Source organism: Pecten maximus, chromosome 12, assembly GCF_902652985.1.
Source record: "Pecten maximus chromosome 12, xPecMax1.1, whole genome shotgun sequence".
Taxonomy (NCBI): Eukaryota; Metazoa; Mollusca; class Bivalvia; order Pectinida; family Pectinidae; genus Pecten; species Pecten maximus.
The window spans coordinates 1,529,502-1,651,623 of NC_047026.1; the positions used below are offsets into that span (position 1 = coordinate 1,529,502).

Sequence of the window (122,122 nt, forward strand, 5' to 3'; positions counted from 1 at the left end):
CTTTACAACTTTTGCCATAGAACCTGATTCAGCTGATCGACTGGCCGTCACGATCACTCTCTTCCTGACAGCGGTGGCCTTCAAGTTTGTGGTGAAGCAGAGTCTACCCACCATATCGTACCTCACAAATCTTGTAAGTGAAATTCTTTCTGCTGAAAGATGAGGATGCAAATTAAAATCATAAAGCATGGACAGAGAGTGACATGTATGACATCATAAATATGCCTGCATGTTTAAGGGGCCAAATATCTAGGATAGATAGGTATACTACAGTATGTAATCATTGATTATCACATGTACGTGTATATGTTACTTGGGAATCAAACCAAAATGAGAAAAATCTCTCTATGTCATGCTCACTTAATTAATTCAATTTCTGTTGATTTTCAAAAAAATATATAAAAAATCTTATGGTTTTCTGCATTGACAAGGGGGCTTTAATTTCTTGTAAATACCAGTAATAAAAGTCTTCAAATATATACTCCATAATGGATATGTCACCTGTGTAGTCAAAACTAGATGGACTTTAGTAAAAACACATTCGAGTTTGGAAACCAATTTCAGATGTGTCCTTCACACAGAATTTTAATGACATACTTTAATAGGATGACACCATCTTCAAGTGATTTGTACACAACCAAACATGTCTTTAATGGTCACCTGTTTTGGCTCCAAATGTAACACAATTTTATTGGTTAATGAACATCTAGTATGCAGTTGTTCCATGCTTTAATTATCAATCAATTCAACAATCAAAATTATTGCTCTGAGATGTTGGGACACTGATGGGAAACAATTTTGACTGTTGATTAATATTAAAGGCATGAAACAACCACTGTGTTACCTGAATAATCTGGAGCTGCGGTGGCCGAGTGGTTAAGGTGTACTGACACTTTATCACTAGCCCTCCACCACTGGGTTGCGAGTTCGAAACCTACGTGGGGCAGTTGCCAGGTACTGACCGTGGGGCAGTTGCCAGGTACTGACCGTGGGGCAGTTGCCAGGTACTGACCGTAGGCCGGTGGTTTTTCTCCGGGTACTCCGGCTTTCCTCCACCTCCAAAACCTGGCACGTCCTTAAATGACCCTGGCTGTTAATAGGACGTTAAACAAAAACAAACAAACAAACAAACAAAACCTGAATAATCCAAAATAATCAAATATAGGACAGTTCAGAAGACCCACATTTGATATATCCTCAAACCGTCCTGAGGCAGGCACACTGTTACCATAGCAAATACAATTAGGAAAATGCTTCATCATAGTCATTTGAATGCTTTGGCATTTGCAGATATTCCACGCCTGTCAATATTTTTGACTGTTGGCAGCCAGCATATTTGACTTTTCGTTCTAGCAATTTTCTTGGGTAAGAATCTAAAATACTTAATTTACATTTACAAATAGAGTATGTATTTGCACATAACACGACAATTGATCTCACTACACTGTCCAGTAGGTTAAAGATTTGATTCCTCTGTAATTTGTAGTTTTGTTTGTTGAACAGGATTTGTATGTGTTGAGTGCCCAGATGTTTCTCACCCTCCACGCTGCACAGAATGCGTGTATTAAGGCTCTGACCAGATTCAGCACTTCTGACCAAGTGGATATGTACGATACCTACTCCATGATCTCCCTGTGTGTTATCTTTGGCATGTTCCATATTATCTTCGGTGTCTATTTGTACCTTACGGTGAGTTTCCGTCAAAACATGTCAGCAAGTTGCCTCCAAAATTGTAACAGAGTAAAGACTGTACAAAATAATGTTTATCAGACATTGCAAGATACTGAGATTTCTATGGTTTTGCGTCATTTTGTGTAAATGTTTTTTAGGTCACCAATTATCTGGTGAACTTGTAAACTCAGCGCATTAAATATCACCTCATTTCCTGGTGGTAACTAGCTCATAAATGTGGAATGTCTGCTAAATATAAATATCATCATATCATAAATATCATATTATAAACCTACAACACTTGGTTAATTAGTCTGCATTTGAGAAAGAGAGAGAAAAAGATCAATTGTATGTCTAATTCAATCGGTCTGGCCCGTATAATTGGAAAGACTTGCTTCTGATCAATCCTAAAATTCCTGCGTTAATTATTTTGGTACAGTTTGACGTAGATTTTGCAGAATGATTGAACCAGTGTGACCACATAATTGGAAACAAACAAGATCTGACCAATCATAAAAGTTACTTTGATGCTGTATGACAGATTTTGCAGAATTATTAAACTGGTCTGACCATATACTGGTAATTGCAAACACAGAAGATCTGACCAAACCAAAAAAATTACTGCATTCTTTGATACTGTATGACGTAGATTTTTTAGAATGATTGAACTGGTCTGACCACATAATTGGATACAAACTAGTTCTGACCAATTGTAAAAATTGTGTCAACTTTTTCTCAAAAGCTGAAAAGCAGAGAATCATCAGAGACATAAATTATAACTAGATGAACAGTACAGGCTCATTAGGCCTCTTGTATATTTATATAACTTTCTGCTTTAATGGAAATAGTAGAAGATTTCAGTGAATCAACAACCTCTTTTGAGACTGAAAATACAGAATTGTTTTCTTATCCATAAAGACAACAGTAATGTTTGTCAGGATGGAGTAAATCTTCTGTTGACGATAAAAACAGACATTTTTATAATACGCCAATAATTGATGTGTTTACTGATGCTGTAGGCAACCAAGAGAAGACGACGCATGAAGGAAAAGGATGGATTATATAAGGTGAGACCTTACATAAAAAGTGCAATTTTGATTGGAGGGAAAGAAATGACCTTACTTTGACTTATCAGCATTAAATAGGCTACAGGTGATGTACTAGGAAATCACTTCCTGAAGTGTATGGCATTATTCATGGAATTTGTCGCTGATCTTGTTTTTATGATAATTTTATGTTCACTGTAATTGTTTTCCTCTTGATTCTTATTGATTTTACAATTTCCAGATAGAGAAGGAAATTGATTTGACCAAAGTAACAGATATGTTCAATAAAACAAAAGTCTTGATTTGATTAACAATCAGAGATCATTAAAGAGAAAGGTCACATTTTTGTGGAAACCCAAATTACGTGTACACATTATATGAAACATTGGACTACATTTCTGTATCTGTCAAAATCATTTCAAAGGCCATTTAACAGTTTTTGACAGACTTCTGTATGATGTATGATGACTTGATTGTTGCACTTTCTTTAACCCTTTCAACCCTAAGAAACTTTAGTGGACTCTGCCATTCTTTCATAAGTTGAAGTCCAATATGGTCAGTAGGGGTGAAAGGGTTAATTGCTGAAATGAAATTTTGAAAGAGTAATTGTTTGCTTTTGTTTTTAATTTATATTTGTGTGTGTATGGGGGGGGGGGGGTCTGCTTGAGAGAGATAGTTCCACCAAATGTTAATTATAGAAAGTGAGTCTGCACAGGAATTACAACTCTAATTGAAGCTTCTAAATATCGAGTGCTCTGAAATTCCTTTTAAATTGTGATCAGGAAGTTGGATGCAGGAAGCTGAGATTATCAACAAAAAACAAAAACAAAAAACAAACAAAAACAAAAAATAGGAAGAGGAAAGAATTAAGGAAAATAAAAATTCAACTAAAAGCCATAATTTTTTTATATTTGGATGCATGTACATTTTGTAACCAAACTTCACAAAGTCCTCCAAAGATACTAGAAAATTGGCAGCTGTAGGTGCTTGAATGAGTTATTATCATCGGAGACGGATAAAATTTCAGAACAAAATGAAGAACTGACCATCTTCATAAATATAGAGGATAACCAGCTATTTATCCATAAGTGCCTCATCTCACTGATTGGCCAAATTTAACTTGTGACAGAGTAATATGCACCAAAACTTGTAGCTCCTTTAAACAAGATTACTTAGGGAAGACTAACAATCATATTGACATTTAGCGGTCAAGATGAACAGTTAAATATATATTATTTCTGACAAATGATGCTTGAGACGTTGATTGCCTCTTGAATAATGAATGTAAATGCATGCAGCTGTTTCTAAAGATCTCCTAACCAGGTCTATTCTGTCAACGTCTATATATTAGCATGAGTAACAAATCTCTACATACGTATTTATATTTGTCTCTGCTCTGACAAGTTAATTTCAGAAATGCATCACATATAATGGCTTCCAAATGCTATATATCTCTCAAGTACATGTTGATCTTAAACCACTCATGCTTTTAATTAAGGTTAATCTTGCTTGTAATGTTAATTTTCAGGCTTATTGAAGCCATTTGTTCCTTTGACATGACAATATTTGATTGATTGACCAATTTCATTATTTCCTGAGAAAACCATCTTGTATTAGCTTTGGGAAAAAAAATCGGGAATATCTGACGATAATTTTTTATGAATCGTCTTTAATTCATTAACCAAAAAATAGAGTACATGTGATGCATTTTGAACTTCAACACTTCCAGACCTTTACATGTATTATTGGATTGTGGGAAAATCCCTTTTACAATGACATATCTTGAAAAATTGTCTGCCTGATTGGTACCCCCATTCAGGTGGAACTTTAAAGGCCTAACATCTATGATCAGGTTTCAACATGGATATAAAATCGGACATTGCTTCCAAATTTGAACTTTTGGTTTTGTGATAATTTGGGTCAAAGGTCATAGTTTAAGGTCTTCAGTACCAGCTGTATATATGCGAATCTGTTTGGAAGTAACTTGATGTAAGGAATCAAAAAAAAAATTAACATTATGCTCAGACTTTGTCGGCCTACTAAGAGACACTTCAATAATCAATAGCTAGCTTCAGAAACTCTCTGTAACATAGCCACATATTACTTCAATAGGACTTACTGGTGTATGAATCAAAGCTAAGTCTCTAATACACTGCTAAACGTCATATCAATAGAGAGCATGTACAACCCTTATACATGTACAATTATCAATGATTTGGTTTGTTTTTGTTTAACGTCCTATTAACAGCCAGGGTCATTTAAGGACCTGCCAGGTTTTGGAGGTGGAGGAAAGCCAGAGTGCCCGGAGAAAAACCTCCGGCCTACGATCAGTAACTGGCAGCTGCCCCACTTAGGTTTCGAACTCGCAACCCAGAGGTGGAGGGCTAGTGATAAAGTGTCGGGAAACCTTAACCAATCGGCCACTGCGGCCCCTACAATTATCAATGATGGATGGAGGTTTGTGGTTTATGAAGTCTAAGTGGGATGCTGATAGGATAGATGAGGATGTACTTACCTCAGTGTTAATTTTCTTTTTCAGGAGAAGAGACTTTACTTGGAAAAAATTGAGGAACTCATTGAAGGAGATGTCAGAGAGAAATTTGGGAAATAAAATTGCCAATGATGTTGGCTGGGATATATAGATAAGCTATCTGTCAGTTCATTAATGTCCAGACCTCTTAAAAGCATATGAACATCGTGATAACCTTGAATCACAGCAAATTACAGCACTTAATTACATTACATGAATTTTACGGTAACGAATTACATCATATACTGTATATCACTTGTGTATTTAATATTAGGCTAAATTTCAATATTACCTTCGTTAATTGTTGAAATCTGGTTACAATTTTATTTATAATTGTTGAAATATGTTTTCCAAGAATAAATTGATTTTTTTAGCCATTTTATATAAAGTCTTATTAATTTGAACATCTAATACAAATGTCTTTACCATATGAATACACCCACTCCTCATATGTAAATTAGTATCATTACTTGACAAGTTAGAGATCCCAATGGGATCCTGACACCCACCATTAAATGATCTATATTGGTTCTATGTTATACTGATCTTTTCTCTCCTTTTCCATTCTTTCTCTCCTTTTTCCTTCTTTCTCTCCTTTTCTGTTCTTTCTCTCCTTTTCCCTTCTTTCTCTCCTTTTCCCTTCTTTCTCTCCTTTTTCTTTCAATAGTCTGATAAGGAGAACCTACAAATGAAATCTCTCTAGGAGTAATGACAAAAAAGTACAACTGTCAAACACAAAGATGGCCACTTGTTGGCCAGTTTGTTTTCAAATCAAGCGCAAAATTAATTGACCACAACTAGGGACCAAGGTGAGCCAACATACACAATTCAAAATGGACGTCTGTCATGTACAAGTAGAGATCAAGGGGAACCTACATATGAAATTTGAGAGATTCTTTAAGTACTTATTGAGAAATAGTGGTAACAATCTTAATTCAACCTGCCAAAATTTGAAATGGCCACCGTCAGACATTTTGGTTTTTGAGCACTCTAAAATTTCAATAAGCCCAGCTACTGTAGGGACCATGGGGAACATACATATGGAATTTGATATAGATCCACAAGACCTTTCTGAGAAATAGCTGAAACTTCACATCTTTTTAAAATTCAAATTGCCCCCTGTCAGCAATTTTGTTTCATATTATTCTCCAAATTGAACATGTACAACCAAGAGGAACCTACATATGAAATTTGAAGAAGATTCATTCATTACTTTCTTAGAAACAGCAGTAACAAGAATTTCTAATGGAAGGACGGACCAAGGACAAAAGGTGATTTGAAAAGACCACCATCAACACCAGCCCACCATCTGACCGATGGTGGACTAAAAATAGTAACAGTGACCTTGACCCTGGAACCCTGAATCAAAAACCCATTGAGGGTAATTATTTTAATATAGTTTGATAAAGATAGCAACAAAATGAGTTGCAGGAGTATTTGATCATTGAATTAGGCAATACAAACAAGGGCCCAATGGGCCCAAATCGCTCACCTGCAATGCAGTGATCTTTTCATATATGGATCCTGCAGTTATTTGAAAGCATGCTACAGGACCAATATAATGTCACTCTGCACTTTGGCTTTTCACTAAAAGTCATTTAAAGATTTAAGCATACTTGATCGACGTGACCTTGAATGAGAGTCAGGGTAATTCATTTGAAAAAACTTGGTAGCCCTTCACCCCAGCATGCTACAGACCCAACATTAACTCCATGGGACTCTTGGTTATTGAGAAGAAGTCGTTTCAAGATTTTAGCCTTTTTGACTCCTGTAACCTTGAATGAAGGTCAAGGTCATTCATTTGAACAAACTTGGTAGCCCTTTACACCAGCATTTTACAGACCCAATATCAATTAACTCCCTGGGACTCTTGGTTATTGAGAAGAAGTCGTTTAAAGATTTTAGCCTTTTTTACCCCTGTGACCTTGAATGAAGGTCAAGGTCATTCATTTGAACAAACTTGGTAGCCCTTTACCCCACCATGCTACAGACCCAATATCAACTCCCTGGGACTCTTGGTTATTGAGAAGAAGTCGTTTAAAGATTTTAGCCTTTTTGACCCCTGTGACCTTGAATGAAGGTCAACGTTATTCATTTGAACAAACTTGTTAGCCCTTCACCCCAGCATGCTACAGGCCCAATATTAGGTCTCTGGAACCGTTGGTTATTGAGAAGAAGTCGTTTAAAGATTTTAGCCTTTTTGACTCCTGTGACCTTGAATGAAGGTCAAGGTCATTCAGTTGAACAACCTTGGTAGCCCTTCATCCCAGCATGCTACAGACCCAATATCAAGTCCCTGGGTCTTTTGGCTATTTAGAAGAAGTCGTTTAATTTATTTTTAGCATATTTGACCCCTGTGACCTTGAATGAAATTCAAGGTCATTCATTTGAACAAACTTGGTAGCCCTTCACCCCAGCATGCTACAAACCCAATATCAACTCCCTCGGACTCTTGGTTATTGAGAAGAGGTTGTTTAAAGATTTTAGCCTTTTTGACCCCTGTGACCTTGAATGAAGGTCAACGTTATTCATTTGAACAACTTGGTAGCCCTTCACCCCAGCATGCTACAGGCCCAATATTAGGTCTCTGGGCCTTTTGGTTATTGAGAAGAAGTTGCTCGAATGGAAAAGTTAACACCGGACGGACGGCCGGACGGACGGACGGATGGACGCCGCTCCACGGCATAAGCTCACTTGCCCTTCGGGCAGGTGAGCTAAAAATGTAGCAATATTGACCTTGACCTTCATCCCACATACATGTAGTTTATTCAAAATCCCTCAAGAAATGCAGTCATGAAAGTGATGTCCCTGGATTAATCGATCATGACGACTAAGCTTGAACGTTTTTGCCATCAGTGGTGGGAGTATAAAATTGTTGTCGGTTGTGTACTGAATGACCATGTCAACATCCTGCTACTCTGACTAGGTATGGTAACAAATATATTTTGAAGTGTTTGATTTGTCTGGGAAGAAATCAATCAATCCGTAATAATAATCTGGAGCTCCTCTTCTGTTAAAGTGACGTGTAGTGGTCCTCATTAGGAAGGATTCCATGATGTAATGAATCTCACAGCTCTTCAGGTCAATGAACCCTATTTAGGTCAAGGAAAAAACTGTGATTGAAAATATGACCATAATTGACCAATCATATATGAAAATCAATATTCAGAATTTGTGAAAGTGACTTTGTTTAATTTAATTTAATTTGATTCAATAAAGTTTAGGTAGTCAAAATTAAACTTACTAGAAAATATGGATTTCTTCCAAGTAGTAAAAGTTAAAATCTTTACATTAATATGGCAGTTTTACTCTCAAGGTAGACCAAAGTTATTCGAGTATTAAGTCCTCAAATTCTTAATTCGACCCAAATTATCACTAATTACCACAAAGACATACGGTATTTGTATACAATACACCTTTTTCCTGTACATTTCGGTGTTTATTTCATTAATTGTAGGCACAAACACTCATATAATTATCGTTCGGACATAGATTCTTCAAAAGAAATTGTGCATGTTTCTGATGTCCGAACGAAGGAATGCTACTTTAAGGACCAAAGTGAGCTTATGTCATACCGTGGAATCCGCCGTCAGTCTTCAACCATTTCTTCAAACAACTTCTTCTAAAACAAAGTTCTGTTTTTAACACCTGATATTTAACTCCTATGTAGATTCTAGTAGAAATTCAAAATTGTACCAAGGATGGGGCTGACCCTTCAAGGAGCTGGGAATGGACTTAAAACGTGATTTCTTCTCTGGAAATATGTAATTTATATCACTCATCTTTGACCCCTAGGTAGTTAGGGAAGGGTGGGGCTGACCCCCCAAGAAGCTGAGAAGCAGGTCAAAAGAGGGTTATTTGGATATATTGCTGTAAATGACTTCTTCTCTGGAACTAAGAAATGGATATCACTCATATTTGAATGGTATCATCCCTTTGTGATGGGGATGAGGATTCCTAGGTTTGAATTAGGTACACAGACAAGTCACTAGGAGCTAGGTTTTCTCCATCATCAATGGTGATTAAAAAGAACAGAAAAAAACATTTTTTTTAATGTGTATTTTAAGTAATTTGATAAGTAATGAAAAGAAAACAAAAAAAAAAGCTTTCTATTCAATTTATTAGATTAGGTGTTCCAAATTCTCATTATATTATTATTAATAAAAACATTACAACCAGTCATTCATCTTACAAGTCATTAGTCGACAAACTAAACAACAACGAAGAAACACAAAGAATTTATTGGTTTCACTCGCCTACTGAATATTCATAGGATTCTGGCTAACTTAACTAACATTTATTCAGAATGATTATACCTGGGTCAGGTTTAGGACTTTGATTAAGCCTCCTATGTATACATTATAAGATATAAAGTAATCAAAGAGCTTTTCTTAATATAGAGTTATTTCCCTTATTAAAGTAGTCATCTTTCAATTTCTTCAAGTATTGGAAAGTTAAAATAGCAGAGCTTTAAATCTTGTAAATACAACATGTATTCCTTTAAGTCTCAATATTTTATTAATCATTAATCATTTCAAATCCTAATATTGAATGATTCATTTCCATGATAATTCAAAAAACGAGATCCCAGAGGGCTCTTGGCACCGATATGATTGAATGATCGCGATATTTATTTATTCTGTGTAAGACTGATATTTTCTCCCAATTTTTCCTTCTTTTTTCTTTTCCTCTTAATAATATGATAACAAGGAAAACCTTCATATGAAATTCAAGATAGATACCTACAAAATGAAGTGATGAGAAATCCCTTCCAATACTTCTTAAGAAATAGCGCTAACAAGGATTGTCCACGGTCAGACAGCCGACCGTGGATGTAAGGGGATATAGCCCACCATCTGATAATGGTGAAGTGATAATCTTCAGAAACTTTCACTGCTTCCCTCTTATTGCAAATTGAGGTTTTACAATGAATACTCATGAAAAACTAAGAAATATAAACATTATGAAAAGATATACAGTCGATGGTTCAAAACAAAAATAATGCATCTGTGAGGTAACTGGATGTAATATTTTAAACTAGAAATAATTCTGAAGGTTGGCAATGTTCAGGCTGTAGCAATGGTCACCTTATGAGATGTTTCAGCACTGTTCCTGCTTTGAAATGTACATGACTATTAAAAATACTGAGATTGTTGATCAATGGGAGATTTTATTTTGATTTTGAAGCTGACACAAGGGAAATAACTCCTATAAAATAATCAAATTAAAAAATCAATCGGTCAAAAGGTTCTTAAAGATATTACTCTAATACATGGGTAAAATATTTGTATGCAATTGTACCATACACTAAAATTTATTGTTAAATGAGATTTGGGAGAAGATAAAACTTGATATTAAACTATTATTATAAGGAAATTTTTCAGAAATTATCATGTTATGAAGCCTACAGTTTAAACAACCTTGCATACCGATAGAAAATGTATATAAACATTCATCTCCAAGCATATTAACAGAATGACCTTGTAACAAACAGGAACAACCTTCAGCTTTCATATTTAACGAGCCTGTCCACAAATGATAATGATAGATTTATTTCTGATAAATTTTATCAACAGGTAAACAGGCCGGTCACTATGTCTAATTTTGATTATTGTTTCCCTAAACAGCTGCAACTGAATGAAAAATTCTTGATGTGTTGAAAACAGTTAAAAGGTTCAAACAATCTCATTTGTTTTTCTTTAACCTCTACAATATGACTAAATCGCTTACTATCAACATTCTTACCTGTCAACCACATACATGTGTAGTCATATGATTATTAAATACATTACATGTATTATAAAATATCACAGCCGTATAAATGGATATAAAAATACAACTTCCATTAGGTATAAGATGAACACTGATCCTCAATTTACAATAAATTATACAAATATACAAATTTATTATACAAATTAATAATTCCTATGAGGTGAAATGATAAAAAGATAAAATAAATTATTAGTTATGAACCTGAAAATGTCCTGCATTACCCCAATACAATACTATACGTGTATAAGTGTACAGTGTCTTTCTTTTTCTTTTGTATAACAAATTGCATGTTTTCACATATATAAATTACAGCTTCAATCTAAAAGGGACTAAAAGCTTAGATTTCATCAATTTTCTTCATGCATTTGATTTCCGGAAAGCGTTGTGATACTTGAAATTTGACTGTTTACAAAATTATTGCTTTTAATTTTTATACACTTTTTTATAAGTTTTTTAAATGAAAATCTTACAATTTAGTCCCTTTAAACATAACATTAACGCTGTCAATTTGATACAACAACAACAACAACAACAACAACAAAATGTCATTTTCTGGCCTTTTGTAGCCAGGAACATGCTTTTGAGCTAATTACCACCATTTCTTAATGACATCAAATTAAAACATGGAATATTACACTGTACATTAATATAAACAATGTTTGTTTGATGACAACACATTGGGAATGTTTAGAGTTAACATCACAAGAAATATTAAACATTGATATGTTTGGCACTGGATGATATGAAGCACATTTAGAATATATCTATATATTGCACCGTTTATTCTACTGAGCCTGGTGGAAGTCTATAATTGTGTATGTAAAACATCTGAGCACCGCTTACAAGGATAATTAATTTCTACTAGAAAAATAACTAAGAGACATGCTGGATGAAAACTACTCAGGTGACTTTGAACAAAACACCTTGAAAAAAACTTTAAACATTTTCCATGAATATATGATAGGAAGGAATAAAAGAAAAAAAAATCCTTTCCGTACTTGAACTCTAGAAACCTCTTGTTCTCTGAGCAGACATCTTACCACTAGGCTAAAGGGAAATTCTGCCAGTTGGAGCTTTAAGTAAAGTGGCCCAAATACTTTTACAAATATTTGATTTACATTCAAAATGGTAAATATTCAAAACAAAAATCCCAACAAACTCACGTACCCGGGTGTACGATCAACAGATGGCATTTTACACATTAATTAATTGAAAAATAATTAAAACATTAAATATTACAATATGTGGCAAAGTGCTGAGCCCCGTTCGATTTGCACTCTTCTCATTCTAGAATATATCTTCCAGTCACTCGATTTGAAGCTCTTCTGCTTCTGGAAGATCTTCTACTTCTTCCGTCTCGAAGCTGGAAGATTTCTCTTCCAAGATGGCGGCGACCATGTTTTAAGTGTGCGAGTGACGAGTTTCACTAAAGAATACATACATGCATGTGTTTGTATCATAGTGTTTGAGAAAACTTAAAAACTTGTTTATTTTGGGTTATAGTCTCCCGGTTTACTCGATTTACATCTAACGGAATGAGATCTTTTTAGAAGGCTTCTCTTCTGAGAATAGTTCAAATCAAGTTGGGCTCTGAGTAGGTAGGTAGGATTGTCTCCCCTTAGTATAATTTGTAAGTACCCTTGTGCAATAGAATATGGTTAATTTGAATATACCAGGTAACTGGGAATGTATAATATAAAACTATGAGAACTGAAATAGAATAATAATAAAACCGGCTATTTAACTTGAATTGTCATTTTGCCATATTTAACACATTACAGTGTTAATGTTAAGAGTATATAATACTGTAAACATTTGGAAATGACTTTTACAGACTATCTGTGAATTTTTTTACAACAATGTAGAAAAATGTGGATTATACATTGTTATCTGTTTCCTGGTTTACACACAAATGCCGAATACAAATAAAAACAAAAAAGAAAAATACAGTCTTATCGTCACTGCTTCTAGCCGTAAAAAAAAATCGAAAACATCAGATTGGTTCACATACATAAAATAAATATTTACATGTATATAAGGATTTAAACACCATATTACAATCTACTGGTAAAAATTATTAAAAATTAATTTCACAAAATGCTTAGAAATGTCTTAGTTTGCATCATGCTGGCTATAGACTGGTGTGTGCAATATTTAATAGACAGTATACATATACATAGCTATTTTTTGCAGTAACATGAACTTTGACCTACCCTATATTCCATCTTTTTTATTATACCTTATGACATGAACTTTGACCTAAGCTATATTCCATTTTTTTTAACTACCGTTATAGACATACCTTAAAAACAAATTTATACATAAAGAGGTAAGTATATATGTTATGAATGTATATTGTATTTTACTGGGGATAAGCCCAGACTAGTGCACTGAAAATGGGCTAAAGTGGGGGGTCGGGCTTATTTACGGATAATGCTGATATAGCATTGCAAAAGGTGGGCTTCGGAAACAAAAACACAACAAAACAAAAAATATATAATAAAAAATATCTTCAACAAAGGAATCAACCCCAATGTAAATTTGATTTTAATAATATGTGTTTCTTATCAGGTCTTACTGCAGCAGCCCCAAATGTAAGTTTGGCCTAATTAAAATTTTCCAAATGAAATCATAATACTGATCTAAATTTATCTTCCTTCACTAAAGAATTCTTCTGAATTCCAGTTATGCTTTTATGGAAAATTTTGATGTTGATGAAAACCAGGGCCAGATATAATTGATTCGGGTAAGTCACCTGTAAGTACAACTCGTCCACGTTCATTATGGTATAATTAAACATTTCATCTTTTGTTACCACACTTACGAAAAATCTAAAAATAACTTTCCTCTAAAGTGACCAGGAAAGAACCAGTAGGAACATGTAATAAAAACAAAATTGCAACTAAAAAATTGTTTCAAAAGAATAACATTTACAAACATTTAAAAATACATTCATAATTCTAAACCGTATTGCTTCAGTGTCCGTATAGTGATTGTTAAATATTAGCACTCAAATATATTTGTTTACAATGTCAATAAAATAAATATATTCTTAAAAGTATGATTTCAAATGAAATATTGAGCATCTAAGGAAAACAAGTCATACATGGTAATCATACATCTGTCAATTTCAAAAATATTTATCTTGATGAAATTATGAGGAAATTAACTGTAAATGTACATTATCTAGTGGCAGTCTTTAGTGTTTTTTGTGCTAGAACCTTTGTGTTAAATTAGGATTGTGTTCATTAAACTATATTTAGATATTCATAAAGTAATATTGGTATGCAATAAAAATTTGGTACTATGCTAAAATATAATTGCTCCACAATTAGAAAGTTGGAAGAAACTTGTATATATGTAGAATATGATTTTAAGTTTCACTGACTTGCAATTGCCAACAGTTAATATTACCAACATATGAAAACCAAAGTGAGGCTTGTCTTTGAGGTTCAACCTTAATACATTTTTACATTCTTAATACCTTTGTCCCTTGAGCCTAAGAAATTTAACAATTCTAAAACACGTTTTCAACCAACAAAACCTCAATTTGTTAACAGAACTTGAACTAGAGAACAAGAAAACATTTTCAATGTATCACAATTTTTGAGCATTTGATGTCATGTTAATCACTTATATATTAAGGTGTATATTTTTTTCCCTGGCATTATTTTATTTTAAACACGATTAAAAATTAACGAAAATTATGAAGGTATGAAGTGTCAATCATTACTTCAAAAATTCATAAATAAATATTTTTTTTTTTTTTTTAAGTTTTAAAAAAAGCAAGCTTTGAGCTAAGATTGATTTAGGTCGACATATATTTGTTCATGTGACCTTAAGTCCAGAATGAAATCTGCAGCTTTAAGTTCTAGATTAGCTGGTAACACAAGTCGAGTCCGACTGATTCATAACCAGGTCACAATCTGGCTGTTGTAGTAATTTCTGGGAGAACACTTTGGCTACAGAATCATATTTTCTCCTACTGTACAGGATAGTCGTGATATAATCAGGAACAATTTTCCTCTGGAAGCACTGTTCAACTAGAGTGTTGAGTTCACTCGATACACCGTGACTCCGGGAAGTTGTCGAAGGAGAAATGTTCGAGTCCATTAGACTTGTTATGTAATAGTAGTGAGAAACACCGTCCTGAAATAGTCGACTTGCCAGCATGGAATCTAGACGCGGTGAGAAAAGTCCTGCGGAGGGCATTTCATAGTTATTGTCTTCATAGCTGTCACTGAGCTGGAGGTCATCTCCAGGGCAACGAACTCCCAGACCGTAGAGGTTGACATCGTTAGGATCGTCTTCTGTTGGACTCAAAGAATTTGTCTGATCATCGTACAGAGATAAGTTTGCAAATCGTGGTAAAGGCGTACCTTTTCTGCTCCGGCTCTGAAACGGTACATGACTTTGCGGCCGTGGCCGTGGAACAGGAGTACTGTCCCTTGATCTGGTAGGCCGTCCAAATGTCATAGCGGCCGGCCCTGGTGGTGATCCTGTAGGTGTGTCCCCTAGGGAACTGATATCCGATTCCCGCCCAGATGTCGGCATACTACTGTGAATACTGAGGGCAGGGTAGTCCAGCAATGCTTCGTCTATGGAGCTTAAATCGTGTGTTTGAGCCATACTGCCTTCTAAAATACAAAAAGACGTACAAACAATCTAATATGCTTTTAGAATAAGGTATGATCATTTAATAATGTTCATTTATAAATATTCTTTGCCTCAAAGATATTGTTTCAGGTTTTTTTTTTAAAATATTTCAATTTCTACTCAAGTTGGACTCGATGAAACTACCAAACTTAATCTGTTTCATTTGCTCATGAATTTGACCAGATTAACACTGATCAGTGCGTATGAATACATGGTTAAAATCCTTCCGCGGAACTATTTCACTTTTTCTACATTGTTGTTATAAACATGGATTAATTATTAAAATTATCAAATTCATAATGTATTCTTGTATTTTACGAAAGACCAGATATGCTAGATACTTTTTTTATGACAAAATAATGCTGTTTTTAATCCTTAAATTGCGGACTATTTTACTCGACCGACAAGACATGCACAATCCGGAACTCCTCGGGCTTTTCCGCATTTAGACTTGCACAAGCTACAAGATATTAATATCTAGACCGACTTTTTTATTCGAAAAAAAAAAACAATTGAAATATAAGGATTGAATCTAGATTTGGTCGATTTCATGGGGTCATGAATTGAGTTGCTCTTGAGACAAATTTAATGAACTGCTTCATTAAATTTGTCTCAAGAGCAACTCAATTCATGACCCCATGAAATCGACCAAATCAAGATTCAATCCTTAATTACATGTTACATAAGGCTATGAAATCTTCAGTCTTAACACCAATTGTAATACATGTTTGGTTTGTTACATTGTCAGTGTAAAAGGTATAATTTTGAGATTAGGGGATATTCATTCTAAGTGATGTTATTTTGAGATCTTCAGCCAAAATGATATTATTTTGAGATTTTGAAATATTCATTTTAAATGGAATCATTTTGAGATCTTGAAATATTCATTTAAATGGTATCATTTTGAGATCTTGAAATATTCATTTAAATGGTATCATTTTGAGATCTTGAAATATTCATTTAAATGGTATCATTTTGAGATTTTGAAATATTTATTTTAATTGGTATTATTTTGAGTTTTTAAAATATTCATTTCAAATAGTATTATTTTGAGATTTTGAAATATTCATTTTAAAAGGTATTATTTGAGATATTAATTTCAAATGGTACTATTTTGAGATTTTGGTATATTCATTCTAAATGGTATTATTTTGAGAACGTCATTCCAAATTGTATTATTCTGAGATTTTGAGATCTTCAGTCTAATATAGTATTATTCTTAGATTCTGAGACATAAAAAAACATTTTGTTCCTAACAAGCAATGTATATCTACCCACCAAACTGTCCAAATAATTCAGTTTCTATGTCGACCAGAAGTCCCTGGTCCATGAGCCATTGTGCCACTGCGATACAGTTAGTCCGCTTGTTCCTGATGTCTTCCGCTGAAACCTCCTCCCCTAAAACAATGAAAAACAACTGTCTGTTGATCAGGTATGGATGAAAGTGTCAGAATCTCGAAAACTGAAATACCTGTTTTTACAAAAAAATTAACATTAATATATATGGATTGAATAGATTTTTTTAATTTTCATTGCGGCTATGAATACCAGTCGCTAGCTACATATCCCGTGGTGCGCGGTAGCGCGCCTCGGAGGATATGTAGCTATAGCTACTGGTATTCATAGCCACAATGAAAATTTAAAAAATCTATTCAATTCATATATTTACATAACCTTGATTTAAAAAATTTATATCGAGAAAACGAGAAATTTTATTAAAAAGAAAAATTTGTCATGTATACGATGAAACGCCAAATTATTAGAACAGCCGGGAGATCCCGCCTATGCACCACGCCATTGTTTTAATGTCGTTCCGCATTTTCCGGTCTTTTTTGTTTAATTTTGTATAAAACAAAAAGAAAGAAGTATTAAAGTAAAAATAATATTAAATACAATCATTCAATTCAAATCATATTTATTTTATGTGAACAAATTGCAACAAAAACACAATATTTTCATAATTGAAAGGCGGACTATTTTTTTGATGGCGTATTAATATGACCCGATTAATCAGGTGATTTGCACGAGAGACAATGTTTTCATACGGTTTTCATAGTGTATTCATGGTCATATGTTTGCTGTTTTCACTTGGTATGTTCATATCAGCAAACCACATTAGGAATGTAAATATAATTATATGGCAGAACATATTTCCAAAATACTGAATTCAGAATTAATACTGAAAACTTTCATCCATGTGATTGCCAAAGAGTTTTGGCAAATTTCTGATATATTTTGTACATAACTAGAGAATGTCTGTGAAATATGTTCAAGATCAGCCTCCTTTCTCTATCAAAGAGTGGATCAATGGTATAAAACATTACTTGTGAAAAGTGAAAAAAAAAATCCTAAAAATTGTGTAAAGTGGGATTTTGTTTATTTCATTGATTATTGATTAATATTTAATTTCATAATAATCAAAACAGACAGTATGTTCTTCCAAGGGAGACAACTTAGTTACGTCTTGCATAAAAAAAATTACCATTTTTGTTTCTTTCTGAATATACATTATACATGAAATTGAAGATAAAATAAGGAATTCAATTTGACAGTAAAACTAGCCAAAATATGTTAAATTCAGAATTCTCCATCATGATATCAAAAGCAGATTCAGTCATACACAAATATTGGGCTGAATTTATATGGAATCTTGGTAACACTAAAAATATTGATAATTGATCAAATCAAATTAAGAGTAGTGACAAAATTTTGTATACATATAACTCTCTTACACCCTTCAATGATAAGTTTGTCTCACCAAACCTATCAACACTAATTCTAATATACATCAACTTATTTAATCAAACGTGTTGAAATTTGACATAAAAGTTGTTTAAGGGCTTCCCTTCAAAATAAATGAACAAAGGAATACAAACAAATATGACATTTATTTTAGACTGAAAGCTAGACCAGCATTTTGGACTATTATTCAATTGTGTAGCACTCCCTGCCTTAAATGGTTATGAGTATTAATTTTTGATTAAGTTAGTAAGCAAAATGTATATGAATATTAATTTTTGATTAAGTTAGTAAGCAATATATTGTCTACATGAAGATAGCCAATTTATCAGGCTCATGCATTTTATTAGTTGACCAAGCGTAAGATTGGATGTCAATTTAAATTTACTGTAATTTACAATTTTCTTTCTGCCTCTACTTAAATGTATATAATTATTGATTTTTGATTAAGTTAGCTCAGCAGTATTATCTACACAATATCTTATTAGTTGGACCAATGGTAGGATTGGATGTCAATTTAAATTTACTGTAATTTACAATTTTCTTTCTGCCTCTACTTAAATAAGTGCACGTTTAACCATAGACATATATTTACCACTATTGAAGAACTTTGTAATCAACTGAATTATCTCCTCATGACGAAGCCGAGAAGGAAATACAGCATTCCTTTTGTATGTATGATTAGACATTGTCCAAGAATGAGAACACCTTTAGCAATAAGTTTGTGTTTCAGGGTGCCAAGGTCAAGGTCACAGTTACTATTTATAGAAAATCTTTTCTATTCACACTAGCACTTGTCACTAACATACTGGATATAATCCACAGATATGATCTTGTTCAAACAGGATGCCACACACACAGAAAACACCACTCACACAGGATGCCACTTGAATACAAATGCCACCGCCTTAAACAGGATGCCAGAAAAGATTATTAAAATATCTTGATATTTTAAGTTTGTGAGTATAATGTCACTTACACATGTTACAGAAGGGGCCTGGGTTTGCCATGATCCAGTCTGTCAGCTGTTTCCCACTAAAACACTTGCTGTACATCTGAAGTTCCCGTCTCATTTTGTGTAGCGTGGCCTGAAGAGCTCCGTCCACAGTGCATGTACTGGAGGTGTCCGTCCACGCATACTATAAATCAGAACAGTATCGTCAAACTATTTACTTCATCGTTATATTTCATCGTTACACTATTTATTTCATCGTTACACTATTTATTTCACTGTTACATATTTATTTAATCGTTACCCTATTTATTTCATCGTTACACTATTTATTTCATCGTTACACTATTTATTTCATCGTTACATATTTATTTCATCGTTACACTATTTACTTCATCGTTACACTATTTATTTCATCGTTACACTATTTATTTCATCGTTACATATTTATTTCATCGTTACACTATTTATTTCATCGTTACACTATTTATTTAATCGTTACACTATTTATTTCATCGTTACACTATTTATTTAATCGTTACATTATTTATTTCATCGTTACACTATTTATATCATCGTTACACTATTTATTTCATCATTACACTTTTTCTACCACAATATGTAGACTTAACTTGTGGGGGTTATATATGACAACTAATTCTGATGGAATGATTGGGAAAGGGCAGAATTTCGTGCATACAACAGGTTTAGGAAAGCGAAGTAACAAAGACATCATATATTCCTCAGTAATTAGATAAGTAACACATATACCGTATTTATCCACAGATGACCTGATAAGTAAGCTAAAAGTAAGCTCTCCCCAATCCTTGATACTTTACACTAGTGGTTGGGGCTGATATGAGGATAAATACAGTATTGATAAATAATGAAGCAACTTACATGTGCCTTGAGAGCCTGGTGTAGCTTCATCAGCTGGGATGTCGACTCTGTGAACAGTTGTAACTTGAACATGACATCCTCCTGGGAAAGGTCAAAGGTCAAGGTCAGTACCAACAACTAAACATTTTAAAACTAAACAAAGGTCAAGGTCATCACCTACAGTTAAACATTTTAAATCTAAACAATCTGCCAGCCTCTTCATCAGCTGTTAATTGTAAATTTTTTGTTTAACTTGTGGAAAGAAGAATCTTTTAGAATCCATTTGTGTTAACACCTAAGTTCTATTTTGGTAATATAGAAGTAAACATTGGACAAGTGACAAAAAAACAACATAATTAACTCAAGTGTCTGTCTTACTACATGTCCTTGATCAGTTCAAACGACTGACATATTGTTATGAAAATAATAGTGTAATTGATCATCACAACTTATCAAACGATAAATGATCGATCATCACAAGTTATCAAATGATAGATGATCGTTCATCAACAGAAAGGGAAAGATGGTAGATAAGTTTTAAGGTATATAGATATATTTTGTAATATTGTTTAAATGCATTCTGATGCAAATTTCTGAGTAATTTTGTTCAATTAATCACTTTTCAAACCTGCCATTAATCTCAATAGCTCCTTAAAGTTTCCACGTTTTGTTTCAATCGATGATCTTACGTAAAAAACCATGACTGAACATAGAAAACCATGATCAGAGTAGAAAACCATGAAAAATGCAGTAAAGAATTATCTACGGCCTGTGACAGTAGTATATAATTACTTACGGTCTGTGACAGCAGTATATAATTACTTACGGCCTGTGACAGCAGTATATAATTACTTACGGCCTGTGACAGTAGTAGATCTTTTCTAATGTCCTTGTCTTGGCGGTTAATGAATGTCAGTAGATGCTGAAACACAAATATTCAAAATGCTACAGTTCCACACGTCAACAGTCGAGAAAAACAATTTCTGGAACCACATAACCAATATCTAAATTTCAACCATTTCTTAATCAAATAATTTAAATATGTTACAAATCTTTTCTTCATAAACACATAAACAAGCTGTATGGCCGTTATTGTTCCCAACCGAAATATTTTAACACTGTCATTGTTTGAAGCTTCATCATCAAAAACTGTAAACTCACGGAGACTGCCTGTATGAGTGTCCGAGCGTTTGTCTCTCCATGAGCGTCTCCCAACATTAACCTCCCCACTTCCTCCTCGAAATCCTGAAATACGAAATGAAAGAAAAACAGGATAAGAATTTTTGGAGAAAAAGGGCAATAACTCTGGAGAAAAAGGGCAATAACTCTAAGTTCAGACTATGGTCATTTGTGTCTGACAGTATTATACTAGTCTATTAGTGTATTGTCTATCCACATCCCATATATTATTCGGTAAGTGTTTGGCATATTCCTACATTGAGAAGATTTATAAGTTATAAAAAAGAGTTCTCACTTTTAAAATTTTAAAATGATAAGTTATGAATGTTGCAAATTCTATGTTTTCCTGTGTCTTTCAGAACTACCAGACCTACAACAGCAGATAGAATGTATGTCCCTTTAGCAAAAAAGATAATTTTTAAACGGTCTTTTTGCTACAGTTGCTCTGTTTTATTGATGACCTTAGCAATGTTATTAAAGAGTTGTGCAGTATAAATATTTTTGAAAACAAATACACTCAAATGTTTTAGTAGCAGTTAGTACAACACATATGTGGTGCGATACATAAGTAATCTGTGATATTGATCAGTGCATATAATAGTCTGTGCATATACATTTGTATGTATAACAGGCCGGTATTGTAAGCTAGACCATAACCCAGAGAAAGTAAAAGACATTGAATTTTTTTTTTTTTTGGAAGCATGGTTGAAATTGAAAATAGATGAAACTTTCATAAGAAAAACAAGCATGATATCAATTTCTGTTTTTTGTTTGTTTGTTTTTTTATGAAAAAAGTTAAAATCTCTCAATTTGGCTCAACCTTAATCAAGCAAGATTGAAATTGAAATTGAATAAAAGTACACAAAAACTTTGATAAGAAAACAGGCATGACATAAATTTCTGTTTTTTTTTTATGAAGTTATTTCAAAATCATAAAATCAGTTTGAGATATACGTGTAGTAATTTATTTTCTCAGGATCCATTTGGATTCGTTATAAACAAGTCTTACTCTATATACATACAAATATTAACATAGGGAGCTCTCTAGAGGAGGAAGGTAGGAACTTACTTGTACTATAAATATCCAGATGCACTCTATGACCCTCCTGAAGCAGTCTGGGTAGAGCCACGCTTGTAAGGAGTCGAAGTAATTCTGGAGGAACTGTGTGAGGGGCTGAAGACATACTTGTATGGGATCGTTTGTATGCTTCAAACCAAGCAGTACATGTAGAGCATCGCATACAAACAGGTTAATCTGTGGGTAAGAGTCATACAGACGTCTATTGAGAAACACATCAGAAATTATCATACATTTTCTATAACAGTCATACAAACAGGTTTATCTGTGGGGAAGAGTCATACAAGATGTATATTGAGAAACACATCAGAAATTATCATACATTTTCTATATTTGGGAAGAAATCCCACACTAATCTGTTATTTAAGTTTCAATTTTATTTATCTTTTCAATTATTTTCTGTATCAGGGAAGAATTCATGAATTGGTTTGTTCATACATTTTCTATATTTGGAGAAGAATTCATTGGCTGATTTGTTAACACTTTTTCTGAATTTGGCCAGAATTCATATTTTATTTATCGTTTCAACAATTTTCTGTATCAGGGAAGATTTCATGAATGGGTTTAATTTGTTCATACATTTTCTATGTTTGGGGAGAATTCATACACTGTCCTATGGTGGAAATCTTATATTTCTCTTGGGAGGCGGGAGGTAGACGATGTCAAAAACACTAAAATATTGTGATAAGGTCCGATTTGCTGTTCACTGGGAAAGGAATCATCCAATGAGAGGACGGTCATGATACTTGTAATATGTCAGCCTATCATCTCCCTCCATTTACAGTGATGTAACAGAACCTACCCTGTAAGCCATGATCCTACTGAGAGCACGGAGGACGGCCAGAAGGTGATCGTGGCATGGACTAGTGGGACTCTGTATGATCACGGAATGATACGATCGTGATGAAGTGGTCGTAGACGTTTTCTGTGATGCAGTTTCCATGACATACTGACGGTCAACCTCAGGGTTGTAAGAAAATCCTCCCAAAACTTCAAACTCTGTGACACAAATAAATATCCAAACTTATAACTTTGGGTGGGGGAGTAGATATTGAAATTTGATACTCTGTGAAGAAATCTGAATCTAAAATTTGCACTTTGCAAAGAATTATTGAAATTTCATATTTAACGGAGGAATATGTAGTATATCTATATATAGTTTTCCTCCTCATTTAACATTTTAAAGTTTATATTATTATCAAGAGTGAATTTTTCCTCATCAACTTAAGGGATATTTTCCATGACCTATAATGACTTATACATGACCTATTATGACATATACATGACATATACATGACATATACTTGACCTATAATGACCTATACATGACCTATACATGACATATACATGACCTATACATGACCTATACATGACCTATACATAACCTATAATGACCTATTATGACATATACATGACATATACATGACCTATAATGACCAATACATGACCTATACTTGACCAATACATGACCTATACTTGACCTATACTTGACCTATAACGACCTATACATGACCTATCATAACCTAAAATAACCTATACATGACCAATACATGACCTATACTTGACCTATACTTGACCTATAACGACCTATACATGACCTATCATAACCTAAAATAACCTATACTTGACCTATAATGACCTATACATGACCTATAATGACTTATACATGACCTATAATGACTTATTCATGACCTATTATGACCTATACATGACCTATACATGACCTATAATGACCAATACATGACCTATACTTGACCTATAATGACCAATACATGACCTATACATGACCTATAATGACCAATACATGACCTATACATGACCTATACTTGACCTATACATGACCTATAATGACCTATAATGACCTATACATGACATATACATGACCTATAATGACCTATAATGACCTATACATGACCTATAATGACCTATAATGATCTATACATGACCTATACATGACCTATAATAACCTATATATGACCTATACATGACCTATTTTTATCATTTTTTGATAATTATGTTTTTTTTAATTTTTATCCTGTCCCCTACCTGCTCTGTCACAGCTGTTAAGGTCACTGGTTGGGGTGTGGCTCTTGTGTTTAAGTTGCCAGTCGTTATAGACATCAAACGTTTTACCAAGTTTACTGTGGTAACTCTCAAGGTAGTCAGCCACGGCAGCCATGTTGTTGATCCGCGTACACATCTGAAAAATAACGACTGATGTAAATATGGGAAAGACTATAAGGTCAACCGTCTAAATCGCAAACAACCAAGGTATCATTTACCTCAAAAACATGTCAGCAACAAAATGGATGTGGAATTAACAGTAATTAAGTCCCTCTGTCATTCAGATGAGCCAACTCCAGTTTTAACATGTTGAAATTTCTTAACTGTCCCTAAACAAGAGGCCTAGTGGGCCTGTATCACCCACCTGGATATTGCAGTGATTTTGACAAAAACATGACAACACTACAGAAGTATTTTATAGAATTCGTTATATTTCCCTTATTTGGCCCCACCCCTCAGGCCCCTGGGTTGGGGGGGATGGGGGGATGGGGGGGGGGGGGGGGGGGGATTCGGGGCAGACCGACCTTTCTAACACAAATTGATTCCCCTTCATACCATTTAATACAGCCCAAATCCTTTCATTCCTACAGCCGAATGCTTTTAAAGAATTTGCTCTATTTCCCCTACTTGGCCTTTCACCTCAGGCCTTGGAGGTCAGTCTCATCATATATATACCAAATTGGTTAACATTCATCCAAGGATATTTCAGACCAAATATGGGCCAAATCCTTTTTTTTTCTACAGAAGAAGAAGGATTTTAAAGTTTTTTGCTAGATCTCAATCCCTTCTGGCCCCTGTAGGGCTAGACTCGCAGTTTATACAAAACTGGTTCCTCTTCAGATCAAACAAAGGACTTATCTCTATTTCCCCTATTGGGCCTGCCCCTCCGGCCCTCAGATGGCCAGAGCCAACATATATGCAAAATTTGTTCCCCTTCCCCAAAGGAAGCTTCTGACCGCCCCCCCCCCCACTCCCCCTACATTATAACTACTAGCAATTAAAAGGAAAAGTTGAAAACTTTTTTCTTGAACTACAAATGCTGTGCAACATGCTTGCTTATAAACAACTTACATTCATGTTAAAAAATTTGAATAGTTCAGATCAAAATTAATCTGATCTTTAACTGTAAAATGTCCTCTTTTACATTTTTTAACGTACCTCTTTAGTGATAGGCTCATAGCGATCACACAGTAAATCGGCCTTCTTGTTGACGTACAGGAAGCAGTCTTTGATCCTGTTGGTGTCATGGCGACAGCCCCAAATGAGGCCGCCCGCCTGCTGTGTCTGTAGGTAGGAGACTAACTGTGGACAAGAAAGAGAGATCTCCACAACAAGAATATCTAGTTCAACAGTGAGATGTTTGTTTTGGGTTTTATGACCTCCATCACAACAGCTTAGGTCAGATGTAGACAACATACAAGGGATGATTGATAAGTTGTGAGCCTCATATTGAAGGAGGTTCTCAAGGATGTTCTTTTTAAGTCCTACTATTCTCTGACTATACAGGGCTGTGCACCCAAGGACTGGTCTCATTTGGTTAGTTTATATCGACGAGGTAGCACTCTAAAGTAAACAAGACAAGCAGCTTTTGCAAAATAGACAAAACCGGTTAGAGTTAGGGTGAAAGAGTCTGTCATTGCCATGGCTGTCATTTACGATTGTGGCTTTAAATTGATTGAGCATCCGCCTTATTCACCTGATCTCACTCCATCAGACTTTCGCCTATTTCCAAAACTGAAAACAGGCACCCTAACCCTAGTATGCATTGGAATGACTTTCTGAACAGCCAAGATAAGGAGTTCTATAGAAGTGGCATTGAGGCCCTTAAACACCGCTGACAAAAGTGTATAGATACTGAAGGGGATTATGTTGAAAAATAATACGCTATGTCTGGCAAAATTAAAATCCTTCAATATGAGGCTCACAACTTATCTATCAGCCCTTATATAAACCCACTCACATCAAAAAGAATTTGGGAAATACAGCCAAAACATATAAACCTGGGCGGTATGGTACTTTTTCACACAATGTTCAACATTTTCTTATATAGATCTATAGATACATATCTTTATATCATCACATTTACATCATCGTCTGGGTATTTATCTAAATCATGATTTAAAATATATTCTTAACATAAAAATTGTATTTTCACATCTTAAGTAAACTTTTTCATGTATATACAGTTTATATAACTTAGCAACACAATTGACGAAGGAAGACAACTTTTTGACTCGTGCCCTGACCGGGCCTCGAACTCACGATCTACGGCACCCAATCACCTAGCCAGAAATACCCGCAGCTCTTACGGTCGATTTAAAAAAATAAACAAGACGCAATTTTGCTATTTCCTCATTACAAATACAAAATAATTAGATTATTTTAATCATCAAGTATTTATTACAATGATTTTAAGCAAAGTTTTGTACTAATCTGTCTTAGTGTCATTTTCATTCATCAAATTCGGACCTCCTGGACATCATTTTTGGTCAAAAATTTTCATGCGAAAATATATGGATAGAAGTTTTTATTCAGCATTTCAGCCCCAAAAAGTACTTGCGCAAATTACACTGTTGCCAAATTACACGAGTTTTTACGGTATACAGTTTATATATATTTCTTTGGAAATTTATGAAACAACAACAATACAAGATTTCAAACCAGATAATTCAATATAAAGAGACTTTAGGAAACAAGTACTACTAAAATGGAGCCTAATGCAGATTTTAACCAATTTCAAACATGTCAAAAAACACATTTGTCAAAAAATTTGAATTCATTACACTTACCTGGGGTCCAACGAGCCTCTTGGCTACGGTCAGTGTAGTACCACATAGATCCATACATAACATGTTATCGGCATACGAACACAGCGTATTACACAAACCCTACAGGATAAACAACACATTATCAGGGTAGGTACACAGTGTATTACACAAACCCTACAGGAGAAAACGACACGTTATCAGGGTAGGTACACAGCGTATTACACAAACCCTACAGGAGAAAACAACACATTATCAGGGTAGGTACACAGTGTATTACATGTACACAAACCCTACAGGAGAAAACAACACGTTATCAGGGTAGGTACACAGTGTATTACACAAACCCTATAGGAGAAAAAACACACTTTATCAGGGTAGGTACACAGTGTATTACATAAACCCTACAGGAGAAAACGACACGTTATCAGGGTAGGTACACAGTGTATTACACAAACCCTACAGGAGAAAACGACACGTTATCAGGGTAGGTACACAGTGTATTACATAAACCCTACAGGAGAAAACGACATGTTATCAGGGTAGGTACACAGCATATTACACACACCCTACAGGAGAAAACAACATGTTATCAGGGTAGGTACACAGTGTATTACATAAACCCTACAGGAGAAAACGACACGTTATCAGGGTAGGTACACAGTGTATTACACAAACCCTACATGAGAAAACGACATGTTATCAGGGTAGGTACACAGTGTATTACATATACCCTATCAAAAGAATTTAAACAGAACATAGCCAGTATTGGAATTGTTACACATCGAGAACAATTTCATAAGAAATCCATTGATGAAATATATCTGATTTACCTCAAAAATGTTGTCGTACAATTTCTGGCGTGCTTCACTCATCTTTGTGCTGGCAAAGAAATCTTCTGAGTCTGACTCCAACGAAGACTGAGCGGGGTCCTCATTAACGAAAGTCTGACCCCTTAAAACACTTTGACAGAAGGTCTGGCCGATGGTGTAACTGAACCCAATCAAACGCTGCAGCATCACTATAAGGTCCAGCACAGAACTTGACAAAGGCAACGTAGATATCACTTTGGGAAACGGTGACGAGGGAGAAATCGGAGAGCTCAGAGAATTTACAGGAGTCATCGAGTCGTGTCTGTCCTCACTATCGCGTGATATAAATCTGTCGAGGACAGGCCGTCCCATGGCATTGTTCATCTGTTTGTAACTGGTCGCTATTGGGTCTTCTGTCTTCTGTGATGAGGGCACAGGCGTGGCATTTGTATGAGAATTCAACTTTTCGTTGACCAGGGACACAATCTCTATAGGAGGGAATGCGAAGTCTTCATCAGCAGACTCTGTGTGATCTGTGAGGTTCCCTTCATCAGAATCTGTGAATGTATTGTCACTATCATTGTGGAACTCTCCTGCTATGGAGTCCTCATCGTCGTCATGGTTACCCAACTTTTCCCTAATTAATTCACTGTCCTTCATGGATTTCTGATGGACATCTACACTGACAACTATGTCATGTGACATTTCCTTATCATCTGATTGGCTATCAAAGTAAACAGGAGACACTTTATGGATAGGTGATCCAACCCGGTTCTTATTCTGGTCATGTGACACTGTTCTAATTCCTGATTGGTCCTTTTTTTCATTAGGTGACACTGTTCTTATGCCTGTTTGGTCTGTATTTTGGTCGTGTGAAATTGTTCTGATTCCTGATCGGACTGTATTTTGGTCATGTGACATTGTTCTGATTCCTGATTGGCCTGTATTTTGGTCATGTGACACTGTTCTGATTTCTGATTGGTCCTTATCACTGAGGTGCTGGCTGATATACCTTCTTGAGACACTGAGACTGTGATCGTAACTCTTGCTGAGGATATCGGGGAGAGAACTACTTTGTCTGATATAACTAAAGGTTACCATTCCATCACCACAATCATCCACAAAATCTTCCAAGGACTGTGTGTCAACACCATTGCTGTGCAGACCATAATTGGAGTGTGAATTACACATGTTCTCCATCTGTGAAAACTTCCGGATGTTGACTGCCTCCGTTCTGGCTCGTTCTTGTTCCTGGTTGAGGCCCGAATGTTGTGATGGCACCGGAGACTCATGGATCGTCGGATAATGTGTTCCACATTCAGATGACAGCGAAGTCTGGAATACATTAGAAATTTCAATCAATGAGAATTAAATCAAAAGAGAAATTATACAAGAGGCCCATGGGCCGTAACGGTCACCTGTGTTTTGATATATTTTAGTACATTTGGCCCCCTGTGACCTTGAACGAAGGTCAAGCCATCCATTTGAACAAATTTGGTAGCCTTTCATCCCAGCATGCTACAGACCTAATATTGGGTCTCTGGGCCTTTTGGTTAACAAGAAGAAATTGTTCAAAAATTTTAGTATATTTGACCCCTGTGACCTTGAATGAAGGTCAAGGTCATCCATTTGAACAAACTTGGTAACCCTTCATCCCATCATGCTACAGACCCAATATCAGGTCTCTGGGCCTGTTGGTAATTGAGAAGAAGTTGAAAATGTAAATTTTTACGACGCACGATGCACACCGCATGATGAACGATGCCAAAAGGCGATCACAATAGGTCAACTGAGATCGTCTCAGGTGACCTAAAAACCGACAATGTCAGAATGTTCTGCTGTAAAACCTTAATGTTTCAATAATTTGTAACTTATTTCAGGATAATTAACAGTTAACCACTGGACACCTACATATTTGTTTAAAACAGGAGTAGACTGAAGCGGTGATACAAGTCCACTAAAGGCACTATTGATAGATGGGGTGATGGATTTGGTGGAGATGGTCCGTCGTCTGTTATCAAACGAAGGGAAGGAACTCAGCGAACTACTATAGCTGTTCTGTAGGTCTTCAAACTGCTCCATCTGGAACTGTAACAGAGAGGACAACACAGGTCAGGTATCTCCGTTACGAAAAAATAATAAAATTTAATATTTTTACTAAAAAAAATTTTTTTTTTTAAATCAACAAGTTTTTCTACAAGCCAGTTACCATCTTAAGTTTTGATACTGATCGATCGGTTCATACAGATATAAAGTTACAATAAAATTTAAAAAAGAACATCAATACATGTAATTGTTTTGGCTTATAGAATCACAGGTTTGTCAACATGTTGGCTTTTTGTTGTCGAATATCAATCAAAGTAAAACTAGGACAGACAGATGTAATTACAAGCCTGCAGTCCCTCTGTTTGTACTGTTCGGGACTAATATGCATTTCCAAGCATACATATTCTACTTAACATTATCAATTCTAAGTTTTCTGTACGAATGGAAAAGGTTGTTAGAGTTAGACTTAGCTAAGATTACCTACATTTTGTATGTAATGATCATTCTTATCAAGTTTCAACAATATTTGACAAGTATGGAGGCTATGTATCATTTCGTTATTCTGCCTCAGAATGGTTTTGCAGCACTGGAATGAAATAACGAAACATGTAATTTGAAATAATGAAAAAATGAAGTTGCTGTTTATGTACATGAAATAAGGAAAGACACATCAGCCAGTACAGTTTAAAGACACATCAGCCAGTACAGTGTAAAGACACATCAGCCAGTACAGTGTAAAGACACATCACCCAGTACAGTGTAAAGACACATCACCCAGTACAGTGTAAAGACACATCACCCAGTACAGTGTAAAGACACATCACCCAGTACAGTGTAAAGAGTTTATGGATCATTGGCAATGTATGACAGCCATAGTCTCATAGCCATGGCTCAAACCAGTTTTCACCTCAGGCGAGTAAAATATCTGGCAAATGCTGATGAGGAGAATTTCCCGGGTATGAATAATATTGATATACAGACTGATTTACTGAGCAGGTACAAACCTATAACCTCTCAACCCCCACCACCCACTCACCCCATCCCCTTCCACACCCATCTCCGCCCCCTCCCCTCCCAGCCCCACCCCCATTCACCCCATCCACTTCCACACTCACACCCCTCCCCTCCCAACCCCACCCCACCGCCATCCCCTCCCACCCCCACTCCATCCCCACTCCACCCCCACCCCATCCCCAACCCAATCCACACCCACTCCATCCCCTCCCACTCCCACCCCAATCCCCCAACCCCACCCCACCCCCACCCCAACCCACACCCATTCCACCCCCACTTCATTCCCACCCTACCCTCTCCCATCCCAACACCCCAACCCATTCCCCTCCCACCCCACCCCAATCCCATCCCAACCCGACTCCATCCCCACCCTACCCTCTCCCACCCCCACCTCCACTCAATCCCCTACCCCACCCCCTCCCACACCACTCCACCCCCACCATATCCTATTGTACCCTGAGTACTGGACAAATTACCTGGTCCAGTGAGATTGATCTGACCACCAGGTGTTGTAGGGTGACCTTGATAACTACTGTCCAATGGAGTTCCTCCTTCAAAAACATCTCTCTCCAAGTCTGCATCCTGTTACCATGGAAACAGAGTTTATGAAAAAGTACCATATCATTTGTTACCATCAGGGAGGTTGTCCAGATGAAGTGGGATCATTAACATAGAAGCAGGGACATTATAGGCCATGCAATAAATGGCGGGTAATAGAGTAAAAAGAAATATTTTAAACCATAGTAAGAGATAATGGTCAGTATAGAATCAATATATTTATCAATTATGGACACTCACAGATAGACAATGAATGTAGGGCAATTAGAATGGAATAAGACAAGAGGCCCATAGGCCTTAATGGTCACCTGATTTTTTAAATATTTCAGTTAAGTTGACCCTTTTTGGCCCCAAACATCAGTCCCCGGGGATCAGTCAGGGCCAACATGTGTATACAATAAAACTGTCATCCAATGCTGATATTGTTAACAGATAAAGTTAGAATTAATTCCAATAGAAATCAAACAAATGATATTCAAAAATGTGATTTCCCTATATGAACTATAGGTGATTTCCCTATTTAAACTCTCAGGTGACATAAAGAAACATTTTAACCAAATGAACATCTTAATGAAAATATTATACAATTATGGCCCTCTGTGGAGGGATATATCCATAATTATGTCCCTGGGAAGGGTAATATTTCCCCAAGGACATAGAAAACATTTCTAATTTTGGTTGCATAAGAAAACATATCTAATTTTGTTTCCCTAAGAAAACATTTCTAATTTTGCTTGTATTAGAAAGATTTCTAATTTTCTATGTATTAGAAAACATTTCTAATATTGTTTGCATAAGAAAACATTTCTAATTTTGTTTGCATTAGAAAATATTTCTAATTTTGTTTACATAAGAAAACATTTCTAATTTTGTTTACATAAGAAAACATTTCTAATTTTGTTTACATAAGAAAACATTTCTAATTTTGTTTGCATGAGAAAACATTTCTAATTTTGTTTACATAAGAAAACATTTCTAATTTTGTTTGCATGAGAAAACATTTCTAATTTTGTTTACATAAGAAAACATTTCTAATTTTGTTTACAAAAGAAAACATTTCTAATTTTGTTTACATAAGAAAACATTTCTAATTTTGTTTACAAAAGAAAACATTTCTAATTTTGTTTACATAAGAAAACATTTCTAATTTTGTTTACAAAAGAAAACATTTCTAATTTTGTTTACATAAGAAAACATTTCTAATTTTGTTTACATAAGAAAACATTTCTAATTTTGTTTACATAAGAAAACATTTCTAATTTTGTTTACATAAGAAAACATTTCTACTGGAGGTGAGGTATAACAACATCAATTATCCTCAAAGACAAATATTTGGGGTTTTCTCCTTGGTTTTCATGGTCCATATGATCTCGTTGCTCTAAATCTATAGACAAGGATCCGGAGTCCAGATTATGTTTATAAACATGTATACTGACCCGCACATGACAGTCTCTTATCCAATCAAATTAAAGAGAAATCTTAACATCTGTGTTATATATAACTACATACTCTGGTGTGATGTGAGAGGACCAGTCCTGGTCGAGCTGGTTCAACCTGTACCCGAGACCCAACATAAGTTTGTCAATCTTCCACGTAATCTGTAACAGACAGTACAATACAGTAAGTATTAAGTATTAATGGTGTCAAGAGAAAATTAAAATCTCAATAAATCAAAATAATGATACAATCTGTGGTTTAAAAACTTGTTTATTTGTTTGCTCTGCATTTTGGTTTTGCATTTTCTCAAATCATATAAAGGCAGTACAAACAATTAGATTTTCGGTTTTTTTTTATCAGACGTAAAACTTTGTACAGACTGTAAAAATGAACTTACAAAATGTTTTTGTCGGAGTTTACATAACCATGTCACATCCTCCATTAACAGCTTGTAGAGGGACCGAGCAGCTTCCCGAGCTACAGGGAAATACCTATAACAAATATACCAGGTAAACGTAAATAAACATACCAGGTAAAGACAAATAAACATACCAGGTAAACGTAAATAAACATACCAGGTAAACATAAACAAATATACCAGGTAAACGTAAATAAACATACCAGGTAAACGTAAATAAACATACCAGGTAAACCTAAATAAACATACAGGTAAACCTAAATAAACATACCAGGTAAACATAAATAAACATACAGGTAAACCTAAATAAACATACCAGGTAAACCTAAATAAACATAACAGGTAAACATAAATATACATACCAGGTAAACCTACATAAACATACCAGGTAAACGCAAATAAACATACCAGGTAAATCTAAATAAATATACCAGGTAAACCTAAATAAACATACCAGGTAAACCTAAATACAGGTAAACCTAAATAAACATACCAGGTAAACATAAATAAACATACCAGGTAAACCTAAATAAACATACCAGGTAAACCTAAATAAACATACCAGGTAAACCTAAATAAATATACCAGGTAAACCTACATAAACATACCAGGTAAACATAAATAAACATACCAGGTAAACCTAAATAAACATACCAGGTAAACCTAAATAAACCTAAATAAACATACCAGGTAAACCTAAATAAATATACCAGGGAAACCTAAATAAACATACCAGGTAAACCTAGATAAATATACCAGGTAAACCTACATAAACATACCAGGTAAACCTAAATAAATATACCAGGTAAACCTAAATAAACATACCAGGTAAACCTAAATAAACATACCAGGTAAACCTAAATAAACATACAGGTAAATATAAATAAACATACCAGGTAAACCTAAATAAATATACCAGGTAAACCTAAATAAACATACCAGGTAAACCTAAATAAACATACCAGGTAAACCTACATAAACATACCAGGTAAACCTAAATAAACATACCAGGTAAACCTAAATAAACATACCAGGTAAACCTTAATAAACATACCAGATAAACGTAAATAAACATACCAGGTAAACCTAAATAAAAATACCAGGTAAACCTAAATAAATATACCAGGTAAACATAAATAAACATACCAGGTAAACATAAATAAACTTACCAGGTAAACCTACATAAATATACCAGGTAAACCTAAAATAAACATACCAGGTAAACCTAAATAAACATACCAGGTAAAACCTAAATAAACTTACCAGGTAAACGCAAATAAATATACCAGGTAAACCTAAATAAACATACCAGGTAAACATAAATAAACATACCAGGTAAACCTAAATAAATATACCAGGTAAACCTACATAAACATACCAGGTAAACCTAAATAAACATACCAGGTAAACCTAAATAAATATACCAGGTAAACCTAAATAAACATACCAGGTAAACCTAAATAAACATACCAGGTAAACCTAAATTAACTTACCAGGTAAATACCTAAATAAATATACCAGGTAAACCTACATAAATATACCAGGTAAACCTAAATAAACATACCAGGTAAACCTAAATAAACATACCAGGTAAACCTAAATAAACATACAGGTAAACATATATAAACATACCAGGTAAACATAAATAAACATACAGGTAAACCTAAATAAACATACCAGGTAAACCTAAATAAACATACCAGGTAAACCTAAATAAATATACCAGGTAAACCTAAATAAACATACCAGGTAAACATAAATACAGGTAAACCTAAATAAACATACCAGGTAAACCTAAATAAACATACCAGGTAAACCTAAATAAACATACCAGGTAAACATAAATAAACATACCAGGTAAACTTAAATAAATATACCAGGTAAACCTAAATAAACATACCAGGTAAACATAAATAAACATACCAGGTAAACCTAAATAAATATACCAGGTAAACCTACATAAATACAGGTAAACCTAAATAAACATACCAGGTAAACCTAGATAAATATACCAGGTAAACCTAAATAAACATACCAGGTAAACCTAGATAAATATACCAGGTAAACTTAAATAAACATACCAGGTAAACCTAAATAAACATACCAGGTAAACCTAAATAAACATACAGGTAAACATAAATAAATATACCAGGTTAACCTAAATAAACTTACCAGGTACACCTAAATAAACATACCAGGTAAACCTAAATAAACATACCAGATAATCCTTAATAAATATACCAGGTAAACCTAAATAAACATACCAGGTAAACCTAAATAAACATACCAGGTAAACCTAAATAAACATACCAGGTAAACCTAAATAAATACACCAGGTAAACCTAAGTAAACATACCAGGTAAACCTAAATAAATATACCAGGTAAATACCTAAATAAACATACAAGATAAACCTAAATAAACATACCAGGTAAACCTAAATGAATATACCAGATAAACATAAATAAATATACCAGGTAAACATAAATAAATATACCAGGTACACCTTGATAAACATACCAGGTAAACCTAAATAAACATACCAGGTAAACGTAAATAAACATTTTGAGGATTATATATATAGCTACTGTACAATCCAAAAACATTTTATTTTGAAATATCTGAGAAAACAGTGTGGTAAGCTAAAGTTTTGGTAGGTAGTGTAATATACCTACTTTTCAAAGCTTCCCTGGTCGTTTAAATTGTATATATGTGTAGGTTCTGTAATATACCTACTTTTCGAAGCTTCCCTGGTCGTTTAAATTGTATATATGTGTAGGTTCTGTAATATACCTACTTTTCGAAGCTTCCCTGGTAGTTTAAATTGTATATATGTGTAGGTTCTGTAATATACCTACTTTTCGAAGCTTCCCTGGTAGTGTAACTTGTACTCCTTCACCTCATCTCTGATCTGACCGATCATCCTGTTCAACTGAAAATAAGATAGAAAGAAATAATTCATTGTATTCAAAACTAAACCCAAAATATTGTTTATATGACAAGATACTAAATATCATCAGACAATCAACTATTGCTTTTAAATAAAAACTGGAGTTTTGTTTGTTTGTAATTTTTCACATAATGTTATAATGATAACATTCTTACTATTTAATCATTTTTTTTAGATCAAATTTTAATTAATTTGAGGTGAAGAGCAAGGCTGGTAAACTTAGAATTCTTATATTGATCAGTCTATTTGTAGTACAAGTAGCCAATGAGGAACAGTGTTGACCTGAGAGGTCATATCAAGGTTATTTACAGTAAAGAGAAATCTGTAACACATACCAACATTGGTGACAACTGCTCCGGAGAGGTCAAACCAAGGTCACTAATCATCACCATCTTGTGTTCTTTATAACATGTCGGGAAAATTTTCTGAAAGTAAACAAAATTAATTATCAATTTATATATAGTCAGCCTGTTATCCAATGAATTCACCCATTTCATATTTTTACACATAGCAATTGTGATCTCGTAATATAGACAATGAAATTATGCTCTGAATTGAAAATGCTGCGACAACATGGCCTCTATTGGATTTTATCCTCCAAATTAAGACTTTGAAACCTGCCTCAATGTAAGTTTTCTTTTAACTTTGTTATCATTTCCTATGAGGTTTTATAAAATTCATATCGAAGGTTTAACTTTTGTCCTTCCAAACCTCGCAAAAAGAAAAACTACTACCTAGCTTTTAAAAAATCTCATATGAAATGAAAATTCATTTATCTCAGTTATGTATAGGATCAATATTTCTGATAATGACAAAAAAGTTTCAGAAAACTGGAAAATGTCTAAAACATAAATGCCCCTGTTGCCACTTGACATCCAAAAACCTAGTTTGGTGAGGATCACATCGGCAGTTCCCAAGACTCACTAGTTATATTGGATCGGGACAGGATGCGACGGGACGCTACGGGACAGGACGCAACGGAACACAATGGGACGCGATGGGACGCAATGGGACTGGACGAACATGGGTAACACTATATGCGGGGGCATAAGAAACCTTCTCAGCAAGAAATCCTCAAGATGGAAAAATAATTCCTGGCCAGAACGATATTTTATAGGAATCCATCTTTTCACACTAAGTTATATACTGTTGCCATGGTTACCGACCTGGACCTGTTTGAGGAGGTAACTCTGTAGTGTCTCACTTCTATGTCGGGTGAGGAAGGATTTCGCCTGTAGTGTACAGGATGTCAGTTCGATCAGGCTGTCTGTACAGAAATACAACACATAATTAAGAGGAATGATTGTAAAACCTCAACGGAACATTTCCATTTTTAAGGAAATGGTGCTAAATGCTGAATTTTAACAATTTTGGAAAAACTTTAAAAAAAAAAAAAAAATATTCATGATTTCATGCAAAATATGTTCTTCATATCCCTATTAATGGTTGAATGGCAATTTTGTGAACAGCTGAAGTGTCAAAATATGTCTTCAACGACTTAGTGGCCGAGGGATAACAAGTACAGTGGAATGTTCAAAGGACAGTTGTGTTGGTGAACTGCAGCTACTGAATAGTAACTATGAAAACTTCACTATTCCTACCTATAGCATCTGCAGGTCGATTGTTTGGAAATAGCACCTTCATCTTGGTAAGTGTGGTGGTAACCTGGGTCTCTAATGCATTTAAACAGTCCACCAGTAAGGCATGCTACAATCAAGAAACAGAAAGTTCATCATGGTAAATATGATGGAGATCTGGGTCTGTAATCCATTTAAACAGTTCAGCATTAAGGCATGCTTCAATCAAGAAATAGAAAGTTCATCATGGTAAATATGATGGAGATCTGGGTCTGTAATCCATTTAAACAGTTCAGCATTAAGGCATGCTACAATCAAGAAACAGAAAGTTCATCATGGTAAATATGATGGAGATCTGGGTCTGTAATTCACTTAAACAGTCCAGCATTAAGGCATGCTTCAATCAAGAAATAAAAAATTATTCATGTAAATATGATAGAGATCTGGGTCTCTAAGTTCATTTTATGGTTATGGTGTATACATCTCAGGATATTAAACTACAGGGTACTTACAAGATAACAGGCCAATAAGAAGAACAATAGTTTTTTCTGCTCTTTTGTCATTTAAAATTACAAATGCATCCTTTCTGAAAAAAACATTTGTTGTCAAAATTCTCTTTAACTTCAAAGTATTTTCTGTATGTGATATACCTCTTTTTTCACCAGCACCACGTAAGCATCATTCTTGGGAAGAGCCTCCAGCACACAGGTGAGAACAGCACAGGTGTGTTTCATGAACCAGACGGTCGGATCAAAGTTCTTTGACAGGTAATAGAGGTATACAATCTTACGGTACAAATCTCGCTATAACATAGAAAAGTTACAACTCTCGCTATAACACCGAAAAGTTACAAATCTCGCTATAACACAGAAAAGTTACAACTCTCAATATTACACAGAAAAGTTACAACTCTCGCTATAACATAGAAAAGTTACAACTCTCGCTATAACACCGAAAAGTTACAAATCTCGCTATAACACAGAAAAGTTACAACTCTCGCTATAACACAGAAAAGTTACAACTCTCGCTATATCACAGAAAAGTTACAACTCTCGCTATATCACAGAAAAGTTACAACTCTCGCTATAACACAGAAAAGTTACAACTCTCGCTATATCACAGAAAAGTTTACAACTCTCGCTATAACATAGAAAAGTTACAACTCTCGCTATAACACTAGAAAAGTATACAACTCTCAGGTATAAACATAGAAAAAGTTACAACTCTCCGCTATACACAGAAAAGTTAGCACTCACTCCTCGCTATAACTAGAAAAAGTTTACAACTCCTCGCTATAACATAGAAAAGTTTACAACTCTCCTCGCTATAACACAGAAAAGGTACAACTGTACCTCTCGCTGATACATAGAAACGTTACAACCTCTCGCTATAACACAGAATAGAAAGCTACAAACTCTCAGCTATAACATAGAAAAGAGTTACAAACTCTCGCTATAACACTAGAAACAAGTTACAACTATCGCTATAAAATAGAAAAGTTTACTACACACTCGCGCTTAAACACTAGAAAAGTTCACAACTCTCGCTATAAATAGAAAGTTACAACTCTCGCTAGAACATAGGAAAAGTTACAACTCTCGCTATAACATAGAAAAGTTACAACTCTCGCTATAACATAGAAAAGTTACAACTCTCACTATAACATAGAACAGTTACAACTCTCGCTATAACACAGAACAGTTACAACTCTCGCTATAACATAGAAAAGTTACAACTCTCACTATAACATAGAACAGTTACAACTCTCGCTATAACATAGAAAAGTTACAACTCTCGCTATAACATAGAAAAGTTACAACTCTCGCTATAACATAGAAAAGTTACAACTCTCGCTATAACACAGAAAAGTTACAACTCTCGCTATAACATAGAAAAGTTACAACTCTCACTATAAGCTAGAACAGTTACAACTCTCGCTATAACATAGAAAAGTTACAACTCTCGCTATAACATAGAAAAGTTACAACTCTCGCTATAACATAGAAAAGTTACAACTCTCGCTATAACACAGAAAAGTTACAACTCTCGCTATAACACAGAAAAGTTACAACTCTCCCTATAACATAGAAAAGTTACAACTCTCGCTATAACACAGAAAAGTTACAACTCTCGCTATAACATAGAAAAGTTACAACTCTCGCTATAACATAGAAAAGTTACAACTCTCGCTATAACATAGAAAAGTTACAACTCTCGCTATAACACAGAAAAGTTACAACTCTCGTTATAACATAGAAAAGTTATAACTCTCGCTATAACACAGAAAAGTTACAACTCTCGCTATAACATAGAAAAGTTACAACTCTCGCTATAACATAGAAAAGTTACAACTCTCGCTATAACATAGAAAAGTTACAACTCTCGCTATATCACAGAAAAGTTACAACTCACGCTATAACATAGAAAAGTTACAACTCTCGCTATAACATAGAAAAGTTACAACTCTCGCTATAACATAGAAAAGTTACAACTCTCACTATAACATAGAAAAGTTACAACTCTCACTATAACATAGAACAGTTACAACTCTCACTATAACATAGAACAGTTACAACTCTCGCTATAACATAGAACAGTTACAACTCTCGCTATAACATAGAAAAGTTACAACTCTCACTATAACATAGAAAAGTTACAACTCTCGCTATAACATAGAAAAGTTACAACTCTCACTATAACATAGAACAGTTACAACTCTCGCTATAACACAGAAAAGTTACAACTCTCGTTATAACATAGAAAAGTTATAACTCTCGCTATAACACAGAAAAGTTACAACTCTCGCTATAACATAGAAAAGTTACAACTCTCGCTATAACATAGAAAAGTTACAACTCTCGCTATAACATAGAAAAGTTACAACTCTCGCTATATCACAGAAAAGTTACAACTCACGCTATAACATAGAAAAGTTACAACTCTCGCTATAACATAGAAAAGTTACAACTCTCGCTATAACATAGAAAAGTTACAACTCTCACTATAACATAGAAAAGTTACAACTCTCGCTATAACACAGAAAAGTTACAAATCTCGCTATAACACAGAAAAGTTACAACTCTCACTATAACATAGAAAAGTTACAACTCTCGCTATAACACAGAAAAGTTACAACTCTCGCTATAACACAGAAAAGTTAAAACTCTCGCTATAACATAGAAAAGTCACAACTCTCACTATAACATAGAAAAGTTACAACTCTCGCTATAACACAGAAAAGTTACAACTCTCGCTATAATATAGAAAAGTTACAACTCTCGCTATAACATAGAACAGTTACAACTCTCGCTATAACACAGAAAAGTTAAAACTCTCGCTATAACATAGAAAAGTTAAAACTCTCGCTATAACATAGAAAAGTTACAACTCTCGCTATAACATAGAAAAGTTACAACTCTCGCTATAATATAGAAAAGTTACAACTCTCGCTATAACATAGAACAGTTACAACTCTCGCTGTAACATAGAAAAGTTACAACTCTCACTATAACATAGAAAAGTTACAACTCTCACTATAACATAGAAAAGTTACAACTCTCGCTATAACACAGAAAAGTTACAACTCTCGCTATAACATAGAAAAGTTACAACTCTCGCTATAACATAGAAAAGTTACAACTCTCGCTATAACATAGAAAAGTTACAACTCTCGCTATATCACAGAAAAGTTACAACTCACGCTATAACATAGAAAAGTTACAACTCTCGCTATAACATAGAAAAGTTACAACTCTCGCTATAACATAGAAAAGTTACAACTCTCACTATAACATAGAAAAGTTACAACTCTCGCTATAACACAGAAAAGTTACAAATCTCGCTATAACACAGAAAAGTTACAACTCTCACTATAACATAGAAAAGTTACAACTCTCGCTATAACACAGAAAAGTTACAACTCTCACTATAACATAGAAAAGTTACAACTCTCGCTATAACACAGAAAAGTTACAACTCTCGCTATAACACAGAAAAGTTAAAACTCTCGCTATAACATAGAAAAGTCACAACTCTCACTATAACATAGAAAAGTTACAACTCTCGCTATAACACAGAAAAGTTACAACTCTCGCTATAATATAGAAAAGTTACAACTCTCGCTATAACATAGAACAGTTACAACTCTCGCTATAACACAGAAAAGTTAAAACTCTCGCTATAACATAGAAAAGTTAAAACTCTCGCTATAACATAGAAAAGTTACAACTCTCGCTATAACATAGAAAAGTTACAACTCTCGCTATAATATAGAAAAGTTACAACTCTCGCTATAACATAGAACAGTTACAACTCTCGCTGTAACATAGAAAAGTTACAACTCTCACTATAACATAGAAAAGTTACAACTCTCACTATAACATAGAAAAGTTACAACTCTCGCTATAACAGAAAAGTTACAACTCTTGCTATAACATAGAAAAGTTACAAATCTCGCTATAACATAGAAAAGTTACAAATCTCGCTATAACATAGAAAAGTTACAACTCTCGCTATAACACAGAAAAGTTATAACTCTCGCTATAACATAGAAAAGTTACAAATCTCGCTATAACATAGAAAAGTTACAACTCTCGCTATAACACAGAAAAGTTACAACTCTCGCTATAACACAGAAAAGTTACAACTCTCACTATAACACAGAAAAGTTACAACTCTCGCTATAACATAAAAAAGTTACAACTCTCGCTATAACACAGAAAAGTTATAACTCTCGCTATAACACAGAAAAGTTACAAATCTCGCTATAACAGAGAAAAGTTACAACTCTCGCTATAACATAGAAAAGTTAAAACTCTCGCTATAACACAGAAAAGTTACAACTCTCACTATAACACAGAAAAGTTACAACTCTCGCTGTAACATAGAAAAGTACCACACTTACTTCAACATGAGTCAATCAAATAAAGATAATGTTTACACAGTCAAAGTTTCTTACTAATATTAGCTTTTTTATTTTATAGATAGTAGTTATAAGAGTAAAAGACAACAGACCAAATTGATTTTTTACAGTTTAACTAACATTGTGTATTATATATTTCTGTGATGAAAATGTCCACCAAATCTATACAAAGGATCTAATCTGTTGTCACTAATACTTTGTACATCTGACTTACTATTCCATATCGGAGACCAAATTCCTTCAGGAGTCTAATAGACGCCGAGGACAATGGAGACGTAGGACCAGGGGCGGATAACTCTCCCTCAAGTCGGTACGGGGACTCGTACCTAGTGAGTAAAAGCAGAAATAATCAGTGTGGTATTCAATATATTATCTGCTAGCCTCGGGGGAGATTTTTGAAGCCGGGGACTATGGTTCTAGGGGATTAGTCAATATACTGCCAGACAAACAAATTTCACTTTAAATAAAGAGTGTATATTTACATACAGTAACTGTAGTACCAACAAAGTCTATTTGTAAATTTGTAATAATTATGTTTAAGTTTCTGATAGTTTCGAGTCTATAACATAACACAAGGCCTGAAAACGTTACCCAATCAGAATTTAGGAAGATATTTCTTTACCCAATCAGAATTTAGGAAGATATTTCTTTACCCAATCAGAATTTAGGAAGATATTTCTTTACCCAATCAGAATTTAGGAAGATATTTCTTTACCTAATCAGAATTTAGGAAGATATTTCTTTACCCAATCAGAATTTAGGAAAATATTTCTTTACCCAATCAGAATTTAGGAAGATATTTCTTTGAAAGTTAACAGATCTTAGAAATGAAATACAAACTTTTATTTAACTTTCTTTTAAAGACAGAAATAAAAGGAGTTATTTATGGAATGTTTTGCTAGACTGTTACCTAATGAGCTTTTCCATCAAGGTTCTATAATCATCGTGGATTGTACGTAAGCTTTGGATGTGAGACGTGGAGGGCGGTGGGTATGAAAAGTGCCAGAATTTCTTCATTAGATCTGCAATGTGAGCAAATTCTCGTCTCTGCCACTTGTCATAACCCTGGGTGTTCTGAAATGAAAAATCAGTGCTGAATTGTGTCCATCAATTTCATACCTGGACTAAATTTGGATATTTTATTCACCAGTTTTTAAACTCATTATGTCTGAATCACTTACTATGAATGTATCCGGGCTATAGAAAGGGTTGCTGTTCTTTTCTAATGCTGCCAGCTGTCCAACTAATTCTTCTGCCAAAATCTACACCAAACAAAACTCATATTAGTTCAACTTTTCATTAAAATTGGTGCTTATCATGTCAAAAACTCTTAACTTTAAGTACAATATGAAACCTGACTTTACCAACACTATAAAAGTCTAAACATGTCAGATAATACAGTGTGTCAGTAAAGACAGTGTGTCAGTAAATTCAGTGTGTCAGTAAAGTCAGTGTGTCAGTAAAGTCAGTGGTCAGTAAAGACAGTGTGTCAGTAAAGACAGTGTGTCAATAAAGACAGTGTGTCAGTAAAGTCAGTGGTCAGTAAAGTCAGTGGTCAGTAAAGTCAGTGGTCAGTAAAGTCAGTGGTCAGTAAAGACAATGTTGTGTCAGTAAAGACAGTGTGTCAGTAAAGACAGTGTGTCAGTAAAGACAGTGGTCAGTAAAGACAGTGTGTCAGTAAAGTCAGTGTGTCAGTAAAGTCAGTGGTCAGTAAAGTCAGTGGTCAGTAAAGAGAGTGTGTCAGTAAAGACAGTGGTCAGTAAAGACAATGTTGTGTCAGTAAAGACAGTGTGTCAGTAAAGACAGTGTGTCAGTAAAGACAGTGGTCAGTAAAGACAGTGTGTCAGTAAAGTCAGTGTGTCAGTAAAGTCAGTGGTCAGTAAAGTCAGTGGTCAGTAAAGAGAGTGTGTCAGTAAAGACAGTGGTCAGTAAAGACAGTGATCAGTAAAGTCAGTGGTCAGTAAAGACAGTGGTCAGTAAAGACAGTGTCAGTAAAGACAGTGTGTCAGTAAAGACAGTGTGTCAGTAAAGACAGTGTGTCAGTAAAGTCAGTGTGTCAGTAATGACAGTGTGTCAGTAAAGACAGTGTGTCAGTAAAGTCAGTGTGTCAGTAAAGCCAGTGTGTCAGTAAAGTCAGTGGTCAGTAAAGACAGTGTGTCAGTAAAGTCAGTGTGTCAGTAAAGAGAGTGGTCAGTAAAGTCAGTGGTCAGTAAAGACAGTGTGTCAGTAAAGTCAGTGTGTCAGTAAAGAGAGTGTGTCAGTAAAGTCAGTGGTCAGTAAAGTCAGTGTGTCAGTAAAGAGAGTGTGTCAGTAAAGTCAGTGTGTCAGTAAAGACAGTGTGTCAGTAAAGACAGTGGTCAGTAAAGACAGTGTGTCAGTAAAGAGAGTGTGTCAGTAAAGTCAGTGGTCAGTAAAGACAGTGGTCAGTAAAGACAGTGTGTCAGTAAAGTCAGTGGTCAGTAAAGACAGTGATCAGTAAAGTCAGTGTGTCAGTAAAGAGAGTGTGTCAGTAAAGTCAGTGGTCAGTAAAGACAGTGTGTCAGTAAAGTCAGTGGTCAGTAAAGACAGTGATCAGTAAAGTCAGTGTGTCAGTAAAGAGAGTGTGTCAGTAAAGTCAGTGGTCAGTAAAGACAGTGTGTCAGTAAAGTCAGTGTGTCAGTAAAGTTAGTGTGTCAGTAAAGTCAGTGGTCAGTAAAGACAGTGTGTCAGTAAAGTCAGTGATCAGTAAAGACAGTATGTCAGTAAAGTCAGTGGTCAGTAAAGACAGTGTGTCAGTAAAGTCAGTGTGTCAGTAAAGTCAGTGGTTAGTAAAGACAGTGGTCAGTAAAGACAGTGTGTCAGTAAAGACAGTGGTCAGTAAAGACAGTGTGTCAGTAAAGTCAGTGGTCAGTAAAGTCAGTGTGTCAGTAATGACAGTGTGTCAGTAAAGACAGTGTGTCAGTGGGTACAGTGATCAGTAAAGTCAGTGTGTCAGTAAAGTCAGTGTGTCTGTAAAGTCAGTGTGTCTGTAAAGACAGTGTGTCAGTAAAGTCAGTGGTCAGTAAAGACAGTGTGTCAGTAAAGACAGTGGTCAGTAAAGACAGTGGTCAGTAAAGTCAGTGGTCAGTAAAGACAGTGGTCAGTAAAGACAGTGTCAGTAAAGACAGTGTGTCAGTAAAGACAGTGTGTCAGTAAAGACAGTGTGTCAGTAAAGTCAGTGTGTCAGTAATGACAGTGTGTCAGTAATGACAGTGTGTCAGTAAAGTCAGTGTGTCAGTAAAGCCAGTGTGTCAGTAAAGTCAGTGGTCAGTAAAGACAGTGTGTCAGTAAAGTCAGTGTGTCAGTAAAGTTAGTGTGTCAGTAAAGTCAGTGGTCAGTAAAGACAGTGTGTCAGTAAAGTCAGTGATCAGTAAAGACAGTATGTCAGTAAAGTCAGTGGTCAGTAAAGACAGTGTGTCAGTAAAGTCAGTGTGTCAGTAAAGTCAGTGGTTAGTAAAGACAGTGGTCAGTAAAGACAGTGTGTCAGTAAAGACAGTGGTCAGTAAAGACAGTGTGTCAGTAAAGACAGTGTGTCAGTAAAGACAGTGTGTCAGTAAAGTCAGTGTGTCAGTAAAGTCAGTGTGTCAGTAAAGTTAGTGTGTCAGTAAAGTCAGTGGTCAGTAAAGACAGTGTGTCAGTAAAGTCAGTGATCAGTAAAGACAGTATGTCAGTAAAGTCAGTGGTCAGTAAAGACAGTGTGTCAGTAAAGTCAGTGTGTCAGTAAAGTCAGTGGTTAGTAAAGACAGTGGTCAGTAAAGACAGTGTGTCAGTAAAGACAGTGGTCAGTAAAGACAGTGTGTCAGTAAAGACAGTGTGTCAGTAAAGACAGTGTGTCAGTAAAGTCAGTGTGTCAGTAAAGACAGTGGTCAGTAAAGACAGTGTGTCAGTAAAGACAGTGGTCAGTAAAGACAGTGTGTCAGTAAAGACAGTGTGTCAGTAAAGACAGTGTGTCAGTAAAGACAGTGGTCAGTAAAGAGTGTGTCAGTAAAGTCAGTGGTCAGTAAAGTCAGTGGTCAGTAAAGTCAGTGGTCAGTAAAGTCAGTGGTCAGTAAAGACAGTGTTGTGTCAGTAAAGACAGTGTGTCAGTAAAGACAGTGTGTCAGTAAAGACAGTGTGTCAGTAAAGACAGTGTGTCAGTAAAGTCAGTGGTCAGTAAAGACAGTGTGTCAGTAAAGTCAGTGTGTCAGTAAAGTCAGTGGTCAGTAAAGAGAGTGTGTCAGTAAAGACAGTGGTCAGTAAAGACAGTGATCAGTAAAGTCAGTGGTCAGTAAAGACAGTGGTCAGTAAAGACAGTGTCAGTAAAGACAGTGTGTCAGTAAAGACAGTGTGTCAGTAAAGACAGTGTGTCAGTAAAGTCAGTGTGTCAGTAATGACAGTGTGTCAGTAAAGACAGTGTGTCAGTAAAGTCAGTGTGTCAGTAAAGCCAGTGTGTCAGTAAAGTCAGTGGTCAGTAAAGACAGTGTGTCAGTAAAGTCAGTGTGTCAGTAAAGTTAGTGTGTCAGTAAAGTCAGTGGTCAGTAAAGACAGTGTGTCAGTAAAGTCAGTGATCAGTAAAGACAGTATGTCAGTAAAGTCAGTGGTCAGTAAAGACAGTGTGTCAGTAAAGTCAGTGTGTCAGTAAAGTCAGTGGTTAGTAAAGACAGTGGTCAGTAAAGACAGTGTGTCAGTAAAGACAGTGGTCAGTAAAGACAGTGTGTCAGTAAAGTCAGTGGTCAGTAAAGTCAGTGTGTCAGTAATGACAGTGTGTCAGTAAAGACAGTGTGTCAGTGGGGACAGTGATCAGTAAAGTCAGTGTGTCAGTAAAGTCAGTGTGTCTGTAAAGTCAGTGTGTCTGTAAAGACAGTGTGTCAGTAAAGTCAGTGGTCAGTAAAGACAGTGTGTCAGTAAAGACAGTGGTCAGTAAAGACAGTGGTCAGTAAAGTCAGTGGTCAGTAAAGACAGTGGTCAGTAAAGACAGTGTCAGTAAAGACAGTGTGTCAGTAAAGACAGTGTGTCAGTAAAGTCAGTGTGTCAGTAATGACAGTGTGTCAGTAAAGACAGTGTGTCAGTAAAGACAGTGTGTCAGTAAAGTCAGTGTGTCAGTAAAGCCAGTGTGTCAGTAAAGTCAGTGGTCAGTAAAGACAGTGTGTCAGTAAAGTCAGTGTGTCAGTAAAGTTAGTGTGTCAGTAAAGTCAGTGGTCAGTAAAGACAGTGTGTCAGTAAAGTCAGTGATCAGTAAAGACAGTATGTCAGTAAAGTCAGTGGTCAGTAAAGACAGTGTGTCAGTAAAGTCAGTGTGTCAGTAAAGTCAGTGGTTAGTAAAGACAGTGGTCAGTAAAGACAGTGTGTCAGTAAAGACAGTGGTCAGTAAAGACAGTGTGTCAGTAAAGACAGTGTGTCAGTAAAGTCAGTGTGTCAGTAAAGACAGTGGTCAGTAAAGACAGTGTGTCAGTAAAGACAGTGGTCAGTAAAGACAGTGTGTCAGTAAAGACAGTGTGTCAGTAAAGACAGTGTGTCAGTAAAGACAGTGTGTCAGTAAAGACAGTGGTCAGTAAAGAGTGTGTCAGTAAAGTCAGTGGTCAGTAAAGTCAGTGGTCAGTAAAGTCAGTGGTCAGTAAAGTCAGTGGTCAGTAAAGACAGTGTGTCAGTAAAGTCAGTGGTCAGTAAAGAGAGTGTCTGTAAAGTCAGTGGTCAGTAAAGACAGTGTGTCAGTAAAATCAGTGTATCAGTAAAGACAGTGGTCAGTAAAGCCAGCGGTCAGTAAAGAGAGTGTGTCGGTAAAGTCAGTGTGTCAGTAAAGTCAGTGGTCAGTAAAGACAGTGGTCAGTAAAGTCAGTGGTCAGTAAAGTCAGTGGTCAGTAAAGACAGTGTGTCAGTAAAGTCAGTGTGTCAGTAATGACAGTGTGTCAGTAAAGTCAGTGGTCAGTAAAGTCAGTGTGTCAGTAATGACAGTGTGTCAGTAAAGTCAGTGTGTCAGTAAAGTCAGTGGTCAGTAAAGAGAGTGTGTCAGTAAAGTCAGTGGTCAGTAAAGACAGTGTGTCAGTAAAGACAGTGGTCAGTAAAGACAGTGTGTCAGTAAAGTCAGTGGTCAGTAAAGACAGTGTGTCAGTAAAGTCAGTGGTCAGTAAAGACAGTGTGTCAGTAAAGACAGTGTGTCAGTAAAGTCAGTGGTCAGTAAAGACAGTGTGTCAGTAAAGTCAGTGTGTCAGTAAAGTCAGTGGTTAGTAAAGACAGTGGTCAGTAAAGACAGTATGTCAGTAAAGACAGTGTGTCAGTAAAGACAGTGTGTCAGTAAGGTCGGAGTGTCAGTAAAGTCAGTGTGTCAGTAAAGACAGTGGTCAGTAAAGTCAGTGTGTCAGTAAAGACAGTGGTCAGTAAAGACAGTGTGTCAGTAAAGTCAGTGGTCAGTAAAGTCAGTGGTCAGTAAAGAGAATGTCTGTAAAGTCAGTGGTCAGTAAAGACAGTGTGTCAGTAAAATCAGTGTATCAGTAAAGACAGTGGTCAGTAAAGCCAGTGGTCAGTAAAGAGAGTGTGTCGGTAAAGTCAGTGTGTCAGTAAAGACAGTGGTCAGTAAAGTCAGTGTGTCAGTAAAGTCAGTGTGTCAGTAAAGTCAGTGTGTCAGTAAAGTCAGTGGTCAGTAAAGACAGTGGTCAGTAAAGTCAGTGCGTCAGTAAAGTCACTGTGTCAGTAAAGACAGTGTGTCAGTAAACACAGTGTGTCAGTAAAGACAGTGTGTCAGTAAAGTAGTGGTCAGTAGAGACAGTGTGTCAGTAAAGACAGTGGTCAGTAAAGTCAGTGGTCAGTAAAGTCAGTGGTCAGTAAAGTCAGTGGGGTATGTTTTACACTTTACACTATTATCACCCTCCATAAGGGTTAGTCTATCTAAATCTAAAGTAATTGAACAATTAATACATTCTTAAGAAATTCCATTGTGATCTGTCTCTATATTTGCTACATATTTTTTGGTCCTCCAAGATACAATTTATAGGATGCGATCACTAGTTTTGATGTACTCAGATAAATTCCTACACCTTGGGTGCCATTTTGTGACAAGCCATGTACGTATTCAGTGTCAGCCATGAATCATCTTTAATCGGATACCTTTTCTGCCTGTTTGTTGCCGTAGTATTGAGCAATCTTTTGTTCGTATTGGTGGAATTTCTCGGGGACCAGACGGAAGGTTCTCATCAGAAGCTCCCGTAGTGTCTCCGCTGGTACAACAGATGTATCGTCTTGTTCATCCACGCCACTGTCATGGGGGGTCGGACTGCGGATCCTACCACTGAAGGTAAATCTGGAAAACAAACATCGGCCATACTACAATCATTTCTGGTGTCTGTGGGTATACAGTCAAACTTGACATTTCAATTCTTACTGAACACTGTTAGGACTCTTTTGAATGGCTATATGGACTGAACATTTGATTTTTTGGAAATGTCGTCTCAGGCTAATGTTTGGGGTGTCGAGGCTAAATTTTGGGGGTGTCGAGGCTAACTTTTGGGGATATCGAGACTTACTTTTAAGGGTGTCGAGGCTAATTTTGGTTGCATCAATGGAAACGTAATCTTACTTTTTGTTTGTGTCGACAGGTGTGAAGACTGGAGACGGTGAAAGAGCTGACGGTGGCTCAGGAGCGCCAAGTACAGGTAGGGAGGCACACACATAGGCAAACCGGAACACCCTCAGCTCCTATAGGTACAGGAACGTCAAACCAATGTAATAACAGTTTATAGACACATCAGAACACCCTCATCTCCTATAAGTACCACAAAAGGCCCATGGGCCTTAACGGTCAACTAAATTTTGATAGATTTTAGTATATTTGACCCCTGTGATCTTGAATGAAGGTCAAGGTCATTCATTTGAACAAACTTAATAGCACTTTACCCCAGCATCCTACAAACTCAATATCAGGTATCTGGACCTATTTGTTATCAAGAAGTTGTTTAAAGAATTTAGCATATTTGAACCCTGTGACCTTGGATGAAGGTCATCCATTTGAACAAACTTTGTAGCCCTTTATCCCAGCATGCTACAGACCCAATATCTTGTCCCTGGGCCTGTTGGTTATTGAGAAGAAGTTTAAAATGTAGATTGGTTACAACATACGATGAATGACGCCGGACAAAAGGTGATGGAAATAGGTCAACTGAGACTTCATCTCAGGTGACCTAAAAAATGTCAAACAAATGTAATCTAACCAACATGTAATTATTTTTCTTAAAAACTTTCTTGCTTTCTCATTTCAGATTTGGTACCATCAACAATGCCATGTTTATGCATAACCAGACACTGATGACTCCAAGAAGGACGAATCCACTGTATGATCGAGTTTAATTCACTCTATTGTATTTTAGTTTTTATTGGACGGTACTGTGACCTTATACCTTGTGGGTTTTGTACAAATCCTTTTAACACCCGAGACAGCTGTGAAAACAGAAAAATAAAATCTTACTGTTTCATCTAATTCATTCACCCTAGTGCTGTTGTCTGTGTTGGTCTTCATCATAGCACCTATAAAATAGACAGAGAAAAAACAGGAAGTCAGAAATATCAAAATTTTTCACAAAATATTTAACAGACTAGGTGAAACATCAAAATAGAACTTCAGTCAGAATATTTGAAGAGATATTCAGAAACATATTCAGAATCTTCAACCAAAATATTTCAAGAGAAAATCAGAAACACAGAAATTTCTGGCAAAATATTTCACCTGATATTCAGAAATATCAGAACTTAAGCTAAATTATTTGAAGAGAAAGCCAGAAACATCAGAATTTCTCATGAAATAGTTCACTCTAATTATTCATGGCTGTATTTTGTTGATAATTTTTACCTTGACTATGGTATATAGGTTGATGGCACAATTAAAAATATCAAAAATTGTACAAGTGTATTGCTAAGTAATATATCTTTTCAATGACTTGGCAAAATTTATGTTCATAAAATTGAAGAAAGGTTTTGTCCGAGAATATACACATCTTGATAGAACTTACTCAGTCTATAACATTCATCGTAATTGATAATGAATGTTCCAAACAAAATAATAGAAAACTACCAGCTATGCCCCAGATTTATCTCCCTTACTCCATCACACACGACTGCCTTACCTTCTTCTATGCCAGAGTCTCTGCCATCATTCCGAACCTGTAATATAACGTACTGTTATGATTCATCCATAATTTTCAAAAGAAAGAAAAGAATTACACAGATATTATCAAAATATTATCATTTTTTTTTAAATACATATAATTTCATTCAAATTCTAGTCACCCAAATATCCAAAATTAGATATCAACTGACCAAATTTTTAAAAAAAAAATAGGATTTTATGCTTTTACAAACGATATACACGTATAAGGTTTTAGCATACCGTTATTAATTAAATGATTTGTTACTTACATATTTTATTTTTACCTTTTTAAGTTTTTTACACAGTTAACCGATCACCCCGACAGATTTAATAATGATGTCGATTATAGCCATCAGACATTTCTGATAGCCTCAATGTAATGCTATAATATCCCTGATATTTTTCAAGACAGTCCTCCTTGTTACAACATTTTTTTGACAGGAGATGTAATTTCTCTTTAAGTAACAAAATTTCAAATTATCTCCCTTGAATAACAAAATTTCAGATTTCATTAATCAATTCAGTTATAATTGTTATTATTGATAAAATTAAAGATATGCATTGTGTACTCATGTAGATAAAAGATATTTCAAAGAATTAAATAATATTTTAATTTTTTTTTTTTTTTTTTTTTTTTGAAATTTTGTTGTTTTTTCATGTGAAGTTTGCACTTTTTCAGGCTTAGCAGCTGAAGTGCAAAATTCCACATAAAATTGACATACAAACCGTCATTGAATGTCTGGAACATATCATTTGGATCATTCTTGATATTTTAGAATGAAAAAAAAATGGTTTGTAAAAAATTGTTTTTGAAACAAATCAGCACTCTTTGCCATCCTAATGGAAGACAATTCAGCACCACAACGGTTAGCTACTAGGATTCCAAGCTCTGTATAAAGCAATACCATCAACAGGGACATATAATACCATATTACATTATATATCAGGACACATCATGCTACATAAACTTGAAAAAAAAATATCAAACATCCAGTAAATAAATAGAAATCTAAAATGACAGACAATATTGTTTTTTTTTTTTCAAATTCTGTGATAAATAACACCAAACTGTTATAAATGTACCGTGATAAATTCTGGGACAAATAACACCAAACTGTTATAAATGAACTGTTGTTAACTGTGATCATCACAAAAGTTGAAGAAAAACATGTCTAGATTTGTTCACATATATTCAACAGTGATAATGATGGCTAAACATGAAATACAGTTTTACTACCGGTATATGTTTATACACAAGGGCCCAGTTGTTCAAAAGGCGATTAGCTTAATCATTTGAGTAGTGAAAATCTCATTTCTCCTTTACTTCAAATCATATGTGTGTATATTCTTCAAAATCAGCAGGTATGAAGAGACTGGTAGCTAGGTGTTGTAGTTTCAGAAAATTTTATCAAATAAGTTTTACCAGAAATTATTTTATCAAGCTTTTAAATTTGTTGTTAGATCCTAATCACTGTTTGAACAATTTATCTCAAAATGACTGTAACAAGAAAATTAACAGAAATATATTGGTGTGACAAGATACATTAGAACTCTCTATATTGTACTTGTATATAACAGGTTTTTTATCCTGTAAAATGCCCATAGGGCCTGCACGTAGGCTTTGATTCAAAGTAGAGGGTTGGGTTATTGCAGGACAATGAAAAATCCTTTTCGTAATAATTTTACTTAACTTCATTATATATAGATTGGTGTATTACCAGGCATATGCCTATTACCCAATTGCCCAATAAACCATATTTATCTGCAATAAGTCCTTTCTTTGTTACAGAATCTTGAATTTCAAAATATCAGCCTAAATGTGGTTCACAAGTAAGGCTTGCCCAATTTACGGAACTAGAAATTTACACTAGCAGAGGGGGCATATTTGAGAATAAATACAGCATATTTGAGAATAAATATATCATATTTGAGAATAATAACGGCATATTTGAGAATAAGATACAACATATTTGAGAATAAATATCATATTTCAGAATAAATACGGCATATTTCAGAATAGATACGGTATATAGATAGAGAGTGTTATTTAGGACACAAATCAATGATATGATATTACCAGTCTGACTTGGTTGAACTTGCTCTTACATCCCGTCAAAGATAGGCAGCATTTCCTCTGTCTGCAAAAATGTTTCAACAGAGAATAACGATATGGAAAATCTTTCACAAAATTGGTAAAACGGGGGCTAAATATATACAATATCAATCTACATGGAGACCCTTAAAAAGGAGTGTAAGACCAGGCGTTCCAAAAGAGTAAGAGTCTTCTGCTTCATCGATGATATCTGACATCTTGTTTTAAAATCAATTTTGGACCTTTGTCAAATGTCCAGTTTTTGTATTGTCACCAAATAGTTATACATAAATGTGTGTATATAACAAAATTTAAAACAGAGATCACAATCTATCAACTCCAACACGTTAAAGGTAGCTTAAATACTGAAAAATCATGAAAAATTTATAAATCTAGACAAGTCCTAAACAGGGTTTAAAAAGTCACCAAAAGAGATTAAAAATTTCTAGTCCTTTTAAAACTATCTCCTACATTTCTATAGGGTCCCTAGATCTTGGTCCTTTCACTGGGCTTCTAGACCCCTTAAGAAAACGAGAAAACACATTAAGTGTTAATATAAAAGGCCTGGTATTTTCTTTTTTCTTTTCTTTTTTCTTTTCATTTCCCTTTAGTCTATGTGTAGGATGTCAGAGTGTAAACTGGAGAGTATAGGTCATCTCCCTTTAGTCTATTGGTAGGATGTCAGAGTGTAAACTGGAGAGTATAGGTTATCTCCCTTTAGTCTATTGGTAGGATGTCAGAGTGTAAACTGGAGAGTATAGGTTATCTCTCTTTAGTCTATTGGTAGGATGTCAGAGTAGTGTAAACTGGAGAGTATAGGTTATCTCCCTTTAGTCTATTGGTAGGATGTCAGAGTAGTGTAAACTGGAGAGTATAGGTTATCTCCCTTTAGTCTATTGGTAGGATGTCAGAGTGTAAACTGGAGAGTATAGGTTATCTCCCTTTAGTCTATTGGTAGGATGTCAGAGTGTAAACTGGAGAGTATAGGTTATCTCTCTTTAGTCTATTGGTAGGATGTCAGAGTGTAAACTGGAGAGTATAGGTCATCTCCCTTTAGTCTATTGGTAGGATGTCAGAGTAGTGTAAACTGGAGAGTATAGGTTATCTCCCTTTAGTCTATTGGTAGGATGTCAGAGTGTAAACTGGAGAGTATAGGTTATCTCCCTTTAGTCTATTGGTAGGATGTCAGAGTGTAAACTGGAGAGTATAGGTTATCTCCCTTTAGTCTATTGGTAGGATGTCAGAGTGTAAACTGGAGAGTATAGGTCACCTTATACTAGCTAAGGCCGTTGGGATTTTCTCTTTTGTCTACAGCAAGGATATTTACTTTGATCCTGCAACTGCCACTGCATTGTCGGAATACACCCACCGTATATATTTTTGCTGTATACGGCAGTGATGGAAAACAGCAGTATTTTGGAATCTTAAATTAGCATGTGCGTTATTTCAACTGACCTACTTCCAAGTGAAACAACGTTTAAAAGGCGAACATATTTGGATCATTGTTGATACCGTTTTACTTCAAATGATTATTTTTTATTACTGTTGCAGGATAAGTAGAATACATGGTCAGTGTCTCAAAATATAAGCTGTATTTTTGGCTCGGGACAGAAAGACAAAAGTGGCTCGCTACTTTTGTCTTTCTGTACCCTTGCCAAATACAGCTTATATTTTGAGACACGGACAATGAATTCTCTATTAATGGCAAGATGTCACTTAAGCTGCAGCGCCATCATGGAGAAAGTATTTTTCCTAACTCCTGAAATTGAATAGGAAGAGTACTTTAAACAATGGATAGTATCTATTACGTTATAGTATCAGATGAGCTAAGAATAGTGATTCATACTTACTCCAGATCACCGAAGTATCTGTGTATAGTCTTGATAGTTTTCCCATGTCTGTAAAACATATGCATGACTCAGTATTTTGCAAGAAAAAACCATGCTTTGGTAATCAATATTACTGATGTAATCCTCAAATGACAAATACAAGTGTATGTGTGTGTAGGCTACAAGTACACGTACATATTGACGTAATTACATGGAATATTTGACAATGTTTTACAACATATACATGATTTAAGCATCTATTTCAAACATCTGATTTTCTATATTTTGAAACTTAAGACTAAATTGTGTAAGAAAACAAAGATTCTAGAAAACATATATTATTGACAGAAAATTTCTTTAAAAAAAATCTGTCATTCAAACGCAATTGTCTACATGTCGTACTACAAGTTGTCGCTACATGTATCAGATGCGATACCACATCAGATGAAAGCTTACTTCGAGCGTCTGCTACAGTGGCTTTAGTCTAACTACATGATAAATGTCTTAAACTTTAAGAAATACATGATGACTCTCATGAAAATTGGAGCATTTCCATTTTTTGGTCAGATTGTCATAAGAGAATAACCAAAAAATACGACTTTTCCAACCAAATAAAACAAATTTCTTTAACATGATTTAAGAGAAAATGGTTTTGGTTTTTGAATTTTTACCCCATTAAACAAAATACCCTATTAAGTGTTACCCGGTTAAGTGGAAGGTACTGTATTGTAGAAACAAACTCAATTTGGTTACAAGTAATGTGCACATGTGTAGAGAGACAAGAATTAAGTTACTGTAAACGTACATATTTTAGCGGTAATTTAATTTTAGCGCTTTTCGCGCTGGAAGCCTTGCGCTAAATCATGATTGCGCTAATTACTTTTTGTACGTTCTATTTCTATAGAAAGTTCTGTGGATGCGCTAATTCATCATTGCGCTAACTGGCTAAAATCTGCAAATGCGCTAAAATTTGATTGCGCTAAAATAAATATGTTTACAGTACATTACGCATGTCTAGTCGACTTTGCTCAACCAATTGGTCCGACTACATCAACTAGACTTCGTTTGCACATGCGTCACCATTTGAAAGCATGGCAGTGATTGGTTATTGTTTATACGCATACGTAATCACATTAGACAGAACAGCCAGACTATAGTTAATATCCGACACTCGAAGTAGGCAGATGTCATTACACACAAAATTCTGGGAATCCCGTTAAATACCAAAACACAAACTCATATTCCTCTGGTTTCCATTTCTAACTTAAAAGCTACTCTTTTAATTGATGAATTTTGTTTTTAATTTTAAGCAACAGAAATGCATTACTTATTGTAAGAGAAAAAATCATCTTTAGAATTCTAGTTTTTCTCACTGTAATGTTGTAATGGATGTTAAAACTAGATCTATATCTTAACCTACGAATAATGAAGTTTAGTTTTGCACTCTTATTGTCATGGCAAATGTACTTATTCAATATTTTTATATATGTATGTATACATGTACATCTGCTGGTTCATGATGATACTTTCTGGCACCTTGCCAACACACCATCGCTCCAAAAGTTCACCTGTTGATATGAACTTACACTGACTGGTATATATTTATATATACATATATACAGGTACCTCATAATCAAATAAATAATGTGTTGATCTTGAGCAGATCAGGGGTGCAGAGCCTTGAAGTATACTAGCGGTGTATGTAAACCCAGGTACTTGCCAACTTGTAATTTCTAAGGAGAAGGTTGAGCACATACAAGAGACGTACATTTATAGATCTCCTTTTGACAAACTTGTACCTATATACAATTTTTAGGTTGTTCTCTCTCTTGGACTAGTTGTATTTTTAAAATTATGCAAAATAAAGATTTTTCAACTTGTTGAGTCTAAATTAATTGTCTCAAGTATTGAGGGCTATAGCAAGTATGTGGTTATCTCCCTTGAACAGTACTTGTTGAAAAGCCCTGGATTTAATCTATCAATATTCATTTGTTAAATTTCTTAACTTCAAATGGTCTGTAATAAAATATTTCAGAATTGAAGGAAAGTTCCTTTAAATGACAGTTTTCTTAATCAGTAATCCACTAATGGTTTCCTATGGAAAAGTAATTTTAAAAAATTTTCAAGTTGATTAAACTATTTATTTTATCATCTGTGTTTCTCAATAAAAAGGTCTCACACAACTAATGTTCTACTATATGTTATTACTAGTGACTCCATCCCCTCAATCGCTCCTTTGAAGTTAAAATGTATCAAATTGAAGTCTGAAGTTTTTGCTAACTGAGAACTGATACACACAAATGTAGGTTTAATGACATATAAGTGCAGACAGTCCTTGAAACATTAAACCTGATGCTTACAGCGATGGAGAAATTCCCATCTGGGGATTCCCGCCTTTTTCACCAGTAGTATATAGAGTACGTCATTCCATTTTCAGTAGGATTGTATATATTTGTTTTTCAAATCTCAAGACATCACTCTATACTCTCGTATAGGAAGTACTTATTCTTGTTTACTGAAAAATATAGCTACAAACCTCAGAAACAAATTTTCTTTAAGGACTTGGCTGATTTTAGTTGTGTGAGGCCTATGACATCTGACTACACTACATATGCACTATGCAGTGGCCAATGAAATTCTCCATTACACCAATATTTACATATTACAATACCGTTTCAGTATCAAATCCTCAGCTCAGATCAAATTGTCAAAAGGGCATACAGGATATTTTATTCATCACAATGATTTTATTTAATTTTTTTTTTTTTTTTTTTTCCATTACATCAAGCATGACTCTCCAAACTGACCTATTTCTGCTTTGATAATATCCTTATTAAAATGACTCTTCTATCAAAATATTCATAAAAAAATCAATTTCATTTGCTCAAAATTTGGAAATAGAAGGTGTCTTCTTATCTGACTCCAAAGTAGAAAAAAAAAGGTAAAATATTTGACTCCTTAGAAAGACCTCGAGTGATCTTGGCGACCACCATCCAATGACCTTCGTCGCTATAATAATGATATTTTCTCGAATTTTCTCTTCTTCCTCTTCATAATTTGAAAACAAGAGGAACTTACATATTAAATCTGAGAGAGTTCCATCAAGAACTCTCTGAGAAATAAAGTTAACAAACTTCAGCTACATGCAAGAGGAATCTAAATTAAATTCAAGAAATATTTATTAAGAACTCTCTGAGATATTGCAGTAACAAGTTTCAACTGACAAAATCAAAATGTTTTCATATTAGTCTCAAAATAGAGCATGCACAACTATAGGGACCTCCCTGAACCTACATATGATATTTGAGGAAGATCCATGAAAAAAACTTTGAGAAATAGCGATAAAAAACTTCAACCGTCAAAATTCAAAATCTAAAATTGTGGGTATAAAAAAGTCTTTTTCTAAATATTTAACTCCAAATTCGGAAATCAAAAGTCTTTAGACTCACCTGAGAAGTCGGCTACCTGCATCAGGTGAGTGGAGGTTGAGGTCGTTACTGTCCGTCAGATCTAGGCGTGTCCACAACCTCTCCTCACTGTCAGCAATCTGTTGTAACACTGGCCTTGGCTTCAGCAGCTGAGGGGTGGGCATCCTTGATTTAGCCATCATGGGACTGAGTCTACTTCTGTTTCATCTAGAACATATCAAACCGCCGACAAATGACATTTCTTCTGTACACACATCACAACAATTGTGATGTAAGTCTTTAAACATACTAGTACTACTCAAGTCGCTTTTTGGATGGTTTATTTTCATGGTTTTACCAAAAATTTAAAGCAAACAGTACATGTATTTTTTGTGGAAAGTATGAAATGAATCATATTTTCATGATTTTGTTCTATCCTTGACAACAGCAACAAAAATTCGCCTGAATCCCTTGAAAACGAAAACTTTACAGGACATAGATATTGTGAGAATTTATGTAATAAAATTAAATGTCCAGTGTTTGTACGCAAAATGCGGCTTTCTGATTGGTTGAGATTCTGAAAATGGTGCAAAATATGTGACGTCACAATACGGCCATTGACATTGCGTATTGGTTTATTGTATGTGATTTCATACAGTTTGCAATTTTTTTAAGACTTTTTTTATTTCATACCCCAATGAAACTAAAAGAAAATGACCTCAATTATTATGGAATTCATGAAATTATTTTCATGATTCTATATCAAATTTAAATAGTATAAAGTATAAATCTGCCCCTTTCAATTTGATTTGAGATATGTAGCATACCATTACGGACGGACGGACAACGGACGGACGACGGACGCTGCGCCATGACATAAGCTCACCGGACCTTCGGTCCAGTACAGATGATATATACAAATCATTCTAGTATAGGGTATGTACTGCTGTAGTACATCCATGAGTATTGATGACTTACCTACTATATTCAGACTTATATCCAAATAAAATCACACACTCGATCTTACCGGTATTATCAAACCACATCTAAATATGACAAGTAAACACGTAAACATGCTGTATCTGCACAGGTGTTAAAACAAGGGACCATTATCTGATGCAAATGTATTATTACGTGTACATGTAATTATATGATACCAGCATGTAAGGAGACATTATATATCACATGCCATATTTATCCGACATTAAATCCATGTCTGGTAATAAACCCGGTATATTACTGATCAAAGTTTACATATTTAACATATATAATCAAAGTTTGAAGATATCAGTCTCTGAATGTGGTAATTGTGCTGCAGTGTATGAGATATAAGATAGTAAATCAGGTTACACTTCACACACATGTACATATATATATATATGTATTTATTACCCGATATGTACAGTCAGCCCATACTTAGATATATATATATATTTAAAACAGAATTTATGATCTACAATTCACTATCAACATTAGATATACTTTTTATTTTTAGAATTTCTCTCTATATCACCTATATCAACTTAACCTGAAAAATTACTGAAGACCTGAAAAGTTTATAATACAAACAGCTAAGGGCTAATTTCATCACCCTGGCTCCCACATACAAAAGTATCAAGGGGAATAACTCCAAAGGAAATGACAATCAATGCCAAGGTTCAAGAAATAATTGATAGAGGAAGCAGCATAACTCTGGAAAATCATCATGGACAGAAATCATACAAGGGACATAACTCTTAAGAAAATTATTGGAATGAAAAATAAATCACACGTTCAAGATTTCTTTTGATTCCGATAGCATGCATCAAGTTTCAAATAAATTAGTTGAAAGCGTAATGTGGTAAGCAGAGTTTCTCTGGACAAAGTATGAATGACAATCTTCAACATTTGGAAAATGCCTCAGAAAAGTCATTGTAATAAAAAATCCATATGTACACAACTATCTTTAAGTATCTGATAAATTTATCTTGTCACAGTGTGTTAAAAGTTTCATGGAAATAGGTTGAGAGAATACTGGTAAGAATTACAAATTACTACCTAAAGACAGATGGACAAAAAGACTGATTAAAAGACAGATAGAAAGACAGATAGAAAGATGGAAAGTCGGATAGAAAGACCCGTTCAGTACATGTATACACAACACACTAGCTTCACTACAGGGAAATAATAACCTGTCAATATTTCTCAGAGGAGTTTTAATTTGTTGTGGTATGCCTTAAAAACAGTCAAACATAGACAGGCACCAATGGGAAGGACAGGCACCGATGGGAAGGACAGGCACCAATGGGAAGGACAGGCACCGATGGGAAGGACAGACACCAATGGGAAGGACAGGCACCGATGGGAAGGACAGGCACCGATGGGAAGGACAGGCACCAATGGGAAGGACAGACACCAATGGGAAGGAGAGACACCAATGGGAAGGACAGACACCAATGGGAAGGACAGACACCAATGGAAGGACGGACACCAATGGGAAGGACATACACCAATGGAAGGACAGACAACAATGGGAAGGACACATCGATGGGAAGGACACATCGATGGGAAGGACAGACATCAATGGGAAGGACACATCGATGGGAAGGACACATCGATGGGAAGGACAGACATCAATGGGAATGACAGACACCAATGGGAAGGACAGACACCAATGGGAAGGACAGACACCAATGGGAAGGACAGACACCAATGGGAAGGACAGGCACCAATGGGAAGGACAGACACCAATGGGAAGGACAGACATCAATGGGAAGGACAGACACCAATGGGAAGGACAGACACCAATGGGAAGGACAGGCATCAATGGGAAGGACAGGCACCAATGGGAAGGACAGACACCAATGGGAAGGACAGGCATCAATGGGAAGGACAGGCACCAATGGGAAGGACAGACATCAATGGGAAGGACAGACACCAATGGGAAGGACAGACACCAATGGGAAGGACAGGCATCAATGGGAAGGACAGGCACCAATGGGAATGACAGACACCAATGGGAAGGACAGACACCAATGGGAAGGACAGACATCAATGGGAAGGACAGACATCAATGGGAAGGACAGACATCAATGGGAAGGACAGACACCAACGGGAAGGACAGACACCAATGGGAAGGACAGACATCAATGGGAAGGACAGACATCAATGGGAAGGACACATCGATGGGAAGGACAGACATCAATGGGAAGGACAGACATCAATGGGAATGACAGACACCAATGGGAAGGACAGACACCAATGGGAAGGACAGACATCAATGGGAATGACAGACACCAATGGGAAGGACAGGCACCAATGGGAAGGACAGACACCAATGGGAAGGACAGACATCAATGGGAAGGACACATCGATGGGAAGGACAGACATCAATGGAAAGGACAGGCACCAATGGGAAGGACAGACATCAATGGGAAGGACAGACATCAATGGGAAGGACACATCGATGGGAAGGACAGACATCAATGGGAAGGACAGACATCAATGGGAATGACAGACACCAATGGGAAGGACAGACACCAATGGGAAGGACAGACATCAATGGGAAGGACACATCGATGGGAAGGACAGACATCAATGGGAAGGACAGACATCAATGGGAAGGACAAACACTGATGGGAAGGACAGACAACAATGGGAAGGACAGACAACAATGGGAAGGACACATCGATGGGAAGGACAGACACCAATGGGAAGGACAGACATCAACGGGAATGACAGGCACCAATGGGAAGGACACACCGATGGGAAGGACAGACATCAATGGGAATGACAGACACCAATGGGAAGGACAGACATCAATGGGAATGACAGACACCAATGGGAAGGACAGGCACCAATGGGAAGGACAGACACCAATGGGAAGGACAGACACCAATGGGAAGGACAGACACCAATGAGAAGGACAGGCACCAATGGGAAGGACAGACACCAATGGGAAGGACAGACACCAATGGGAAGGACAGACACCAATGGGAAAGACAGGCACCAATGGGAAGGACAGACACCAATGGGAAGGACAGACACCAATGGGAAGGACAGACACCAATGGGTAGGACAGACACCAATGGGAAGGACAGACACCAATGGGAAGGACAGGCACCAATGGAAAGGACAGACACCAATGGGAAGGACAGGCACCAATGGGAAGGACAGACACCAATGGGAAGGACAGACATCAATGGGAAGGACAGACACCAATGGGAAGGACAGACACCAATGGGAAGGACAGGTACCAATGGGAAGAACAGACACCAATGGGAAGGACAGACATCAACGGGAAGGACAGACACCAATGGGAAGCACAGACACCAATGGGAAGCACAGACATCAACGGGAAGGACAGGCACCAATGGGAAGGACAGACACCAATGGGAAGGACAGACATCAACGGGAAGGGCAGACACCAATGGGAAGCACAGACACCAATGGGAAGGACAGACACCAATGGGAAGGACAGGCACCAATGGGAAGGACAGGCACCAATGGGAAGGACAGGCACCAATGGGAAGGACAGACACCAATGGGAAGGAGACAGCATTAGGTCCATAAAGGTCCATCAAATAATGATTTAAGTGATGCCTTTTCAACACGTGTGAATGTGGGTGTATGTGTTGACACCTTCTTCTTACTTGTAATGAAAAATCTTGAAAAATGAAAAAAAAAACAACTTTAAATCATAATTTTTAATAAAGTTTTCCTGCAGTTTTTGCTTTTAGCCTGGCTCCTAGAGACTGCCAGACCTGAAATCTGGAAACATCCTTATTCAATTCTATCTAATTGTACATTTTCATTTTCAGATAATATCACAATACCTTTTACTTTGAAATTTGTGTTTTATGAAAGACAAAGCTGACTTCTTTTTAATTTCAGATAAACTTTGAATTCATTCATTGCATCTTCAGACTGAAACAGTCATCCTTTCTATTTCACAGGTGATTTTACTGAGGAAAAGTGCAAATCTTCTCTGCATAATTATAGTACACTTAGTTTATGATTGTAATCAATCATGTACTTCATGGTGTCAACTCAGTACTCTATTTGTTTCAAACTCTGAAATGATTTATATCGACTCTCCCGCTATTTATTCGTAACTCATCTATAGATCTATAAATAGATATTATATATTGCAGACAACCTGCATATGTTCAATGACCCCTACACAAACAGAAATGTAAAACTGTCGATTCCAGGGACATAAAATCTCAATACTGCTCTACCATTAACACCTAGATACTGCAGGTTTGTTGTTTCCCTGTACCTGCAGGGGAGATAATCAACATCGGCGTATGGCAAAAGTTTGATAAATGGTGTCGGGCTAGAAATCCTATGAAATATGGATACTTTAAATCAAATCTAGAGCAAATAATTACAAGGTTTTTTTCATTATAATTATCATATTATCTTTTTTTTTTCTTTCTTTTTTTTATATTTTATCACATTACAACACAAACATTAACATTGAAGACAGGCAGCATGACAAACCAGTCTGTTAGACAGTGGTGTGTTTGTATATCATTGTGCATAGTAAATGTCTCTACATGTTATTTACAACCACTAGTCAATACATATCAACATAACAACATAAGTTGTTGATGTTTACTTGGATCATCTTGATGAATTAAAAAGTTCAATTTACTTGGTTAGAAATAAACTATGTAATTTTAGAGAGTAAGGTTCTGTTATTAGCATACACACTTAAGGTGGATACTGACACTAGTAGTTTTAAAATAAACAGAAGAGTTCCGTTTGAATTTAGCACTCTGCTTTTTTTCCTAGCAAAATGCTGCTTATAACTGTACGTTATTTTGCTGTTTTTTTTCACTTGTTTGGGATGGGACATTTTTGCCCCTTTGAAGAAATTGGTGAGTTGGGAAGTAAATTTCAGAAATAAACTTCAAATTTTGGGTATTGAGCTTAAAATCAAAATACATTTATGTAATTTCAAGAAACCACTGACTGCCTATATATACTTATAGTTATCCCCTACAACAGATTATACCTGTATATAAAGATGAGTAACACCACTTAATCCAATACAAAATGTTATGTATGATTTACATCCCCCCTGTTGTTACAGATTATTATGGGTTATATCTAAATATAGAGTCTATATATCAGTGGAAAATGAATTATGACTAAACTTATGTCCCTAAAGATGTCATATCATGAGTTTGGTTCAAATCCTTGTGCAAGTTCACGTTTTAACCTTCTAGTGTTAAAAACTAGGTCAATGTGTACACTCTGTATACAAAAATACATCCTGATTTCCATGAACTCATCAAAATGTTCACAAACATCACCTCTTATACGAGTATTTGTTTCAGCATTTCTAGAGTTATAATTCTGATATAAGCTCTTATCCAATTTTATCATTATTGTCAAGGTCATCTAAAGTGTATAGATAACATACACAAAGTGATCATATAGAACAATGTCACATTAGTATGCGACCATATACACAGTACGTCTGACAATATACACGGTACGTCTGACACTATACACAGTACGTCTGACACTATACACAGTACGTCTGACAATATACACGGTACGTCTCATACTATACACGGTACGTCTGACACTATACACAGTACGTCTCACACTATACACAGTACACTATACACGGTACGTCTGACACTATACACAGTACGTCTCACACTATACACGGTACGTCTCACACTATACACGGTACGTCTGACACTATACACGGTACGTCTCACACTATACACGGTACGTCTCACACTATACACAGTACGTCTGACACTATACACGGTACGTCTGACACTATACACGGTACGTCTGACACTATAAACAGTACGTCTGACACTATACACGGTACGTCTGACACTATACACGGTACGTCTGACACTATACACAGTACGTCTGACACTATACACAGTACGTCTCACACTATACACAGTACGTCTGACACTATACACGGTACGTCTGACACTATACACGGTACGTCTGACACTATACACGGTACGTCTCACACTATACACGGTACGTCTCACACTATACACGGTACGTCTCACACTATACACGGTACGTCTCACACTATACACGGTACGTCTCACACTATACACGGTATGTCTCACACTATACACGGTACGTCTGACACTATACACGGTACGTCTGACACTATACACGGTACGTCTCACACTACACACAGTACGTCTGACACTATACACAGTACGTCTGACACTATACACAGTACGTCTCACACTACACACAGTACGTCTGACACTATACACGGTACGTCTGACACTATACACAGTACGTCTGACACTATACACGGTACGTCTGACACTATACACAGTACGTCTCACACTATACACGGTACGTCTGACACTATACACAGTACGTCTCACACTATACAACGGTACGTCTGACACTATACACGGTACGTCTGACACTATACACTGTATGTCTGACACTATACACGGTACGTCTGACACTATACACTGTACGTCTGACACTATACACGGTACGTCTGACACTATACACGGTACATCTGACACTATACACGGTAAGTCTGACACTATACACGGTACGTCTGACACTATACACAGTACGTCTGACACTATACACAGTACGTCTGACACTAAACACAGTACGTCTGACACTATACACAGTACGTCTGACACTATACACAGTACGTCTGACACTATACACGGTACGTCTCACACTATACACGGTACGTCTCACACTATACACGGTACGTCTCACACTATACACAGTACGTCTGACACTATACACAGTACGTCTCACACTATACACGGTACGTCTGACACTATACACGGTACGTCTGACACTATACACGGTATGTCTGACACTATACACGGTATGTCTGACACTATACACGGTACGTCTCACACTATACACGGTATGTCTCACACTATACACGGTACGTCTGACACTATACACAGTACGTCTGACACTATACACAGTACGTCTGACACTATACACGGTACGTCTGACACTATACACAGTACGTCTGACACTATACACGGTACGTCTGACACTATACACAGTACGTCTCACACTATACACAGTACATCTGACACTATACACGGTACGTCTGACACTATACACGGTACGTCTGACACTATACACAGTACGTCTCACACTATACACAGTTCGTCTGACACTATACACGGTACGTCTCACACTATACACAGTACGTCTGACACTATACACAGTACGTCTGACACTATACACGGTACGTCTCACACTATACACAGTACGTCTGACACTATACACAGTACGTCTGGCACTATACACGGTACGTCTGACACTATACACAGTACGCCTGACACTATACACGGTACATCTCACACTATACACGGTACGTCTCACACTATACACGGTACGTCTGACAATATACACAGTACGTCTGACACTATACACGGTACGTCTCACACTATACACGGTACGCCTGACACTATACACGGTACATCTCACACTATACATGGTACGTCTCACACTATACACAGTACGTCTCACACTATACACAGTACGTCTCACACTATACACAGTAAATCTGACACTATACACAGTACGTCTCACACTATACACAGTACGTCTGACACTATACACGGTACGTCTCACACTATACACGGTACGTCTCACACTATACACGGTACATCTCACACTATACACAGTAGGTTGTGTAGCCTCACCATCAGATAGTTTGTATACACAGCCTCACCATCAGATAGTTTGTATACATAGCCTCACCATCAGATAGTTTGTATAGCCTCACCGTCAGATAGTTTGTATACACAGCCTCACCGTCAGATAGTTTGTATACACAGCCTTACCATCAGATAGTTTGTATACACAGCCTCACCGTCAGATAGTTTGTATACATAGCCTCACCATCAGATAGTTTGTATACACAGCCTCACCATCAGATAGTTTGTATACACAGCCTCACCATCAGATAGTTTGTATACATAGCCTCACCGTCAGATAGTTTGTATACACAGCCTCACCGTCAGATAGTTTGTATACATAGCCTCACCATCAGATAGTTTGTATACACAGCCTCACCGTCAGATAGTTTGTATACATAGCCTCACCATCAGATAGTTTGTATACATAGCCTCACCATCAGATAGTTTGTATACATAGCCTCACCATCAGATAGTTTGTATACACAGCCTCACCATCAGATAGTTTGTATACATAGCCTCACCATCAGATAGTTTGTATAGCCTCACCGTCAGATAGTTTGTATACATAGCCTCACCATCAGATAGTTTGTATACACAGCCTTACCATCAGATAGTTTGTATACACAGCCTCACCGTCAGATAGTTTGTATACATAGCCTCACCATCAGATAGTTTGTATACACAGCCTCACCATCAGATAGTTTGTATACATAGCCTCACCATCAGATAGTTTGTATACATAGCCTCACCATCAGATAGTTTGTATACACAGCCTCACCATCAGATAGTTTGTATACACAGCCTCACCATCAGATAGTTTGTATACATAGCCTCACCATCAGATAGTTTGTATACATAGCCTCACCATCAGATAGTTTGTATACACAGCCTCACCATCAGATAGTTTGTATACACAGCCTCACCATCAGATAGTTTGTATACACAGCCTCACCGTCAGATAGTTTGTATACACAGCCTCACCGTCAGATAGTTTGTATACATAGCCTCACCATCAGATAGTTTGTATACACAGCCTCACCATCAGATAGTTTGTATACACAGCCTCACCATCAGATAGTTGGTTTTGCTTCACCATCAGATAGTTTGTATACACAGCCTCACCGTCAGATAGTTTGTATACATAGCCTCACCATCAGATAGTTTGTATACACAGCCTCACCGTCAGATAGTTTGTATACACAGCCTCACCATCAGATAGTTTGTATACACAGCCTCACCATCAGATAGTTTGTATACACAGCCTCACCATCAGATAGTTTGTATATATAACCTCACCATCAGATAGTTTGTATACACAGCCTCACCATCAGATAGTTTGTATACATAGCCTCACCATCAGATAGTTTGTATATATAACCTCACCATCAGATAGTTTGTATAACCTCACCATCAGATAGTTTGTATACACAGCCTCACCATCAGATAGTTTGTATACACAGCCTCACCATCAGATAGTTTGTATACACAGCCTCACCATCAGATAGTTTGTATACACAGCCTCACCGTCAGATAGTTTGTATACACAGCCTCACCATCAGATAGTTTGTATAGCCTCACCATCAGATAGTTTGTATAGCCTCACCATCAGATAGTTTGTATAGCCTCACCATCAGATAGTTTGTATAACCTCACCATCAGATAGTTTGTATAGCCTCACCATCAGATAGTTTGTATAACCTCACCATCAGATAGTTTGTATAGCCTCACCATCAGATAGTTTGTATAGCCTCACCATCAGATAGTTTGTATAACCTCACCATCAGATTAACTGCCTTATGACTGAAACACATATATATATATCTATTGTAACCACAAACTACCTTTAACATTAAGTAACAAAAGACCAGGAAATAAATCCAGTCATTGTTATGGAAAATTGGTGTAAATCTAGCTGAGTGTCTGTCAATGACTAAATATATGTACCAAGATAATTGACACTATTTTTATGAAATGTTATACAAGGAAGAATTCTTTCTTTGGGCTAGTCTAAAGAAGTCTACACAAGGAACAGTTAAACCAATCATGATTTGAAACAGGCTGGATTTCAATCTATACATTATACGCATCCAGAATTGTACTGTAAACTGAGAATCAACACTACAGCAGATTTACAATTTGTGTATCACAGCATAGACAAAATTAATTTCAAAATAAATATGTTCAATCTCAGCTGTAAATCTCAACTTTACTTAATTGAAAATTTATTGTTACATGTCCCTGTGCCACAATACAAACACAGGTAATGTAAATTCTCTTTGTGTTAATCAAAACATTAGAGTGCTGGATTGTGAACCTGTAATTGAAAACTCATCATTACATGTCCCTGTGCTGTATCTGCTTCTGATGTACTAGCTCAAATGGTTAGTATCAGTCTATAAAGTTCTCAGGCCCTTGTTTTGAATCAAGGCATCTTGTTGTATCACTATTTATCTTTCCTATTACAGGGTACATACGTATTTGTACCAATGAAAATATCTTCGGGCTTCACCATTTGTTTAGGAAATAGAGAGGAGTGTTGCCATGTTGGATTTCGCTAACACCTATGGCCAGGAAGCTCAATTAGTTAGAGCGTCCTGGTCCATATGACGTTCAGAAGTCACAGGTCAACTTCGAGTCTGCATGGTCTTCACAGATATCCTCTCATTTTACACTGATTTGCATACATGCCATACTTTTTGGATACCATTAAGAGAGATTAATGATTATTTTAAGGGTTTTTTCTCTGAAATAAGGGTGATTGGTAAGCGAGATGAATATCAACATTTTCATTCAACTTTAAAGGCAATAAATTAATTTTGAAATTTATAAAGAATATTGATATTTATTGGAGACATTAATCATATATGAAAACAATGAAAAGTTGTATAGGGTAAAATGCAATAGAATACATTTTAATAATCTTCAATTATTTTTCATTTTCTTATTTAACACAACTTTGTGTATATTACATCAAAGCTTTTGAAAAGGTTACAATGGTAACATGTGCTAAAGATTCAGAAAAGCTGTTTCATTTATCAGTTTGAATTTTCCATAAATGTGAAAGCAAGAGAAATGTAAAAATTGCCATTAATTGGCTTTCCAGTGGAGTCCCTAATGAAGGACCATTTAGATCTTAACATATTCCAAGTGCCATGAGAGCTGAATAAAGATGTCTGTTGTAGGAGTCTATATAATTAACCCACTACAGTAAATCTTATCACAAAAAATCCAGATTCTGTATATTGTCTCTGTCAGGGCGAGTATGGTCAGTGTAACATCATGAATGACCACTGTGACTAACAGTTGTGCTAGTTTTGTTAGTATTACAAAAAAAAAAAAAGAAAAAAAAAAGTCCATTGGGTTTCATCATACTTTCACTGATCTATGATACATTATGTTTCATTACAAACACATGTGACTTTTTGGTCTGACCAGGCTCTGAATCACTGATCATCAGTCCTAAATAAACAAAGAATGATTAAAGTCTATTAACAAACAGGGTTAAAGTTTGTAAGCAACTTGTCTTTAATTCATGTTGATAGTATATTATAGCAACAAACATCAAACTAACCAGAGCTTTATGTGAAGGCTATGTCCAACTTGTCTGTCATCTCATTTTTAGGCAGTGCCAATTTCATTTAAGCATTGATGTCATTTTTTTTTAGTTTCATCGGGGTATGAAACAAATTTTGTTTGCAAACTGTATGAATCCGCGTAGCGGATTCTTACAGAAGTTTGCAAACAAAATTAGTTTCATACCCCGATGAAACTAAAAAATAATTGACATCAACGCTTATAATTAATTTTTGAAAACGATTTTCTAATTTAAAACATGTTTTATGTACAATTTTACTGGTTTTAAATGGGATTCTTTTTCTCAAATCAATACGCAACGTCAATTGTCGTATTGTGACGTCACATTTTTCGCGCCATTCTCGGAATTTCTTTCATAGGAGAATGAAAAGAATTTTTCGACCAATCACATTTGAGTATTTACCATGAAAACAAAGGAAAATTAATTATATAAGTATTAGTCAGATATTAATTTAACAGAGTTTCCCTCCAGATTGTGGAAGTGATGTGTGTACCTGTCAAACCTCAAATTTTGAACAAGGGTCTCGTTATTTCAGTAAATACAATCTCATTTCAGTACAAATGTTGAATTGGTCAAACTGCATTTTTTTAATGAAATAGATTAGTTTTTGTTTATGTTGTTTGTTTTTAAAACTTAGTTGATTAAAGTACATGGTGCTGTGGAAAGACGGTTGGGTCCTGTGTAATTTTAAGTAGGAACAGCTGAGGAAGGCTTTCCAAACTTTGAAGGTCTCCCGTTTCTATATGGTTTCATTGCAATATCACAGATGAAATTTATCTTTCCCTACACATTGAATATGCGCGACAGCTGTTTTATCATAGACGTAAACACAATCGCTACTTGTAAGCTTTTATATTGGCAAGTGCGTAAACTGGGTAGTTTATTTTTGGTTATTTTGTAACATTTTCTGAATTTTTCGATCGCACAGTACTTACTTGCTGAATCCTTAAGATATAATAGAAGCCAATATGATATACCCTTTGAAATGCGTCTCAATTACACAAGAATATCTTACATCTATTGGTGGAACCTTTCCCATCGCTTCAATCTTGTAAACTCCCGTTTTGACAGGAAGCCATCGATGTGTCGCCATTTTGTTCAAAGCGAAAGTCACATGATACAGTAAAAATAAGTCAACTTTAATAAAGAATATGCGATTATGTTATTCATTAATATATCATTACATTTAGTTCTTCAAATATATAATATAAATAATATTGAAAAGCTATCTTGAACGATAAAATATGTTTCTAAATGCTAAAAATTATTGGTTGATATAAAATTAGGAATAACGTGATATGATTATGCGCGAAACGAAATTAGGTATAATGTGTTCTGATCGACCGGATGCAATATATGCTAAAATTCATATTTATATTTTGATTTTGTTATGACTTTTCTTGACTGAGTTAATGATAATGCTAGCCAAGGATATATCGTGTGATATTGCAAAAGTTTATCCTAACATCTAAAGTAGCATATCATACGGCTCATTTTGTTAAGTTAGGCTTTGATAATCATAATGATACCCACTATAGTTGTTAAAATCTAGGGAAAAGGGTATATATATAATTTGCGTCAGAAAGACCCATTTTCGCTAGCCAAGGGTGCTCAAAACGATACTCTCCTTGGCTAGCGAAGTTGAGAAAGACATGACTGTCTATATAGTTTCAGTAGCTATATATATATATCAACTATTGTTATAAGTTTCATTGTTGTTGGGGTTTTTTGTGGGTTTTTTTTGTTGTTGTTGATTTTTTTAATACTGCTACTTTTCTACGATAATCTGTAAATGTTCCGCTCCACACACTAGCTTCCCTATCTTTGTTTTTCTCTAACCCCCCGCCCCCTCCCCCTCCCTCCCCAAGTGCCCAACCCCTGCCACCACAGGTTTGAATCCACGTGTCTTTAAATTATAACTTCGATCACTTAAATCTTCACATATTGTCTATGTGATACTACCATGACCCTGCTAGAGACTAAGGCTGATCAGGTGACTGACCTCACGAAAACAACAGAAATTTCACAATACCCATTCACAGGCACCGGTCATAATTTATAGGCATATCATAAAATTAAAATAGGAAGATATATAGAGGATATCTAACGGTGTCTTCAGTAATACCAAATATATTTCACGAGTGTGGCTAATATTTTGATGGTTTTCACGAGTACGTAGATTTTTAGGTTAAAGACAACTGATAAAAGGATATGACGACTTAATTACCTTTTTAAAATGAATAAGATACTTTTAAGAAATCAACCCACGGGGAAATAAACTGTTACCAGTCCCTGTGATCAACCCACGGGGAAATAAACTGTTACCGGTCCCTGTGATCAACCCACGGGGAAATAAACTGTTAATGGTCCCTGTGATCAACCCACAGGAAATAAACTGTTACCGGTCCCTGTGAGCAACTATGATACATGGAGATCTATTTTGTACAACACTTTCCGAAATACATTCAGTTTTAAAATCTATTCTCGCATGCATATACAACCACTACAGTTCTCACTTACAAATTATATTGACACATTTTATATAGAAATATAATAATGATAAAATGCAAGCATCATTTTTTTTTATATATACACATTTAGATGTATAATCGTTTATCCAGGTTCGAGGGTTTGTTTAAATGAGTGTTAAAAGAAATATTTGAATAGTTTTTAAATATCCTTATAAAGAAACAGCCCAGGATCAAAATTGTCACAGGTTAAATTTATTTGTACACTAGTTTTACTGAAATGTGGTAAATTTGATTGACCTATCTCTCTGAAGTTCGGAACGATTAACAGTCATATCACGGACTTAGATCCACCACAGACGTCTCTGGATCCACGTATACCTAAGAATGTTATTTTAAAAGTCCCAAAATTACCCCATACAGGATTTCCATTTTCCTTTACATAATTTTAAAAAGTGAAGTGTATTACTCGCTAATCTATAAATAGGAAAATTCCAAGTTCAGCTTTGTATGGTGTGACGAGGTGAGTTGGGAGGACCCGTTTTACCTGTCTTAGAAACACAGGTACACACAGGTACTCACAGAGGTACACGCACGGGTACACACGTGTATTTAAATCAGCAGTAAAGCTCTGATAGGACTATCGAGAATGTTTAATCTTCGCACGATTTATTCATTTATTATAATCTCTCTGAGGAAATGAAACTATTTAATTCTCACCCAGTGAGGTAGCGTGTAGCCTTGTTACCGATATCTAGTTTTACTTACAAATGAATTATTTTTAAGGAAGTATACAGATAAAGTTTTATAGAATGATTAATAAAACACAATTTTAAATATCCTGTTTTCGTAGAATTTTTTTTTTGGAATCCAATAATCTGTAGATACTGGAATGGATTAGGAAAGGTTAATTCATACAAGAATAAAAGATTTTTTTATCGTTTTTGTTTTGTTTTCAATTTAAGGTTCGTGTAGGACATAAAAACGCAAAGACAAACAGCACAGAATTTCACGGAATTTATTTTTATATTAACATTATTCATTCATTCATTCATATTCACATTCACATTCATTCATCCATTCATTTTTCTTTACCTCCCATGAATTGAATATTATGTATTCACATAAAACTGAAATAATGCCGGAATTTTTTATTTTACAACACCACGAGTTCTATACACAGCTTTTGTCCGATAGTAATACAGCCAGCAGTATGAGTATACAATCACAGTCAGTAGGAACGAATTAACAAACTAACCTCAAACCAAACCAAAGACCTCTGTATTAAAGTTCCGACTCAAAACTTGCCCTGACTGAGTTTATTTGGCTCGACATTTATATCAACCTCATGACAAAGTTTATTACTTGAATCTGAAACCGGAAGATATTTTAAAATTATTTATGATACAAGGACATATGTTCCACAATGAATATTTATAATCTGGGTTTTTTAACTTGAAGTTTAACTTGCCCAAAATGCATTATAATGCTGATAAATGTGAGCTTTTTGTCGCTGATTTGAATTGATAAATTATGACTCGAAGTCAACTTTGAGTATTTCCAAGAATATTTGGATTGAATACATAACGAATGTTAAGAGGGAAAATAAACATCGGCGTGTAAGTGACAAATTGATTTATTTGTAAATGTATAAATAATTATGTGATGATTACAAGTTCTCCATATTTTATCATTCTGTCTGAATTCGACAACGGTAAGTAACAAGAATATTTTATCATTCTGTCTGAATTCGACTACTGTCAGTAATATGACATATTTTATCATTTTGTCTGAATTTGACTACGGTAAGTAACAAGATATATTTTGTCATTCGGTCTGAATTCGACTACGGTAAGTAAAGGCATAAATAATTTTATAGAATATATTTTTAGTGTGTTTAAGTTTACTGTAATGAACAATTGTTCTGATAACCCTACAGGCTTCCCGGTTATCAGGTAGAAATCGGGGTGGTGTTGTAGCTATTTTTATCAGAAATACCTGGTTGGTAGTTACACATTGACCCGGATAGAGAAATACCCGGATGTAACAATGGGCAGACAGGTGTGTTGGCAGTGACGTACAAACATTCGGGATCACTTTACGGAAAGCCTGGTTAGCTTTTCACCAAATTTCAAAAATAAACGGTTATTTCTCTGGTAACTTATAAACATTTGTGTGAGACTCGACTTCAGCGCCGTTGTCAAACCTTATTTCCAAATAGTATGTATATTGGTTAATAAATAGAAGAAATAATTGAAAGAAAATATAGCTCTAAAATATTTATTTCATAAAACTGTTAAGTCGGTGTGTTTATGAGAATTCTAAACGCTTATAGACAGGTACTTGTTTTTATCACATGCTGAAGAGAGGGTTGTCCCATTTAGCGGTGACTAAACCCCCGACCTCTGTAGAGCGGCTGTGACACGTCAATTTCAATAAATTCGGGAGGAAAACGAAAATTCTTTTGTCAACATGGCCGTGGAAATATACTAATTATAGAAATCCCTAGTAAATCCAGTTGAATACAATTATAAGCCGCGGGTCTATAACATTATACATGTATATTATGTCTAGCGAAGGTCTCGTGAAGTTAAAAATCATTATTTCGTTAAGTATGGTTTAAATGTAATCGTGACGTGTTTTTTCAAGCACCTGGCTCAAACAGTAAGTAATACAAAGTATAATATTACATATATACAGATAATGTAAAGTATATCGTTTGCCGTCCAATTTTTTGTCGAATATCCACGCGTCATGTGATCACAGGCGCGTGCGATTTTTTAAAAGTATTCAAGTAAGTTCTCATTTCTGACTTGATTTGTCAATCTTTTATGACTAACTGCCTGATTGAATCGATGGCCGATCGATTGATTGATCCACCGCTGATTGACGCCATCTAGATGCCAAGGGTACGTCATTACGAAGAGTCCAGTCAACACTTTGGTATTTGTTCAAATTCCAGTTCTTTATTTGCTTTACCAAATCTAATATTCAAACTTACATCCATTTAGCTTAAAACCTATTCGGATTCTTTGAAGTTTTAATTATTGATATGTTGTAACCATGGCAGCTGTTTCGGTTTAAATCGGTACAAATATTACGTGCAATTAAGCCATCTGTCGTCACTGGTGCCCAAGACGAAACAAACATGGACAGTTGTACTATGATAATGAAAACAGCCATATACTCTATAATATGTTCACCGTAGACAGGTATTTATAATCAAATAGTAGGTTCATCAAAGACTTAGTTGATTATAGAAATTCAAATAAGAATTTAAACAAAACATCGCGAGTGGATTTAAGATCGAATTTTTTCCGGAATAAAACGGGTTGTGATGTTATGTATAATACAGCCGTGGTATGTCCGTGTTCGCTAACATTTGGTACAGACGCCATGTTACTGGTGATAGATATTAATTCTCTCCATTTGTCTGTGACATTTCGTTCGTAGACTGGCTGTACATTGTTTTATGGCTGGACACTGGGACAAACTTGTGCTGAGCTGATATTATGTGGGGGAGATTTTTTATGGACGAAATTGGACATAGTATACCTCATGAACACAACCGTCCGGTCAAGAATATGTCGCAGATTATTTATCACATTCATTCATTCATTCATTCATTAGTTTATTTATTCATTTATCTATCTATTTTGCTTGTGTCTCTCATTGCCACAATCTGAACAATAAAGTAACACAGACTTCAATTCAAACTTGTATATATATGTTGTAATACCGATGGCTGTTTGATTTTTAAGGGATAAATTACTTACTTTTTCACCGATTATTTTGAGGTGTTTCAGAAGAGTGAATAAAAAGCTCATGAATTGACACGAATTCCTAGCCCACGGTCCATATGGCATATCAAATTAATTCGATCCAAGTCCCCGTCCCGTGCATTGACCGCCCATAGCACAGGGGCTTGACACGTTCGACGAACTCCACGCCCGAAATCATCTGAGGTCTGACCCTGGGTTTGGGTCAGAGAGTAAACGACACTCACAAGATATGTTGCTTTGTCATGAATAAACGACAACCTCATTCTATACTTTCATTTCCGTACATATGTTTGTTAGATACTTAATTTGTCTGAGTCATAAATTGATTTTTATCTGAATTAAAGCCGATAAAAAATCAGAAACCTTCGGTTCATAATTTAGCACAAGATTACAGCTTACGAAACTGAAACCCGTTGTATCAGAGACATATATACATATACATGTATATATGTCTCTGGTTGTATCAATTAAGGCAGCAAGGTGATTTCTGTAAGTAAATAAATAAAAATGATAAAAATGGTGTCCAAGTTTCATAATTTTATACATATATGACAACCAGGTACTTATAAAGTACCGCGGTATTACGTATTTATATAGTATTTCTATATATTAGTCCCTATGATATCGTCTGTGATCGTTGGTTAACGAAGTCAAACGTCATCGCAGAAGATAGCAAATGACTCAGTCACACTACTTTATTAGATCTAGATAATCTACAATTTTTAAATACATTCTCGTTTAAATGTTTCTATAATTTATAGAGTAATGTATATACTCTGTCCGTGTAGACATATCTATGTATATTTCGAAAATATCCTTATTATCCCATATCAACAGCAGAAGTTTCAGATTCGTTTCGTTTCGCTCGTTTTATAATTGCTATTTTTACTTCACCCGCGTCTCGTGACTATTTCGTCAATCGACATTCCTTGGTCAGTGTTCAGACGAACAGGGAGTGTGGCATCCGCTTCGTTACACAATGACCGAAAATCCGCATAAAACCGTACATTTTCAAATCGTTTGTGTTCTGGATACTTTCGTTGTGTGATTACAAATGTAAGTAGCCCACAATTGTGTCGGTTCATGTAGTTGTAATGATGCAATTTCCTGCGATAACCTATGCATCGTCTGCGCTGGGCACGTTGTCGACATAAAAAGGAAATGGCGGTAAACTCCAGTTACCGATGTTATGCGCTAAGCGGACAGCTTGATATATGAAACTTGTGAATGAAATGAAATAAAGGTTATATCAAATATTTTTATTAATTAAAATAAAATATATTTTACTACATTGGGACATTTCCCGTTCACGCGTATTCTTAAAACTTCTAATAAACTATCCAAGTAACCCTTGGAGTGCCTCTTCCTTTTGTGTTTACGTTTGGTTCTATAAATAGAACATGCCTTTGTCAAGGCTGAGAAACCATGCGACGATGCATATGTTTTCGAATGCTGACATTCGACATGTGTTCTACATTACCATTCTGACTACATTGAATCTATGTGTACAATGGTGTGTTTTTACTCGTTTTAACTGTTTTAATTATTGATTTCGAAGCATGATGTTTTCCTAAAAAGATATGTATTGTGAAATCACGTTGGAATATTTTATTCAACTTAAAGTTATGCCTGTTTACTGCAAGTGTTGAAATTATTTTAACAAACGGGTCGTATCTCAAATTGTAACATTGGTATTTCTAAACAGAAGCCTCTTAGTGAGTACAGGTTATTGAAAATCTCATTTAATTTATCTGTTTATTAAATTTTATTAATCATGACGAGCTTATTCAATTAGAATTAATGCTGTTTTATATATACATTTATCCTGCTGTAGTCAAAGATGTAATATCTTATCATAAGATATTGAGAACATCAGTAGGATACTGAATATGTTTTGCCTGTATTTCTAATACAGTATGTGTTCTGATGTATTAAGCCATTTAATGTTATGTGGCCATGAATTATATTTATGATAATTGGTCATGAATGTCCTTTCATTGTTCAGTCTTGCATTACATAAAGGTAAACATGACCTGTGAAGGCATTATATCACCTGCTGACAAGGTAAGAGTCAGTAGCCAGTGCTACATGTCCTATCTGATATAAATTCATACCCTGCAGGCATGGTCGGTTTTATTTGGGATTGGAGTCTTTCTTGTTATTTAGAATTGTTTACTTCATTTTGAGGTATGACAGATGGGGTTCTATGAAAACCCTTGTTATTTACCTGGATTGCCTATCTTGGCCCTATTGGCCAACCTGCCCCAAAGGGATAAATAGATTTATACAGGTACCTGGTGTGACTCCTAGGGGGTCATGGTTTGTGGAAGTAATTGTAATGTGTAAAACACCTGTCAAGTTTCTGGGAGTTTTGGCATCCAATTTATATTGCAGTATTGGCAAAACTTCCATTTGCACCTCCACTTCAATTAAGGTTTTGCAGTAAAAGGAAAAGATTTTCTTCAGAAATTACTTATTTTACTCCCAATATAGTTTTGTTCTGTCTTTAATGCAAAGAAACACTTTATTGACCAATTGAATAGATTCATGGAATAATGTCAGATTGTTTCCTTTGTTCAAATACTTTGGATTACTTTTCATGCAGTCAGATCAATACCTGGTGTATATATTCATGTCTTTGATTAAAGAAATTCTGATAGAAACTGAAATATATATCCTGCAGTTCCTTGCTAGCAATACCAAATGGAGTTGACTTGTTCGCATTCCGACTGTGTCCCCTTAAGCTTATATACAGAAGTTTTGCACTTTGTTTCAAATTGTGTGGGGAGTAGATAATGCATACATATCTTCAATTGCCCGATTTTATATTCAAGTATCTCTTGGGATAAGGGTGAGCTTCGTACTTAGTTCAGTCACAAGTCTCTGCTGTGTATAGTCGTGGCCCATTGATCATTTTGATCAATGTTTGGCCAGCAGAACTAGCTGTATATGGATCTATAAACAACTTGCAGTACAGGCTTGTAAAGGGTTTTAAAGTGAATGTATATTAAGAAATAGCTTGTGTAAGTGCCAAGGTCTTGATTCATTATAAAATTTCAACAGAATTTATACAGGAGTTAAATTTTTATAGGAGTATCTTCTCTATACATGCAAATGGTTTTATAAGGCACATGAATACATTTTCTGCAGGAGTTGATGTGAAACGTATAGCTAAATAGGTATTTTGTAAGAAACATAAAAATATAAGGAAAAAACTTTCAACAGTGATAATTGAGATACTTAGGACCTTCACTGGCTTAAGTCTGATTTTCAATAGAGAACAATATATAGCGGACTTTTCATTAATCCAAGTTTAAGGTGTTTGAAATACATTGCCTGACATGGAAATACACACCTGAGATGGAATTACAGTGGATTACTTTGTTACTGATTTAAGCCTTTAACCAATTCTGTGTCCTTTGTTTCTTTGACGCTCTGGCCATGGTGTATACAAAATTTCTAGTGACCTTGAGGAAAGACGCTAAGACGATTGTGGGAATCGACTCAGTGGAGCAAAGCCGGTAACTTCGATCCAGTATTGATTTCCCTTTAGTATGGCCCCAAACTTGTACGTTGGTATTGATTAGTGTTACTAGGCGAATTATGTGATTGAGCCATAGTTGGTGTTGACCTAGAGTATTATTCTAAACTTCAGGAAACTTTGTGTGATAGGCTATCTCACTTTCCATTTCCTGCCTGTATTTTAACAAAGTATTCAGATTACTTATGAAATGGTATGGTGACTGAACATCGACTTGGTAGTATATATTATACGACTCCTTAATAGATACTGTGGACATGGTAGTGTAGTTGTGTTGATTGAGACAAATTTCTGGTGATAATCATAGTAATGATTGAAAGATCACATGTTCATATGATTAAATATATCTGAATTAACATTCTACATTTGAAAAGTTGACTAAATCGGAAAGGATACATTTTGAGCCATATTTGATGAGGCTGTTTGCAATTAATGAATTGAATTTTAGTAAAATAGACAACATATCCCTTAGATTTTTAGTTAATCGCCCTTTGAGTCAATTTTAGACTGTCTCCTTGTAGTAGCTGGTGGCTACCTCACTGAAGAACATATTGAGACCAATCCCTTGCTAGTCCTATACAGAACAATTGAGGTTAAAGTGTCTGACCCAAGTACACAACTGCATAGGATGGTCTGTCTGCTTTAATGAGAAGCACCAACTGACTTGGGTAGAGTTCAAACACTTGCCTCAGATCTCCATCTGAGGTTATATTTACTGTGTCCGGTGCTTGCAGTCTCCTGTAAACTGAGGATTATCATGGCGAATAAAGAAATAATTTAATTTCTGATTCTATCCTTGTGTAATATTATGTTTATGCAATCTGTGATGTTGTGTCCTTTTTCAGTTAAAAAAAAAGAAAATAGTAAAATTATAGGTTAAAAATTCTAACAGTACTTTCTGTTGTTCAAAAGTGTGTTAGTATGTGTTGGTCGTTATGATTAATAGAATATTTGTTCAGTTCTTGATAATTTCAAACAATTTAATATTAATGTTAATTTTCATTATGTTGGTTGCACAAGAAGACATGTTATTTCAAAACAGAGTTACTGTGAAATTTAACTGTTAGTATAACAGTTGACTAAGCTGACCTGGAGGGTGTGTCTTGTCACATTTGGAGGATATGATGTCATCAGTGCGGTAGACTATTGATTTATGTATGTGGCTGGAAATATTTCTGTAGAGATGACAGGTGGATAACTTGTTAAGGTTTGTCAGTTAGCTCTTCACTCCATATATATTTGCATCAGAAATAAAAATGAGCTTTAATGTAGTACATCATACTTGATATTTGATTATCAAAACAGGAAAGCAATTTTTTGAACACAGGATTAGAATTAAAACATAGTTAAAAATTGCAGTGTATTGATGAATGATATATCATAAGATTGTTGTCTCTTTGTGGTTTAGTGAAACCTGTCTAATCCCCACTCTGTGGTATACAACATATTATAATAAACTGACCAGTACAATGAGGTTGGTGCACTTCCACAATGGATATATCCGAATACCGGTAAAATTTTGATCGTCTGAAAAAATGTATTTTGTTACAAAAATGGTATTATTGAATAGTCATGTTAGTGGAATTACTAAAAACAAAATACCTAATTGTCTTGATTCGTTTATGTTTTATCAGGGTTATTGGTCAATAATTACTGTAAGAAAGTGCTGCAAAATGTTAATTTATATAGAGTTAATGATAATTTGATTTATCGCATACTGTGTACATCATGACCAAATTTATTAGAGAATCCAAATGGAAATAAAAAAAATGGCTGAAAGTGAATGCATGTTCTTGATGATCAAGGAAAAACTATTGAGATTCGATCACTAAACTGAATTATGATATATATTGTAGTAATGGTTTCATATATATTGTGTTATTTGGAACTTGAACACTAATTTGCCTTTACAAATTAATATTGTCACTTGAATTACTTTACAACGAAAGACTTCACTATGTTATTATCAAAGAGAAAAGAATGCATTATGGTAACTTCTAAAACTGTTGTCCTATAGAGTATTATCTTCCGACACAACCTTATGTTCACTAATGTTGTTACTTTAAAGCATTTTCAGTATTATGCTGTACAACGTCATTGCTCCATACAAAATAATCAGTGTGCTAGCTGTTCCCCTCTGTGGCGGTGTAGGATTTTACAAAAATACCTTCATGTTTCAATAGCAGATAATGTCATTCAGGTGGTTAACAATATGTGGGTTAGTTCCATTATTGACGTTGCCACGGTTCAGTGACGGTCGTGTATAACTACATTACAAACACTAAAACCCCCATGGAATACTTCTTGGTAAGTGATCTAGCAAGTTGTTTAGACTCGACTTCAGGAGCTACACAGGTAGAGTATAATACAGGTATAACTGCAGTGTGTAGAGCTCAAGTTCAATATGTGAGATTATGTACATGTGTGTGTACTCCATGCCATTCACATAATTGTTGCACATGTACATGTACAGTATACCATGTCCATGTTTTGCATTATTTTCATGCACAAAATCCCCAGAGTCCACCTTTGTTATGGTGTATGAAACTCAACAGCTAGAATGAAAGTTTGAGATTCTGTTTATCAAATACATTATAATAGCATGCAAAATGATTTTTCAAGTAGAAAAAAACCTAAGAGGTGTAAAATTTCTTCCATTAAAAAATATGTTATTCTTATGGTTAACTAAATGTAGACAGATCTTATCAAGATGATTATATAAATATACAATTGTATAGATATTTAATTCAATACATGTATTAATAATTAATCTCTGTGGTTACCATGGTTACCATGAGGTAGAAAGATGGAGAAACATTTGTATTACCTGTTACTATTTGTGTAATATTTTAAAATTTTGCACGAATTAATTCTATTTGAAAAGATTAACCCATTGAAACCTTGCCAGGAAAACTTTATGTTGAAAATGCTTTCACAGTACTCCTTTATAACATATGTATACTATATGTCTGATGTTATCAGAGGTCCTACTCACAGGCATGGCGAGGCCCAATAGGGGGGACCTTCACCACATGTACACATCATCCCCATGTTTTGGTATAAAAACTTGATAAACCTGGTTTTACATGTATAGGTTAATCAAAGTCCAGGGATTTGTAATTACCTTACCAGGAAAAAATGTGGTAGTACTACTGTACGTGATTATTGATATTTATTCTATATATTAATTGGCATACATGTTTATTTTAAAATATAAAACTTCTGTGGTTTTCATTACAAATGAAAGTTGAAAATTCTGTTGACAATATACTGTTGACATTTTATTGAAAATGTGCATGTGTTTATAATATTTTTCATTAATTGTCATAACAATTATACATGAAATCCACTTTTGGCTATAAATGTACTTAAATGACCAAGTTAGAGAAATATACCTTAATAATATGAAGTTAAACATGTCAAAAGATGGAAATCTATTAACCGCTTTGTCTGCTAATAATGTTTAACTCTGAGGTGATACGAAGACCTTGTCTATTAATAAAACAGTTATTAAAAATGAGGAGAGCGGGCTTGCTCCAGTATAATCTAATTATAAATACAATATACTTTATAAACCGTGATGTATGTTTATGTGTGTGTTTATTAACGCCATCAAATTACTTATAAATGTAATTAAAATTGTTCAATAAACCTTTGAATTATATATATATAAAGTTTATAATGAACGGCTAGGCATTAGGATGAAGTCAATTTTTTCAAGTCAATAAAGGTAAACACGACATTTTATAAACAGATTTAATAGTTCACAGTTTACAAGTTTGTTATAAGGCAATGCATATTTTTCAAGAAGTCTAAACATGCACCATGTTTGCTGATAATACTAGCTATGAGTCATTTCCTATGTGACACATGTTTCACTGTGTTAGTTCGCCATGCGACCACATGTGTTACATTAAAAAAATGTGGAACTAAGCGAACATAAACTCATAATTACGATAATTGGAACTTCATGCTAAAACTGTTTGCACTGGTATCTGGGAATATTACAAAATCGTATATATATGAAGTATTGGGTGGCTTCTCGAATTGGTTGACATCAAGATTCTTCAAGCAATATAACCATGTATGCTAGTAAAATAATGGAACTAGGTGAGTAAAAAACATTGGATACTGGAATTAATGGCCGTTTCTGTTTATGGTAGAAATAGGAATATTAAGATTGGTGTAGAGGACAAGAGGAGAAATGTATTTGATTATCTTAACACTTGGCTGTCATTGTTGATTACAAACACCAGGTAGATATCATTATTGAATCTTGTGATGATGCATTTGTTGATGTGCTATAGTGGTGTACAGATCTTTAAGAACCAACATAGTTGTTAGAATTGGAGCGAGTCGTTAGATGTGAAATGATTTCATGTCATTTTGAATTATTGTCAATGTGATCACACGAGATATCATACACAGTTGCTTCCATTGTGACTGTGGATTATTATGAGGTTTATTGAGGCTGTTTCTGAATCTTGGTTTTGAGCTACAAAGATGGGTGTAGGAATTGTATTGGTGCATGTAAAAGTTATATATGGTAAGTATTACTGAAATGAAATCTGGATTCGAAGTCACCCTGGGTAAGCTTTTGATATGAGATGTAATATTACTCCTTTTCATACCTCTTCCTCCCTCCTCCCTTTATGAAAAAGTTCAGTTTCAAAGTTTGAGGAGGGATTGTTTGCGAACCACTTCCAGGTGACTGTTTTAAAATCGATCCTTCCCAAATTAAGAAAGGAGCTCATTTGTGGGAAGAGGTTTATTTGCAGATAAATATGATAATTAAAGTTTCACTGAAAGGGTTTAGAGTAACACAATGGGAATTCTTTTAGACATGCACTCTAGATCTGTATATGTACACGTGTATCTTACTGACTGTAGTAGCTTGTTGTCTGCTTTGTACAGTAGATGTACTAGTACTGTTTGAATGGATGATTTTACATGACGGTGAGTATACTTGATTTTGTCTGAATTCTTTGGTCAGGGAAAAGTGTTTTGTTTTACAATGGTATGGTTAGGATAAAGGACCACATTTCCTGTGCTAATTAGTTGATATAAATGTAGATGTTAACCCTTATCTGTCTCCAAGCAATGAATGCCAGGTTCATTAAATATGTTGGTAATATATGTATGTACCATCATTCTAAATCCATTATGACTTGTGGTCTCTTTTTAGTTCTTATAAACTTATTAGTTCTAAATGTATAGCTACACAATTGTGAATTTTATGTAATTTTTTTTCTTCAGCTGGTTTTAAATTCATTTTAATTTAGACTAAATTATTCCTAAATTATTTTGCCCTTGGGATAAGTGATGGTGAATAGAGAAAGGGCATAAATAAGTCAAGGGTAAAAATTCCAAGGTCATGATGTGTTACACTATAACAGCACAGATACATGTCTCAAAGTTTATATGGTACTGGTTCCTGCCTGCAATTTAGACAGAAAACAAAGCAGGGCTTTTTCTCACTTGTGTTTGGGATGGGGTATATATATACTGTCAACTGTTTCATTCTTGATGGAGACTCGGAAGTATAAAATGAAACAAATTTTTCCCAGCGAAGATTCCTGATCAGCTGTCAGAGTGTGATTAAACTACAAGGCCCAGAGCATTTTTCTTCCAGTATTACAAGAGATTTGTTGTTCAAAGTGTTAGCACTGCAGGGATTTCCTTATTTCAGAAGCGTGTTTTTCATAGTAACTGGGTTCTGTATATAAAGTACAGTATTTTAGATCTAATTCTTCAAAATTAATGGGCTCCAACTTAATTTCTTTGCTTGTAAATTATACAGTATGTTATTGGCATGAAAACACAGTCACCTGTGGATACTTGGGAATTTCTGTTTGCAATTAAAAAAAGAAAAGATAGTTTTATGCTGGTTACTGAAACTGGATGTACTAGTAAAAATATTGATCCCATGCCCAGTCATTACTAGATTCGATCCCATTAAACAGTGTATATATATACAGTCAAACCTGCTCTAACGACCCCCTGTAAATTGGTTGGTGCAATAATTTTGACCTGTCTATAAAGGCAACCTGTCTATAGTGACCGTTTTTCTGCCTCCCCTTGGGCGGTCGCTATAGACAGGTTTGACTGTATATGTATGCAGGTTATATAATCTAGCAGAATGTGACTTACCACAAACAATATGTGAACTCTGTGCTGAACCTTGTACTGGTAATTCAAGAGTTCACATATACGATATGTATAAATATGCATTTACGTTTAACTAAGTACTGTACAGGAAACTATAGGCTGGGGGCATCTGTGTATAAGTATACATGTAGCTATTTATCATACTGAAATATCATGACTATCCTATGGACAAAGCATTGGGAACATACAAGATCCTATAATGACTGGCATTTATATATACCGGTTCACTTAATAATAGTATCTTGATGACATTTTTTGTCAGTATTCCGGAATCAATAGTTGGCAAGCATGTGAATTATTGAGAAGCATCCTATACAACATGTATTGATGATGAAAACATACTACACAAAGCCAGTCGTGTATGACTCATTAGCAAGCTTCCTACAACCAGGTATCCTGTGTGGTGATGGTGGAACGTTGTTCCCCCCCAGACTTGTATAATGGACTGGTCTGTCTATTGATTTTATAAACACTCCAGGGGTTTGTAGGGGTGAAAGATTGTGAAGGGACAATTCGCAGGCAATATATATACTTCAGTATCTTTCTTGTTACATTTATATCAGAGTGTTTTCACCAAAACTATTTCTGAAAAAAAATGTTTTATATGCATTCGTAATTTAAAACTAGTTATGAAATTTTAACTAGTGGAAGTTTAAGTGTAGGTTTAATTTTGGTGTACACAAAACACCTTTCATTTATACGCTGTCACAGTCTGGGATACACACCTACGCCATGCTGTGGTTTATTAAGTATTGTCAAACATCTTAAACAACCACTAATCTGTGTACATGTGTTTGTGAGGATATGGAGACAATGAAATTGTTGATTGACCTTTGATCAATGGTAAAGACATGTCTCGGATTCCTATAAGGTGCCAACTATATCCAGACTAAGCAGAACATTTTTGATAGCATTTATTTGAGCACATTTACTTCACAGAACCTGTATGTTAATATAACCTTGTCACTGACAATCATTAGGTTTAAAAAATAATTGTTCCTGGGAAAAACATCTCGAAAAAATACCTTTGTTATGAGGTGAGTACCCTTGGGGAATATTTTTTGTTTGTTCGAGTAAAATATTTTAAAGTCATTATTTAAAATATAGAACAAAGTGTTGGCTTTGTGCTTGTCAATGTTTTAAAAACTGGAAACCCTGGCTTCATTTTGTAACAAATCTGTATATAATTTGTAGAACAAGTTTATTATTGTGTTAATATATATATAGCATGAGAAGAGTTAATGACTTATAAACATGTTGCTTTACTCAAATTGATGTGGGAAACCAGAAAATCAATTTTAGTTTTGGGATTTCTCTAGCACATTTTATAAGCTAAAACGTATTTGTACCATTTAGTTTGACTGTAAATATTGTCAATGTTTCCCAAAGTTCATTGACATAATGTTCGGACTAAAATGAAATATTTCTATCGTTTTTGTTTTCTTAAACAATATTTAATCTTTCTAATCATTATGATTTATGAGTTTGCAGATTGTGTTTGGTGTTGATGACTTGCACTCATATACATTGTATGTGTAAGTAACAGTCTTAAGTTAGGAAGCAAAGTTGATGATTATGTTCCTATAGTTATTTTAGAGACAAAAACAAATTTTTTTTTTTTTACCTACCTCTCTACACAACACCTTCCATCACAGGGTTGGTAAAGGGGACCATTAGATATTTTTAGCACTGGCCTTATATAGAATACAAGTTGTGTTAGATAGACTTTCAAATCTTTTGATGGTACGTGCCTGCATGGATTAAATACTGAATCCTGATAGTAATTTTTGGGTTGTGTACTGTATCTGTCTCTATATGTTGAGTATATATGCCTGTCGCTAATGACACAGCAATGTGCCTACACAAAAATCTATCGTATATGTACGGCTATTTCAGTGGTGTGGTAAAACAGGTTTTATTACATCTGTCACTCCTATACCTACACAGATCACAGATGGTCAAAATTGATATGCACCAGGTACCGGTTTATAGATTTTACCTCAAGTAATTTCATTGATGAATGTTTCCTTTTTTGCAAAATATATATAATGTAAATATACATTGATTGTGTGATCATGATGTCAGTATAGAGAAAGGTATGATATATATTAATATGACGTCAAGCTAAGAAATATATTGTATGAATCCTGAGGCAAGATGCTTTATAACCAATATAAAGAAAAGGCAGATGATCTATGTAAATTATATATGAAATGTTGGTTTTAAGGTTCCCGGTGTTGAACAGTGATGGTTAAGTTAATTCTACTGTTGATCGAGTAATATTACTTTTGAACAGTTTTGGTTCAGTTATAATTCTACTGTTGAACAGTTATGGTTCAGTAAATTCTATTGCTGAACAGTTATGGTTCAGTCAATTCTACTATTGAACAGTGACGTATTGTGAAGTTATTGTTAATTGAACATGGTTGGTTAAGTTTAAATTTTACTGTTGAACAGTAATGGTTCAGTTGATTCTACTGTTGAACAGTGATGGTTTAGTTAATTCTACTGTTGAACAGTGATTGTTCAGTTAATTCTACTGTTGAACAGTTTTTGTTCAGTTGATTCTACTGTTGAACAGTGATAGTTCAGTGATGTAGTTACTGTTGAACAGTGACGGTTCAGTGTTGTTATTTTAACAATAAGTGGTGATGGTTTGTGTATTTCCCCTCAAAACTGTTTTCTGGGTTTAGTTAGACACCTGCTGGAAGTTTAAATGCTAACATTTAGCAAATTAGTAGGTACAGTATACCCAAACACCACTAACAGACACATGATGTACAGGTGCTAATAGGTTTACAAAGTGGGACTCCCCTCTCAGTGGGAATGGACTGGTCCAATGCATCAGATAAGAAAGGAAGGAGATTTTAACATCTATAAAATAGGGTTGGCTGCATAATATATATGGTAGCAGGCAGGTGTTCTGGTATATATATATTTATGTATATTTTGTACTGCTTGACTTGGCATATATTTGTACAGCTACCTTTACATATATCTAATATTTTATAGTTTATATACAGAAGCATCTTCCTTTCCTGTAGTCAAAACACTTAAAATTTGTATTATTGGCTTAAGATGGAACTTTATTTAGGTAAGGTAATGGCACTAAATCCTGTTAGATGGTAAATGTCGGCCCATCCATTTGTTAGAGAAAGCTTTTATGTGACAAAAAATGTATTTCATTCTGAAAGTTACTGAAAATCAATATTGCAAGCATATATAATAATGTCCTTCCATTCGGTGGATACCTGGAAAAAAATTCAGGTAGGAGCTACCCAGGTAGATCTACCTGTGAATACCTTAGCTGTGTTAAGTTCACCTTATAGAGCGGATTTTGCTGTGTCGTCCTTGCTCCTTTGTGACACTTAACATGTATAAGTTTACTTGGTCCAAACATTTAAAATGCTAGAATGTTAGTATTACCAGGTTAGACAGTAGAGGATGTGTCCTTATCTGTAGGTATACAGTCATATCTACCGAGGTTGAACATCTCCTCTGATCCTTGACTGGGTGGGTCCCGGTAATATTACAGGTCCTATATACCTAACACGGAAAACGACCAACAGGATAGCATCACATTACACTAGTTATTGCTTATGATTTAAATAGTGTGATAATAGATGTGAAAATTGTTCATACATATTCAAAATTAAACACCAGTACTCTTGTTTGTGTTACGTAGGAGTGGTGGTATACAGAAATCCAAATGAAAAATAATACAGGACTGTAGTGTAGGTCGGGTAGGTGAAATTCTTTATTTGACATATAGCTAAAAATAAGATTGTAAATATAAGTAGTGGTAGTGGTATTCAGAAGTGTTCTTATAGAATTATGTGTAGAAGACACTACATTATATTTTAAACAGCATCCAGCATAGAGAGTCTGATCTGTTGCAGGACTAACAGAAATAGTTTTACAATTTGTTTTCATATCCCTGTCAAATTTCACGGAAATGTTATAATATGGCATCATCCCTCTGTCCGGGTTTGTTTGTCGGCCGATCTCCTTCTACATTCTTTAATGGATCTCTTTGAAACTTGGTATGATGATCATGATATGAAGTTGTGTTTCCCTGGAAAAGAATTTTTGATTCCGCCAGTTTTGCAAAAGTTACTCCCCTTTTATTATTTGATTTTTTTGTCAAGAAATCTCCCTAAATGATTTTGACTGATTTCTTTGGAACTTGTTGAGCTTTATAATCATGATATGTTGTTATGTTTGCGTGAAAAGAAATTCTATTTGCAAAAGTTCTTGCCCTTTGTTCATTCAGGCAGTATTTGATATTAATGCAAGATAATATTATATAACACTACTATATGACATTCGATGGGCGTATATATATTGTCCCGCCCTGCCGTACTCTTGTTGGATCTTTTGACATCCTGTGACTAAGGACATCCTGTGGTAATACATTTAGGTTCATTTTAATTTCTGTGTCGTGTAAACTGTTTACTCAGTTGATCATAAGAACTATCCCCTAATCAATACTTTTTACTGTGTACAAAAAATGTTACTGTTTTATTTCATAAAAAGAAAGTAAAATGCTCCTGAACTATTGATTTTTTGAGACAGGGGTCAAAGGTCATTTGGTCAATTTGGGTCAAATAATGAAACATTCAGATCAGTTTCAGATGAAATACGAGGCCTAGAGCTCGAGGGAGGCTTCCTGGTAACTGGTATTCTTTAAGTTTTTACATTTCATGAGGTATGTTGTGATCTATTTTAAAGAGATTTTATTTAGAGGCACTTGTACTAGAAAATGATGAGCAAGTCTATTTAGTATTTAGCCATATATATATATATATATACATTCATGATCCATTCGCTGCTTCATTACTGTGGAGAGTGTGGCACCTATGAAATATGAATTTTTAATAATGAAACAAGCTGGCGTCATATTTAGTAGTTAGTGCCTATTTTATTATAATTTGGAAGTCTCGTTAAAACATTGATAAATTTGCGACATTGTTCAGGATCTATTGTAATCACCTGTTTCATATTCCTCCTCTGAAGATTTTAATCTTGAATGCTTTGGCCTAATGAGGATTTACTTCTTTGTTTGAAATTCTGCCAGATTTCTTTTTCTATCAACACATGTACATGGGTTGAACTTAATATAAATTTGGAGTAAATTGAGGAGCAACTCTACATGTTTGTGGTATTAATGTGGGAAAGTATTCAGGCAGAGTAGCAGTGTTACAAGCACAGCTGTGACCCATAATATCGGCACCATCTGTACTGTGGGGGATGCTAGCTGGAAGTCTCGCACCAGCGCATCCTGTGAGGGAAGTCAAGCAAGCTCCAACTGGAGATCTGACATAAAGATGGGACTTGTACAAAGCTAGTGTATTCAGTTTGAAACCTGACTTTTGAATTTGATTAAAAAGTGGTTACAACATTTCAAATGGTAATTCCCAATAATTTACAGTGTCTGAAATAGAATTTTTTTCTTAGGTTGTGTAAATTTTTCAAGCTAACCATGCTCAATATCTCCACATGAACATGTGCAATGTAGGGGTATAGTAAAAGACCCCATTGTGTGATCACCTACCTTGAGTAATATTTGTCACAGTTTGTTACATGTAGACGGGATTTGTTTTCAGGTATGCACAACATTGGTCATTTTTTGTTGTCATGAGTTGTTAGCAATATTTTCTGTAAGAACATTGATACCCCGATGTTTATTAAAATGGAAATGTTTTATTTATGAGAGGATTTTATTGGAAACATCTGAAATTCTTTGATAATTATATTTATGAACTGGTTTCCATTGATACCTGTTGGAATAAAACATACAGGGTATTGTAATTATTTCTACCAATTAATGTATGGAAGTAAATAATTCAACACGTAATTGTATAATTTGAAAGATTAAAGTAGTCCTGTATTAGTAATTAGAGGATTATCGTCTATATTGCATGCTATGATGAAACTTTTGTTACAAGACTTAGTCATCTTATTGATATCAGTTTGAAAAGATATTAATTTTTTCTATCTTTTCATGAAGCATGTGTCATGAGGATTACTTTAATTATTACTTGTGTAAATAATATTGACAGTTATTTAAATACCTATAACATCCTGCTCAACTTTAAACAGACCAGTCAACTTTAATCATTTTCCGATTACTAATCTTTCTCTTCTTGAGCCTGTGTATGCAGTCCGTGTTGTGTGTTAGGAAGTGTATGAGAAATGGAAGCTTTGTGGGGTTGTGAGGTTTCTATGACTTGCTGGTGTGTCCCATTGATTTCTCGTCCTGAACAAACACAAGACGCAGCTATTACAAAATCTGACTAGTATATATATCGGGGCACATATATATGGTTCTAATGGACTAGTACATAGCATACGTGTCATGTTAAAGGCATTGATATGATCCTCTGTTTGTTATGGAGACATCAAAACATGTCCTGTTTAGGTACGTATGATATTGACATAACTTCAGTATCTTGTTCGAGAGTTATTTAACTAAATAGGCAAGGGAGAACAACAAATTGATGGGGCATGACAAAAAAAAGATATTTTGTGACTACAATAACTTAGATGGGATGTCAACATAGTTTCCAGTATATATATATATAATATATGATGTATGAGATGTAGTAAATGTAACATCTTAATATTTATAGAGGTTGAATATATATAGGCTGTAAATTTGAGATAAAATTAAATCTGATGCTTATATCTTCAATAGATTAAGCTGGGCAGTTGTAATCTTTATTTCCTAGAACCAGCTGGTTTTACTACTGTTCATAACTTACGACTTGTAATGCCTCTATAAAATAAAAAACATGAAAATAAAATTCATTCAATATTAAAATGTTCTGTTTAAACAGATAACTCAGTATAGTTAAACTGATCTTTTGGCATTACAACAGCTTTTTTATTTGAGCTTTTTTTAGAGAATAATAATGGGCCCCAAAAATAATGAGGTATTTTGATTTTAGCATTAGCTCCATATTCCATCATGTCTGCTTAGCTCATATGGTTGTCCTAGAGCCGCTGTTTTGCAGTCTGAAGGTTTGGAGTTTAATTCACCAACATGTTCCTTTATATATATATAGTTTCATTTTTTTCTTACAGTCATTAAATTTTTCAAAGTGATATTTGATTTTCAATTTTTACTTTATTTCATAGGGTATTGATTGACTACATGTTTTCACAATCCGTTGACATCACCATAGTGCACCAATGACCATGGTGATGTTATTTTGATAATGTGGGAATCACGATAGATCACGTGATATATCTACCTGTATCTCTAGCTCAGACTATCCTGTGCGTGGCCTAGGTCAAGACTAGCAAATAACAACCTTTCTTCTTTACACCTATGCCATGGAATATCACAGTCCAAGTCAGTTGAATTGTATTGAATAACATGTCTTTAGTAAATTGTATTTAAAGAAAAAATGGGTAAAATTATGTTTTGAAATATATGAAAGCTATCTCTTTAAATAATCCACCAATTGGAAATCATTACTCAGTGAAAGAACTTTTCGCAGAATTAAATAAATGCACCATTCGACTTCGAGCTATTCATGGGTAGAAGTTAAAAATCGGTTGGATCTAGATTAGGAATATATCGAGATTTGGCATATGCTAGTAAATATAGATTATATTGAGTACAGACTTTTATATCATTCCAGTAGGCAAACAGTAATGATATAGGCAGGCTTGCTGAATACAAGGTACTACTGTAGGGAGTATAGATTTCTTGCTGGTACACATTAATAGTGACTTGGAAAATTACTTCATGTGGCAGATATATCGGTTTGTGTGTACATTGTGTAGGCTTGTGGGTATGCAGGATTAGTTGAGGAGGAAAAATCAGCTTTGTCATGGTTTTCCAGGATCAATATGTATGTACATCATAACATTATCAATATACATACATCGTAACATTATTATGTTTGCTTTGTGCTAATACAGTCAAATGAAATACATGGATATATAGCCATTAGCTTGCATCAATTAACCCATGATTTCTGTCCAGGCCCGTATATTGCCAAAGGATAGGCATTTTGATGGACAGATGTCTGATCTGTCAAAATGTCCAATATCTGGTGTTAGGGCCAGAGGAAACTTTGACTTAATTAGAAATTAGTGAAAAATTTGTTTGCCTTTTCATTATAATGACTGCATGTTTTATATTTGAAATGATTGAGCCTATGCTATTTTGACAACCCAATATTGGAGTTTAGTAGAGTGTCTGACATGGAGGTTATTTTAATGTGAAAAATTAAGAATTGGACATCTGTGTATGTCTGTAATCTATCCCCTGTTTTGTAAATCTACAAAAATAGAAGGTAATGAACCTTTCAACATCACCAGTCTTTTATGACATCGCTACATGTAGGTATGAAGTCCACTTTGAAGACAGGTCATGAATTTCTATGTAAAGCAACTGTTCATGTGTATAACCGTCACAGAGGTGAAGGACTAGATTTAATGTGTTCATAGCCCTCTTATTAAACTGTGGCTTGTGTGTAATGTTGAAAAAAGTAGCTTTTAACAGCTGATCATGTTCCAGAAAATACAATTATTTGTGTGAAATTGGATCCATATATTTTTTAGTTTATTTATAAAATTTTGTTTTTTAACAAGTAGGACCTAAAAAGATGACGGATGTGTATTGTATATATAATATGTATTAAAATAAAGAGTCACTGTATTATAAATTCCTGTTGAGGTGACACAACTATAAATACAGAATAATGGATGATGATCATTATATTTAATGTTACACACTGGAAAATACACACTGGAAAATATTGAATATAATTTATATTTCTGGTATTTAATATTTCAAGTATTTTTGGTATACATATTACTGTGATGTAACTTGTAAGTAGCAAAAATGCTGTTTTTCAATTTTTTGTTTTCGTGGCATTTTATTACGTTGTATGGTTTTAGCTGACATACTTTGTTTGAATATTTAATTCTTCAGTACTTTATAACTGGTGGTTTGTGTTTCAGGTTGAATGATGGCAGCCTGCATGAATCGGGGTCCCCACACGATATGAGGCGTAGCCATGTCTACCCAGGAACCCAAGCCAGAGGCCTTCAACCCTCTCGACATTCTTGCTACAGCAGCTGCTCTCAAACAAGTTGATAAAGGTCAAGGGGATAAAGGTCACGAAGACAAAGGTCAGGGACAGACCATGACTCAGTCGTCACCATCCAACAGTCAGGACAGTGTTACAGATAATAATACTGATGCTAAAACCAGTAGTGATAACAAAAACGGAAATAATGGTGTTCATGTCAGGAAAATCAGAGTGCTGAAAATAACCTCGGACATAGAAAAAATGTTGGACGAACATAATTATGGAAATTCTCGTAAAAATTATGGAAAGCCTTCTAGTTCATGGCCTGAGACAAGTGTTAAGGACAGGAAAGTAATTGTTACCGTGGTGAACGGGACAGGTGATCATACAGTGGTAAAATCTATTGATTCCGTGGGGCCTTCAGGGGATGATGTGAGGGCCTCAGGTGACAGGAAGATGGACAATGAGGGTGACCAGGTGAATCACACAGGTGATACAGGTAGCCCGTCAGAGGCCGGCCAAGATAACGAGGCAGAGGCCAGTAAGATAAGCCGAGTAAGTGGAGACTACTCCGTCAGTACAGAGATCAATGATAGTACAGAGTCTAGCGTAGATAGCACCTCATGTACATGTACTGATAAAACACTGTGTTCATGTGAGAATGTACGCATCAGTGTTGCTCCATGCCTGGGTGGCGATACCTCATGCATGTCGGTGTCTGCATCACCGGAGGGGAAGGAGTGCTCTTGTGATAATAATAAACCTAACAGTGAAAATGCACCTCAAACAGAACAAGAATCCTCCCCAGGTGATGTAACAGACCATCGGTCCAAATGTGACAATAAACAAATAGTACAACCATCTGTAGCTGACTCGGGTGGGTCAAATTGTGATACAGACAGCCATTGTGATGGTTCCTCAGGAGATCTCACATCCTGTCAGCTGGAATCGAACAGCACATCTAGTTCAGTAGTAATGGACGAGTCCTCAAAACAGAAAAGTCACCACATTCGTATGGTTTCTCACACCATGCCCAACTCGGAGACAGATCTCTGTCAACCTCAGACTATGGTGATAAATATCAACCACAACAAGGAGGCTGTCCAATCCGATATTGGTTGTCCAACGTCCAACGCAGCACAGTCGGTAGTTACCAGTTCATTATCTAATTCTAAGGATGTGTGTTTGGAGAGTGATGACAATTGTGTTGGGGAATCTGTATCTGATAAACTTGGTAATCCCTCCAGTATTACAGACACTGGCACAGATAGTACTACCGCAGTACAACCTGCTCAACAGGCTGCGCTGCAACCATCTACCTTTTTGAAACAAAATTGTGCATCAGAACCAGAGACAGTCGCAAGTTACAGCAATAGTGTTGCTCTGGCAGGAGACAATGGTGATTGTGATGTAAATGATGGAAAAGGACCATCAGATATAGGAAGTGACAAACTTGGCTGTAAAAAACCTATAGCTTCTACATCATCAATGGAAAATATAGGCAGTCCAGAGTTTGTTGATATTCCAGAACAATCTTCTGAGAAACTTTTGGACGATGAAATGTTCAAAGAAAGCAGTGACAATAATAGTGCATTTGATGACCCAACTTTTTCAAATTCTAGCAGCAAAATTTTCTTAAAAACTGAACCGTGTTTGGAAAATCATCAAATCAGTTCTTGTTTGAAACCACTTGTACAATCTGGACGTAGTGATGAAACCAGTTCACCAGCTTCGGCAGATCACTGTTACGCTGGATTATCCGAGACAGAGCCGAAACCTGTCAGAAAAAGTATAAGGTTACAGTCCGCGGACAGCCTCGTCAGTGATTTATCTCAAGACAGTGGTTTTGTGGAAGTTTCACCTGGGACTCCGTGTGGGAGTAAAATGTTTCCAAATAGGCTAAGTGACACACCCGTCGACCAGAAAATGGAAACTGGAAGTTCGGACTCAAGTCCGGAAAATTTAGAAATTAGAAATATTAAAAATTTCCTTGTTACGTCCAGCACTGCAGGAATTCTAAGTCAGGATCTTAGTGATGTCAACAAAACACGAGACGCTATCATTGCATTAATGCAACAGTCGTCTTCAGATAGTGAAGTGACAAACTTGCAGCCAGTGACACCTGTAAAGTCAAATAAGGTGTTGGTTCCAAATAAAAATGTGTCTCCGAAAATCGGAAAGTATCGTATTGGAACGTTTGGATCTGTGAGTAATTCAGCAATGGGACTTGAGTCACCCAAGAAAAAGCAGTCAGCACAAGTGTTCACAGCAAAACAGTCGTCAAAGGAATTAGGGAGTTGTACATCTCTATTAGGTAAACTCAATGGATCAGGGAGATCTGTAATGCCATGTATTGTTACTAGTGCAAATAACGGACCGCATGTAACGGTGAAAGATTCAGCTGTTTCCATGGAATCTCCAAACACATGGAAAGGCCATGTGGAGCACGACCATGATTACTGCCTTCCTCCCGAGGCAGAATCCTCCAGCCCTCACCTCATGGCAAAATTGTTGAAGGATACCTCCATGAAGAATGTTTTAAAATGCAGTGGGCGGGAAAAAAGGGCAGAATCTAATGAATCCAGTGGCAGCACTGGTAAACGACCAAGGAGAGTAAGTCTGTCGGGAAGACCAGATTTATCTCGTAATAGCAGTACAGAGTTATCTTCCCCTAACAGTCTGTCAAGCTCTCCTATCGACTTCCCAGTTGTACAACCCCATATGACAGCAAGGCAGAGAGCTAAGGCAGAAAAGGCAGCAGAATATGTCAAAATGGGTAACTCGGACTCAAAATTAAAAATCACAGGGAAATTCCAGGATGATTATATTTACTTTCTTAACACAAAAGTTCGCAGTAGACGAAGGACAAACAGTCAAGATTTGCCTCCACAGTTACCTCCCGATAGGATCGTAGTGCCAACTCCTAAACCGGGTGATATTGTGGTGCCCCATTTAACTGATGCGGACCTAGAGGCTATCAGACTTGGGAAACATGCTTCAATAAAGTCTGCTGCTTCTTCGTCAGGATTAGGAGGTCTATCCGTCTCTGCCTCTCTATCTCAGAGTCTTAAGCATGTACAATCGTCACCGTCCATCATGGTGACGTCCTCCCCCCTCACAGAGACATCAAAGCCAGGTGTGTCGTCCACTGGTCCCATGTCTGACGAAGAAAGCAAGATAATCAACACAATTCTGAGTATGGAAACTGGTGATAATACAAGTACTTCAGCTTCCTCAACTTTGCCTTCCGAAGTAGGAACTGAAGTACCCAGCTTGTCCCTCCCAAATCCGGACACTTTTAACTTCCTACCGGAGCAGATGAACCTGACTCCAGAGCAATATGAGATATTGTATAGTGCTATGGACGAGGTCCAAGGGTTTGAAGACTTGGACTGTGGGCCGCATTCTCCCACATCTCAGTCTGAACTTTCCGAGGACACAACCACTCCCACAGAACCCATGGGACCACAAGGGAAACTAACGGAAATTATGTCGTCTACCACGGAGACACTGCAGGGCACACCGGATACAGCTACTCACTCTGTGTCTAGTGATAGACAGGACGTTCCATCAGAGTTTTCACCTAAAATTGACAGTGTCATCCCATCCACTACACAACCAGGTAAGTTCAGCCAACCGAAGAATGTTTTTCAATACCCTGCCTGCAGGCTGTAGTTTGTTCCATGATCAGTGATCGTTAAGAGAGCAGGAACACAGCATCATCGTTTATCAAGCCATTGTATAAAGACAAAAGTTCTTTATTAGAAACATTTTAAGATTGGAAGATGATACTGAATCCATTGAACGGAAAAAAAGGCATTGCCACTGGTGTTATAAAACAATCGTCTTTTGTAGAATATTGAGAACGGTATAGACTTTCTGTTGGATGAAAGGAACCAGAAAAAAAAAAACAATGTTGAAACATAAATTCCATGTTTATAGACTATTAACCCAAATTAATTCTACAAGCATTTACTATGGACAATTAATCTACTGTGAAAGGCTGTAGGAAGTTTGCCAGTGTTAATGCAGTATCTTTACTAAGTTTACTGGTTCGTGTGTGAATAGTCGCAGTCTGCTAGTGACAGCAGCAGAGAAGATCAATTAAATGTTATATGAAATATATCTAGCCCGGTTTACTGAACATGTCAAGTATAAGGATAATAATTCAATAAGAGCTAGGTAAACTAGGTCAGGTCCGATCAATTCTGATTCAGGTTCTGGAGTCAGAACTTATGTGTCTGGGGGCTATTTTTATCTAGAAACACGTGTAGTGGTCTATCTATACACATGATGGAAATAAAATGCTGGTCATGTGCTAAACAGGCAAGATTAGCCGTGAGCCCAATGTAAGCTCCTTTGGAGTCGAGCAGAATGTAAACAGGTTATACCCATTACTCCCAAGTATTAGCTGTGAGCTTTAGAAAGTACAAAGCATTGTGTTTGGTGAGCCTATAGTACTGTAACAGTTGTCCTCAGATCGCACACATACAGTACACATGTACACATTGTTACATGGTCTGGTGTATATATATACGACAAACAGTTTTGTGACAAAGAGTCAATTGAACAAAGAAATAATCTGTTTTTAACCAAAGCCAGAAACCATGTGTAGGTTTTAAAGGGGTATGATTTGACTGAACATTAACAATGTAATTAGATAGAAACATGCCTTCAGGTAGCCTGTCTCAATTAAAATTGTTTAGGTATCCTGTCTCAATTAAAATCGATCAGGTACCCTGTTTCAATTAAAATCGTTCAGGTCCTCCTGTTTCAATTAAAATCGTTCAGGTCCCCCTGTTTCAATTAAAATCGTTCAGGTCCCCCTGTCTCAATTAAAATCGATCAGGTCCCCCTGTCTCAATTAAAATCGTTCAGGTAGCATATCTCAATTAAAAATGTTCAGGTAGCCTTTCACAATTAAAATCGTTCAGGTACCTTAGCCTGTCTCAATTAAAATCAGTCTGGTACCCTGTCTCAATTAAAATTGTTCAGGTCCCCCTGTCTCAATTAAAATTGTTCAGGTCCCCCTGTCTCAATTAAAATCGATCAGGTACCTTAGCCTGTCTCAATTAAAATAGATCAGGTCCCCTGTCTCAATTAAAATTGATCAGGTACCCGGTCTCAATTACAATCGTTCAGGTAGCATATCTCAATTAAAAATGTTCAGGTAGCCTTTCACAATTAAAATCGTTCAGGTACGTATACCCTGTCTCAATTAAAATTGTTCAGGTCCCCCTGTCTCAATTAAAATCGATCAGGTACCCTGCTTTAATTAAATCAGTCTGTTGATAGCAAGGCCAGTCAAGATTTGACTATTTCAGTCGCAGGGGCAAAATGTCTTGGGGGAGGGGTAAGGGGAGTTTGCCAAGTAATACTTTGGTTAGTAAATTATCATACTAAGCAATCCCCCCTCCCCCCAGAAACATAATGTTATAGACCTTGTGATTTGAATTTCAGGGAAAAATAATTTGTGTTTCACTTATTTCATTAACACAATGTCATTTATCTATCATTAAAATAGAAACCTTAATTCAAAATCAGTTAGGATTATGATTAGAATATCAATCTATGAAGAAAAATATTCATCCATAAAGAACATTGTTGCTTGTAAATTGACCCAAATACAGTACAAGGCCTATCATGACTGGTATAAACTGGAAGTTTGTGGAGAATGGGCACATGCAGCTGTTGGAAATTGATTGTTGTACATGCAGTGGTTTCTAGGTCATGGGTGTTGTCGTTTACTTGGGTATTCCAGATCAATGTCATTTGATTAGCTGTATATATTTACTGGCTATGGGGTTTCAGAAGATTAAAATGAAAATATAAACAAGCCCTGGCAGACTTAGGGTTCATTGGTTAGTAGAAACAAATTAGTCACTTTCTGATAAATAGCACATTGTTTACATATCTATAGGCTGGGCTTTTACAGGCGTTTCTGTTGTGTACTAAATGTTTTTAAAGCTTTTATACACCCACACGATTTTGTCAAACATCTTGGTAACAGTCTTCAGCGAAATATTAAAATACCTTCATGGAATCTTAGACAGTAAAGTAACTAGATTGTATTAACCTCATTTTGACCAGTATCAGAGTATGTAAGCATGCAATTATAGATCTATTTATAGTTTTATACTGTGGATGCCACATGCTTCCATATTATAAATCATTATCACCATTAGTTGAAATAATTTGGCAGCCTATGTGAACCACAGACTTTTGGGGGCTCTGGTTCAAGCTAAGGCCATCCCTTTTTGGGCCAGTAAGCAGTCAAATCTGTAATTGTTTATCATAAGGACAGGGACTTAAATGTGTGAATACTAGTACTGTCATTCAGATTGACCTAATTTTTTCTAAAATATAAGGGAAAAAAATTGGACAATGTCAAGAATGTTTGTTTTAATAGTGTGTACGTATACAGTGTCTGTAGTTTATTGTTCATATATATTCCCAGTCCAGTGTTTATGATGTTTAGTGTTGAACAGAGGTACTAATTGGGATGTCGATTAATGTGAAAAACAAACTGCACATGTCACGTACACCTTACAAGCTTGTAAATCTCGGAAAAATTCCATCGTGAAGTATTGAGCCACAGATCTAGATAGTAGAGGATTTTAATGGGCCAGTGGGTTATAGAACTCATTCTCTTTTTTGTGGATGTGTTAGAGCTATAATAAACTGCATCATTATTTATAAAATCAGTAAAATAAAGAGTTGAATTTTTTGGTTTAAAAACAATTATTATCTTGTTGGGTGCTAATCTTAATTAATTAATAACCAAAACTTCGGTGTAAGTATTAAAAAGGCTGAAAGGAATTGATGACTAAGAACAGCATTGTTGGTTTGTTATTTAAATATTACTGAAACCAAGCCTTTCTTAGTGTATATGGGTGTATTTAATATATACTACGTGGTTGAGGAAGTTGATAATAGGTAGTTGCCTAGAGAGGGATGGGATGTTTGTCTCCTGTTACATATGGTCATGCTAAACTAGATAACAACAGGATTTTTCTAGCTTAGTATATCATTGGGTATACTTGTACACATGCACTATAGATCTATACATGATATGTTGAGGTGACCAAGTCCTTCACTAGATGTTGAGTTGACCGAGTCCTTCACTAGATGTTGAGTTGACCAAGTCTGTCACTAGATGTTGAGGTGACCGAGACCCTCACTAGATGTTGAGGTGACAGAGTCCTTCACTAGATGTTGAGGTGACAGAGTCCTTCACTAGATGTTGAGGTGACAGAGTCCTTCACTAGATGTTGAGTTGACCAAGTCTGTCACTAGATGTTGAGGTGATCGAGTCCGTCACTAGATGTTGAGGTGACAGAGTCATTCACTAGATGTTGAGTTGACAGAGTCCGTCACTAGATGTTGAGGTGACCGAGTCCTTCACTAGATGTTGAGTTGACAGAGTCCTTCACTAGATGTTGAGTTGACCGAGACCCTCACTAGATGTTGAGTTGACAGAGTCCTTCACTAGATGTTGAGTTGACCGAGTCCCTCACTAGATGTTGAGGTGACCGAGTCTGTCACTAGATGTTGAGTTGACCGAGTCCGTCACTAGATGTTGAGTTGACCGAGTCCGTCACTAGATGTTGTGTTGACCGAGTCCTTCACTAGATGTTGAGTTGACCGAGTCCCTCACTAGATGTTGAGTTGACCCGAGTCCCTCATTAGATGTTTTGTTGACAGAGTATGTCACTAGCATAATTTGCCATAAATAGATGCTGAGTTGACCGACCAAGTCCTTCACTTTGCCTAGACTTAATATTTGATTTATAAAATTTCATTATCGTTGCAATTGGTTGTCCTCATCAGTACCAGCGTAATAAATGAGCTCTAATACCCCTAGGAATATGCGTTTATTGCCAAAAGACCTCGATCGTAAAAAAAAAATCGTCATAATTTTCTGGTTATTTAGTTTAGGCAATATCACTTATGTTGACACTAATAAAGTCCAGACTGTTTGAACAAATCTAGAGTTGACCAAGTCCTTCCTACCCCATTGGGTACTATTTATAGTCTTGAAAGATTATGGAGAGTTCAAGTGAGATTTAGACTCCTCAAGAAATAATTTACAAAACAAATTTTGATGTTTTGAACATGATTATGTGTAATTGATAAATAAGATTGTCTGATAAACATTTGGTGTTCATTATAATTGTTAAATAAGATTGTCTGATAAACATTTGGTGTTCATGGTAATTGTTAAATAAGATTGTCTGATAAACATTTGGTGTTCAAGTGTTCATTATAATTGTTAAATAAGATTGTCTGATAAACATTTGGTGTTCATTATAATTGTTAAATAAGATTGTCTGATAACATATTTGGTGTTCATTATAATTGTTAAATAAGATTGTCTGATAACATATTTGGTGTTCATTATAATTGTTAAATAAGATTGTCTGATAAACATTTGGTGTTCATTATAATTGTTAAATAAGATTGTCTGATAAACATTTGGTTCATTATAATTGTTAAATAAGATTGTCTGATAAACATTTGGTGTTCATTATAATTGTTAAATAAGATTGTCTGATAACACATTTGGTGTTCATGGTAATTTGAAAATAGGAAAATAGATCTTTTCAGTAAAAATAGAAATAACTGAAGTGGGTGTTAAAACGTAATACATTACTGCAGGACATGTTACATTGTTTGTCTTTGGCCATCCATCCTTGATAATTGTTTTCGGGCTATAAATCTGAAGTTGCCTTAAATTTCATGCAGGTGGTTTTGAAAAATTATCATATTTTTTTTATGGAGGCGTATACGCCTGCCATATTGCAATCACCTATAGGACGTGTCGCAACATCCCCTCACTTTCATTTCCATTTTGTTTCCTTCCAAAATTCATTTTGCAGTTTCTTTTGATTCACTAATGATAAAATTGAACTATGCAATTGTGCATAATAGCAAGGTGAAAAAATGATATGGATATTGTACAAAAACATGTAATAACTATTTTCAATAACAACAAGAATATTGATTATCACTGAAGTATGTTCTAAAGTTGACTTGGGATGACCTGATATTTTAGTAGCCATTGCAGTTAACTAATTATTGTTGTAAAGGAGAAAATTACACGATAAGGAAACAAAAGAAGAATGATTTTGATTGGCCAAGACAACAAGATCTTTGATAAACATTGTGCTGACAGTCAAAGTAATACTTTGCCTTCCCGACTGATAATCTGAAACGATAGTCTGTAAATGTCTAAATGGTTAGCACTGTTAAAAGCAACACAATATCAACAAATAACTATAAAAGGCTGGGTTTTATATTGCCACAAACAGATGTATATACAGGCCTCAACCTCTCTACATGTGCGTGATGTTCTGCACACTGCATTACAATGGAAGTTAGCCCAACCAAACATTGAACAAACGCCGAAGGGTTTACAATTTTGAGGCAGCATATTTCTTCAGACTTTTATTTAAGATGGGAAATTTAGTCATAACATCAAATTGATATCTCAGTAATGGCCGTGAATAAGAGAATGGCTGATTCAGCAACAAGTGTTTACAGATCGAGGGACACTTATTGTGATTCACTTGGTCCGGTATCTAGATCACTGGTCAAATGATTAAAATGTTTGGAAAGGGGAAGTTTATCTTTTATCATGACTAGCTTTTACCTGAGAGATTATGATTAAATCAGCTACCACACTGCTGAAGAACGAATTAATGCTTTGTGATCTGTGTGTGCAAATATATTTCCCTGTTATTGATGTGTATACAAACTCAATGAAAATGTTTTTTATAAGGAACTAATTGACATCCTTGACCAGCATGTGATTTTTTTAAGAAATTACATTTGAGATAGGTCATAAAACATTAGGAAATAAGCAACTAAAATTGTACATTGAATATCATAAGTCAGCAGAGTGTCAGTACTTTTGTTTCCACAAGTGATGAATATGAATTTTATTTCAATGTCAACTAGTTTGGATCAAAATTTATAACTTTAAATAGACTCTTTTGAAAGGTAAAAACACTATTTGAAGATCTTAACATGCATGGGTCATGATATTTAGCTGTAGGTATGTTTAACTTTTCTTTGAAAGTATGCTTTTATGTTCAGTTGCAAGCCCCAAGGTATTTATATTTGTTGTTAGTCATTTTGAGAAAAAAACAGCTTGACTATCAGGTAACTTGAAGATAATCTTTGATTTTTTAAATCATTCAACAAGTAAACCAGCATTCTACGTGTCAACAAATAAGGATATCCATGTAAGTGCTTCATTTTCAATTGGCCAAAATATTCAATTCATTGCTTATTTAGAAACAAATACAATTTACACCAGTAAACTAGCCTTTATTTATAAATCTGAATTAGTTATTCATTTCCAATTCTGCGATTGTGAATTTCATGACACTTGAGTTTTCATGTTTGCCCTTGGAAGAAGTTTATATCAAGTATCAAGAAATCAGTTCACATGTTTGACTGTCATTTGTTGAATTTCTATTGGAATTAATTCCAACTTGATTAGAATGAGCAATTTTTGTATGGTAATTTGATGATATGTAAATGTTGACCTGACTGACCCCCCATATATTTGATGTATACATATCAAAACTCTGGTGACTGTCAAGACACATGGGCCTCTTGTTTCAAATGTCACCTTTTACATGTTATTGCTATCCATGTCCAAATATATCTGACCAATGCCTCCTTCAGTACTTCCAGTACTTTGATATTGTTTTTTGTTCAAACTTGCCCCCTCCCTCACCCCAAATAAATGCTGTTTGAATGAATTAAAATATTATAGACCATACTTACTATATAAGTGTGACGGTTGACTGCTGATTCAGATTGATGTTTACCTGTTGTCTGTCAGGTTGATGTATAACACACACATGTGATTTATTACTGACGAAACACAGTCGTAATTACTGAATACACAGTGGTCAGACAAGCCAGGCGTGATGTCGTGACTAGATACAGGTAGAAAGTACACCAACATAGTGTAGTCATAATTAAGTGAATACACACTTTTCAGATTACTTGGGTGTTCGTTGACGGAAAAATAATCATTTGCAGATAGATTTTGTGTGCGAAAACCAGTTTTTTTTTTCTGCTCAAAACTTCATGAATTTCATAATCAGGGATTATTTTGGGTTACAAAATGGATGGCTCATTTTCAAGAAAAAGAACTATCTGTAATATAATCTATGGGCCATTTATAGAAATTTTAACGGAATTATCTTAATCAGGTGGGTCTTTCAGGGAAATTGTGGGCCAATGGGCCCCCTCCAAAATGATCCCTGCATAATGCTGTACTGCAATAAAAAAGAGATATAAAATTTTATTGAAGACTGAAAAAATTAAAAACGTGTATTAAGTTAGCACATAATCACTGATATCATATTATAGCCATCACGTACAGATGTAGGTCTGACAGTAAACTTGCCCGTCAGCTGTGCACAAGGGGAGATAAGTAGTGATGTAGACGGTGTATATCAAGTACATTGTATATAGGTATACTAGGTATACGCCAGTCAAAAGGTCACACAAACAATCTACTCTAGTATGCATGCCGTTGGCTATAGCTTTAGACCTTCTGAATATTTATGTCCATTGTGTAGGTTTCATAAAGGCTTTGGGGGTGGCTGGTGGATTCAAATCTATACCGTATGGGGAATTCAGTTGAAAGATTTTCATTTCCAATAGATCTGTTCAAGGGCAAAGCCTTCACAAGTGAAGAATGGAAATTCGAATGATTTGAAGAAGTTGGTGAAATCTTAAAAAGAAAATATGATGTGTTTAAAGGTTTTAGATAAGTTGTGAAGATTTTAGATTTGACTCAGTTGACTTATTTTCCAATAAAGTAGGTAAGATTTGACTTACTGACTTATTTTCCAATGAAGTAGATAAAATTTGACTTACTTGTTTTCAACAAAGTATGTAAAATTTGACTTACTGATTATTTTCCTATGAAGTAGGTAACATTTGACTTATTGACTTATTTTCCAACGAAGCAGTCAAAATTGATTATTTTATAAGGCTTGTTTTGTGATGTCTAATGAAGCCATATGTAAAATATTACAACAGAAGTTCCAGGATTTCGTAATGAGAGAAAAAAAAGAAATATGTGTTGGTATCACAGGGGCAAGTTGTTAAAAGGGACACTTACAATGAGCTGTTAGAAAAAGCCAATAAAAGTACTACATGGTATGAAGATTTATTGAAAAGATTCTGTAAATTACACTTTGTTAATGTTGGTCATTCCGAAATTGACAAATTGTGATTGTAGTAAATTTTCCGCGAATATGTGACCAAGAATGAAAAAGAAAAAGAAAAAAAATCTGATATCACTGCTGTTGCTAATCTGATGACAACCGATCTATTTATAAAGCTAATACAAAACTGAACAGTTTAAGTAAACAGAGACATAATCTCAAGGATGGGTATAATTAAGAGATAATATTATGAGGCTAGTTAGGGCACTGACTGGCTGTCATAGTACATTGGCCTTCTGTGAATCAATCAAGTGCCCTATACATTGTAATGGCAGGCTAGAGAGGGTTTTAAATAGCTGGTGATTAGTCTGTCCTACCCCATTGCCTGACCTGTTCAGCTTTTATAGCAGCTATGATTAGCCCTAACAATGCCTTCCCTATAGCTATACTAGACTAGATTTACCAATAATTGGTCATGGCTGTACGATCCATATATATGTTCAGGCAGGATTAATCACTGACGGAATATAAATCATATCCACATACCAGATAATATGAACACTAAAGTCATGATTAAAATTCCGTCAAATAATCAATTGGGGAAAAAAAATTTGAAGTTAACATAACTTCAAAGATTTTTCAAATTATCAATTGTAAAAAGTCCACAAAGTTTCAAAGTTCCTTCAAATAATCAGTGGTATAATCTTTATCATATTTGAAAGGTGTATGATGTTTCGCTAATAATGTTACAAATAGGGACCTACACGAAAATTCACAGAGACAAGTATTTAGGTAACGAAGTCCTTTGAATTGGAGAGTTGCTGGATAACAATGAAAAGCAGTTTTCTATGTGAACTGAAAGAAACTAGGAAGGTTTCCAGATTCCCACAATTTTTAAACGTAGTTTGATGAAAAAAAAAATTGTATGTTCTTTTAATTTCATGAATGGTTTTTGCCTATAAATGTGTTTTATAGTATTGGCCATGTTGGTGATAGAATGTAAATTTGGCTGTATGTGATACTGTGATACTGGAAGTTGTGAGGGAGATGGTACAGACATATAAACAGGAGTGATAAAGGCTGCTACAATCGATACAGTGGGTACCAGCTAGCCTATATCCTTTGTGGTAACAGGACATTGATTGCCAGCTAGAGGTTGTCTAAAGGCCACCACTTCCGAGAAGGCAAACACACTTTCTCCTTCACTTTCCTAGTCTCTTAATTGTGTAGTCTGTGGGAATATGTTAGGCAGGTTACATTTTGGTCCATTGAATCTAGATCTATTAAGAAAAGTTTGGTAAGGAAAGAAATTCCTACTTGATCATTTATGTATATTGATGTTGTCTTCAAATGTATAATGCCATGGTATTTACATCAGAAGTAAAATACATTTTCTGTTACCTAAAAGCTCATTGCTTAAAGTAACTCTATGATAATGTAAATATTTTTCTCGAGATGTTTTTATTAAAATTGAGAACATGGATTGGAAATTAGAATTGATCAGCAGTTAAAAATATTCACAACCAACAAAATCAATATTCGGTGGCCTCATTGCACTTGTAGAACAGTAAAGCATGGAATTAAGACCAACTCATCAGTATCTTTTAATGGTAGAAAATAAATACATTACAGCATGATAGTTTCTCGTGTTTTCAACCGCTCTTAAAGAACATGTTTATTGCAAGAAAAAAATTTATTTTCCAGAATCCCTGGAGCCAGTTAGTGAAAGCCAACCCAAAGTTGTTCTCCCAAGCCTTGCAAGTGAACCATCGAGTCAGCAGGTTTTAGCGAAATGTGAAGACAAGCCGCTCACGGTGAAGTCACTTTTACAGGCGAACGGAGCTGCTAAGTCTCTCCTTCAGCCAGGCAGTACTGGAGAACAAACTGGACAACAACTTTCAGTTCTGACGCATGGGATTGTGGGTCCAGCAACTACTGTTCAGTCTTTGTTGAAGACAGAACAGCACAAATCTCTCCTAACATCAGACATTCCAGGTCCCAGTACTGTCAGTAGCGTTCAGGACCTTCCGTTTACTTCCCTGGATAAATCTTCAACACAGGACCTCCCTTTTACCTCCCTTGAAAAATCTTCGTTAGATCTCTTTGAAAATGACCTCAAGTTATTTCCGGATTCGACAGTCCCAGACAGCACTAATGTTCCTACTAGCATTCCACCCACAGTGTCCCCGGCACCCCCTCCATCAGACTACAGCGCCCCCTGGATTGTCACTGTTAGTATGTTCTGGAATGATTTACCTGCCATCATGATTGACAATTTACCTTTTGTTCGTTTGGTAGATATTCATAAACAAATCTTGCCAGCGAAAGATACAGGAATTCTGAAAAAGAGGTGCCAGTTACTGGGAATTAATGTAGGCAACTGTTCAGAAATGCAGCGCTACTTTCTTGTCCAGTATGGCAAGGCATTTAATTCAAAAAGTACATTGATTGTGGGGAAGAACGATGCCAAGATGTTGATCGGGTACTATGTTAACCCTGTCCCCAAAACTGTGCGAGGAGAGGAGTCGCTGGTGGGGCGTAGTCTAGAGGAGCATCGTGTGGGGTCGTCAAGGTTCTCCAAGGTCAGAGGAGGAGCCAAGGTCAAGGACCACGTCACAGAACCAAGGTAACTAACACTGCCAGTCAAATTTGTCTGGCATGCTATTTCCTTAGTATCTGGCAATAAGCCCAAGCCTGAAAATAAGCCTACTCATACCTATTGCAGTTAATAAAAACATTCCTAACAAATGCTATATTCTATAATAAGCCAACCTCTTACTTTCAATGTACAAATGCTATGTTCTATAATAAGCCACCTATCAATGTTTTACTGCAGTCTGGGGTTAGTATAGGATAATTTATCAGGTAGAAATGTGTTTACAATCTATACCGGTACAGTACTAATCTATAATTTGTGTAGGTTGAACCTAAGTTCAATCTTTAGAACTTTATCATGGTCTAAGATACACTGAACCATACTTAACAAGCGTGATCTAGTAGACCTGGATGTATAAGTGTCTGGTTAGTCATGTAGTACTAGACTTGTAATAGGACTAGACTAATCGGACTAGGGTTAGTCATGTAGTACTAGACTGATCGGACTAGGGTTAGTCATGTGGTACTAGATCTAGACATATAATAGGACTAGACTGATCAGACTAGGGTTAGTCATGTAGTACTAGACTTATAATAGGACTAGACTGATCGGACTAGGGTTAGTCATGTGGTACTAGACTTATAATAGGACTAGACTGATCGGACTTGGGTAAGTCATGTAGTACTAGACTTACAATAGGACTAGACTGATCGGACTAGGGTTAGTCATGTAGTACTGGACTTATAAGACTAGACTGATCAGACTAGGGTAAGTCATGTAGTACTAGACTTATAATAGGACTAGACTGATCAGACTAGGGCTAGTCATGTAGTACTAGACTTACAATAGGACTAGACTGATCGGACTAGGGTTAGTCATGTAGTACTAGACTTATGATAGGACTAGACTGATGGGACTACGGTTAGTCATGTACTACTAGACTTATAATAGGACTAGACTGATCGGACTAGGGTTAGTCTAGCTGCGATAACGTAGCTCTGGACGACGGACGGATAATTTTTGACAGATGGTCGTCGTCAGAGCTACGATTCCCTCCCATTGCTCGTAATGTAGCAAAACATGCAGTGAACCTCGAAAATGCTACAAATAGCGGATATCGTTTAACTTTGGAGTAATAGTTCGTATAATTAAACATTTCTAATTCAATTTTGCAATGTATTAGCCTACCGTCTAATCTAGAAATCTTTAATTCGCATATTCTGATATCATACTGCTCGGAGTTGTCTCCGTGATCCGCCATGATACTTCTCGAAGAACTCTCGCGAGGATTCTAACCCAAATATGGAACCTGTGATCCATATATGGATGAAGCTACTACGATAAATAAATACATAATCAGAGATATTTAACCACTCTTTTGTAACTCTTGTGAAGAAAGCGAATCTTACTTTGTGTAATTAAATAATTTCAGAATGAATTGACCTTCCTTACCGAGATATATTACTCCGAATCTGTTTTTCTGTTGAAATCTCGCGGGAAACCTCATTAGCATCAATTTATTTTGATTTCCTTATAAGGAAATTGACCTTTACACTTGTATCAAAGATGGCGGTATGTTTGAACTGATATCTCCGTGTGTCTTGCTCGTTTTGGATTTTACCATTTATTGTCAAACATTTGAAGTAATGTGCAGGTTTGTTGCTTGAATATTCATCATAGATACTAGAATCATCAATTTACATGTTTTTTTTTATCCGAGAAAAATTTTACCACTGCTAATACTGCCCGATGTGAATCACATCGGGGCTTGCTACACTATCGGCAATGGGAGGGACTTCATACCCTGCCGGAGAGCAGTGTAGGCAGGGTATGAATATTCGTTCTAGGGTTAGTCATGTAGTACTAGACTTACAATAGGACTAGGGTTAGTCATGTAGTACTAGACTTATAATAGGACTAGACTGATCGGACTACGGTTAGTCATGTAGTACTAGACTTATAGTAGGACTAGACTGATCGGACTAGGGTTAGTCATGTAGTACTAGACTGATCGGACTAGGGCTAGTCATGTAGTACTAGACTTATAATAGGACTAGACTGATCGGACTAGGGTTAGTCATGTAGTACTAGACTTATAATATGACTAGACTGATCGGACTTGTGTTAGAAACTCTAGCCTAAGGTTAGAGGAAAGTACATAACTTGTTGCCCAGGATTATTGACCGTATTAGATTTACTATTTATTACTGATCACTAAAGCTGAAGGGTAGAAGTACCCAGAAATTATTTGTAATCAGGTTTCCTGGATCTCTGCCCTAGGCTAGATTTTCTCACCTGGTACACGCATCACTTTAACATTCTCACTGACATTTAATACATGTGATAAAGTCTAGCGAACATTTTGATTTACTGTTACTTAGATTTTGTTGGCTGCATCTAAAATAAAAAATAATGTCAGAATCATCAGAGATTTGGGAAAAATGACCAGTATATGTAGTTTTGACATTGTAAGTGATTCTTGTTGGGACAATGTGATTTCAGTAACTAAGAGTGCTCGAAAGCTAGTGCCATATGGCTGGTCATAAACTAGGTCAAGTTTAGGCGAAATGTTTCCTATTGGTTTACATGTCACAGATTGTGGGGCTACCGTAGGTGACTCTAGATTTAAGTACAGACATATTGTGTTGTGTGTTACTACAGAGATAATCTTTATTTGGGAGAATAAAGGTTACTGGTACTTGCATTGGTTGGACGTGAATAGAATATATGAAGAAATCATGAGGGTTTAGATTGTGTTAAGTTTTCTTGAACATCACTGTAGGAAGTGTATAGAATTATTATCTAAATTCTAATATTGATACTTAGTAGTAATTGGTTGATAATGGATTCATTATTGAATTAAGACATGCTTGGGTTCAGTCCTTTATCTCTTTGTGTAAGTTTAACAAGGTAATCATAGATATATCTCTTATCAGATTTCTTATAAAAAATATTATAATCAGAAGATAAAATCCTGGTAAAAAACTCCCAGGAAGTATGACTGGAAGAAATTTCTAGTTTTGATTCATTTAGTACGTAATTTCAGATAAAAAAATTGTTTTTCCTTAAATACCTGTGAGACTTAATAACAGTATATGATACACCATCCTGTGTCTTTTTGTATCCACACTGACGCTTTCTAGTACCGACTCGTGGCTATGATACAAATAGATTGGCATGAAATCCTTAGGTTGTCAGATCGTATAGTAATAAACTGTGTATAAATTAAATCAACAAGAAATTGATATTCATTCAAACAGGATGTTGCAATTTCCTGTACTAAAAAAGGCTGTCATGTACGGATTCCTGCTATAGCTTGGTAAAGTGGGTCATGTCTAGTCACTTGTAAATTATAGGCATAAAATTGGCACGCATGACATGGCCAACTCTTTAATAGAACTAACATGGGGAAAAAAAGTAAATAAAAAAATTTCTATGGAATGTCGTAACATATTGTTCAGTGCTGTTTAACAATTTTGAAAAATTATTTTTGACTCGAGTGGTTTTCTATAGATTTAAGTTTTTCAGGGATCTTTGAAAGTTTGTGTTTTCTCCTTCAAATGTTGCAAATTACGCCAGAGCTTATTACTGAAGAATTACGATATTCAAACATATGTTACAAAATTTTTGACATTTTGTTTGTATAGGCACCTGTTCTATATCGATTACAGGAAATGTATAGATTGTGTAAGGCTATGTTTGTGATAGCTAAATTTAATTTGTCACATGTACACTGATGTAGTAGCTATTTGATGGCAGAACTTGCTGACTTAGGGATTCATGTCTAGTCCTGTGTACTGGCCTTAGTATCAGAGGTCTACAATATAAATGATTTGTGGCTTGTGTGGTGTTCTTGTGACAGATTGTCTCCAGTCAGTCAGACTGAAGGATCGGTATGAATATTCATGAATCTGTCTCCATATATTGTGTATCACTATATTGGTCATGCTGTTTACGAAGTTTCATTTTACTGTTCAATGATATGTTATATAAATATATCTATATATGTTATATATTGATATTGATTAGAAAACAACCCTTGAGAAATAAATAAAAACTGATCTAATACATCACAAAATAGAATCAGATTCACCATGTACATCTTCCAAATCAATATAAAGATTTTTTTTCTTTTCTGTAGTGCTTGCATGAATTTTTAGAATTTTGAGGTCTATGCATTTAACTAGAATTTACAGTTGATAAAGACAATGATATAAAACTAATATGAAACCATGTTTGTAAAATCTTACCCAGTCGAAGTCAGCAGAAATTTTGGCAGTAGATATGTTATTAAACAGAAAATCTGTTTAAGGATCAACACCTTTTAGAAAACATATGTTAAGTTAAACTTGTTACAATGTTGATTTTATTTCTAAATTTTACTGTGATTTTTATGATTACAGGGTGCTTGAAGTGTCGACAGTGCCATCTGTCCCATCACAACCTGATGAGATCCCTATACGGCCTTTACCCCTTCAGGATGTTACAGTCACCAGGACTGCGGTTTCTGCCTTGTCAACTCCAACAGCGGATTCTGTGTCGCAGTCAACATCCCAGCCAGGACGCGTATCACATAGAACAAGACATAAGAAAATAAATTTCCTTGAAATGTTGAAAGGGGACGCCAATAACAACACTAGTTTGGTGGATAATGTTTCACCCCAGGGCCCAGTGCCGGTTATAGAGGAAAGCGTGTGTGAGGGTAGTTCACCCAGCATTGTCACGCCAGCAGACGACAGTATATCGAAGGAAAAGTTAGTGAAAAGAAATGTTCATGTGAAAAATGTGAGGATATCGTCTAATAAGATGAAGAATAAGATAACCGTCAACAGAGATAGAGTCAAGGTAAAAAAGGGCAAGGAACAAGTACCCGAGGAACAGAGCATGGGAGAGAGTGAATGTGAAAATCGTGTAGAGGAGGAGGAAGAGGAAGTAGTCGAAGAAGTCAATGATAAACTCCCGTTCTTCATTGGCAAACGAGGAGCTAAGAATAACGATCGTGAGCAGATGGCAAAAAAATTAAAAATCATGAAAAGTCGAAAGCCTGGGGCGTTAAAAGTGAAATGGAAGATATTTGGCAAATCAAATAGTGCGAAAAGAGTTATGTTCAATAAAGGTAGTAATAACAACAAAGCTGACTCGCGCGCAGAAATTCTTGCTGTTATTCATAAGGACATGGTGCCCAGAAATGGACACAAGCATAGAATGCAGGCAGGAAATGTGTTTCTGGACCAGTATAATAGAAAGGACTCGACCTGCATTAGATGCTGCACTTGTAAAAAACTGCTGTCTGTTGACATGTTTCTTATACATCTACACGAAATTGGGGGCAGTGGTAAACTGTTGTCGGTCAGTCAACCCCAGGTGATATCTCTCCGCGACTCCTACCCGTCGGAAACACAGAAAAGACTTTGGGAAAATTTCCAAAAACGACGTAGATTACATAGTAACAATAGTGATCGGTCTAAAAACAATGTTGTGGAAAATGTAGAAAAGGCACCCGAGGAAGTATTACCTGTGTCAAGTAAAAGGGTAGAACAAAGGAAAAAAGTGGTTAACGAGAGACTAACAAACCCAGCAAAGGTCCCTCTACGGCACGCGAGTGTGCCGGCCATTCAGGCTCCTGTGACACTTACAAACGGCAATGTCAGAATTAGTGCTAGAAAACGGAAACAAAAGCAGCTATATCCTATTGAAAACTACAGCTTTTCTCGCAAAGGGCACCAGAAAAACATTCAGATAGATTCTGATGGGGATGAGCCTCTCTCTCCGAACGGACTCGAGGTGAATGTCGAGGAGGTTGGCTCCCCCACCAAGGTCATGAGACTGTTACCAACGGTATTGGACGGTAGTTCTAGTGTTGGTGTTGAGAGGGTCGTACCCGAGGTTGGCCAAGGGAGTGTTCTTACCTTGGCCAATGGACCAGAAGTGATAAGTTTTACAGCCCTTCAGGAGGATGAGGCGATGGACATGGATTAGATTGTTTTTTATAGTCTTCTAATTAAGCTGTTTTCACATTCAGTTATATGTTAGTTTAAATTGACGTCACTTGATGAGGCTGGTGTTTGTTTCTAATTCCTTGTGTATGTTGAACCAAGTATATATCTGTTTTTCTGAAACTCATCATGTAGCCTGTAGAAATCGGTAATGTGGTTTACACGGTGCGGCATGTATTATGTAAACTGGAACATGTACACCCATTAGATCAATGCAATATTTTCAAATCAAGATTAAAATAACGTTGGATGTTCAGTTGGTTTTCTAGAAATCAAATTATGGATTAATGTAATCATTGGAAATTTTTAAAGTTTTTTTTTTTTTTTTTTTTTTTCGTGTTTGGAGTTAAATTTATTGATGCATGTTTTTACAACCTTGTTTCTGTTCTAACTTTGTCATATTGATATTGTAAAACCAGTATGACAGCTATTGATAGAATCGTCAATACATAAAACGTTCAATGTTTCCTTTCAATATAGGCTTTTGTGGCATATTGGTACGTGTGCATAACACTGTATATTATGCAGAAAAGTGGTCCAATGTATAGATGAAGAAAAGAAACATGAATTAAATTTATCCCAGCAAATAACTACTTCTCTTGTGTGGTTTGTTTTTATGCAGCAGACACCAATAACTGCATGTCAGCCCCTCTGTGTGTTACATATACAAGCCAGTTAGAATAGATTCGGATTTTCGACAGTGAAGATTGTTACACAGTCATTCCTTTCTTTAGAACCGCAGAACATGTCAATCTTTAATGTAATTTACACCTATATGTGAACTAGCTGTTTGTACAATGTACACAGTATGATTTATTCAAGGCTTAGGTTTTCTGTCCTCACATCAGCGTAGGTTGTTATGTGAAGACACATCAATGGATAATGTTGCCACAAATGGGCTACTTTATAGTGCTGTCACACTAAAACGTTTCAACCAGGTCTTGTTAACTAGAAGTCCTACATTTGAGGACATTTTACAGGAGTTATCCACCCTGTGAGCTCTGATGACATTTAAATATTGTCAGGAGGCACAGGTTGGGTGGCATGGTGACACCAGGAGAACTACAGAGCAATATGATAAATATATAGGGGAGATAACTCCCTTTTACATTATAGAAAAACAAGAGGTCCATGGGCTTTAACGGTCCCCTGATTTTTGATATATTTTGGCATTTGTTTTCCTGTGAGATTGAATTCGAGGACCTCTTGGTTATTGAAGAAAGGTTGAAAATGTAAAAAAAATTACGAACGGACGATGCACGACAACAGACAAAAGCCGATTAGCAGAGGTCACTTTAGACTTTGTCTCATGATCAGGTTACCTAAAAACCAAATACAATGTGTTGTATTATCCATGGTAAAATCATGTTTTTATTCTTCTATTACCTAATATTCATAATCTATCGCTGCTAGAAAGTTTACTTTTTTTTTTTAAATGTTTAGATTTCCAATTTTTGTTGAAATAGAAACAATTCCTACTTGTAGGTAAAGTATCTGAACTTAATTACAATTCACCCTGTACATGTAACCACCTAAATTTACAGAGAACTGTGCCATATTTTTCACCTTATTTGGAAATAATGATGTTTTTATATATAAATGTTAAAAAATGCACGGATTTTTTCCAAAAAATCTACATACATTGTATTGAGAAAATTTATGGAATGGCATAGTAATATTTAGCAACAAAGCAAAATGTGGTGCAAAGATCTCAATGAGTGGTATACAAGATATGACTAGTTATTTTACTTTTAGACAAAATATGGGAGAAAAAGCTACATTAGGCGACAGTTGATTGATTGAATATGTTACACGTGCATATAAATAGGAAACTATAAAATTAGTGATTCATATATTCTGCATCATCTGTTTATAGTATTCAAGTATCAAAGGTTTTTGGTGGTACAATATATTTATTGGTAATTGATAAATAACCTTCCCTTATCTAACATATGTTACCAGTCATTTTATAATGAAACAAAGCTGTCATTGTTGTCATGGCAACCTTATATCCGCAATTCTATGAATTATTTGTGGACAGATAGTTAGTTTAAACAGTATTTTATTCAATTCGTAGACATTGCATTTAAGCATTGATGTCATTTTTAAACGAACATTAATGTTCAGGTTATTTTTTAGTTTCATCGGGGTATGAAACAAATTTTGTTTGCAAACTGTATGAATCTGCGTAGCGGATTCGTACAGAAGTTTGCAAACAAAATTTGTTTCATACCCCGATGAAACTGAAAAATAATTGACATCAACACTTATAATTAATTTTTGAAAATGATTTCCTAATTTAAAACATGTTTTATGTACAATTTTACTGGTTTTAAATGGGATTCTTTTTCTCAAATCAATACACAACGTCAATTGTCGTATTGTGACGTCACATTTTTCGTGCCATTCTCGGAATTTCTTTCATAGAAGAATAAAAAGAATTTTTCGACCAATCACATTTGAGTATTTACCATGAAAACAAAGAAAAATTAATTATACAAATACATTTATACAAAACAACAGATCATAATTTGCAAAAGGATCTGGAAACAAGCTTAAAGCTTATATCAATCCATCTCCCTCAAAAGGTCAGCAAAATTTTATGTAGCATAGTGGTCAAGTCACAACACTGCTTAATCTTTTTACAATTCATATAGATGGTTATATAAATGATGATGTATTAAAACATCAGATGATGAAATTTCATTTAAAGAACATTGGTGGAACATATATAACGAAAATTTGTTGAGAGTTATTTGGAAAGTTTACATTGATACATAACTATCACATTCATAGCTTCAATTTGGTTTGTAACTGGGGGTTAACTATGATATCTATTCATATTCCTTTTAATCAAATCTTTTAGAGTAAAGAATGAAATTCTGCACCGCAGCAACAATTGTTTCATTTTCTTCATCAGATAAGTCTCTGTGTCCTGATAACAGTATATCGGTGTTTAAGTCCATATCTAGGGTAAAAATGAACAGGACAGATAGTTGATACGGACAAGTCAATCCGATTCACAGTACATATTATGCTCATTTAGAATTGGGTATAAATTACCTTTTTTCATTTTTTTTGGTTTGAAATTTTCTTGTAAAGAAAAGTATTGAACATGCATTTATCTTGAATATAGATATTACCATACTTATCCAAACATGACACAAACAACCGATGAGTTATTACGGAGGGATTATTACATGACAAATGGAATGACATTTATTGACATTTAAACAGCAATAGATTAGATATATATTGGTGAGTTTATTACCAGCTTTATAGCTGGGTAAATATATTACGGAACCGAGTGATTTGCTGTTTAAAACAGCCGATGGAAGATTGCTGAATGCCAGGCAATCATGAGCAGATATCGAGTGAAGCCATGTATTGTGGACTCTGCCATGGACATGGTTTCTTGGCTACTCTTGACAAAATGGAGCAGAGATTTCAAAAGGGAAAAAATCCAGCAAGAATTCTTGCCTAGTAGAATGAACAAGGAACTTGTCTTTGGATATAGTGCTTAACACATGACAACCAAATCCTGATATCGCCCACATCCCTTACAACTTTGCATTAAAATCGCACATTAATCTTATACATAATTACATTGGTATGAATCCTAGGTTTATGTTGGAGGTTTAGAAATTAAACAATAAACATGTTATGTTTACTGCCAATCTTTCGCAGTAAAATTTAATCCAGTTTATAGAACTGAACTAAAGTTCCAACTTCAGGCAAATTAAAACCCATTTAGTTTAAGAAAATAGACTAGTGAAGTTGATGGAGAATGCGTCCTCGTTTCACAATCTATTAATTTGAAGTATTGATTCTAAAATTACAATGAAGTTAAAAGAAAATCTAATGAAATAAAGATGAATGGAATAAACTTGCTCTAGGGAAACGTACCAAGTGCTTATATTCCAATTTCTCTTGTCAGCATATTGCGATACATGTTTCCAAAATGTTTGAAGGATTTTCTAGGACATCATATTATCGTTATACAAAGCCGACCATAGGATACTGCTCGTTAGTGTAATAGTGTCTCTCTACATTTCACTATCACACGGTGGCTACCTAATCAATGCTGCTTTGTAGAATGTTTTATCCAGTTTTGTAAACCACATCACAAAACACATGACAATGCCTAATGGGGACAGCTAGATTGTCACTAGACTTTCTTAACAGTTAATCAATTGTGATGATATGCACCTTCAATCGCGTTCCTTCTTGGGGGAAAAATCAGTCTTCCCCTGATTAGAGTAACATTTCCCTATCGAAGTGCTACAGTTTCTGTCGGCTCTCTTCATTGTGATACACGCAGCCTAGAATACAAGGTGACATTTTATCGGTAAATTGTAACTTATTTTTGCTGTTAATTTCAAACTCCTTATAGAACGATAGATGAGCAAGCTTTTCATTGACTTGATTTTTTTTCGTCTTTATGGGGTTTTACACAAGTCTTAAGCATAACATCGTGGCTGAGTAATTAACAGGAGGCCAATAAAAAGGCATCTCTCAACCAAAGTTTTT

General features: G+C 35.5%; 3 protein-coding genes across 4 annotated transcripts in view; 2 read left to right on the forward strand and 1 right to left on the reverse strand.

Annotated features, from left to right (window-relative positions):
• LOC117338818 (gamma-aminobutyric acid receptor subunit beta-3-like) overlaps nucleotides 1-5,624 on the forward strand; it is a 19,022-nt gene extending 13,398 nt beyond the window's left edge. The window contains exons 6-9 of one of the 2 annotated variants that reach the window (XM_033900170.1): nucleotides 1-133; nucleotides 1,504-1,689; nucleotides 2,691-2,738; nucleotides 5,257-5,624. The exon at nucleotides 1-133 is cut by the window's left edge and continues 20 nt beyond it. In XM_033900170.1, the coding sequence (XP_033756061.1) occupies nucleotides 1-133; nucleotides 1,504-1,689; nucleotides 2,691-2,738; nucleotides 5,257-5,328 (439 nt within the window). In that variant the 3' untranslated portion in view covers nucleotides 5,329-5,624. The remainder of the gene's footprint in view (nucleotides 134-1,503; nucleotides 1,690-2,690; nucleotides 2,739-5,256) is intronic. The other variant, XM_033900171.1, reaches the window with a different exon arrangement.
• A 6,841-nt stretch (nucleotides 5,625-12,465) lies between these two features.
• On the reverse strand, nucleotides 12,466-72,900 carry LOC117339353. The gene is made up of 32 exons (XM_033900893.1): nucleotides 72,810-72,900; nucleotides 59,564-59,749; nucleotides 56,136-56,183; nucleotides 54,271-54,331; nucleotides 52,171-52,207; nucleotides 51,516-51,574; nucleotides 50,631-50,749; nucleotides 50,162-50,354; nucleotides 44,245-44,325; nucleotides 43,974-44,137; nucleotides 43,278-43,389; nucleotides 38,793-38,945; nucleotides 38,167-38,272; nucleotides 37,732-37,832; nucleotides 36,901-36,990; nucleotides 36,474-36,547; nucleotides 33,596-33,689; nucleotides 33,271-33,359; nucleotides 31,680-31,785; nucleotides 30,055-30,231; nucleotides 28,165-29,478; nucleotides 27,356-27,454; nucleotides 25,725-25,868; nucleotides 24,549-24,702; nucleotides 23,305-23,501; nucleotides 22,494-22,679; nucleotides 21,407-21,490; nucleotides 21,102-21,167; nucleotides 20,267-20,347; nucleotides 19,394-19,553; nucleotides 16,954-17,073; nucleotides 12,466-15,656 (listed from the first exon to the last, which is right to left on the reverse strand). The coding sequence occupies exons 2-32, from the start codon at nucleotides 59,722-59,724 to the stop codon at nucleotides 14,896-14,898; spliced, it is 5,391 nt and encodes a 1,796-aa protein (XP_033756784.1). The 5' UTR covers nucleotides 59,725-59,749; nucleotides 72,810-72,900; the 3' UTR covers nucleotides 12,466-14,895.
• A 6,085-nt stretch (nucleotides 72,901-78,985) lies between these two features.
• Nucleotides 78,986-118,183, forward strand: LOC117339256 (mucin-17-like). The gene is made up of 4 exons (XM_033900737.1): nucleotides 78,986-79,100; nucleotides 96,733-100,425; nucleotides 110,705-111,626; nucleotides 116,000-118,183. The coding sequence occupies exons 2-4, from the start codon at nucleotides 96,789-96,791 to the stop codon at nucleotides 117,573-117,575; spliced, it is 6,135 nt and encodes a 2,044-aa protein (XP_033756628.1). The 5' UTR covers nucleotides 78,986-79,100; nucleotides 96,733-96,788; the 3' UTR covers nucleotides 117,576-118,183.
• Nucleotides 118,184-122,122: the final 3,939 nt, after the last annotated feature.

Coding starts and splice junctions, on each gene's coding strand:
- LOC117339353 (XM_033900893.1), bottom strand. CDS start 59,724: ATGATGGCTAAATCAAGGATGCCCACCCCTCAGCTGCTGAAGCCAAGG. Junction 27,455..28,164: donor TGTACGACAACATTTTTGAG/GTAAATCAGATA, acceptor TTTATCCTGTAG/GGTTTGTGTAATACGCTGTG. Junction 15,657..16,953: donor TGAATTATTTGGACAGTTTG/GTGGGTAGATAT, acceptor TTTGTATTTTAG/AAGGCAGTATGGCTCAAACA.
- LOC117339256 (XM_033900737.1), top strand. CDS start 96,789: ATGTCTACCCAGGAACCCAAGCCAGAGGCCTTCAACCCTCTCGACATT. Junction 100,426..110,704: donor CCCATCCACTACACAACCAG/GTAAGTTCAGCC, acceptor TTTATTTTCCAG/AATCCCTGGAGCCAGTTAGT. Junction 111,627..115,999: donor GACCACGTCACAGAACCAAG/GTAACTAACACT, acceptor TTATGATTACAG/GGTGCTTGAAGTGTCGACAG.